This window comes from Polyodon spathula, chromosome 1 (assembly GCF_017654505.1).
Source record: "Polyodon spathula isolate WHYD16114869_AA chromosome 1, ASM1765450v1, whole genome shotgun sequence".
NCBI lineage: Eukaryota > Metazoa > Chordata > Actinopteri > Acipenseriformes > Polyodontidae > Polyodon > Polyodon spathula.
Genome location: NC_054534.1, coordinates 9,580,273 through 9,724,451, shown reverse-complemented (window position 1 = coordinate 9,724,451; position 144,179 = coordinate 9,580,273). Strand labels below are relative to the sequence as shown.

Here is a 144,179-nt window from a genome sequence, read left to right as displayed (position 1 = left end):
ACATCTGCTGAGTTGAAAGAATAGATTAGGACTATGACCTCAGCTAGTAGTGTGACATGCCTCCTTGTTCATAGAGCCAGCTTCAGCTTGTTTCATATAGTAGACAAAACTGTTTTAGATGGATAGGAAGATTCATAGACAGAGGATTAACAGTTGGAAGGGTGCTCTGGTTAAACACATTTAATTCAAAATCCCCTGTCAGTCAGGGCTACCATCTCTAGCTTGCTTCTATTAGACAGTAGATGCTTGCTGGAATGTCACTGCTTCAACTGTCAATCAAACCTAACATGAAATACTGTACTACTATTATGGCTTCCGGTAGACTTTTGCAATATCATTTGTAAGATTCTTTGATTATGTTATGTTATAAAATATCCAAATTCTGTTTAGATATTTTATTTAACATCAGCAGACTGTATGGTAAAGGGAGCCTGCAGCTGTCAATCTTAGCTCTAACCGAAGAGTTTAAGTGCGCCGAGGTTTGATTGGAAATGACATTGGTAGGGTCACATGACGAATGTGTGAGGGAGGCAACACCTGTGTTAAAAACTAGGAGAAAATGGGCGGCAAAGGAAGCTGTGGAAAATGCAAAGGTTTACCTTCGTATCAGTGATATCATGGGGCAAGTACAACATGGAAAAGGAAGCCTTGGTCTCAGTTCAGCTCCTCCTACATGGCACAAAGCAGCCCCAGCTCAACGGTGGAAGCTGGTAGTCAGTGAGGTGCAAAAGCAGGAGGAGAGGATGAGGTACATAAAGACAGTTTGACAAATACATTCTTAAAACCTTTGAAATGTGTAAAGGAGGCGAGGAAGCAGAGACATTGGCTCTCTGTGTAAGGGCAGCTCTGCTGCATACAATGTCAAGTCATCTTGCTCTTATCGTACTTAGTCGTACGTAATGGTACATTGGCAAATTAAATATTTATTTTGTGAAAACCCAGATTTATTTTTTCTGATTTAATTGCTGAACAATAATGCTTTTTGGATTTATCTGTAAATGTTGATTTGCCAAGTGCAATAAAAAATATTTAAATTCACTGATTTATTTGTTAAAAACACAGGTTTAACATGTCACTAAATGTTGTCTTGCCAAGTTAAAAAAAAAAAAAAGATTAATAGACTGGTTTTAAATGTTGAATTTACAATACCTGTTTTCAACATTTATTAAATATATCTGAAAGCAAAACTGATGATGTATGCTAAGTAAGGGGGGCGGCATATAAAAAATGTGCACACCACTGTGTTAAAGGATACAATATGCAGGTTCAAGTCGCAATCATTCATAATAAGAAACAATTGCAACCCGCAGCTCAAAATACAGATCCCTCAACACAAGATGGATTAAACCAACAGTCTGTCAAAGGTTCATTGCCTGCAGCACCCTTGTCAATCAAAACTTCCTTTCCTGCCAAGGAAAAATCGACTTTTTGTTATATTTTTTTAAACACATTTCTGAACTCAAGATGTAATCCTTAAAAATTACTGTTCAATAATTTCTTTACCACAAACAGCTCAATTTGCAAGTGCAGTACTCTGCTAAATGATGGCAGCCAATGGAGGTAGCAAAGAAAGATAGACGTTATGACAGTAGCGTGCCAGTGGGGTTTTCTGTGGTAAGTACGGAGGGACGACCTTACTATTTTTAATATCACACAACATAATAATTATAGTATTAATTAAACTTGTATTGCACTAAATTGGGTATTTACAATTTGTTTGTAAGATTTTAGATTGATTTGACAGAAATCCTCCAGTTTTATACACCTGATTGTGGCCAGTCAGGTTTATAGCATATGAAACCAGAGCACTCTACTTGCCATCCTTGCTTTTTCCTATCTCAGTGATTGTAAAATCTAATATTTGTTCAATGTTTCCCTTAAGACTTCTTCCACAAAAAAAAAAAAAACATTTTAATGAGTAGTGAGAAAGTTCTGCCAATACTACCTATTATACTAGCTATTCCATTGAAGTTATTTTTTTTAATATGTGTTTTTCACAGCAAGCGAAGGGGACCGTCAGCATAATTGCTTCAGTGTACTATTATATTCAAATTAAAACATAAGAACATAAGAACATAAGAAAGTTTACAAACGAGAGGAGGCCATTTGGCCCATCTTGCTCATTTGGTTGTTAGTAGCTTATAGTAGACCCTCACAATTCTCTGTGTAAAAAAGTGCCTCCTATTTTCTGTTCTGAATGCCCCTTTGTCTAATTTCCATTTGTGACCCCTGGTACTTGTTTCTTTTTTCAGGTGGAAAAAGTCCCTTGGGTCGACATTGTCAATACCTTTTAGAATTTTGAATGCTTGAATCAGGTCGCTGCGTAGTCTTCTTTGTTCAAGACTGAATAGATTAAATTCTTTTAGCCTGTCTGCATATGACATGCCTTTTAAACCTGGAATAATTCTGGTCAGTCTTCTTTGCACTCTTTCTAGAGCAGCAATATCCTTTTTGTAGCGAGGTGACCAGAAAACAAATTGGTAGAAGATTTACTGTGGTTAACTCTTCTATATCATAGAGAACCACTTGTGCATTAAAATAGCTAAATGCAAGATAATGAGCTTTGAGACAACAAGCAGTTCTGCTCACTAATGAGATTTCAGTGTCTGGAGTTGTGTATATCACACTATAGATAAATAAATTATGACCTTATTGAGATCTCTTTTTTAACTTTTAGTTCCCCAACAATCTCTCAGTATCGGCAAAAGAGATGTATTTATGTTCAGTGTTAGAAAAATATAAGGAATTCACTTTGAGTTTTATCGTGCCAGAGCTTCCTACTGCAGAAACTAGCATTAAATGGTGATTGGCTTTTATCTGAAAGCTGTTCTGACAGACAAGGCTTGGGTGTTGTGAACCGAAGCACTGGGGTTTATGTGCAAAACAAGATGAATCACCTTCAGAAACAATTCTGCAGTTTGGCAGTTATGAAGTGCCTGTCAAAAACAGGGCTGACAGTGTGTCTCCTTATATCATTTCTCAGCAGTGTATATACAAAGAGAGAATTATAGGTTGTAGTGTGTTTGGAAAGGTAAATAACAATGGACTGAAGATGAGGGTGTGGAGAGAATCTAAAGTATAGAATCTCTACAGAGCAAGCAGAAGAGGAACCTTGAAACTAACTCACGGTACATGTTTCATAGGGCTTCGGGCAAAGCAATCTGTGCAGCCACAGATACTGAATATATGATGTTAAAAGAGTCATGCAATTCATGCAGCCACAGATACTGAATGTATCATGTTAAAAGAGTCATGGGATTTTTAATATCCTAAAAAACATATGGAGCCTAAAGATTTTTATTTTTTTAACTGGAGAGTAACTCCATTCACATAATGTTATGGTTCTACATGAAGTGAGCTATGTGATTGGCCAAGATTGGAACCAAGATCTTCTGACCCAAAATGTGATGCTCCAGGGCACAGCAGATAATGTATACTTTTTTGGATAAATTGTTGACTTCATTGAAATGCAACCATACATTGTTATCTGCTGTTGCTAAGTTACCTTGTGACAAACTCCACACTGCAATATTTTTGGCCCTCTAATCCCCATTAAGTTTGCTAGGTCAACCTTAGGGAGATAGTCAAATTCATGGCTACCCAATTAAACAGTTGGTCTGCTAATTTCAAACTACTATACTGCTTTTTAAGCCCTACGTTTGCAATGTATAATAGAAAGGTTTGCAAAATGTACAAAGAGCTTTAAAACTGTTCAAAGTGACAGAAAGAGCTGGAATATAAAAGAGAAAAAGGAGAGGTTTATCCTCGGCTGGAACTGTTGATGAGCAGCTGCTGCTCCAAACAAAAGCATTCAGCCCCACATCTCTTGTTATTAAGGGCCTGAAAGAAGACTCCACATAGATACCAGAGGGCCTTATCAGTCCCGAAAGGGCCACAGGCAGAATATTCCTGATCTGGCATTAAGATGCCCTGTTCTGCAATGAAGAAAAAAAGGATGTTTCTAAATAAAAAAGAAAAAGGAAAAGCTCTTCACTCTTTTTTGTTTATTAATGAATGCAGTAACCCTTCTATTCACGGGTGATTCTTTGGAATGAACTTGCAGCTGCTGTCTGAGTGGGAATCTTTTCCCTTTTTGCAACCCTTATTGGGATGTCTTTTGTAGAGATTGCAAAGTGACTTGAGCTGTGAACAAATTCTCACAGATTCCTTCTGGGCCCTGAGACAGGAGCCTTTATATCCCTCCCTGTCTCTCACACAAACACACACCGGCCTCCTTTGTGTGCAGATCTCAGATCAGCATGCCCAGCTCTAGCCTTGTTCCTGTTCCATGGTCCAGCCGAGCCTCTTTGCCAATTCCTCTCCCTTTCTTTAGGGATTAGGAATGGTGTTCGTAAGGAATTCCATTACAATGAGGACATTTCAATGGCTGTAAGAAAGAGATGTGGCTTGCCCCTTGAAAGTGAGAAGCTGCAAATAGCAACAGTTTATATGGGAATCTAAGCAGATGATTAGAGAGGTAGATGGGCTCTGTTTAGGCTGGGCTGCATGTATACAAGGGTAATCATTCTGATTTTTTTTTTTTTTACATCCATACCAAGTGACATATATAATGTTATAGAACCGGATCTTTATACAGAAAGTAAAAGGTAAACATATATAATGCAGATCCAGGTAACTTTGTGTGATTGCCTTCACACACACACACAAGGCAAGGCTAATTCATTATCAAATAAAAGCATAGTGCAAAAATTGTATAAACAGCCTTTTGAGCTGAGACCATAACCATGCTAGGTTTAATGTGTTTTTATTATTATTATTATTATTATTAGTCATTAATTGAAATGAGACATTTGTGAGCAATAAAGCTCAGCTGTGATTGAAGTGGCAGAAGGGGCACTTATTAACTGCATTCATAAATACTGTACTAAATGGCAGCAAAGCAATACTGTTCTTATTTATGACAGCTGTTATGAGTTAATTACTTCCAAAGAACATGTGAGCATAGTGTCAGTGGTGTGATCCTGTAGAACCTCACGGCTCCTCAAACACACACACCTCAAATCTCAGACAATGAAGAAAAAGGAAGTATTTTAAATATACATTGTTTAGCTGCCACTTCTCTTGGTATGTGCTTCCATCATGCCTTCCTTTTAAAGAAATGTTAATACCACGTTTCATGACAATTGGACACGTGGTTCTTCAGATACATGCAAAACTGTAAGTGTGACATACAGACTGACAGATTCACCTCCATATACCCCCAGAATCTGATATTCTACTATTCTGCTAATGAGATGCCTCTGCTGTATCCCTGTCAGGGAGGGGTTATCCCCTGTATATATACCCAGCAGTGTGCACATGTAACAGAACACCCTCCTCCCATTGCTTCTGTCTCTGCTGTATCCCTGTCAGGGAGGGGTTATCCCCTGTATATATACACAGCAGTGTGCACATGTATCAGAACACCCTCCCATTGCTTCTGTAGTTTTCATTTGTTGTGCATATAAAATCAAACCACTGTAACGAAAACCTTGGGAAATTGTCAAAAAAGTAATTTAATTGAGGATTTAATAGTCCACACATGCAATTCATTTAACATACTTAGAGAAAAGGAACACATAGACGCACATTGTAAAATGCATGAGACCTTTTAGAATTTGTTCAGATTAAAGAACAAAGTGGGCTAACATTTTCACACGAGTGCCTATTGTTTCTAAATCACTGCTTACTAACCAAAAACTGAAATTCTCACACCCAGAGGTTTCCATGCAGGTACATGTATGTATATAAAAGGATATAAATGGCAAGGTGTTCTAATAAATTTGCACCCCACTGTACAAACATATATGTATATATAAGTGTTTGTTCAAAACCAACTTCAGGTATTGGGGCTTCAGGTAGGGAATAGAACACAAGGATAGTGTTCTTGAGTTAATCTGTGTCTCTGCTTCATTATGTTTGAAGCTATTTATTTTCCTTCATTGGTGCTGTGATACCACTGGGCTTTCTAGGAATAGAGTGTGTTTCTTGTGTGCTATCTATTCACAGTGTTTGATTCGTTACCACAGTGTGAATGATTATTGCCACTGCCAGTTTGCGAGTATGATCCCTATTTACCAGTTTTGGTCAGGGACAAGCAACAATAGCACAAAGATCAATCTTCTTTTTCTGCATCATGATTGCCTGGCTTAATGGCCTTGAGTTCTCAGTTTGTGCTGCTATTCACGTCCCTGGGAATATTTACAGCATCATTACACAGGGCTGTGGCTCATGGTAACACCACTTGACAGGCTCTTCAGTGTTATTGAGCTCTAATATTTTTCAGTGTATGCTGGTGGTTTTCTTGTTGTGTCAGTCTTTGCAGGTACAACACATCCTGCCAAAAGGGGATCTGGATATGCTGATGATTCTTGGCACATTTAGCCTCTTCACCCCCCTTTTGTCAAAAGGATTGTTCTTGCCATGTTACCTGTTATTAGAGCGTGATGCTACACAGCCACACTGAACTCTACCTAGCCCTTGCTGTGGGCTGCGCATTTCACATCCATCTGAAAGATTTCTGTCAACCCCACAGGACTGAGTGGCCCCATAAGAGTGGCCACCAGAGGCATCATAGTTATTGATTGTCCCTCTAGTTCTCTGAGGTGTTGAATGTCTTTAAGCAAAGAGTAATGAATGCAGATGACTCTTATGTGTGGTGCAGTCAATCGGGTGTGGCCTGTCCAGTAGAGAACATCCTGAGCGACGTTATAAATGATATTGCCTCATGGAACAACCTGCATATATGTAGCAAGTTATTATCAGTATTATTAAGATTATTAAGATTGTGATTATGTGTCAATACACATGTATTTACTATGTAACTACTATGTAAATACACAGTAACTAGAGACGTTAATGTAAAGTGTTCCTGTTAATTGGGGAATGTGAAAAATGAATGAAAATATTAAAAGCACTTTGCACACAGTAATTAGAGGCACTCAATGTAAACTGTTTAATTAACTGGGGGCATTGTTATGAACCTAAGATAACTGCCTTGCCATAAGAACTGTATTTGTCTCAACAGTGAATTTGCCTCCATACTTGCAATATTATGTTCTTCCAACAGAGGTCACTATTTATACTCATAGTTCATTCCATACTATATAAAGGTATAAAGAGGTGTCTACAGTATAAAAACAATAGCATTGTTAACACTATGAGGAGACAGAATAGCACACTAGGTAGTGATGAATAGCAAAATCAATTTACCTTTCCAGCCTAGTCAATTACCAGGTGGTAATGCCCGCAGGGTTCTGTTGCTTAAGTAAATGAGCCACATACACTATCCAGTGTAATTACAAAGGACTAGCATGTTTTTTATTTCACAACCATATGTGTAATTACAGTGCTACTACAGTGTAATTCCAGGGTTGTTAGTGACAATAAAAAGCATTACCCCTGTTCCCAGTCCACTGAGTATAATATTCATCAATTGCAGGAAGCAGTGCTGTCACATCACCATGTTAATCTTCTCATTGTTTTTAATCTTATTTGCTAAGCCTTTAAATAAATGTAGCGCCGAACTTCAAAGCTCACCAAAGATTTAAACACACTCCCTACTCTGATTTTTGTTTTAAATTGCCTTAAAAATATGCAATTTCCTGTAGTGAGTGGATTCATGATTTTACAAGTTGCTCTTTTTCATATTCATTCCCACCCCCCTGCTCCCTCTAAAAAAAGATGTGGAGTGCCAATGTGTATTTATTTAAACAACAATATATTGATTTTCAATGTTCCTCCACCCCTGAATAAACAAACAAACAAACAAATCAATACATAAACTGGAGCCTTCCAGACTTTAATGAAACTATCATTAACAATGAATGGAAACAAGAGAAAGCACTTAGTGGTGACAAACTTATCAAATATCCCGCTTGTTCTTTATTTACATTCATGTACTCATTGTCATTAAGCAACTATAGCAACCACCTAATTGTGGGGCCTGGCATACTAGAAACTAAACAACAAACCCATAGAATGTTGTTATGAAGAAAAGACATGCTTACTCATTGTATTGGGTTAGAAGCCAGTCGCTGTAGGAAATCCCTGTGGTTCGACAGACTGTACACTCTTCGAAGTTACACTATTCCGTAAATAAAATAAAAAAATCCTGTGTTAACCAGCTTGGTAATCTAATGAACATTCTAACACAAACTAGTCACTGTTCTTTTATGTATAGTTGCAACACTTCAAGTAATAACAGCCCACCCTTCTATAATTATAATAGAAACTTCCATAAACGCGATGTCTGTCTTTCTGCCTGCTATCAGACTTTTAAATGAAAAAAAAAGCTTTTGAATATTTATTTATTTTTGTCTGGCCTTTTAAGTTAAATGGCATGTTGCTATGCCGACAAATTGTTTAACAGAAACAAAAAGACATATTACTTTTGTTTATTTTTTGTTTTTTGTTTTTTTCTCATTCTCATCACCCATATTTAAAATTGTAGAGTTCTCAAGCTTTGAAATGAATGCGAGTTAAAGCTTGCCAGAATACATTATCTTCTCTGCTGGCAACCAAATAAAGGAATGTGAGTCACAGTGAAGAAATATGAAGTATAAAGTGAGACGGACAGGAGCTTGCCAAGATCCCAATAGCTTATTGCTTCGGCCTTTGCTAAAATTGTTTATAAAACAAACAGTTTGGATCCCTAGCTTTATTAACTCCAAAGTGTACAGTTACAGGAAGCGTACAGACAGAGGTAGGAATGAGTGACTGAGAGCTGTAATCATGGACCAGGCCTTGTGTGTTATGGATATCCTTTTTGTCCCCTCACCACAAAATAAAAAATAATACATTTTGAGTATTTCTAAAGATGTTGCATGTACAGTTTTTGACTGCTGTAAAATGCACGACACATTAAATCTTTCACATCTATAAAGTGTTATCAAAATGGTAGGAAGCAGTAAGATTTAAGACCTCAGAAACCCCTGTTAAAGCTGCCTGTTAAGATGAGAGAACATGAAGCCACTTTGTGGCTTGAAACTTGGTTTCAGGAGATGAGGTTTCAGGCCGCTACATGGTCTCAAATTAGGTATCCTGGTTTTCAAGCCACTGTTACTGAAAAAGTGGCTTCATGTTCCCTCAGCTTTATATTTATAGCAGTCTCAGGATTAAAAATGTTTGACTGATGAGGAAACATTTACAATTGTTCCATTACTCTTTGTGTTTATCTTTCACCCAGGAGCTCAGCAGCCAACAAGGTTTTGAATCACTGTTTATTGAAACAGTGCTATCCAGAACATACATCACAAAGACCAGCAGATGTTTAATCTCAATATCATGTCTGTTTACATTTATAGGTGGATTTCTACTGGATTTACTAGGTTAAATATATACACACTCTTAAAAGCAATTGTATTAAGATAAAGGAAGAATCCTGATATGGGAAGAGTTACTGTATATAATGTGAGGTTCATCTCCAGTTCTGAGGAGTGCTGTTTGTACATTTGTTTCGGAAACCTTTTAAGGTCATGTGATAGAATAGGAATGCCTTGTGATATTGCTGCTAATTTATTGCGATAATTTATTCATTAAAGCTTAGACTAGACAACACTACTACATTGCACTTATTTCACATTCCATTCTTTGCCCATTGTTGTCGTCTATCGAGGTACCTCTGCCCATAGTTTAGCTCACAGATAAGTGGAGGGGTTGACCGCAGGGAAACCACGGGCAGCGGGGCAGGATAGCTAGCCTCCCCATTGGACAAAAAATAAAAAAGCAGATTGAGACAGGGGAGGAGGAGACAAACTCTGACACACAGCATGAACGTAATGGATTGAGGTAAAATATAAATCCATTCCTTGTCTATCATTGGGAGTACTGTTTAACAAAGGACAAATAATATACTAGCGTTTTGACTGGAGATTTGATCTGGTATGGGAAGCACCTAAAATATGCTTGATTTGATCTGGTGAGTGAGTTCCCTGCCAGAACCATTGCTTTGCTTAATGGATGGCAGCTGAGATCCTCTGTGCATTTGGATGGAATGTATTGATGCAGTTAACTACCAAGTTTGCCACGTCAAACCAGAAACAGAAACCACAGCAAGCAATGGAGGGGCAAAACTGAGATGCTACGCCGCTCAGTGATTTATTAAACAAAATAAAAGGTTTGTACAAAACAAAAGACTTTTACAAAGAAAACGGCACACTGGCCAAATAAACAAACAATAACGAGTATCGTGCTGGTTTACAAGCCAGCACGTTCAGCAATTGTTATTTCTTAGCTTCTCTTTTTACCTCTGTCTCCACACCTGTTCTCCACTCACGAGCACACTTCTCTATGTGCAGCCAAACTGCAGATCCTTTATATTATGGTCAAGGGGTTAACTAGCTATTAATTATCTTATTACCCCTCGGCCATAGTCTGCACGAGTTTACCCAGTTAAACAATCAGTAGCTGACAGTCATGCATTCTCACAAGGAATTTAAAACAGTACAAAACAATAACAGATAGTGGAGGACGGCACTTCGCTCATCCTGCCAAACCATAATGCATAACAATATATACAAGGTGGCGGGGCCCCCTGTTACAGGGACAAACTGAGCCAATCATTTCACTTATGACTTAGGACAGATTCTAGCTGGCTTACAGAGGTGGAAAGCTAGTGCTAACTTACTGCACCATCTAGCCTCCACTCAACTATTTATTTATTTATTTATTTTTATGATTATCTGTTTGTTTGTTTTTTAATCTTTTTTACTTCCAAAACGTTGTGCTCAGGGTGTTCACTCAAGAAGGAAAGAGCTTCAGTTTAAAAAAAAAAAAAAGCCAGGCAATTCAGGTTCTAATTTCTAAGGTCACCAGGTGGCTTTGTGGGTATCAGGCTTGTCTGCCACATGATACACAAGGGGAAGTTACTTTTGGTTTTGGAAACAAATACTTCAGGTAAGTAATTGCTCCCTACATGCTTAGAACTTTTCTGTTTTATCAGTTTGTTGAATTCTTTGCCAATTGTAAGGCTGAGCCAAGCCTTTCAGTGCCCTGAGGCATATGGGTTAAATTGTGTTCATTCTGAACTTTGTGCCAAGTGTACGGCTTGGGAGAACAGTAGGTGTTCTGTATTGCAGGGTGGGAGTGCCTAAGATGGTGTGGGAAACTAATAACACCGAATCATTCAGAAATAGCTTTATTTTTAATCTAAACGAAAGAGTCAGACTCCATTCTGGTATGGGCATCTTCTTAAAGGTGCAATCCATAATTAATATTACAAGGTTTTTATCTGATTTCAGAGGAGGACTTGAAACAAATAACCGGTACCCTCACAGAGAAGTTTCATTCTGTAAGTGTGTGGCAAAGTGGCTAGTGGAGGGGAACAGGTATAGCGGTGATGCGATGCAGGAGTGACAGGCAGACAACAGTTTCCAGTGAAAAGGTGCTTTTATTATAATCCAGGTCTGGTGACCGTTAAATAATAAATCCCCGGCTATACACAACAATGTGTAAAGCACAGGGATAGCAATAATAGGACACAGTCCCGAACAAAACGAACACACGGTCACCAGTCCTGGGTGAGTGCAGACGTGCTTGTGGTGGGTGAAGACACTGTATTTCGTGACGGTTCCGTGCAGTGGTGATCCGGATTGTGCTGACCCTGGTCGACAGCTCCGGATAGGTGAGTTAACTGTCTGGTGGTACAAAACGCAGACAATTACAAACAAACACACACAACACGTAATTCCTCTTTACAACGTGAGCTCCTCTCTCGATCCTTCTCTCTCCAAGCGTTAACCCAAACGAAGGAGAAGACCAGCGTTACCCTGGCCCCTATATGTAATCCCGCATGATATCGAGATAAACGGTTGCAGCTGCCTTATTACTTGCAGCTGCCTCTCGTTTACCTCTCAAATCAATACGGTCTTACAACAGAGTCGCGCTTCCCTCCAGGCTGACCCACTTCCCTGACCCGGAAACGAACTGTCAGGCCAGCCCTTCCAGATACTTCTCCTCCCGTTCTTTAGCGCCCTCACAGGTCGGGAGGAAGATTCATCACCAGAACTCATCTTTCCGTCACAAAGTGTTAATGGCATTTTGAAATAAGGGTTACAATGATCACAGTAATCACCATTATATTAAATCAAATTTTAACTCCCATTATTTGTGACTTTATCCATGGTTTCGTCTTAAAGACACTCCCTGAAAGTGTGTGGTTAGTACCATTAATGTGGTCAGAGGTTAAAAGAATAGAGAGCTCGAACGGTTACTGTTCACGGCACACAACTTGTAATGGAACTTTAACAAATAATACAGCTGAGTATCTAACATCAAGACAATGTAAAAGTGTCACATCAGCCGTACCTTCAAAAGACGTCACTATGGCAACCATATTAGGTCAGAAGTCAATGTCATCTTCAGCAACACATTTAGCTTGCAGGATTTATCCTGTAAATGTGATGTCATTGCCTCAAATGGTTTCAGAGATACTAGGCTTTGACACTATGGTGGAACTATAAAAACCTGACACTTAACAGTTCATTTTTCTTCTAAGACGCCCACGATCGAACTTGAATGGGATAACCACAGAATATATCCGTTTACTGAGTATGTAGACAATATCTCAAGGAATTCAATTTTACATTCAGAAAGCAAAAAGTCACATAGTCATAATATGGCAGCCGTCTTAGGTCACAGGTCAAAGTGTGGGGTGCCGCTAGATGTTTGAATTTTTTTTCTTTAAAGAAAGAGAAAGGATAGTTATAATTAAAATATGTCAAAATCCCCAAAACATAGCATGACGGGTTAAGATCAGGAATTTTTAGTAGCTAGTCTGGCAAGGTTTTTCTAGGCTGAACTAAAATAAATATTTATATTTTATTGGCCTTAAATTTAGATAATCTGAAAGTTTTAAGCTATATTAATAACTAGTTCTAAAACTGTTAAATCTAGAGGTTAAGATTAAGAATATCTAATTCGATTTGAAGGCAGAATGCACACTTATTCAATTCTGTCACTTTAAAATGTATCCACTCAGCTTCCAAATGTGTTCTCTGGTCCTGGTCCTATGACAACATTGAAAGCATGACTTGGGTTGACTTTTTTGATCCCTTTTATAGCTGAGTCTTTGGGGAAGCATATTAGAATGTTTGTGTGCACTACCCACCCCACTTGATCATCTTTGCACATGAGCAATTTATGTTTGTACAGTTAGTGAGTTAGACAAATAATATTTTAAGCATGAACTACAATACAGGAACACAGACGAAACATGAAGGATTTTCAATATTAGTAAAAGGTATTGTATAGTATACAGCCTATTTTATATACTCCAGGTATATTTTCCTCCAAATAGTTTTATTCAATATAATAATTAATGTTAACTGTCTTATAGTTTTATCTCTTGATAAACATAAACGCTGGAAAAAAAAAAACATTCTTTCTAAAAGACAGAGTGCATTTAAGTTAATAGGAGAAAAAGATAACATGTTTTAATTCATTCAAATACCGAGGTAATAAGAACATAAGAACATAAGAAAGTTTACAAACGAGAGGAGGCCATTCGGCCCATCTTGCTCGTTTGGTTGTTAGTAGCTTATTGATCCCAAAATCTCATCAAGCAGCTTCTTGAAGGATCCCAGGGTGTCAGCTTCAACAACATTACTGGGGAGTTGATTCCAGACCCTCACAATTCTCTGTGTAAAAAAGTGCCTCCTATTTTCTGTTCTGAATGCCCCTTTGTCTAATCTCCATTTGTGACCCCTAGTCCTTGTTTCTTTTTACAGGATGAAAAAGTCCCTTGGGTCGACACTGTCAATACCTTTTAGAATTTTGAATGCTTGAATTAGGTCGCCACGTAGTCTTCTTTGTTCAAGACTGAACAGATTCAATTCTTTTAGCCTGTCTGCATATGACATGCCTTTTAAGCCCGGAATAATTCTGGTCGCTGTTCTTTGCACTCTTTCTAGAGCAGCAATATCTTTTTTATTGTATAGCGAGGTGACCAGAACTGCACACAATATTCAAGATGAGGTCTTACTAGTGCATTGTACAGTTTTAACATTACTTCCCTTGATTTAAATTCAACACTTTTCACAATGTATCCAAGCATCTTGTTAGCCTTTTTTGTAGCTTCCCCACATTGTCTAGATGAAGACATTTCTGAGTCAACAAAAACTCCTAGGTCTTTTTCATAGATTCCTTCTCCAATTTCAGTATCTCCCATATGATATTTATAATGCACATTTTTATTTCCTGCGTGCAGTACCTTACACTTTTCTCTATTAAATGTCATTTGCCATGTATCTGCCCAGTTCTGAATCTTGTCTAGATCATTTTGAATGACCTTTGCTGCTGCAACAGTGTTTGCCACTCCTCCTACTTTTGTGTCGTCTGCAAATTTAACAAGTTTGCTTACTATACCAGAATCTAAATCATTAATGTAGATTAGGAATAGCAGAGGACCTAATACTGATCCCTGTGGTACACCACTGGTTACCACACTCCATTCTGAGGTTTTTCCTCTAATAAGTACTTTCTGTTTTCTACATGTTAACCACTCCCTAATCCATGTACATGTGTTTCCTTGAATCCCAACTGCGTTCAGTTTGAGAATTAATCTTTTGTGCGGGACTTTGTCAAAAGCTTTCTGGAAATCTAAATAAACCATGTCATATGCTTTGCAATTATCCATTATCGATGTTGCATCCTCAAATAAATCAAGCAAGTTAGTTAGACACGATCTCCCTTTCCTAAAACCATGTTGACTGTCTCCCAGGACCCTGTTACCATATAGGTAATTTTCCATTTTGGATCTTATTATAGTTTCCATAAGTTTGCATATAATAGAAGTCAGGCTTACTGGTCTGTAGTTACCTGGTTCAGTTTTGTTTCCCTTTTTGTGGATCGGTATTACGTTTTCAATTTTCCAGTCTGTCGGTACCACCCCTGTGTCAAGAGACTGCTGCATGATCTTGGTTAGCGGTTTGTAAATTACTTCTTTCATTTCTTTGAGTACTACTGGGAGGATCTCATCCGGCCCAGGGGATTTGTTCCTAGTCCCTTTAACACTTCTGCCTCAGTTATGCTAAAGTTATTTAAAACTGGATAGGAACTGGATGACATGTGGGGCATGTTGTCAGTATCTTCCTTTGTAAAAACTTGTGAAAAGTAATCATTTAATATATTTGCTATTTTTTTTTCTTCATCTACGATTTTGCCATTTGTATCTCTTAAACATTTAATCTCCTCTTTGAATGTTCTCTTGCTGTTGTAATATTGGAAAAACATTTTGGAATTGGTTTTAGCTCCCTTAGCAATGTTCATTTCTACTTCTCTCTTGACCTTTCTAACTTCCTTTTTGACTTGCATTTGCAGTTCTGTGTACTCTTTCTGTGTACTTTCTTTTTGGTCCTTTTTTAATGCTCTGTAAAGTGCCTTTTTTTGCTGAATATTTTTTTTTAATTGCTCTATTAAACCATTTTGGCAATTTAGTTTTACATTTAGATTTGTCTACTTTAGGGATATAATTGTTTTGCACCTCTAGTACTACATTTTTGAAGAACAACCATCCTTCTTCTGTGGGTGTTTTCTCTATTTTACTCCAATCTACTTCTGTTAGTCTCTGTTTCATACCTTCATAGTTTGCTTTTCTAAAATTGTAAACCTTAGCTTTAGTCATTACTTTTGGGGATTTAAAAAACACTTCAAATGAGACCATGTTGTGGTCTGAGTTTGCCAGTTGTTCTCTGACCTCTGTTTTAGTTATTCTATCTTCATTATTTGAAAAGACTAAATCAAGGCATGCCTCCCCTCTCGTCGGTGCTTTGACAAATTGTGTTAGGAAGCAGTCATTGGCCATTTCCACCATTTCTATTTCATCCTTCGCGCTACCCACCGGGTTTTCCCATTTTATTTGGGGGAAGTTGAAATCCCCCATTAGTATGGCTTCTCCTTTGCTACACGCATTTCTAATGTCATTGTATAACAGATTATTGTGCTCACCATCTGAATCTGGCGGTCTATAGCATGTTCCTATTAATATGCCCTTTGAATTTTTGTCTGTTATTCTGACCCATATTGATTCGGTTTTATTTTCTTTGTCCAGGTTTAACACCTGGGTTTCAAGAGAAAAGAGAAAACCAAAACTGTGGTATTTTCTGGTATACTACCCGCACCTTGCAAAGGACCATATGGACAGCTGGAAATAATAAATCAAAACCAATGGTTGAAGACGTGGTGCACACGGGAAGGCTTCACCTATCTTGATCATTGGACCACTTTCTACAACGAGGACTATCTGTATAGACGGGATGGACTGCATTTAAATAACAAGGGAACTAGTCTACTTGGAGAAAAGATCCTCGAGCAGGTTCGGAAGCATTTAAACTAGAAAGGAAGGGGGGAGAAATCAACAAAAAAACAGAAGGGAGACCGCATCAAAACAAGAACAACAACTCAGGTAAGACAACCATTAAATGTATTTATCTAAATGCTAGAAGTATCAGAAACAAAATTCTAGAACTTGAAGCTACTGCACTAACAGGTAACTATGATGTGATAGGTGTTACAGAAACGTGGTTATCTGAGAGTGATGGGGACGAATATAATATTTGTGGGTATACACTGTATAGGAAAGACAGGCAGGACAGAAGAGGAGGAGGGGTAGCGCTATACATAAGAAACAGTCTTGAAGCCCAGGTGTTAAACCTGGACAAAGAAAATAAAACCGAATCAATATGGGTCAGAATAACAGACAAAAATTCAAAAGGCATAATAATAGGAGCATGCTATAGACCGCCAGATTCAGACGGTGAGCAAAATAATCTGTTATACAATGACATTAGAAATGTGTGTAGCAAAGGAGAAGCCATACTAATGGGGGATTTCAACTTCCCCCAAATAAAATGGGAAAACCCGGTGGGTAGCGCGAAGGATGAAATAGAAATGGTGGAAATGACAAATGACTGCTTCCTAACACAATTTGTGAAGGCACCCACTAGAGGGGAGGCATGCCTTGATTTAGTCTTTTCAAATAATGAAGATAGAATAACTAAAACAGAGGTCAGAGAACCACTGGCAAACTCAGACCACAACATGGTCTCATTTGAAGTGTTTTTTAAATCCCCAAAAGTAATGACTAAAGCTAAGGTTTACAATTTTAGAAAAGCAAACTATGAAGGTATGAAACAGAGACTAACAGAAGTAGATTGGAGTAAAATAGAGAAAACACCCACAGAAGAAGGATGGTTGTTCTTCAAAAATGTAGTACTAGAGGTGCAAAACAATTATATCCCTAAAGTAGACAAATCTAAATGTAAAACTAAATTGCCAAAATGGTTTAATAGAGCAATTAAAAAAAATATTCAGCAAAAAAAGGCACTTTACAGAGCATTAAAAAAGGACCAAAAAGAAAGTACACAGAAAGAGTACACAGAACTGCAAATGCAAGTCAAAAAGGAAGTTAGAAAGGCCAAGAGAGAAATAGAAATGAACATTGCTAAGGGAGCTAAAACCAATTCCAAAATGTTTTTCCAATATTACAACAGCAAGCAAACATTCAAAGAGGAGATTAAATGTTTAAGAGATACAAATGGCAAAATCGTAGATGAAGAAAAAAAATAGCAAATATATTAAATGATTACTTTTCACAAGTTTTTACAAAGGAAGATACTGACAACATGCCCCACATGTCATCCAGTTCCTATCCAGTTTTAAATAACTTTAGCATAACTGAGGCAGAAGTGTTAAAGGGACTAGGAGCTCTTAAAATAAACAAATCCCCTGGGCCGGATGAGATCCTCCCAGTAGTACTCAAAGAAATGAAAGAAGTAATTTACAAACCGCTAACCAAGATCATGCAGCAGTCTCTTGACACAGGGGTGGTACCGACAGACTGGAAAATTGCAAACGTAATACCGATCCACAAAAAGGGAAACAAAACTGAACCAGGTAACTACAGACCAGTAAGCCTGACTTCTATTATATGCAAACTTATGGAAACTATAATAAGATCCAAAATGGAAAATTACCTATATGGTAACAGGGTACTGGGAGACAGTCAACATGGTTTTAGGAAAGGGAGATCGTGCCTAACTAACTTGCTTGATTTTTTTGAGGATGCAACATCGATAATGGATAATTGCAAAGCATATGACATGGTTTATTTAGATTTCCAGAAAGCTTTTGACAAAGTCCCGCACAAAAGATTAATTCTCAAACTGAACGCAGTTGGGATTCAAGGAAACACATGTACATGGATTAGGGAGTGGTTAACATGTAGAAAACAGAAAGTACTGATTAGAGGAAAAACCTCAGAATGGAGTGTGGTAACCAGCGGTGTACCACAGGGATCAGTATTAGGTCCTCTGCTATTCCTAATCTACATTAATGATTTAGATTCTGGTATAGTAAGCAAACTTGTTAAATTTGCAGACGACACAAAAGTAGGAGGAGTGGCAAACACTGTTGCAGCAGCAAAGGTCATTCAAAATGATCTAGACAAGATTCAGAACTGGGCAGACACATGGCAAATGACATTTAATATAGAAAAGTGTAAGGTACTGCACGCAGGAAATAAAAATGTACATTATAAATATCATATGGGAGATATTGAAATTGGAGAAGGAATCTATGAAAAAGACCTAGGAGTTTTTGTTGACTCAGAAATGTCTTCATCTAGGCAATGTGGGGAAGCTATAAAAAAGGCTAACAAGATACTCGGATACATTGTGAAAAGTGTTGAATTTAAATCAAGGGAAGTAATGTTAAAACTGTACAATGCACTAGTAAGACCTCATCTTGAATATTGTGTGCAGTTCTGGTCACCTCGCTATAAAAAAGATATTGCTGCTCTAGAAAGAGTGCAAAGAAGAGCGACCAGAATTATTCCGGGCTTAAAAGGCATGTCATATGCAGACAGGCTAAAAGAATTGAATCTGTTCAGTCTTGAACAAAGAAGACTACGTGGCGACCTAATTCAAGCATTCAAAATTCTAAAAGGTATTGACAGTGTCGACGCAAGGGACTTTTTCAGCCTGAAAAAAGAAACAAGGACCAGGGGTCACAAATGGAGATTAGACAAAGGGGCATTCAGAACAGAAAATAGGAGACACTTTTTTACACAGAGAATTGTGAGGGTCTGGAATCAACTCCCCAGTAATGTTGTTGAAGCTGACACCCTGGGATCCTTCAAGAAGCTGCTTGATGAGATTTTGGGATCAATAAGCTACTAACAACCAAACGAGCAAGATGGGCCGAATGGCCTCCTCTCGTTTGTAAACTTTCTTATGTTCTTATGTTCTTAAGAGTGTTTCTTATGTATAGCGCTACCCCTCCTCCTCTTCTGTCCTGCCTGTCTTTCCTATACAGTGTATACCCACAAATATTATATTCGTCCTCATCACTCTCAGACAACCACGTTTCTGTAACACCTATCACATCATAGTTACCTGTTAGTGCAGTAGCTTCAAGTTCTAGAATTTTGTTTCTGATACTTCTAGCATTTCAATAAATACATTTAATGGTTGTCTTACCTGAGTTGTTGTTCTTGTTTTGATGCGGTCTCCCTTCTGTTTTTATGTTGATTTCTCCCCCCTTCCTTTCTAGTTTAAATGCTTCTGAAGGTAGATGCATGTGTTCAGAGTCTTTTCTGACCTCTGTGGCATTACAGAGAGTAACAGAGAAATATCCAGTCAGCAGTTTGAAGTAAGTTTTAAGTGTTCATTAAGGTGAGGGATGACCAACTTGGACAGTATAATATTTCAGCTGCTTTGCAACCAGTCCAGCACAAAGCCAAGTCAGCAGCAGTAAAGGTAATGCTGTTGTTAATATAAATAAGGGAAGATTTTTCTGCCCTTATAATATGAGCCTTATAATGCCTTGGGCATAGCGGGGTTCTGGTCTAAGGTAGCTGTACAAGAAATAAAGAAGTCATCCCGTTTCTCTAGAGTTATTATACAACTAATGTACCTACATATTTAAATGCTTACCTGAATAACAGTAAATGCTAAGTTGTAGAATTTTTTGGTTTTTTTATGTCTACCTTTTAAAGACATTTTATTTTCACCATCAGTGAATTGTGAAACAAAATAAACACATAAATATATGTAAAAACTAAGAACAGACACGTGAGATATACCCTTCTTGTGCGCAACAGAGCGATCTTTAGCAGAAATATTTCCTATCTTTGATGCCGCTGGTATCTTTTGCATTGAAGACATTTTAAAGAATTCGTGCCGCTCTACGCAGTATGTTCAATCATTTACCGGAAGCAAACTAAACCGGCTGCAGCGTAACAGGTAGTGCGTCAATAAGGCAAACGTTTGCTGTATTTATTTTTAACTGCTAAATATTCTTTCAGAAATAGGAATTTTCAATTGGAATGATTACCGTGAAAAAAACACAGGCTTACCAATGAAATGTTTCTGATTGAACAAGTTGGATCTTACAGCTGATGTGAATTTGGAAAACATTTTGATAGGAAGACCCAATGCATAATCGAAACTAAATGAATCAAACCTGATTTACGACCAGGGGTATGTTAATATAAATATCAAAACAACTGTGATTACGTTAAAAAGACATTTCAGGAATACGTACAACCAAGCAGAACGCCAGGGAAAGGAATGCGCTGTGTTTTAAACAGTGCAGCCTGTTCAGTAGCAGTCTAAGTAAGACATTCATATGTGTTCTTCTTTCCTTACGTGAATCAAGCAGAATCAATGCACCAAAACTGCTTAACAACATATGCACTTGAAATCATATCTATTCTATTAAACACCTGACAAAATTAAATCGCACCCACTGAAACCAATGCCCTTTATCCAGTCGCTTTTAGATCCACCTTAATATGGGTTTACATTACATGCAGGGTCCATTGCAGATTTTAGAATCAAAACTGCTGCAATGTATGGTGAGATACAGTCAGCTTGAATGAACTGAGTGAGAGAAAGACAGTCACTGATATTCCCCTTTGGGTTATAACTGATGTTACCTCTTTTACAGATTGGTTGTCTTAGTTACCATAGAATGTTAATCAGAGTCCCTTAACTGTTAAAGTCTTTGTAAACAGTGTTTAATCACAATGAGGAATTGGGACAGTTCACTAAAACAATCAATGAGTGACAAATTAATTATATTGCGTTGCCCATGCAGAGCAATTATGTTTGTTTATCCTGCTTGAATATCAGAATACATAAACAGAAACATTAGTTGTCAAAAGTGACAGAAAACCACAGGGAGTCTGTTGTTGGTTACAATATGTCTTTCCTCACATTGATTACTTATCTGGAAAATGGAGCCTGTCCTGCTTCTCTGCTTACTAGCTCATAAGATGTTGGGGTAATGCTTTAACCCTTTCATGACCAGGCATTTTTCAATGGGATGCTCCCCCAGTACCAGACATTTTTTGGCTGTATTTAAGAACATAAGAAAGTTTACAAACGAGAGAAGGCCATTCGGCCCATCTTGCTCGTTTGGTTGTTAGTAGCTTATTGATCCCAGAATCTCATCAAGCAGCTTCTTGAAGGATCTGAGGGTGTCAGCTTCAATAGCATTACTGGGGAGTTGGTTCCAGAACCTCACAATTCTCTGTGTAAAAAAGTGCCTCCTATTTTCTGTTCTGAATGCCCCTTTGTCTAATCTCCATTTGTGACCCCTGGTCCTTGTTTCTTTTTTCAGGTTGAAAAAGTCCCCTGAGTCGACATTGTCAATACCTTATAGAATTTTAAATGCTTGAATCAGGTTGCCACATAGTCTTTGTTCAAGACTGAATAGATTTGAATCTCTTCCTATAAAATTTCACAACAAATCTATTTTTTACAGTAGCATCTTTTTTCAGAACACTGTGGGGAACATTATAAACCATACAAACTTTTCACAGTTTTTTCAACACAATATTTAGTTTTTTATTTTTTTTATTTAATGTCAAGTATTTTTTATTTATGACCCGAGGGACCTTTCAATACATCCTGATGTTTGGGCAAATTACAAGACATTATTTTACCTGAGTGGTTGCAATGACATAATACACATTTAAGCAATAATGGACAATATGATTATTTTTTCAAAATAAATATTTATAAATAAAATAATAGTCATTCATTCCATTAATAAGCATACCTGATGACTTTAGTTCATGAAATAGTATCTGCTTATATTGTTGCTTTAGAAAGAGTAATTATAGGGAGAAGTGTGACATGCATATCTCTCACCCTCTGTTGCGCAACAGGGAATTATAATCCTTCTTGGGGCTTCCCAAAAAAATTACCTCAAGTTAAGTGAAATACTAACTCCAGTTTGCATTGATTATGTGCAGAACCAACAACATATCCCTTTAATTGCTCTTGCTCATATTTGTAAATACATGTTTCATTAATCAAATATATAGGCATAGTGATAGTATTGACATCCAAGGTCAGAAAAGTTCAATAAAATAAAAGAATCGCAAAATGGAAGAAATCCATGCATATAGCTATCCTAATTGCTTTCTTGGTTATTGCAATTGGATAAAGAAAACACAGTCCAAACCTTCATTGTAGATTGGTTAGGAACTGAATCAGATTTCTTCAATTATTATTATCCAAGAATGTAGAAAAAACTCAAACCCTCATATTGCTGACCTGTCATTGAGCTTGTGTGTTCTAAACATGGCCCACACAGCGAATAAATAAATGCAGAAAAAAGCAGTTAGAGGATAAAGGGCAGGAACTGTAATTTGACCTCCAAGGAATCAGTCAAGCGGGATCATATTATTTCTCCAGCATCTCTGGTTGTAAAATGTATGGAGATGCCTTGGGCATTCTGAATTAATCTAGCAACTTGCCATGTATGATTTAACCCCTTAACCAAGGAACATTTGTTAAGCAGCCACTGTCACAATACTAAAAGCAGCATTACTAAATATAACAAACGAGTCAGCAGCACACACGTGTGGTTCATAGCTCAGCATTACTAAATATAACAATAGAATCAGTAGCAGCAGGGACAACTCATTTACACAAAAGTATATGGTACATATCTCAGGGGTTTGTCATTTTTTTGTTCACGAGCATTTATCTACAGTGGCCACTGAGGATATGAAAAAAAAGAAAATGTGTCAAGTTGAGATCACAAGATAAATGAAAGTGTTTTGTTTAAATTTTTGTCAAAACACTGAGATTATTTATCTTGTGATCTTGACAAGCGGTTTGAAATGTCTAGATCCTGAGATCATTTATCTTGTGACAGGATGAAGGTTAGAAGGTGGTCGCACCAAGATGCCCGCTCCAAGATGTTGTATACCTTAAGTATAGAGTTGGCTTGAGGCGGCCATCTTGGGAAGGGCATTCACACAGTCGTTTTGAGTCGCAACTCAATCAAAGCCAATGTTTTTCCATGGAGATCATTTTAGATTTGTGTCCCTGTCTTTAATGAGCCACCGTACGTATTTACATGTCTGGCACCATGTTCAGATCTTGACAGGGACTAACTTAATTTGTGCATGTCTGCTTTTCTTTTCAAACTGCTGAAATTTAAAACCAGTCATGGTAGGGAATGATTAGATTTTTTAGGTCAATTTAACTGGCCAGGGGTCAAGTTTAAAATTGGTTAATGAAAGACAGTTTCTTCCTATATCATTTATTCCTTGCTTCAGGTTATATTGCTTGTTGTGAAAAATGTCAAAAAGATGCTGACATTTAACATATTGTAATGGCTGAACATTACCTTCCTCCTTCTCTTCATTTCAAACCATGGGGCCACGTTGACCCAAAAAAATCCCATTTTAAACTTACTGTTCTGATAACTGCTACCATATGTTTTACATATGTGGTAGATGTAATATGTTCCATTGCAGTACATTAAATGTGGAGATGAAATTGGTTGATGATGGGTCATATTCATAGAGCGTTGAAACTTTAGCTGTGCTTAAACCCTGTGGTCATTCTTAGTCGTTTATTCAGAAATCATGCTTATCTTTGCACACACAGTCTTTTTTAAATTGTGGACATGGCTAACCAGAATACAATAGAATTTGTTAAACAAGGGCAAAGCTTGTTTATGTCTTGTTAAAAGATCCTTCGCTCTCATTTACGCAGAACTAAACAACACTCAAGCCATTTATTACTACTAATGTAAACAAACATTCCATGATCTCTTTCCAGTTTAACAGTGTATTAACCCTTTGTCAGCGGCAGGGAGGTGCAAGAATCCTTTGCTAAGAGAGATAGATGACTAGCAGTTTGGAATAGATGTGCCCCCATCTGCTGGACTTTGATAACAGAGCTCACTGTTTTGTTTTTGTTTTTTGCTGAAAAAACTGAAGCTGCTTTTTATGCATAATGTGACTAAATATTGAAGCACAGGAATGTGTTTACAAAGGTTTTTTTTATTGCATTTATTTATTTGAATTTGTACATGTTCAGTTTCCATATACAATACAATATGTATTTTTGATAGCACAGGCTTGTTTGTTTAATGAGTATTTTGCCACTGCAAAATGGAGACTAAAGGGTCCTAAAAATGAGTTGAAATGTAACATGTGTTGATTGGAACAGCACATCCTTTTCCATTTTCTCATTCCTGTTTATATTGCCATTCAACCTAGCTTCTACATGCCACTCTTTCATTTCAGCAGTGCCTATCAAACTGAACTGGGTGGGTGTTGCCCTTGATACCATTGGCTAATCCATCAGTGTGCAGTGGCAATCAATTACACTTGACTCCAGTTTGCACGTGTATAAAGTTAAATACCTGGTAAACACTGTTTATGAAATCACACTATGCGCCTCATTCACTAAACAGCGGTAAAAGACTAGAATTACCATGTGGCAGAGGGAAGCCACACCACGAGTAAAAATGAAGCTAGTTATATGCACAAATAAAGCAAGCTAAATGATTCATTTGCAAGTTGTCACATCACACAGAATTCAGCACTCAGAATCATGCACAAGGCGTACACACACTTTATTATAGTGTAGAAGGGTGCTCAAAAGGAAAGGTGAGTATGGTTCTGAATTTGTCACAATGAAGGTAGTTGGAGGGGGGGGGGGGGTGTCTCACTTGCCCCAAAAAATCACAGCATCCCATGACACAGTAATGGTTATTTTGTAATATTAATCAAAAGTTAGCAAAGCACTCGCTCAGTCAATTAAAAGTTCACTGTTTACATTTCAAAAAGCGAAACATCCCTTTTTGAATGTTAAAGTGATGTCGTTTGATTGCTTGTATTTATGACTGCACCTCAACTCTCTCTCTCTGTATATTCATTTACTGGACCTTTACAGTTTCCTTAATTTTCTTTTGTATATTTTAAAGTTATTTTAAGCATAGCCTACTTAACTATAACACATGCATGGTGACAATATAAATATATTAACATAAACGAAATTATAGCATAGGACAAAAAGCCAACCAGCTCCATATACGCCTGCCTCGTAATCTTCATATATCCTGGACTGTCTGAGGATGTACGAGTTGTGTGCTGCACACACATCTAGAAACCTCAATTCCACATCACAACATTTATACATTAATGGATTGATAATGCTTCCTGTTATGAAAGATATGTTCTATTTCCTGAGGCGGTGACAATGCTACGTGGGTGATATCAATAGCCCCCAATACATTTGGAAACCCAGACTCTTCATAAAGCCACATTTATATCATAGAGAACATCTGTCTCTCTGGGTTAATAAATTTAATTCCTGGTGTGTTTCAACAGGGCATCCAGAAAACGTGGGTTGGGTTATCCAGACAAATGCTGACAATGTTGCCTGAAGCGACTCAGATGCTAAATAATGCAGCATGCACAGCAATTGCACTAGACCTGGCTCTGCATGACTCCTATCTGTAAGTGTCTAGATCAGATTTGAACTCCTCATATGAGTAGGGGCCTGGAAAATTCATTGTAATTTTTTTAAGAAATTCACAATGACAATAAAAAAAAAAAAAAAAAAACAACAACACATTTCACAGAGTGTCACAAAACCACCATTTTGTTAAAAAAAAAAAAATCACCAGAAAACTAATTTTCAATTTACATTATTGTAGCAGGGCAGCAGGAGAGAGCCCTGCACACTGTTTAAGGGGCAAAGCCCTGCTAATATAAAGTGTATTTGTTTTGGATTATTATTATTATTATGATATATTATGTAGAAATATGAAGGCGAAAAGCTGTGTGTTTTGTTATTGTTTGATTTGAATGTATTTTATTTTGTATTTAAAATACAATTTTTTGTTATTGTTGGGCAGCATGGTTGTGGAAGTCCTGCCCACACAAAGAATGTGACCTGATGCACGGACTGATTGACTTAGTGCTAAACCAGAGAGGGTCACATGTATAAAAGCTACAGTTGTCTGTGTTCAGGGTGGGAGTGTTTTGGAGAGAGAACAAGAGAGACAGAGGAGAGTAAAACTGAAAGTAAAAAGGATCAGTGAAGGCAACTGCCCAGCCTGACCTTAGTTATCGATTCAGTGTGCTTTTTGTGTTCGTGATTTTGTTTCTGTGAGGAGCATTTGCTGTTAAAACTGTTTATTTTTGTGTTAAAATAAGTGGCGCTACAGTACCTTTTAGCACCGCAGTACCTTGCCTGTGTTCGTTCCTGTTTGTGGCCTGTCGTCCCGACCTCATCCATCCCTGTCACAATTATACTCTACTGATGTAAGCTGTGTTATCATTGATATGTCATCAAGAACATCACCTAAAACCACGGCTGAAAGCAAACTAAATAGAGTGTTTAAAAACAACCTTGAATGACATATTCAGCAAAATCTTACATGACTAAGCATAGGCATAAGCAGCTGGTTTATTTATTACAAAGGAAGTCACACAGTTGAAATCCATTCCATTCTTCACAAGTGTCTTAATGACAGCCTGACCTACTGTTGTGTGGGTAACAGAGTCAAGATGCAGTAAAATACACAATTTCTGTGAAATCTGTGAATGTAAGGCTAGAATGATTCTGTGCTCAATCTGTTTCTAGTTATTACCTCCTCTTCACACAGCCCTAGTAACTTCTGCCTGCTCTGAAACACTCTCTTCCTGACTCTTCTTCTGTGCAGCTCTTCTACTGGGTCTGTGACACCGCCTGGTTTCAATAAGTGGTACTTTTTTCTTTTGAAATGTTTATTTTATTATAGCTTTTCCTTTTTTGAAGTAGCGCTTTATATATGTTTGAAAATAAACCCTTTTATGTTTAATTGTTCATTTAAATACAGTGTTTCGGCAGTGCAGATGTTTGATATGATGTGCTTGAATAAAACTTTTGAGCTGTAGCTGATAGTTTGTCTTTCATTTTAATATTGACGTTGTTTAAAATGCACCCTCATAATGACTGCCGGTGGTGGTTTTAGGAATGAGTGTAACCGTTCTAGTGTTAAGGCAAATTCATTAATAAAAAAAACCCTACTGAAAACCCCCTAGAAGGAGGAAACCTCCCGCTAATGTACATGGAGGTTTCTGTTATCAAATGAGTTAGTACAAAAACTTACTGTGTGCAATTATCATAGGAAACATATTTCAAATCAATGTCCATATTTATGAAATGATCACTAATTTTGAAGTTTGTATGCCTCCCGATGCATGGCCTCATAGAGATAAGAGGTCATTGCTAGGTAAAATGCTGTGTAAAATGATCCCATCAATCCTGCTAAAGTCACAGAGAAACTTGTCAGTTAAAGCCTAGTGTCAACACCTAAGCTGTGTAAATAGAGGGATCATTATCTGAAGTAATGGCATGTGGTATAACCTTTCCTCTGAATTGTTCTTCCACCAGAGGGTTGGGAAAGAATGAATTATTGGGAAAGAACAAATACAATAAAAAAAGATTATACATGTATAATTCAATTGATGCCTTAGGTTAAGCTGCACCTGGACATTGTTCAACCAATGCCTTCACTTTGCCTGTAGCATTGGCTGGTTGCATATTGTGTAGTACAGACACGTTTAATAGAAATGAGGCCAATTTCCACATCCTAATGGCATATTCACACACTGCCAGGACATGCTACTTTCTCATCAAGATAAAGATCATGAACTTTTGTAATTCTTTCCCCATGATCTAACACACAAAAAAAACTTTAACTTCACGTCAAATGACTTTTACTTTGACATTCTATGGGCCTCTTAGCAAAGGATATTAGCAAAGCGTATCAAATCGGGAGGTTTTAAAATATTCTCTGGTCTTTAATGCACCAGTCTGCACCCACCAGACTCAGTAAGCTTTTCTCAGGGTCAGTCCACTCTTTAGCTCATTCACCCCGCTTTGTCTTTGTCTGGTATGACAGGCTTTGCCTGGTGTTCCATCAGATCTATTTTATTTTCAGCAATGACAAAATCACTTTTCACACAATCTGGCAAATGCAGCAGCAATTAATGTGGCTTTGCTCGCTATTCTGTTAACACTGGAAACTAATTCCAGATTTCATACAAATAAAGCCAGACTCTGCAGTGCATCTCTGTGATCTGCACATGTGTAAAGCACATCTTTACGTGCATGACACATGCTCAATCAAAAAAGGAGGCTGCATTATTTTTCAATTACTCCAGTAGTTATTAATGCAGCTTCAAAACTACCCCAGGAGGTGGATTAGTTAGTCCAGTAGTGAGTGGCACTCAAATATGCATTAAGATGTGTGAATGAAACAGGCTGTGAGTCTTGCTTCAATACCGCTATAAAGTGTCATGTGAAAACCATAATTCAGAACCGTATTCATAAATAATTTAAGGCTTAGTTTAGTTAGGACCAGTTATTTTTAATAATGTTAATGTTATAAAGCTTCAAATTAACTCAGGAGAATTGTCATAATGCAGAACTTGTTAGTTTTTAGCAGCAGGTTTTACTTTTGACAAAAAATGCTGCTAACATAGCACTGCAGTAAGTGCTTTGTTAATGTCTGTCAGTGTTTCACATTGAACACAAAACACTGAACATTAAACACATAGGGCTTCATTCACTAAACAGCGGTAACGTGTTTTGCACGCAGTAAGCCCCTTTACTGAGTGCTTTGTATAACTGCTGTATTCACTAACTAGTGGCAGGCAGTGTGTGGAAATGTATGCAAATTACACTACCGCAAAGGAGGTGTTTCATATGCAAACCATATTCACTTAAGGACGCTAATTTTACTAGGTGTCTCAGCGTGTGTTAAAGTAACATAAAAAAAGACACTAACTCAGTTCCCATTATGTAACGTGAATGCGCTTTCAGGGAAACAGATTTTAAATTATCACCCTAAGTAGCACAATCCACACAGATGTAACGCTTCTCAACTTTTCCTGTGCATTTACCACATACTGCTCCTTCACATTGGGCACAGATATCAGAAGTTGTATTTGTGTTGCATTTAGCTACTTGGCATTGTTTTCTCTTGCGTGTGTCACTGGGTGTAGAACTGAATCTAGGTTGAGCTGCATTTGCCTGCTGCTTTGTAGTTTTCTGATTGAAATATTTCTGCAGAAGCTCTGTGGCTAGCTTCAAGATGAAATCTCTCCTACTGATATTTTCCGTGGTGCATTCCTTGTACAAAATGAAGGACTTGATGGCTGCCCTTACATTGTAAAATACAGCAACTAGCCACCGGCGAGAACCGGCTTTCACTAAGTACTGACATGTCATTTGGTCTAAAATGTCCACTCCATACTGTGTGTCATTGTAAAAATCCAGTCTAGTCCAGTCCAGTTTTTTCTTGTCAACAGTTCCAATGGCAACTGACGTATGAAGGGAGCTGAGAATAATTCCATTCTTTTTCGGCTTGCACTTGTAAAGTTTGTGTTTCAAAATTGTACTGGAGTACATCTGTGGTCGCAAGTTTTACGCAGACTGTGGAAGCTCTCTTCTTGCTTTGTTCGCTGTTCCAACCAGGCAGTTTTTTTTTTTCAACTCTTTTGCCAAACATCATTTTGTATCCTATGTGCTTCTGCTACAATACAGCATTGAATGTGGTATAGCGTTCGTATATCGATCAACAAATGAAAAGCACTGAGTGCTATCGATGTTACACTTTGTGTACAACATGGGACCTGAGGTTTCAGTCAACACATTTTGTGCAGCCTATCTTCCCACAGCGTCAACAACGGGATTTATAATTTCCCAAATACTGCCATCCTTCCCAGTGTCCTGAATGCCCGTTCATGCTGGTGATACCGCTGGAATCACCGTTCTTGATACCGCTGTGGGTGAAGCAGAAGGCATGGCTGGCACGTCTAAAGTTGCTGCAGGAGACGATACAGGATACTGGCACTGCAGAGGTAAGCTCAGTGGAGGTAAAGATAACAGGCTTGTATATTAAAATAGAATATTGTAGATTATTTTAAAAACATGTATTGTAAAAGGCAGTCAAAATGACTGCTTTGGCAGGTCTAGGTGGGCGGTATTATAATGTCCTTATTTTCGCGATCCTGCCTTTCAAACGCCACCAGGGTATTTAATACATGTATTTAGGCAAAGCCATTAACTGACAACTGCATAACTTTCAGACACATAGAGTAATTTAAATCTGGCCAAAAGCTTTACATCAACTAGAATTTTAGGACTGAGACATGATTAAAAAATAAATAAATAAATAAATAAATAGATAAACATAATTTAGATCTTTTATTTAACATTATGTAATCAAAGAAACTACAAAATGATATCACAAAAGTCTAACAGAAGCCACAATGGTAGTAAAGTATTTCATGTTAGATTTTGAAATGTCACATTTTTTAATTTGTCAGTTTTTCATTAAGTATATGGAAAACGACAAAGCTGTATGTAATTCAATGTTAATGTAACATTATTCAACTGGTTTCATTTGACTTTATGAAGCAAAAAACTGTTAATTCTATAGGGTGCTGCTAACCCTTTACTCATAGCTGTATATACAAATCCCACATGTGTGACCCATGTACAGTATTATAACATACAGTACTATAATTGAAGTAGCCCAATTCCGTGGGAAAACCACGGACCTGGCAACTCTGGCAATAATATTTCCCCTCTGACATTATTTGCGCACGGTTATTAAAAACCGGAAATTAATGGTGAAAATATTACTTTCAGCTAAAAGTTGGGGTGGGGCGATCGTTCAAACAGTAGCGTTGACTAGGCAGAATCTGGTAATTAAAAAATACTGTAAACATGACTCAATACATATTAACAACACCTGAATCCATATTTATGGGCTGTTTTGAGACATTACCAATTCTGCTTTAAAAAAGGAAAATGTATCGAAACAGAGAAAACTAAACCCAACTTGTATGGCAGAGCAAGCTTCCAACTAAAGCCGTAAAGCATGCGCTAAATTAATTAGTTGCCATTCCCTCCACTGTGGGTCTCCCTTTTACCAAGAATAATATGCCACAGTCATAAACCAAGAAGTTATAATTTTGGTGAACTTCATTTTTTCCGCCCATATGTTAGAACTGTAGTCTAGAACTGTAAGGTTTATTTTCTGTTAAATGTTGCTTCTCAATGATGCACAATATGTGCACTGCAGACACATTTAGTGTATTCTCTTACATAAGATTAATTAACTTTGTCTAAGTTGGTTATTAGCAGGGTTTAGCATTGTTAAATCATTCTCACACAGCTCTGCAACTGGACCTCAATCCTGACTCCCTGACACTTAATCTTAACTCCCTGACACTCAATCCTAACTCATTTACACTCAATCCTGACTCCCTGACACCTAATCCTAACTCCCTGACACTCAATCCTATCTCCCTGACACTTAATCTTAACTCCCTGACACTCAATCCTAACTCATTTACACTCAATCCTGACTCCCTGACACCTAATCCTAACTCCCTGACACTCAATCCTAACTCCTTTACACTCAATCCTGACTCCCTGACACTCAATCCTGACCCTGACACTCAATCCTGACCCCCTGACACTCAATCCTGGCGCTGACACAATCCTGACTCCCTGACATTCAATCCTGAGCCACTCTCTAGCATAGATTGCCAAACTGTATGGTCGTTGCTTGATGTGGACTAATGGTGAGCAGCTAAGGTGAGACCACCAAACTGGTTTCACTCGTGATCTGAGCTAGATTCGAACCCAACTTCCAAAAGGAAAATGCAGAGTCAAAAGGCAAGTGAATTATAGCCTGTTCCACCATAACCTAATTTAGAATAAAGTTTGAATAATGCACCCCCTTTTTTCAATCCACGTGCTCCTTTTTTAAATGTATGTATAAGTATGTATGTCTGTCATAAAGTGAGCTGCAAACATATCCACGATCAGCATGCTGTTCCTCGAGCAGCATGTAAAATGTAACGAGACTCTGGATTGAAGAGCCGCGATTTCTTTAATAACAAGCTGAAGGAAGGCAGCTGCTGACAGGCTCTTGGGGAGCTTGCTTTAAAGACCACAGCACACAGCTCAACACTACTAATGGCTTCATTCACCAACAACATTGTCATGAGTCACACAGTTGCCATAGCGACCTCCACTCTCCCTTTGCTGTTTATCTCTATGAAAAATGCTCCCCGTCTTTAGACAGATACACAGATTGAGCGCTGCGGATTTCTCAGATATTAAGGGAAGTGGGAGGAATAAAGCCTTGAGATAATTCAATTTGGAGTTTCTCATGTTCTTAAGCAGTTTCTGTCAGGTTGATATTTGCATATCAATGTAACATTGACTGAGGTGGCTGTGAAAAATGATTATTATTATTTTTATTATTTTCATAAAAGCACTTGAAGTCAATTAGAGGGATCTAACTGTGTTATGGAATAATAAGTCCTGCCACTGTCAGATCACACACACTTTAATATAATTGGTTGCTTTATACAGATGAAAAAATAATGTGCAGGAATTTATTTCATGCAGGGAGCACAGCAGGGAACAGCTAATCTACAGAGCACCTCCCTCTGCAAATCTGAGGCCAGAGGGGCTGGTCTCAACCTTACAATAAGAAATATAAAGTCTTACAACAATTCTCAAATCGATTAATCATTTCTGCACTATTTTATTTAATCCATCCATTTCTAAGAAATCTGTGTTGATAACACTACTGTTGGGAAAAAAAGTTTATTTTTCCTTTTTTTTAAATACCTGTCACCAGGCCAAGTAAAGGCTTCACCCTGATTGCTGCTGAATTGCTGTAAATTAAAAGCTTGCATTGAATAACTATAAAATAGCTTATCTCAAAATATATCACCACAGTCAAATTGAACCTTGGGTTTCACACTGAATCTGTTGAGTTAGGGGTAGACCTATACTCTGATTTTTATAGTAGCAGGGAATCCACTTGGATATTGCATTGCTGGCAACAGACTGGGAAGAGTATCATTTAAAAGGTATTCTGTCGTTCGACAGTCAATGTTGAATTTGAGACATTTCATTTGTCAAGGCCTTGCTGACACTTTTAATTTAATTGTGTTGTTGAATTAAGAACCTGGATTAAAAGAGCACACAGTAGTTTATCTCCTCTTAAAATACATGACCACGGATGAAGGAATAAGCCAAACAGGACTTCTTTCAAGTAAACCCATATTAGAAGAATTAGCCTAATGGTATACATTTGTGCTGCTCTGTTTACAGAGTGGTTTCCAGGATAATTGTTCATGGTCTAATACACAAGTGAAATAAATAAATCCACAGAAACACATAGAAGATAATCTCTCTGGTCTCGTGTCTGGGGGGTGAGATCAGTTTGCTACTCACAAGGTGACATCGACACCAGGGCTGCTTCCCTCTGTGTGAGCACACTAAGGGACAGTTTGGGGTTATTGTAGAGCTTGGTTGGTCCTAATGCTCTTTAGGTTGGCTCAGAGCAGGACAGCTGTGTTTACATTGCCTACAAAAGATCTCCAAAGACCTAAAAGTGGAAACAGAGCAGACTTGAATTAGTTTCTTATGGTTTTACTGCAGAATGCATGGTTGAGTGATTAAAGTTAGCATGTACAAAAGTGCAAAACTGGTGAAGTTTTTTTTCATTGATTTCAATTAAAGGCTGATGCATTGTACATGAATGGGTAACAGTTCACATTAACTAGCTTTAATTACTGTTTACTTACACAGTAGTTACTTGGTAAACACATTTGTACTTACACATAATTACAGTGTTATTATGCATATTTACAATATACTTAATGTGCACATTTTTGTGCATGATATAACCCTAACCTTAACCATTTCCCTAACCCTTTTCTGATACAATTGTGCACCTCCATATATTGTACAATAAGATGTATGTGTTAAGTACATTGCAGCAATGCATAATGACATAATGTAATTATTGTCAGTACACATGCATTTACTATGTAACTACTATGTAAATACACAGTAATTAGAGACAATGTAATTTGTTACCCACAAATGTTTATTTAATCAAGTCAATTACTACAATATGTGTGCATTTGTTTTCTCTGCTTCACTGCTGCTTCTGTCCATTGTCTTTTTAAGAGATTTGTCAACAACCCATTTTTAACCAGCATAGTGCAAATCATTTGCTACACATGGACTGCTATTCAATTCCAAGATTAGGATCAGGCATTTAGAGTAATCAAGGTTAGTACAACACTTCCCGCATTAAGCAGGGAAGCCTTATTTCAATATGTCTTGAACTCTGACACGATAGTTAAATACCAAGTAACCGACATACAACAAAATGGTGCGATCATTAGGAGAATGGGGTCTGAAACTGGATTCCTGATATCATGGTCTTGAGCCAGGAAAGTTTGGGAGCCCATAGTCTAATTTTCAACACTCTTCAAACCATTTTTTGGAAATTGGAGTGTGTACCAGGTACAAGTGGTTTATCAAGACTAGTTGAACATCACGGGCCAATGATAGGGCGCAAACACAATGCACCTTCCAGCCCAACATCTTAACCACTATACAAAACAAATATAGAGCTGAAGTATTTTCTGCACTATCTTCCTGTTTAAACTGTAGAAGCCTCATATCCATTCAATCACTGAACCCTCGGACATCTTCTGACCACTCAATCACTGCACCCTCGGACATCTTCTGACTAATTTCAATTATAATCCCAAAATTGCTCTTTCATTATATGGTATGAGAAAGGATCATAGGTTCTTGTTAAATGTTGAATCACGTATGTTGAAGAATATGGACACCTAGAGTGCCTTTTTCTATGGGTAGTATAATAGAGTATATCTATGTATAATTATATAATATATAGGTAATTACAGAAACTGAAATAAATCAATATACTACCACAAAGAGGGGCTGCTGCACTGATATGGGTTTGAGAGTAAATCAATGGGAGTTGAAGAAAAAAATATCCAAATCTTTCTTCTTTTTTGTCTCTGAAATGAAAGATTCATACCCCCCATACCTCACCCCCCCACACCCCCCAACCCTTCCGGAAAGGACTGGCGGAGGGAGAGAAGAAGATGTTTGAGCTTTCAAGATCTGATGAAGTGTTTCCAAGCCTAAGGAAAAGGGGCCTCATGCTGGCTTCACTCAGGGATTTTTCTTTTTTTTTTCTCCCTGTGGCTGATATCCACAACTACAACACATTCCTTTAGATTAATTCCAGCTGTTCTGTGCCCTGCTGGAAGGCCCCATATATAATAGAATATGATCTGATTTACACAAGCATTTACCCCAGCACTGCCTGAAGAGAAGGGGCATGGGGCGTGGATTATGCCATGTAATACAGAGCCCCTCCTGCCTTTCTTGGGAGCAAGCGGCTGTGTACCTCTTTTGTCATGACTAATCCTTTTGACTCATAACCTCGCTCCTATTTCTTTAATGGAACTTTTCATTACCTGTCATCTTTAAGGACAAAATAGTGTATTGCCTTTTGTCATCTTAAAAGAGCAGAAACAAAAACAAATGCCACCCTGAAGACATAGACTGCCCCAACGGCGCTGGGGAAAGTAACAATACATGCTGACAGAGATGGGTAGTGTGTTTGCAATTACTAACTTCACTAAACTAAAACCTGACCCTTTCTTTTTTGTCAAGTTCTGTGATATTCTACAAAACATTATAATAATGTGGGCATGTAAAATCATTTGAAAGCTTAGGCTGGACAACTCACATACTGGTGGATGCTTTAATGGAATCTAAAGATGACAGAAGGACTTTGTTAAGCAAAATGATCCACTTTTCTCAAATTGGCCTTGGTCAGTGACATAAGGTTTCTATCTGGAAAACTTAGTAACCCTCCTAAGTTAAACGATGAAGTATCACCTGATTGACACGCATATGGCACACGTGACATTGAGCAGTAATAGTCAACAAGACATCCGTGCTAGATAAATCACATGTTGAGTTTATTTCGAAATAAAACTGTGTATGTTGTCTTTAAACAAAATACTAAAGCCTATCATAGTCCCAAACACAAGTAATGACTTTTCCAAATGATTATGGATTCCTGAGTGGGAGATGAGAACTAATACAAAAGAATATGTATTGCTCATCCTTCTCATAATATTATTATCAACAGTCAATGAATGGTAGTTGTATTTCCTGGGTGAGATGGAAGCACCCGAGAATCCCTTTAATTCAGCAGCATGTTTTGGGGTTTGGTACATACAGTAGCTCCAGGTTTCATCTTCAGAAGATAACAACCCTTACCATTGCTGGTGAAGTTACCATATCTTAAGTCATCATTTGGCTTCATTGCAGCAAGGATAAAAGCACCATGCTTCAGGGTCCACAATAAAGCAGGTGTAGTAAAGTATTAAAGGTAGCATTGCTTATTCTGGTTGCCTGTTGGAACACAGACATGAAGAGAGAAAAAAATACCATCTTGAAAAAAATTGCTTTTGATTGATTGCAATGTGTGGGACATTGCACTGTAGTGAGTGGAGGACAGCATACACAAACTGGACATCCAAAAGTTGCAGTTCAAAACCAATTGTTTATTTAGACCATCCCAGTCTTGTCGCAGGGATCTTTACAAGGGTGGGACAAAATAAAGAAGGCAAATACTCGGTAGTTCCATGTAACAAGTCTGAAGCAGGATCGATGTCCTGAGCAATCCTGCAAACACTGTTCACAACACAAGGGCAGGCAGAAAACAATTTATATCTCTCTCTGTGTGTGTCTCCGCTCCTCTCTCCTGGCATCCCCCAACAAGACTAACTCCCGACACGCACAGCTTCCCTACTCCAGACTCCACCCCTGTCTTTAACCTGCACACACTGGTTTAAAACTACAGATTGGTAGAAAAAATGTCAAAATAATTATAATAACACAACATTACACTCCTCATATAAATTAGAAAATAATGACTGTACAATACTTAGTGTTACAATTTGGTAACACTTTACATTGTGTCTTTAATTACTGTGCATTTAGTGAAGATTTAGTGTAGATTTATACATCATGTGAACCGATGTGCACCTTGGTTTTGTGGCACATATCTGTCTCTGGAATCTCTGTAATATCCAGCACATTTTGGACTCAGCTCGCCAACATAACAGAGCTTGAGGCATCGCCAGTGAGGTGTGCGTTTCCTTGGCTTGACACTCATTACGCTGTTTTCCACACTGTTTTCTTTGGATGCCTCCCTTCTATAAATCATCAGCAGTGTTTCTGTGTTCTTCCTGTCTGCCTCGCAGGTTCAGAAATGCAGTAGCCAGGTTTCCTTCCGAGCTCAAATGATTAACTCCTCTATCTAGGTCAAGACATAAAAACGATATTGTTTAATAACTTGTTTTAGCTCAGGTGTGGGCCTCCTTTAACAATTTGAATCAGCACACGTGTAAGAATAATGATAGACATATGTGTATACATGTATATGTGTATGTATTTATTTCTTCTTGTCAATGTTCGTTATAGATGGTAACATTTGAGCATCAAGCCTATCCATATTCAGAGATATTGGATACTCTTAGGATTCACCAGCTACCACAGATTCTATTGCATTGCATTACAATTTGCTTCTGCTTGTTTTTCATTGTCATTTCTTTACTTTCAGTTACAGGTTGGTTCTGTATCTCAATTTACGTGTTCATCTCAACTCAAGGAAAGATCCTGTCATGCCTCAAGATAATTCCATCCTTCATCATGAGTGAGATCTGGAACTATAATAGATTAGTTTGCATGTTAATTATATGTCAGTCCCAGGTGCCATTCATATTTCTACATACTCCTTTTTACATTGAGTTGCACATTTAAAACATGGCAAGAAGGAGTAAGGGATTTCTTGCAAACTATTACAAATGTAATGGGTTCAGTAAAACGTTATTTACAATATGATTCTGGTCCTGGTTTATGGTATATTATTTCACAGCACATACAGTATGCAGAGCTGACTCGATCATGTGACTATGTGTCTCTGTGATGATGCGTTCTGTTTTTATATGCTATCATCTTTCAATTACAGACATTTACCATGTATTACCATTATTAGCAAAGTGCATTTGGGATTGCAGTGTATCTAAAAGGCACTTCAGAATAATGTATAAAATACGATACTACATATCACTCATTAAAACATGTTCCCAGGCCACCACGTTCAATTAATTGTCACAAAAATATCCTTGAATTCTGGAATAAAGGCAAAATTATTGCTGGCAACAAAACTGTTTAAAATGTATGGAGATATACAAACAGAAGTCAGGTTGAGTATTTGTACTGATAACCTTTTAAAAGCATTTCTGTAACACAGATAGAGAATTTCTAACTCTCAGACACCAAACTGTACAACATTCTCTACATAGCGTTGATAAAGCTCTGATAAGCCATCTTTAAAAATAAGAGGTGGTTCCCTCATATATTCTACATAAGTACATTCACAAAATTAACAGGAAGACGCATTTCATTGCATGTGCAAATCATATATACTGTGTGTATATTACAGTATTTACAAGTTTATTTTTAGTTAAATGTCCTTATGAAAATGGTTGAAAGAACTGCAGGGATGGAATCAATTATAGTATACAGTAATGCACAATCTCAGTACAATTCATATAGTTTGATTGAAATACAGTCAGCACTCACATATCCGACCCTAGAAAATGTTGACTTCAGTAACGGTTAAACACATGGGATGCATATCTAATTATCTCATTTTGGCCTGTTCCAACCCTTGTCCATTTTACAGGAAATACAAAAAAGATACAATTTCAAAAATACATAGCTGAAAGGACTGTGTTTTAAAAAAACAGGCTTCCATTTAGATGTACCGAATTGGTTTTGTTGGTACAGCACTATATTTTCAACAAAATAAGTATTTTAATTCAGAACAATATGATTCTGAAAATATCACTTACCAAAAGAGACGATATGTGGACTTAATACAGTACATAGTGTTACATATAGTAGCAGTATGTAAAATTCCAAGTTAACCACCCAACAGCAAAATGAAATCAAAGAACGGCGTACAACGTAAAAGGCAATGCAATCCAGCAAAGATTTAAGGGAAAAAAAAAAAAAAAAAAAAAAAACAGTTTCCTGAATTAAAACAGTGTCCAAAGTCAGTATTTAAAATTGCAGAATATAGTGCTCGATAAGGCCCTAATGTCACAGTACACTTGCAAATGAAAATGGAGGTAAACAACTAAAGATGACAGATTAAAAAAAAATGCATTACAGTATTTGTCAGGTGAAACTGGAGGAAGCGTTGTGTGACTGTAGTGAACGCTATGGTAAAATCCAGCATGGCACATTTATCCTGACCAATATAATAAACTGTTGGTTTAATTATAAACCTGTGAGTGTTTTTTTGTTTCCGTGTGTGTGCATTGCTAATAGTTTTGCTGTTTAGGGGTTACCCCAGAGTGGTAAAACAATATGCATAACTGTGCTGCTCTGGACCTTGGTGTTTGAGTTATTAGGTTACATCTACTAAAGTTACATCTTAAAATACAATTTAAAAAATAAAATACATAATGTTTAGTGTTTTATATTATTGATTTTTTAAGTATTACTACACAGGACAGCCGCTATAAGATTGTTATCTTTATTAAAAATGTGCACAGATTTTATCAACTGATGCCCATAAATTAACCGATCGCATTTTTTTATCGAGTGACAGACCTAATATATATTGTGTTTTATTTGTGTGCACAGCCACAAGGTAATTGTTTGATTGTTGAATTGTTTTATTGAGCCATATCACCTGTCTGTAATTAGCGGGCAGGTATTTAAACAGGTCTGTCAAGGCTAAGGCCTGAGGAGACACCGGAGAAGAGACCTGTGTGGTCAGACCTGGAAAGGTACGGCGTTGTACACTCATGTATTAGGGAAACTGGTTAATGGCCTAGCCGTCCAGGTTATTAATTTAGAAACTTGGGAAAAGTTTAGTTAAAGGTTTCCAAGTGGAACTGGGTTTTGTTTTGCTTTTGTTACTACAAACAAATTACAGGCATTGTCCTGTTTAATTTCACCTGTTGTGAGAGTTTCTTCATTTTACACAGAAAGACAGTGTGGAAAGGTCTTCAAGAGTGGCAAGCTTACCTCAGTTTGCCATATATCTAAGTTTCTAGAGTATTAACCTGGATGGCTAAGCCATTTACCAGTTACCCAAACACATATATGTACAATACCGTACCTTTCCAGGGCTGACCACACAGGTCTCTTCTCCGATGTCTTCTCGGGCCTTAGCCTTGACACATACCTGTTTAAATACCTGCCCTCTAATTACAGACAGGTGTACTTAAATCAGAAGCAGGTGATCTGTCTAAATAAAAACAATTCAACAATTAAACAATTACCTTGTGGCTGTGCAAAGCAGCCACAAAACACACATTACCCGGTGTGCGGGTCATCTGCCATCTCACAATATATACAAAGTGCTCAACCCTGTTAACAATAATTATCTAAAAGTTGTGACAAATTCTGTTTTCCGATGAGGACTAATGCAGCTAAATGTTGAATTTCCACAAACCAGATTCTGGGATTAGCAACCACAAATAATCTGTTGATTTCTAAAAAAGTATTTCAAGTAAACAGATTATACCTGAAAATGTTGTTAGCAGATATAACTATTGCCTAGAAAACACAATTTAATCATATTAGAATATATATTTTATCAGATAGCACATGTACAATGGGAACAACATGTGAAAGTCTTACCCTGGGTTAAGATTGGAAAAGCTGTTTAAATGATTTCATGAGCTTGAAGTTTTAAATGACCTCTGGTTATTTATTGGTGCTAGTGGGATACTCATTCTTTCCTTAATCATAGGATAAATTTCCTAACCCACAAAAATGTGTACTTTATTAGAACCAGATCTTATAGATTTCCCAGATTTTTGGCAAGGCTACCTTCTAGCTCAAGTGTTTATCATTTGCGTTTATTTAAAATGAATGGCAGCTTTCTATTTCCTGGTGCAGCAGCAATCTAGACCCGTCTTTGTTTTGGAGCACTCTGGTTCCCAGTGGGGGTCTGTATCAACCCCACGTTATTGCTGGGTGGGACTGAGGTACAACAACAGTCTCATTTTCCATCAAGGAGTTAGCAAAACCGTGAAGCCTGACTGCTCTCTGCTCTCTGATCCTCAGTTTGAACAGTTAACAGTTCAAAGTGATGTTAAAGGCTATGTTTGCTGTTTTGTAAATGGGATTTAAAGAGTGTGTGTGTGTGTGTGTGTGTAATAAATGATGAAGGTCACAATAAAGAGAGATTAATATTGTTTACAATCAAAGCCAAAGTCTTCAATTTACAAATACATTTACTGAAAGCGTAACAGCCACTCTGTTGTGGTATTGCAATTACAGCACAGAACTGCTTCTATATCTCTGGCATACAGCCTCACCACACTAGTGCCCTTCATTAACTCCAGAGAATATCACAGTCAGAATGCCAGCTGATGACTTTTGGAGGAACATACTCTTTATGAGAAACTATAGTTTACAAAATGAACTGGGTTTTAGATTAGTATTTGGGTTTTAGACATAGTTAAGTTAGCTAGACAAGTTTGGGTTTAATATTGATTGGTGGAGCAAGAAAGCCAGATGTCAGGAAAGTTTTTAGTGTACCCTAAATTTTATGGCAACTTGAAATGTGATTCGACTCTATTCTGTGTTTTAAGGGAAATGGCAACTCTGTCTAAACATCCTTTACCATGGCTTAAACTTCAAAAATTATCTACAAAAGGCTTACTCCTTTATTCTTCTCTCTTCCTCCCTTTTCAACTATAGTTTTGTTGCCTTGTGAGTGAAGCGGTGTTCTCTTAGAGGTAGAATAACCATTAGCAACAGCATTGGAAGCTTATGTGTGCAATGTCATGTGAACTGTAGACATCAATCCAATAGCATACTGTACATCTTAACTGTACATCTGGAATTAAAAGACATGCGTTCATGGTTTTGCTTTACTTATCTGGGTCTGTCACAAAGACGGCCAAGTGGGCGGCGTCAGAACCAGGAAGGAATGAAATATACAAAGACGATGATGTGAAATGAAGTGATGATGGCGCTTGCTGGTGCCGGTTTATTGTAAAATAAAACAGTTGAACAAACAGAAAACAACAGGACACGGCACTCTATGCCAAAATAAAAGAGACAAACAAAACGGACTAAACAAAACAAACAATGGACTAACAAACAAACACGGTGAGCTATTATTTAACGATGACTACTATTCTTATTATTATTATTATTATTTCTACCTCCGTCTCCTATCCCGTTCTCCACTCACCGAACACCAACCACCAGTATGTGACAACGTGCATCTATATATACTGTTGTGCTGGGATTCAATTACTAATTATTCACTTGAATCCCAGCACGTGAGTTAATAAAATGCAATTCCCTGTGCTCACATATTATTACATTTTACTTGCACGTGAAGTACTGTGCAATCCTCGTGCCTAAATACAAATATACATTTTAAACACTCGTGTTACACAGACCCGTTTATATCCTGTGTACCAATGTCTGTACACCAACATTTAAAACACACCACAAGCCACACATAACAGATAATATACACAGGGGTGGGCACTTTGTCCCATGACAAAAGTAAATAATTTGACAACGATGGGACATTTGCACAGATCCTCCAGGGTGCTGTGTTCAGTCTCTTATAAAGTAATAGTAAACTCTGTCTAGATGAAGCACGCACACTCAAGCAGCTTTCATTTCAAATGGTCTGGGCTCTTCAAACTCATATTTGCTTTTCAATTTTGGATCGAGGTGAAGAATAATAGATAATACAAAGAACTGCATTTTAATTGGATGTCAATTAAAGAATAGCAAAACCATCTTCCACATTCAGATCAACGTAATAATTGACCACTAAATCGTTTTTTTGTGGTTTTTTTGCATACTTGAAGGTGATAGTTAAAGATAACACACACACACACACACACACACACTCATATTGGACAGTAAGCTTGAATTGAATGTGTGATCCAGCTATTAAGTGACCTTGCCTTTTTCTTTTGCACAGCTGAGATGCCCTACGGCCATCAGAATGATCTGGGAGAGACGCAGTGCTTAATGTGAATTGCTTGATGCATCTCTGAGTCAGAGTGTCATTAGCTAAAAACGAGTCATCTTCAATAGAAATCAATACAGCCAAGCAGATTGGGCATTATCAAGGATATGTCAGTGGACATCTGCTCTCCCCTGAGGGAGTGGGCTTGCAGCTTCGGGTTGAATCATTAATAGCTGGACTCTTCTTGTTGATTACAGCCACTTCAGTGATGGCAGTAGAGGAAGATACCTTGGGCACAGCACCAAATTCATGTTTTTTAGATGTGAATAGTTGATAATCCCAACTGCGTCTGTTGAGCTAATACACTGACATGGTTAGTGGATATAAGGAATTTGCAGGGAATATTTGGGAACAGTGTTTTTGATATAATGAGACTTGGATGTCAAGCTTCAGTGAGATAATCAAAATGCCGGATAAACATCCTCAAAACTTGTTAACCCATTGCTTTCCTTGCACTTTGACGTTTCTCTTTCTGAAATTACACTCCAAGCTAGTATATATATAGTAACTAAACTAGGTTGTGTTCTAACTGGATTTGGGCAAAGTATTATATAGGATTATAAGGATTAAAGGACTCAGTATTGTGACATTATAGTACTTGTCATAAACGAATAGCAACGGACTGTACAATAAAGGTGATGTGCAAGACGGACCTGGAGAGCTTCCTTTGGGTTTTACTTCCGGTTTGATATGTGCTGCTGTTGGGAGGTCGCTGACAGGGTTCAGGACTGCCAACTGAAACAGAACGAAATGAACAGAACTGAACGGTGCGCTGTTCCAAGACTCTGGGGGGACTTGTCATTGAAGGGAAGTTTTCTATCTGTATTGTCATCATTGTTTTATTGTGTTGTTTGTGTTTCCATTTTCAATGGGTTTATGTACAATTGTAAACTGTGGATAATTGAATATTGCTGCCTACCTCATTAAGTGTAATGTATCATATTAGTCTATATTATTGCTATGTGAAAATGCTTTGAATAGTTTATGAATTACTGATATAACTGGGTTTGAAAATGAAATTAAGTTTGTGTTAAAACTCTTAACAGTTTTAAAATACTAATTTCAGTCTAATGATTTTGACCTAGTAATTATGTGCTTATTGATTGAGTTTGCTGTCGTATCTTATCAATTATCCATGCAGCAATTAACTTGAATTTCGGTATATTCACTGTGTTCGATAATTGAAACGTGTGATTGGTTTTTCACTGAAATATTGTGTATCAATTGTGTGGTTTTCTTTTGTTGTTATAGGTTGGGTATTGGTTTATTTAGTCACACATTTTGGTTTTTAATTGATTGCTTTTATATTAAAGGTTGGTTAATTGCTGTATGGTAGTTTAACTTAAAGTCTAGTTTTAATATATGGCAATTGATTTGATTATGAAAGTTGAGTTACTGTATGAATTGATTGGATCAAGACACTATTTTAGATTATTGTAACTGTTTTCTATTGTTGTTTGTACTAATTTATATACCCAGATTATTTTAATCCCTTTTTGTGAAGTAGAGATACTCTTTTACTATAGCTGTTTCCTGGTGCCGCACTCTAGCTAGCTACCATAATTGTATAATATCCTGCTTCCTGGGTTATTTATCCGGACCATCCCAGTTTATCAAAGGTGGTGGAAGCTGTATAATACTCTGCCCAAATCCAGTTAGAACACAACCTAGCCAGGACAGGTTTTGTTACTATATATATATATATATATATATATATATATATATATATATATATATATATATATATATACATACAATAAAGCCCAGCTGGGCGTCCGTATACGTCGAATATACAGACGCCTCGGGGTGCTGTGAGTGAAGTCAAGTGCTTTCAACCCCCCAAGAAGTCCATGTATTCAACATATACAGATGCCCTAAAGGGCCTTATTGCATTCATAATCCAGATCAATCAGTGGATCTAAAGAAAAAAAAAAGCATAAACCATGTTTAATGCAAAAAATAATTAGTGTTTTTTATTAAATATCCTTATCCAAAATATCCAAATAAAGTAGTCCCATGTATAACTTTGAACTACACACTAAGTTATATTAATTAAATTAACACTAGAACCACCATGCAGGTGGTTTGACCCATTTTGGATTTCAAATGTTAATTACTCTTCCATTGTAAATCGTATGTGTATGTCTGTTTTTGACTTTTCCTAAATATAATAATTAAATAGCATTTGATAGCATTGTGACAGTACCATGAGTCTTGTACTTCTTGATAATAGAAACAGTAGTTGAAATTGGTATACGCAAATGCTTGGAAACCTTCTTGTATCCTTCGCCAGCTTTAAGACAATAAATGATTTTCTGCCTAAGGTCTTCAGTTAGCTCTTTACTTTTTCCCATATTGACTTGGTAAGGACAGCAATCATCCTATGCCTAACCCGTTTATACTCTCTAAGAATGTTCACTTGCAATCCAGCATGTTCCAGACTTTTCTAGAATTAGGTTTTGCATTATCATATTGAAATTTCTGGCACCTGACTTTTGTAACTTGATGGTTATAGTTTGGATATCACTCAAGCAAACAATCCTAAGCTTGACTTTCTCTCCCTTCCTTCTTATCATTCCTTCTTTCTCTTTTTCTCTTTTATGTTACGATAAGTCTTTACTTGTGATTAAGAATATGTGTTTAGAATCATTTTTAGAATCTGACCCAATGTCTTTAAAATAATGTTTTAAAATTCAGTTTCTTAACTATATTATTACGTTGGGAACCACTAGTAAGGAGCAGGAGTAACTTTTCAACTATAGTGCCTTCTTCAACATATCTGCATAGTCCAAATGAGAGTGATAAACATACAAGAAAAGATTCCAGCAATAGAAATGCAAGGGTAATAAAGCTAGTGCTAACAAGTCTGTTACCACTCCTTTAACAAACACCAGGAAATGTGCAGCAGCTTTAAGAAAGAACTGGGGCTTCTAGTCTTTAAGCGTTTTCCTTGTTAACCCTAATTAATGGACTGCTATTTTAAGATGGAATACATGTAAGTGACTGTGGTGTCTGCCACGGAAATGTCAAGCAACACAAAAGGTGTGACGACGTGGAAAGATACTTTTACTAAAATAGAACATGAAAGATTTGTTTGTGGATATGTCAAATGACATATGAAAAAGCAAATTGGAGAGGTAAGAGCATGTCCCTGTCCTAATGCTGAAACATTTTCCAAGCAGAGAAAAAATGGTGTTCATGTTTCATTTTTCAGGCTTATGTTGAGATGAAGGTCTGACAAAAAGGGGATTAACCATCGGGAATAGTCTGATTTAGAGGGGATTGTTGCTATTATAAACCAAATTGTGCAAAAAAAATGTTAGTATGGTATTGCTAAAGAGTAAGCAGCTGAAAATGCCATCGTAATCGTTTTACTGGATGTTTGCAATGATTCTGAATGTAGCTCCTGATGCTTCAATGGTGAATCATCAGAACTAAATATGCCTGTACCCTGCTTCCTTGGACAGACATGCTCACTTATTAACACCATATGACAATGTGACCTTTGAACTTTGCTGGCCCAACCAACTCTACAAACATGTAATTCCTCCCAGAACACAGTTACCATTATCCTAATGTCTGCAAATCAAAACGATAAAAGAAAATAAAAAGGCATTAAATAATTCAGAAATATATAGCTACAGATTATTATTGTTTATACAGTTTTTAATGAGTCATGTTAAAGGTAGAAGTGTTGTGACTTGTAGCTTTACACATTTCTAACAATGGCTATATTCAAAAACGACAGTGGAGGAAAGCAATGGCAGTAGTGCTGTTACTACTAAAACAATATTTTTTATCATGGCATTGTGACAAGAGTTTACAGCCAGCTTCAAAGGGCTGTTCCAGTGGGGGAGTTGTAAATGAAGAGGGTAGGAGTGTAAACATCATTTAATATTAGAATAGCCTCTCCTTAATTAGAGTAAAACGACGCCCACTGACACAGCACTGATAAATTGTCGTTGTAAACTCTTGTCAAAAGGAATACTAGTGCTACTATCATAGCGTGCTGCCTCTATTTTCGTTGGAAACAAAGACACACAGTTGCAAACGTGGCTTTTAATGTGAATTGTTTTAGATTTAATAACAAACACAGAACAAACTAAGCAGCAGTTTAATTAATCACATTTTCTTACACTTCACGGTGATGCTTTGGAAAGCTAATTGCACTATAGGATGTTAAATGTAAAAAGAGAGCCACATGCTCCTCAGAAAAGCAATACCGATAATAAAGTGTGTATATAAAACATACTTTATGCCCATTGCAGACATATTTTTTTATATCATAAATACATCATCTCATAACAATAGCCAGTATAAAATTGTGACAAAAGCCCCTTAGGAAAAAAATTAAACAAACACATATTTACAGTTTTCCCAAAGATTAGTTTTAGAAAATACATTTAGATTGGTCTTGTAAAAGCTTATTATTGGGTATACAATGTGTTCTGTAAAATACATTTAAAAGCCTTGACTGTGCCAGCATTCCTTAAATGGCTTGGGATGGAGATCCAGAGGCAGGGAGCAGAGCTCCAGAGGAAGGGAGCAGAGCAACTGAAGGCTCTCCTCGCCCCTGCGGATTGTAGATGACTTCTTAGAACTACCAACAGTTCAGCATTCACTGATCAAGGTGTGGCCAGAAGCATGAGGTACCAAAAACTCTGTAAATATAAAGACCCAAAACCATGAAGGGTTCTTATAAGTAGTAAGCAGAATAGTGTTTTGCTATTTTTTTTTTTTGTGTGCTAGCTGGTGATATTATGTTATATATGATTTTTAATCCATCTCATTCTCTCAAATCGCCCACAAGGAAACAAGCAGAGTTGAACTGACAGAAGAGAATGACTGCAATTGAATTGAGTGCAGTACTGAATCTCTTGAAGGATTAGGAGTCCTTTCACAAGTTAAATAAAATAATCAAGGTGAATCGAAGGGAAATATTGAATCACTAAAGGAGGGTAGGAAACCCTTTCCTTTTGCATTCCTCCAGGAGGATGTTCCTGGCATATTGGGTAGCAGCCAGCTGGTTAAAGGGTTGCAGAACATCATGCAGTGTTTTCAGAAAACACAAAAGATGGCTCCCTGATTGTTTATCCCTTACTTATTCACACACCAGCTGGAGAACAAAAAAAACACATTTCACCAGGAAAAAGACAGCATGTCTTATTATCCTTAATCAAGGTTCGATTTGAAAAGCATCCAGTTGATTTTCCTCTTCTTAATCTTTAATTGAATTATTATAATTACTATTATAATTATAGCGCCTTTCATAGTGTACCACCATCACACAATGCTTTACAAGATACGAGACCAGAGTTTGTGAACTATGCATCAGTTGCAAAGTCACTTACAACAATGTCTCACCTGAAAGACAGAGGACAAGGAGGTTAAGTGACTTGCTTTGAGTCACACAATGAGTCAGTGGCTGAGCTGGGATTCAAACCAGGGACCATTCTGGTTACAAGCCCGTTTCTTTAAACACTGGACCACCCAGCCTTCTTGCTGAGTAAGATTATTGCATGTATATTTTTACAGTTCTTACCTACCTATGTGTTTGTGCAAGGCTTTATTTAAATCAGGCCATTCATCAGATAGTTTGAAGGATGGATGGACTTCTTCTCATGCCTCATCTTGCCTGGCTGCAGATAACAATGTATAAGAACAAATAATTGTGTTGGAGATTATAAATCAAAATACAGAATTGGTAAAAATGTAATGTGTTTGTGCTTTTTAATGTTTCCCCGTGATTTTGTATAGCCTCTAGGCTCTGAGACACTTGTGCAGGGTTGGCCAACCCTTGTCCTGGAGAGCCGCAGGGTCTTCTGGTTTTCGTTCCTCCCAAGTTCTCAATTACTTGATTGAACCAGTTATTTTCTTAATTGGTCAACAATAAAGAAATGTCCAGGTCTTCAGTCGTTGATGATTTAAAGATTCCCAGAACACCTGCAGGATTGTGGCTTTCCAGGACCAGGGTTGCACCCCCCTGATCTAGTGCATGACTTGAAGTCTGTACTACGTCCAAATAACAGCTGGAAGATGGGTAAGCATCTCGTGCCTTGTGTTCATCTGACACTGGAACTCGATCTAAAGCTCTTGTCAGACTGCTACCTTTCATTTGTATATGGACACTGGTTATACAGCTTTCTCCATCAGAGCGAATTCTTTGTCTGTTTTCCAAACTTGTACAAGTCCCTGTTGAAATGGAAACAAATGTCCAAGTTACTTTCAACTCTGTCTAACTGGATGATGGAACCAGAACATTACAGACTTGACCAGCCTGTTAAAGACAGTTAGATTGCACCATGTCTACATATGCACCATGAAACTAGTCTGCAGAGCACAATTTCATCTTATCCAGTCACAAACTGGGGCTACCACTGGTCCTGTCTACAGTGTACAAGCCAAGCTTCAACTGGATGTTACACAAAAACCATCAATGGTGTCTACGTATCACATTTTGCATAAGCTCCATGATTTACCAATTAAAAAAAAAAAAAATGATTTGCTTTAATCCATAGTTTAAAACATGCATCTAGCGTACTTGGCGCTGGATGCCCATTTGGTAATTTATTTGATCAGAGACGGGGTCAGATTGAATTCTCTCAGCATTGCATTTTGTACTGTCAAGAGTCCTAGTTAAAATGGTGATTATACCCCTCTGCTGCTGATGGAAATTAATCAGATTGCCTTCAAATTACTGACAACTCAATCCCAGTGGCATATATATATATATATATATATATATATATATATATATATATATATATATATATATATATATATATATATATATATATATATATATATATGTATTAAGGTTAAGGTGTCCTTCTTGAGAACAGTAGCAAGAGGTACTGTTCAGGGGTATACAATCTTCTTTTGCTTTCTGTAAGGTTTAGGGCTACCATGGACAGCCAGGATGGAATTTACTGAACATGACTGAAGTCTGCACGGTGCTACAGGTGTTTTGTAGGGATACCCGACCAGTTAATGACTACCACTTTATTAAGTGAATCAGACTGGGTTGTAAAGTCATCGTTGCTCACGAAACACCTGTACTTTACACACATCCACTTTCCACCCTGATGCCTACCAGCTCTCAGTCATTTTCTGGCATTCATCTGCATATCTTATGAGGGAAGGCCTACATGTGTGCCACATATCACAGGTGTACTGAATTTGTCTAACACCAGTACATTAAAAAGCCTAAGGCATCCTTCTAACGTGAACATTTTGCTCTTTCACTCTTAAGATTTTTGGAGATCATCCTGTTCTGATCAAATTTTATATCTAGCCCCAATATCAAATGGTACTGTTTTGTATTTGCTCTTATTAGGATGTTGTATTTTGTATCTTGTTCTTAATTGTACCTTGATATGTACTTGTTGTATACAACTGTAAGTCACCCTGGGTAAGGACATCTACTAAGATATACATCATAATAATAATAATAATAATAATAATAATAAATAGATACTATATTTAGGTGAAAGGATAGAGATAACAATCCACTAGCAACGATACCTATCCCTGAACGTTTTGCCACATTGTAAACGTGTAACTAAAGGAAGGCTAACAGCCATTTGTAATGTGTGTGCACATTCTTCACAAGAGCTCTTGTAGAAACTGTTATGTGGTGCCGATAGAAAAAACATTTGAAGAAAACAGAATTAGTTTAACTCTTTTGTGGCTTTCAATAAACTCATTTATTATTTTCACACAATGAATAACATATTAACAAGGTCAACTTTTATTTTTTAAGTGCTCTATGCTGCTAACCAATAAAATGGCAGCAAAAAGATGAGCTTCTCTTTCAAAATAAAAAAAGGAAATTAATCCAACAACTAGATCATGAACAAACATGACCAAAAGCATGCCAGCATATATATATATATATATATATATATATATATATATATATATATATATATATGTGTATATATATATATATATGTGTGTGTGTGTGTGTGTGTGTGTGTGTGTGTGTGTGTGTCGCGCGCGTGTGTGTGTGTGTGTTTATATATATATATATATATATATATATATATATATATATATATATATATATATATATATATATATATATATATATATATATATATATGCTAAATATTTGCAATTTTAATATCCATACAATGTACAAAAATGCTTCATGAATTAAAAATCCATTACAAAAAAAACATATCAAACAATGTACAAGTTTTCATCCGTATTTCATTAAAATACAAATAACGTCCCCTTGTCTAAAATATGTATACATACAATCAAGTTGAACATGCAAAAGAAAACAAAACCCACTATTAAAAGAGGTTAAAAACACTATGTATACAAACTAAAATATGCTAGCACTGTTAAGAGCTCCATGTGTGCTCCTGTAATATACAATGTTAATTAAAGTTGTATTTTTATCTCAATACTTCATTTAGCACTTTATTATTGAAACAACATTATCTGTAAAAACTTGAAAACACCTTTTAAATTTTAATACACAGCCTGTGTTGACATCAGTGTCAGTCTGGCCATTATTTTTCTCATTAGTGTTTCACAGACAGAACAGGTCCCAGCTTTGTGAGGAGGGGCCAGTCTTCAGTAATTGTAGGGGAAGGTATTTCACCACATAAGTGGACTAAGCCTGACTCCAAAGGCTCTGTTTATTCCCGGACTGATTTCTCTGAGCAGCCAATGAACACGGAACCAGAATTTCCATGAGTTCTGGAAGGCATCATTAAAATGTGTGTAGCTCACACACAAGCCCTCAGTTAACCCAGCTGTAAAAGGGTACCACTGGTGCCAACCAATCAAGGAATTACATTGTGGATGAGCCGTATTCTAGTCATATTTCCCCTCCTCTTTGCATCATGGGTACAAAAGGATGCACCTTGAATAGTGTTTGTCCAGTGAGCCTATGAACTGTGGCAAGTGGGTTACAATAAATAATTACCACATTGTGGTAGAAGCTGGGACTTCAGGGCTTTTTAAAATAACCCATACTAATGAAACTTTTAATTCCCAAACCAATCAGAACCAAATGGCAGATTACATTTGTGTTGCCGCTGTACAAGGCAGAAGAATGTGTGGGCTACTTGAATGGCTGGATAACTAGACAAGCCAAAAGATATTACAGTTTCTTTACATTTCAACTCTTCAGGAACTTTCAGCCTCAAGAGGACTTGTCATGAACCATATAAAATGGAACCCATGTCTTCATTACACAGTGCATTCATGCAGTCTAATCCAGTTTATATACAATATTTACAGTTTCACTTTTACTTTATGAATTCAATCTCAGATTAAGGCTCCACTGCAAACAGGACCTTCAGATCCTTTGCAGCAATAGTTGCAATGATAGTCACTTTTTGCTCAACTTGCAAATGATTATTACTACATTTTATTTATTTTCAAACTTAAATAAGACCACTTATTAATCTTTGTGAAAGGGTGGACCCAAAACAAAAGGCTGAATTTACTGATTGATTCTATAGTTCTTATGAATATTCCCATCTCTTTCTACCAGCAGCTTGCTGGTGTACTTGATGCATAGCAAACATAGAACTGGGAACTCCACAGGGCAAACATGATTGAGTATAAATCACAAGTGACCAGGACTGGGATCAGCAAGAACTTGGGTATGTGAGGCTACATCTGTAGTGGGTGCCCGAAGTAAGTGCTACAGTAAAACTTGATTTTGAATGGGTTACTCGACTTTTGAAGACATTTTAATAGCATGTTTTCTTCTGAACACATCATGGATCAGTGACTTAAAACTGGAAGTCCAATTTTAGAAAACCTTTGGAATCTGGTGCCTTGTAAAATGAACTTAAGGCACTCCTTGTCTACTATTTATATTAAGGCTGCAAAACAAATTTATTGTTTTCCATCTATATTCCATGTAACTGGATCCCAATGCTGGACTCAAGGTAAAACAGGGTCAATATTTCCAGCCTATTTGTAAATCAAATTGAGATTGTTGTCACAATGATTTCCCTAGTTTATTGCCACACTGTTGGACTGCCAGGGTAATGGAAGAGGAAAGGAGGAATGAAGACTATAAAATGAAACGTTAATCCTTGACAAGCTTCTCTAAACTTCTGCTATCTGAATGTGTAGAATTTGCTCATATTGAGTTGGCATTCAGTTTGACAGGGTAAGTCAATTGGAGGGAGCAGGAATATAAAGCTTGCCTTAACACTACGTCCTGCTTCTGTAGTCCTGTGCAATAGCTACTGTATCTGATAACAACAATATTGCTTCTCTACAGCTCAACCAGCCCTACATGAATGAACCACACAAGCATGTCTTTAACAGGACTTGACAGTAAGACAAGTAACTATATAAATTTATGAGAATACATAAAGGGAAGTTCAGGGTTACATATCTTTAGAAACATGGAAGTGTAATTTAATTTTCCTTTTTTTAAACTGTTGGAAGAAACTTCATTTCACTTTCATTGACTATGTGATTTGTAATTTAAATCCTTCTCAACAGTCCCTAACACTAGTATATGTATGGTTATATGAGCTGAGCTAAGAGGTTTTTATTTATTTATTTATTTAATCTAAACTCACTCCCCATCCCATCCCCACTACCAAGGCATTTCTACTTCTCTTTCAATTATTTCCCAAGGAAAACACATCTGTGTCTCATTAAATACAGGGGCCCTCTGCACACACAGACTTACTGGAAGACTAAAATGGGATTTGTAATCAGGATACATTGGGTCCATCATTTTGACTCTTACCACAAACATAAAAGGAACCAGCCCAATGGCAGAATTACCAAAATAACTGCTCTAAACTTGACAATGTGGGAACCCACTTTACTTAAATGAATGGATCAGGATGTTTTTGTTTTTGGAAACACTCTTGTCTTGAGTCACACCCAGCTCTATTTCTTTTTGGTTAAAATCAATACCCAACTTTCTTGTTCCATGGTACAAGCACTCATCCTTATTCTTTTTTTAAGCCATTCAATTAAACATACTTTCTGAAAACCATTATACAAAAAAAGGCATGTACCGTCAGAAGAAAATGTTCCTATATACAGCCAGACCTCTTGTGTATGCAGCTGTGTGGCAGCCTACATTAGTTCCCATGATTCCAAAGTGTCCTCCTTCTCCAACAATTCCTTTATACTACAAAGACTTTATGAACCCAGAAGAGGGTGGTTGGCCAACAGACATTCACTGAATGCACTGTGCTGTGACGAAGGGAGAAATGCAAGGCAGTATCACTGAAGCTATGCAGTGTCATCAAATGATCACTGTTCAGATACTTGCTGGTTTTGTATGGCATAGCCATTGGTGCAGGGTGAAGGAGAGTTCTGGAATAGGGACACTAGCCACTTGTAGAAGTTTGATCCATCATGACGGTTTGTCTTAAGATGGTCAACAAACGTTGCACTACTACTGTAGGTGCAACAAACATGTATCATTTATTTTTTAAAGTAAATTCTGGTCGAAGGGACCAAGTTCTCCATTGGTGTCCTCAGAGAATGCCCGTACAATTATCAAAAATGGCTAAAGTGCAAGAAGAATTCAATGGGCAGAGGGCACTGTTGGATAGCCGGCCGGTGTAAGACCGGAGCTGCCGTACTTTCTCCCAGTAACGGGGGTTTCTTCTTACTCAATCCCTCAACACTTCCGTGGTCTCTTCGACCTCAATTCCTCTTGCTCCTTGTGCCGACGTTTGCGGCCCCTTCCTTGTGGCGCCTTGTGCTGCTCCCTCGCCATGTGGACGACAGCCTCAATGGCGTCCATGATGGAGTCTTGGTTTGCAAACTCCAGAGGTTCGGGCACCAAGTGGGCACGGGAACTTTTTTTCCCAGGCAGGTCGACACATTTCTCCAGCACAGGCATCTGACCCATTGCTTCCTCCTCCGAAAGCAAGGACTGCTTTCTGGGCCTGCCCCTCCTCCTCCTCTTCACAATGTTGTTGCCCGTCTTCGCCTGTCGCTGAAGCCTCTTGGCTTTCAGGATTTTGTTGACGTGGTCCAGGTTCTTCTTGGTGGAAAGGATTTTGGAGAATGTGCATGTTTGGCGCACCTCACACTTCATCTCCTCAATCTCTGTCCTGTTGAACCTCTTCTTCAGTGGCGGACTAGGCTCTAAAGAGGAAAGGAACACCACAGCATTAATGTCAGAGTTAATCGGTTGATTGTTCTCAACAATTATTTAAACGTCTCGGTATGTCTTTGAAGAACTCTGCAAGTTAACTGTCAGCATCATCACGTATTTAAAGCTACCCAGTTTAACAGGCTAAGATGTTTCATTCCTGTTTCACTGCAGACAAGCAGATGCAGAGTCATAAATCTTTTGCTCATCTCTAGATTTAAAAAAGGGTCCCTCTTTGTTTAATATAGGCAAATATCTAGACAAAGACATTGCTACAGATTTGTAATACACATGTTTAAGTACAAATGTACTGACTGAATACATTTACTATTGAAGAAAAACACGATATACTCTTCAAATGTATGTAATGTTTGGATTTTGGATAACATTCATTTACTGTAAATAATAACACATGTTTCTCACTTTTTCTTCCTCCATCTCAGACTCACATATGTTCTTCTATAAACAGGATTCAAATTACTGCATTTCCAAGCCTGATCCTCATTAATTATATGTACCTATGAGAAAACTAAACTTCCATATGGATCCCAACACCAATCCATTCCAAGGAATCGCTAAAACAAAACATTTTACAACTGCCTTGTTTAAAAAAATAAATAAAATACCATAATGACTATCATTACTTACGGCTGTGGCCAACACAGGCACTCTTATTTGATATATAGAAAGAGAGAGAACACAATAACACTCCACAGCTGCAATAAGCGTGTAGGTTTTATTTCACAGGACTCACAAAGGCCTCTGCTGTAAAGACTGGAAACCCACAGAAATGGCTCCTTCGGTGTTGTTTCAACAAATTATCTCTCAACATCTGGGGTGCAAATAATTTTGTGTTCTGTGCATAAAAAAGGCTGTGTATATGTATCAATTTATTTAAATAGGGTTGGAAAAGTGTGACTTGGGAATAACATATATATCACTTCACTTTTTCAGGAAAGTCTGGCCAATTTGATTCAAACTCTCATAGTAGTTACCAACTCAGATTTACATAAAGCACATCCATTCCATGTCAGTAGACAGTTGAGTTAATTGACTTGCACTGAAAACAGTTCCCTCTTAGTTGGCTAACCACCCCACCTGAGCTGGGTTCTAGTATAGAGGCCCTACAGAAATATCTACATCACCATATGAACAAAGGGAACAATATTTTTTTATATATTAGCATGCATCCTAAAACCACGTGTGCATAACTTGCAGAGAAAACATCTATCTTATCAACTCCAATAAGAGTGTTATGAACCTTATGTACGACTAGAAGTATGTTCAGGTAGAAGCTGTACACTCAAGTGATAAACAGAGTGGCTCAGAGGCATAGGTGATTAATTCACTGCTTTTTTACTTCTGGGTTTTGGAATCAAGCCCAGCCCAAAAACAGAAATTCTGCAGGAGCCAGCCTCCTGTGGAATTAGTTCACAGATTCAGCCTTGCCCTCAAAATGCTGCTGGCAAATGTATTCCACCTCTGAAATCTACCCCGAGTACACCTGTCCTTGGAGGATTCCCTCCTCTCCTTCAACTCCTTAGATTGGGCAGGTTTCCAGAATAACTGGGTTTGCAAATTTATTAGAACCAAATGCATAAGTACTTTAGAAGTGCAATAGATAAAATGAGTAGTGCAGAGCTGGTTGTTGAGCCACACTCTTCTGTACATGTGTTTGATGGGCGAGCTGTCTGCCTATCCAACTATTCCTAGCACGTGCACAAGAACTATCATTATTCTCCACCTTGAAAGTATCTTCTCCTCCCACATTGGTGCCAGAACACTCAGTGCATTAATTTTTTCTTCACCTCTTGAGTTTTTTCTTTGTGTCTGAATAGCAAACTCCAGAAGTGAGAATTGCTGATAATGAGCAATCCAATTTACTTTTGCAGCCACTGAAAAAAACAATACAACATACATTTGCGAACAGAAAAAACAGCAGTCAACACCACAAAACACAAATCAACTTTGGTGTGGTCGGTATGTAGATGGGAGAAACTCTTTTGTGCCTCTGTAAGGAGCACTGTACCCTCCGATATAGCATCCTTCCAATGCTCCAGCTGTGTATCAGGGGTCACTGAGCACTTCCACACAAGATATTACAGAGTCTGACTACTACAGGACTATTAAACAGCTGAGATTGCATTCTTTCAAAAGACTTGGCATCCAGGCTTACTCCCCTACCCTGCACCAAACGTACAGGCTTAATCCTCTACCCTGGACCAAACGTACAGGCTTAATCCTCTACCCTGCACCAAACGTACAGGCTTAATCCTCTACCCTGCACCAAACGTACAGGCTTAATCCTCTACCCTGAACCAAACATACAGGCTTAATCCTCTACCCTGAACCAAACATACAGGCTTAATCACCAACCCTGAACCAAACGTACAGGGTTAATCCCCTACCCTGAACCAAACGTACAGGGTTATTCCCCTACCCTGAATCAAAAGTATTCAGGAGTTCAGTTTCACAACCTCCATTAGACGAGTGGTTGGATGGACAGTTGCCAACACACTGGTGCCTGTGCTGACTGGCTCATAGACAGGCTTCCTCAGACTATCACTGTTAAAAAGATGATGTGTTGGCAGACATGCAGGGGACCAACTAAATCAAAGCTGTCATTTCTGTAAATCTCCTTGCTCTAAGTGAATTTTTAACCTTTTAATCAAAACACAACAAGGGTTGGGAACAGGTATTTATGCACTCCTCGTTCTGCATCTTTAACTTTCAGTTACTCAACTAAAAATACTGCCCAAGCATTTTTAAAATGAGAAAAACCACTTTATTTATGCAACTAGATTCTGTTTCCTATACAAAACAATTCGCTGGAGTGTGAGCAGTGTGAAGGGTAGCTTAGCATTGTATCATTTGTGATACAGAAATGGGCTAATTATGTTTTATCTTTCTTATATTTATACCCATGTACCTACAAAATATTTATACTTCTATGTGAAAAAAAAGAAATGTCCACAAGGTATAAATCTACTAAAATCTACCAACCATCTTTGCATCTCAGAATCAGCTCCAGGCTGCATAAATGAATGAAAACTCACACAGTAATGGAAGACAGACCCACTACCCAGATAAGCTGAAGTGAATCACCTGTGGCTCGGTCAAATGATGTAGAAAAAAAGATATATGTTTAATATTTACTCCCAAAAGACACATCGCACTTTTAGTCAGAGGGAGGTCTTCCCATGTTTAATTGAATCCCTGCCAATCTATTCTAAAGTGCCCTGTGGTTCTAGTCAGGGTGGTAGTTAAAAGCAGTGCTTCCTGCGGTGTTGTTTCCTTAAGGGGCCAGTGGTTTTAAATTCTAAACTAAGAGAGCTGTACCCACACTAAAGACTACCTGTCAAAAAATTGAAAAAGGTACAGTTTAGTTGTATATTTATGTATTCTAGTCCAGTCATCCTACAGTAGTAGTCACACTGCATTCAATTTTTGTCAGATGAAGACAAAGTAAAAATCTTTACAGCCTGTATAATTCTGGAATAGTTCTTTTGACAATTTATTTCAAATGCTATAACTGTAAGCAGTATTTCCCACAGTCCGTGCTCCCTCGATATCCAATAATTCAGGAATTCGGTGCGAGGCCATGTTGACTGTAAAAACTGTATAAAACTTATTCACTGTTTTCAAGATGTTTTGGATAGGAATGAGGAAGCAGTGTGATCGATTGACTTTTTAACATTCCAGATGCAATAAGCTTGTAGGTTTTATTTCGCATAAGGTTTTTAAAAAATCAAGTCTATACTTTTATACCTCACAATTTCAATAGCTAAATAGACTGTTGCTTTTATAATGAAGCTTTTTAAAGCAATAATCCTTAGTCATTTTTAATAAGGTGTTCAGCTTTTACAGTGCGGCTGTAAATCAAAGCAAAACACTGCCGGAGCATAATTTGTGACTCACATTGGGTGTCATTGTAATTTAATCAGCGTAATGTGTTGTACAACACACTCCTCTGCGGCATAACTGTGACATTTTCGTTATTTACACCTGCTTGCCCATAACTCTCACTGATGCCACACAAAAAAAGCAATGGAACAAAAGATTACCGGTTGAAATGAAGGTCTGACAGTATTACCCAGCGTACTACGTATCTTAAGAGAAGGTGTTGTATGGAAGCATTTTAAGCAAGGATTCGAGGAGGTTAAGCCATCTGAGTTTAATATGCCTCCGCATTACAGGTAACACCTGCCAAATGAAATGCGGTTTACAAAAAGGTTGTTAAAAAAAAAAAACACAACATTGAATTTTACGGTACAGATTCCTCGAGTTGCACTACCGGCAGTAAAGCAGTTAACAAGCAGTCATGGTTGCCAAACAGATCATTATCACTTGCCTATTAACCCACATGTCCACATATCTCATTCTGTAGGGCGAGCTGTCCAGGCATCAGGACTGACAGCTATTGAGCATCTGCAGGATAAGCAGGACAGGAAGAAATGCAGACTATCAACACTTCCAGGTCAAGATGCCAAGCTACAGCACTGCAGTCACAGCAGGGTGAGGAAAATATACCTCCTTCAACATATTTAGATATGATCAGCAATGCTGTGTGTGCTTTTTTTCCTAATAATTTCGCATCAGAGATTTGCATGAGGCAGGGGGGACGAATCTGAATTAGTGGAGTATTTTAGAGCTCAAGTAAAGGTCATGTGTAATGACTGTTAATAGGAACGGAGGATCCATTTCCATAATGAGCACAGCTGCAACGTTCACCACTATGTTGTTTAGTTTGATCCCCCGCCCGCCTCCACCTCTTATCCCTGTTCAACTGACACCCCCTTAGTGGGCATATTGATGGCATTCAATAGATGTTATTGTTGCCACTGCACTCTTCACACCAATTTAAAGACAGCTTCACAAAACAAATAAATAAAAAAAAACACAACACACATGATGGTTGCTCGGCACACAAATTGTAAAAATAAACACTGCAGAGATGACCCTGATAATGTGGCAACATTCTTCATTTTCTTTTAAAATCAAACAAGTTTTAAATCAACCCTTCCTTCCAGCTCCTTGACCTCCATTAAAATCGACAAAAACATTTTGCAGGCTTCCTCTTTTCCAACAAACCATGTAGAAGAGACACTCATTTTCAAAGGGACCGTCACAAGCCCTTTATCCTCTGAATTTCTACCTGCACACCATGTTTTTCATTAGGGACACAGATTTATGGACTTGCCTCTGCACTCCCTCTCCCCTCTTGAATGCAGAGGCCTACTTCCTGTTGTCATGGTAACTGGAGCCCGGAGTTGAAGGTTAAAATATTCCCTGAACACATTTACTGTCAAAGCACAGATTCTAACCGTGTGTTTTTATTGACTTCTGAAGGGTACTGAAAGGTCAAAAGACAGCTCTGCCACAGATCTCTGCTTTGACGGCAAGTCAATATTTTGTGCTCCGAAAGGCTCATCGGAGGTTTGGAGACCTTATTGGTCAATTACAGACCTTGAGAGCAACAAGGATAAACATAGTTAACACCTCTCTTCCGGGCCAGTGGCTAAACAACATGCTCAATGTCTCTGCAGCAGTTAAACAGTGTACTGTCTGCAAATAAAGATCCATGGGTCACAATGAGTAAATACAACACACAGGACCCTTTTTTTTTTTTTTTTTTTTTTTTTTTTTTTTAAAGCCCTGTATTTATTTGAAAAGTGCAAATACAACTAATAAACAAAATACAAAATGTGTGTGTGTGTGTGTGTGTGGTGTGTGTGTATATATATATATATATATATATATATATATATATATATATATATATATATATATATATATATATATATATATATCCCTGTCTCAAAAACTGTTTGGAAAGTGAATTTTGTAGTTTTACAAAATAATTATTCAAAGTGGGCTTAAAAAAACCCCAGCCCCTTAAATGGTTTTGCATTCATTTCTTCAGGTAGTAAAGTATTTGATGTTTCAGTTATCTTGGAAGCCATAGGAATGGCCAGAAACAATTCTAAAGATCTACAGATTGAGCACTAACTAGTTGTGTGTGTGTGTGTGTGTGTTTAACATTACTATATAATTAAGTGGCAGATAACACCACTAGCAATCCAAATTACATCCACAAAAATGGAGAGAAGCATAAAGCAAAAAAAAGTATTTTCAATTTCTGTTCTGCTGTGTAAATTAAACTGGCTAACAGCGTCAATCACAAGCACCTGCTTAACAAAGGCCACAGAGAACCCCAAGCCAAATGATAATTAAACTAACATACTGCTTTGTGTGTGTGCGTGTGGCCAGTTTGACAACATCGTCGCATTCTGTCCCTGGGCAGGAAGTAATCAGGAGAGACAACTACAAGGTCTTTTAACAAGAGTAATAGGTTCCTACCATTCAGCTTGAATGAGAAGAGGGCTATAAAGTAAAGACTAATGCTCACAATGAATTCCTGAAAGCATAAAGGTTAATAGCTCTTGCAGGAATCTACGTTTGTATTGTATTCACGGAGGGAAGCCGTAGATTTCCAGTAAGAGCTCCTTACAGTTATTCGTGTACATATTCTATTATACAGAAAGAATCATAATACAGTGTGACATTACATTCCACTAGACCAGTCAGATCAGTCACTGCAGAATAACTATGGTAGGCACAATCTACAGATCTGGCCAAAAGCTTTGCATCACCTAGAATCTTAGGACCGAGACATAATTAAAAAAAAAAAAAAAAAAAAAAAAACATGTAATCAAAGAAACTACAAAATGATATCGCAAAAGTGTACCAGAAGCCATAATAGTAGTACAGTATTTCATGTTAGATTTTGAAATGTCATATTTTTCAATTGTCAGTTTATCATTAAGTATATGGAAAACTACAAAGCAGTGTGTAATTCAATATGTTAACATAAGATTAATGAGCAGGTTTCATTCGACTTTGATGCAAAATAGCTGTATTACAGTTTAGTAAGATATTATAGAGCAGTGGCTCCCAATGGTTTAATAAGACAGTATAGAGCATTGGCTCCCAGTCCTGGTCCTGGAGACACCCTGTGTCTTCTGGTTTTCATTCCAACTGAGCTCTCAATTACTGAACTAGACCCTTCATTGAATTGCTAATTTGATGAATTAGACCTTTTTGGTTGTTTTCAGCTCTTAACAACTGCATATTTCAATTTAGCTGTACCATTTTATAAGTAACTTAAACTCTGCAACTGTTTAGGAGCTGAAAACAATCAAAAAGGTCTAATTAAGCAAATGATCTGTTCAATTAAAGGTCTAGTTAAGTAACTGAGAGCTCGGTTGGAATGAAAACCAGCAGACACAGGGGGTCCCTAAGACTGAAGTTTGAAACCACTGGTATACAGCATACTTTTTGTATTACTTTTTATCTACAACACTTCCACTGGTTGTTAAGCACAGCTAAGAGCTGATTTTCTGGCTAACTCATGCCAACACTTCACCACTAAGATCCTTCCCAAAGGCATCAATAGGTGGATCACACTCTCTCATCTCTAGTGCTGTAGTTCACTCCAGGGAACAAACAACAAGATGACAGCACAGAAAAGCTCTAGAGATGATGAATACCAGAACTGAAACACAGACAACAGTCTCCAGAGGACACACAAAGTACTGTGCAAACTTTACATCAAAAATGCCAGCAGTACTTAAATCAACTGTACATACGTGTGGTGTCTGATGTGCAGCACTGCACCGGTCGAGTGCATGCATCAAAGGACAGCCTAGTTAACCCTGTGAAACACTGCTATCTCGTCACAGCTACAGGGTAGCATGTATTCACATACAGAAATGTGCACAACCCTTTAAAATAACAACAGGATACAATCACTGGGAGTTCAAGCAAGTGCTTTTCACTTTCTACACTTAGGGCTTGATTTTAAGAGCTTGGTAACTTGGTAAAAGGCGTGCAACATGGACAGTGAAACACAACCGAACAAGAAGTTTAAATGCAAAAGTTCTACTTTTGAAATTGAAACAAAGGTCAGAGCTGTTCATTGCTACTACTCTACATAGAAATATGACTTCACGTTTGACAGGAGTGGCTTCAGTGCCTTTAGCCTTGTTTCTGTAAAGGCAAATGAGGGAAGCATGTATGAGGCCTTCATTATCAGCATGGGCTGCATATTTCACTCAGACATCATATGAGGTATGGACTGTTTGAGACTGGGCAGTCTTTTCTTCAGTTTTGTACAAATTATGTCGACGCTGTGCCTCATTTCATTTAACCTTGCTCTGGCTGTTTCTCGCTGTTGGTATATAATTTACAAGTAGGCTTCCTCTTTTACACAAACAAATGATCAAGATCTATGCTGTGACCTCAACTCGTTGTGCTGGGCGGCTCTTTGTTGACAGCAGAAAGCAGCAACATTATAAATACATCCAATCGTAAAACTGGAATGCAGTTTGTACTAGGGCAGATCGATTAATGCAGAGGTTCAGTAGATCGCACGCACGTTCCTGGAATGACTTCCTCTAAAGACTGAAAACTTTGTTTCTGCAATTTTATTTGATGGTTCCTCAATACACAAGGTGGTATAGCAACTTAAAACAACTTAAAAACAATAAATCCCGTGGAATGTGAACAACCATAGCCAAAGGTCATGTCACTTGCACATTTGCATGGAGTAGCGTAACACTGCAAATATGAAGTCTGAATCTCAAATGCACCTTATGGCAGCGCAGAGACAGCTGGTAGATTTACCCACTAGGAATGTGTAAAAACAGAACCTGACCAGTGGTTTCGAAACAGCCCATGTACTACTCTATATTAAAACTGACTGAGGTCAAGATCATGTATTTCACAAGCTAAACTGGCATATTACTGACATCAACAACACACACTCATTTGCCACTGGGTGAGGTGTGAACAACTCTTAAGAAAGGGCCCGTCAGTTGAAAACGAGTATGTGCTGATGGCTAGACAGCAAGGAAGAGCAACTGGAATTCACCCAGAATGTTAGAAAATCACACAAGGCGGCATCTCATTTGAACTGAACCCACCCACAGGGCAAGTAACCCTGGACACCACAGCATCCTCAAGAGAAAGATCCGTCAAAACAAGTGTGTGCGTCACGCTAATCCACAAGCCAACCCATTTACAATCCTAGCTTAATGCCATTCCATTATCCAAGCGTTACGCAGAATCTGTCCAGTAGAGGGAGACACAATCAAACATGACCAGGACCAGAAAGATGCTCTTTAAATCCTGGAGAGATCAAGAAGACACACAGTCAACACAGCAAACAATGACAACAAAAAAACAAAACACACAACAACTAAAACAAAACTGCCTTCTGGTTAGTATTCCATGAAGAATGTCACAATACCTGTCACAATACAAAACCTGACCCAGAACAAATCAGAGAGACAAGACTAAAACAGAACAAGGAGGAAGGCGAGGGCTGATTACACCCCTGACTTAAGATGCATAAAATACAACAATTAACATGCTTTCCAGAAACAAAAATCGAGAATGTCTTCTACTCGACATGTTTGTCAAAGAATTATGAGGGAAACTCCCCACTGAGTGATCCACTTGGGCTGGGTTTGGTGGTGGCAGGGATGAAACAATTGGTGCACAATGTCCTCCCATCCTGCCTCGTGCGAATCGGATTGTCTTTGGGTTTTCTGAGACGCTGCGTCGGTTAGCAGGCACTATTGCTTACTTCCTTTTAATGTACTACTACCTTGCAGGGAAGCAGTTGATTGACTTGTGCTATGTATTTCAAAACCTGTTAAATCATTTAAAAACATAGGAAATTATAACACACTGAATAATGTTAATTTATTGAAGCAAGAGATTCCCACACCTTGGTCATTAGACAAAACTACTATATTACCTTATAGAATTACAGACACTAACTTGCTCTTCAATCTTATTTATTTGTGCGTGTGTGTGTGTGTGTGTGTGTGTGTGTGTGTGTGTGTATATATATATATATATATATATATATATATATATATATATATATATATATATATATTTTTTTTTTTTTTTCTTAATGTTTTTCATTTGTATATTTATTTTAAATTAATTAAAAAAAAAGGCAGACATGAAAAAATGCTATTTATAGACTAACGGATAATCCTACAAAAAGAGAAAACGATTTAGTCTCTGCAATTTTTTTTAACAAGTGACAGTCAAGGGCACAGCTGTGGCACAATTTTCTATGCATGCATGTAAAAAAAAAAAATCCTTTTACTTTTAACTAGAGTTAAAATTCTGTGAAGTGCAGAGAACATATGTGATTCAACTCCCCCTCCCTCTCTCCCAAGGGAGTGGGAATGTAATCTAAGTGAGCCCTGGGCTTCCAATTCCCCTTCAGTAGAGTAGGCCAGATTCATTAAAACTCCTGGCTTCTTTCCAGGTTTAACACAAGGAGCCTTTACTACATTTCTGCAAAAAGTAACTCAGAAAATGAGTGAATCATATATCTCTCAGAGGCTGGTGGTTGGGGGGGGGGGGGGGGGGGGGGTAAAAGCTTTAAATAAATACATAAATAAAAAGTCTGATGATGTTTAATTTATCTATCTATACCTATCATATTAATTAGTAAATTTTTTTTTTTTTTTTTTTTAGCTCTGAAAAACCTGCATCTGACTGGTTACATGCTAATCACTACCGGAAAGAGCTCAAGCACATAGCAATCAATAAACAGATACGCCCGCTTCCTGGGAATTCATTTCAGCCAGATAACGCAACGTATTTTTATAATTAACAAACATTACAATTCCATTTTAAATATGGCACCACTAATCTAAAACCAATTTTCAAAATACCTAATAAAAAGACAACAGTTTGTTTCTGGAATTGTATGCAATTCTACAATTACATAATTGCATTAAAAAGTTATCATGCACACAGTTATTCTTTTTATTGAATATTTTTTAAAAGCTCCTAAAAGGAGCCATGGTATGTTACATATCTCATAATACATAACAGTTTTATACCACAATCCTCTTATACAACACAAGTAGTGTTAATCCCGGGGCACACAGCCTGACTCAAGCCGTCGGACTCCTCTCAACTGGCCGTAGTGTCTGAGTGAATTGTAGTAGTGTTGGTGCCCTTAAAACCAAGACTATCCAGATATCAGTCAGGATGTCTTCAGATTTGAAGAATGAACATGTTGAATCGTTTTCAGTCACAGTTTCGTTCAGATGTGATCAGTCTGTCTGTGTGCGGCGGTTGACGACCAAGACTGACAGAGACCAATTAGTCACAAGGGTGTCAACCAATGGTGAAGCAGGTTTAAGTGACGTAGCTTATCATGTAACTGGTCATACAAGATGGCGGAATATTGACAGCTTTAGTTCCACAGGTAAAAATACATTTGTCTTGAATTGCTGAGTGTCGTGAATTAAAAAATACCAGCTATGTGCACATTTTTAGGCATTTACTAATCAAAGGTTAATTATCCACTTACTTTTTTATTATCAATCTACTGGCAGCCTATATTTTCTTACTGCGCTAAAACAGAAGTAACCAGTGTGTCGATCTCCAATAGGTCACAAATCACAATGAAAACACCAAAGTCAAACAAAAATCAACAGTACAAAAAGTCAAACGCTGCCTGAAGTGTTGGCACGGTGTAAATGGCCAACAGATAAATTAAGAGGCTAAGCGCTTCTTTTGCTCGCCCCGTGGCACTGTCTCCACCGTCTAATCAGCATACGATGCCATGCATAATATGAGGTGGTGATTTTGATACAAAAATGTGTACAGGGCAGTATTAATTACATTTGCATGCATAGTAATCACCAGGTTCTAGTTGTGGTCAGTAATTCAGTCTTAGCAGTGTGTGACACCCAGTCAGGAAAAACTCAATTGTGACATCAATCCAAAACTGAGCACAAGTGATCACAGAATCTGTGCAAACTCAGATGAGAGGAGTCGGGACGGCTCGAGTTGGGCTGTGTGCGGCAGGCTTTAGACTGGGGGGTGGATGCAGGTAGACTCCGTCCACAGACTATTTTTGGTGAAACGCCATTTTTTACACTCCATCTTCATTGTTATTTATCTTGAATAGTAGCCTATTTTATTTCTCCTCAATCTTTCATCGTTTAATGTTCCTGACGCAGCTTTTCCTTGTAGTGCATGTGCTCTGGAGCACACACTGTCACTGGAGTCTTTGTGCAGAAATTGATAAGTGGCACTGGGAACTGGTTTTTAGAGGGCAATTACATTTTATTTTTTTTAAAAGAATGTTATCACATAATAACATGTGTTGATTCAGTTAAGACATTTTTTTCTTCCAAAACTAAACACAGGCAGACTGAAAAACAGCATTTGCACTGCTTCACTCCCTCATCGATCCTGCATTCCTAGCCAGATCTCTTGATTTAATCTCTTATTTAATAGAGTGTCGGTATTTACAAAGACGCACCCGTGTTTATAGGCTATATTATAAAGCCTTCCATTCTTTCTTTTATTGCATACATTTTGCTGTTATTTTTTTATTTGTGACCTGCTACTTTATCCAATGGTTTTGATGGTTTTTTTTTCTTTTTTAATCATATGCATTCTGTTGGCTTGTTTCTTATTTCTGTGATCTGTGATGTCTGAATGGTCTTTATATTTGTTATTGTAAAAGCAGTGTGGGATACTATATTATATGTAAAAAGGGCAGAAGTGTTAGGCTATTGTCAGATTTTTTTAAGCTTTAGTTTGTATTTGGACCTGCAATTGCATAATATTTTTATGGCTTTTTCTTTGTAAAGAGCTTTAGGACCCTTATAATGAAGGACACTAACTAACACAGATTATGATGACTGTTAATAATAATAATAATAATAATAATAATAATAATAATAATAATAATAATAATAATAATAATAAAAACACCAATGATGGAAACCAGGAAGGATGTTATATTTTTGGATGATATATCTTTGGATGATATATCTTTGTTCTCTGGTTTTAAATAATCAATGTCTAAAATTTACTTAAACATTATACCAAACGTGTACTGTATGTAATATAATAATTGTTTTAAATTTTAAATGCTTAAACAATTTTCTTTGGGACCAGTTAGGAGATGTGCATAGCCAGATTGTTTTCCAAATGGCTTAATGTGGGTACATCTGGCATTAACATTTATGAAAATCCAGTATTGCAAGGAATATAGCCTTGCAGCCAAATAATATATTTCTCAAGAACAGGCATGGAGAGCCCTCCTAGTTTAGAGAGTGACAGCTTCCTTTTTCTTTATTCTGGACTGGTAATAAACATTTTCCCATCCAACTAACAGTATAGTTTTCATAGACCTAGGCTCTCCATTGAATATCTTCATCTTTTTAGGTGTAAAACTGACTGCATTGGCTTTGCCCCTGGACCTCACTGGGGGCCTGACAGGTCCCAAGACCCCTTGCACATAGGAAAACGTGCGCCGTTGCTCCACAATGCGTAACTCTATACTCCACTCACTATTTTCTGTAGGAGTCTTAACAGTCTTAGCAGACAAGTGGTCATACATTCTATGCGATAAAAATGTTATGACAACACGTGACCATTGGATACCACTGTGATGTCAACCAACATTCTGCCTCATGAAGAAACAACTTTTTTTGCTTTTGAGTTTAGTTGTTAAAAGCATGTGATTGCAAGAGCATGAGATTGCTTTTATGATGAGTTATCTTCATCTGAACCAGAAATTTGCTGCAATAATACAAAAAGGAAAATACAGCAAAACAAACACAAGTGCTGGACGGAGACACTGAACTTTGTACTTGTATTAATGGCTCAAGGCATTTGACTAGTATGCAATATGAGCAATACACATGTGAGATATGTTCTTACTTGTTGATGCTGCTGAAGGGGATTCGTACACCTCACTCCGGCTACTCTTAAATGGGCCCATGTTCTGCTCCCGATACACCCCAAAGCTTTCCAGGCTCCGTCTCCTGCCCCCAAGGCAAGATTCACTATCCCTGGAAGCTTGCACATCCCCGAACAAGTCAGCCTCCTGCCTGCCCCTGGTGCTTTCAGAGTGCCGCCGGCTGCAGGGATCATAGAAATCTCCAGCTGGCTCGGCTCGGTCTCGAGTACGCTTCCATTGCTGGGACTCTGAGAGGGACAGCATGGAGAGGGTGTCTACTTCAAACATGTTTCTGGAACTCCTTGGCAGCGCATCTTTGTTTTGCTGGTGTCGCTGCTTCTCCTTATGTTTGGGCAAGGAGGGTTCTTTGTCAGACATTCCTAGTCTCTCGCTCAACAGGCTCAAGTAGCTGGGGTTCTTGGCTCCACTGAAGAGTCCCCCAAGATCCTCCCTCTGCGAGCCAGAGAGCTGGTCATCCTTGTGTTTGTGTTTGTGCTTATGTTTGCGCTTGTGGAGGCGGCCACTAGGCAGGCAGCTGCCCCCAACTTTAGGCGCCCCAAGGGTGGACTGGGCATCACCTATGACAGTGGAGGGCCCCTGGTGGACACCGTGTTTGGTCTTATGTTTGGCAGCGGCAGTTAACTTCACATGAGCACCAGAATGGAACTGGGGAGGAGGGACTGCTGGTCTCATGAATGGGGAAGCTGCTGCCCCAAGGGTGTGAGGCAGGTACAAAGGAGTTGGATACTGACCATAGTAGCCCAGGTTCATCATATTGGTGGCAATAGGCATTGACGTATAAGGCATTGCGTAGGGTGCATAGTAATTGCCGTTGGGAATTGGGTACCCAAACCCTTGGAGGAAAGGCATCTTTGTCATTGGCTCATTGGCTTTGGCTGGCCTGCCACGCCTCTTCTTGGACTTTACCTCGGAGTTCCTGCGAAGGTAGTGCAGAGGGTCATAGGGGAAGTACGGCACAGGATAGTAGTGGTCGAAGTTGACCCGGAAGATACTAGGGTATGAGTTTTCATGATAGAAGGTGTAGCTCCGGTGGGAGATACGGAAGACCTGGAACTTTCCAATAAGTTCTTCCAGGTCTGCCAGAAACTGCAGGTTGTCTCGGCTCTGGAGACTCTTTCGTTTGCGCCGGTGCTTCTGCTTTTTCAGGCTTTCATGGGACAGGTAGGTCTCTGCTGCTACCACAGTACCGTGCTTGGGGCAGTGCCCTCGCTTGGGTTTGTTGCTGGCCTGTAGTGCAGCAGCAGCAGCTTCTGAAGGATCCAGGGTGCAGAAATCAAAGGAGTACCTCCTGCGGGATGCTGGACCTTTCTCAGCCTGATCAGATGTGCTATTATTGTCAGTGCCAATCCCACTATCACTTGGAATGGTCTCCTCACTGTGGGACTCACTGATGGGAGAGAGGGTCACCTCCTTTAGAGAAGCCACTTCAGAGAGATGAGAAGGTGAGTTGGCCATAAGCCTTGGAGGAGAAAGCTTCCAGCTGCTGCTGTGTAAGCCCTTAGGTGCTTTGGTGGGTAACGCACTGATGGGCTGCAGGTTTGGCATGGTCTTTTGCTCCTGCAAACTGGTCTCGGTGCTGGCAGGGCTTAGGTTCCCACCAGGCCCCACAGCCTGGGCAGCAGGTGGCTGTGCTGACCCAGGTAAAGGCATCCCGGCTGCAGGCTGTGGGTTGGAAGGCACTGCTGGGTTGTCATACTGTCTCAGAACAGGCACAGGGTGCTTTTCACTGACTTTGTGCTCTTCTTGCTGGAGGTGCACCTCGGCTCTGGGCTTTCTCCCCCTCTTTTTGCCGATGTAGATGGTCCCTCGCTTGCTCACATTAATCTGCTTGCCTAGCCGAGCTTCAATCGTTGATGCCACAGTGGTACCTGCACCTGACATGGGGACCTTAGACTTAATAGCCAAGCTGCTACTGGTGGTAGAACAAGATAGAATCTCATTCAGGATATTCTTTCTTTTAACCATTTTCATCTTGTTAATTGTCCTGATGGTTTTCTTATCTAGGACACCCAAGTTCCTCACCTTTTTATTTAGCTTCATATGGTTTGCAGGTACCTCATTTGCTGAAGCAATCTGTACCAGCTTTGCCAAACTTCTTTTCTTCCTCCTTTTCTTCACGGCCCCTGGTGGCTCCCGTGCAATAGGACTTATAGGACTGGTAGAGGTGCCCTCATGTATAGTCTCAACTGTTAGTAGGGGCTGCTTTTTGGGCCGTCCCCTCTTCTTCTTGAGTGGAGTGATGACTGTCAAACTGTCTGTGTTGGTATACAGTGGGCTTGATGGGGTGATGGGAAAGGCTGATGGTGGTTCTATAACAGAGGTCAAACTGTTGCTGTTAGTCTGCAGGCTGGTATTTCTCGACTTAATTGATGTCCATCTCTGCTTGGCCTTTTGCTTTGGACGTTTGACTTCAGCCTGCATGCTCCTGGACCTACCAGCTTCCACAAACAGTTTAGGTCTCCCAACTACTCCTTGTTTTCGAAGTCTGCTTCTACCATTCTCAGTGGGCTCACCTTGAGTCATTTCAACAGCTTCAGGCTGTCCTTCCTTCTCCTCAACTCTGGATGTTCTCGGTTCCTTCTTGTTAAAGCAGGTGGGAGACAAGTCTAAAAAACTCTTACTGCCTTCATCTTTTTCAGCCAGCTGAGACCGAGTCTTTTCTGCTGAATTTTCCACAGGGAGTTGACCTTTCAATGATTGTCGATATCTCCTCTTCTGTCCTGGTTGCCCTGTGGAAGCCTGTGTCTGGACTGAAATGGACCCCCGCATACTATCTCCCTCCTTCTCCTTGCCATTCCCAATGAATGCACTGGCTCCACCAGGCAGCTCCCTGGTTGTTTTATCAGGCTGTACATACTTCTCTGTGAAATTCTCTTGGTTCTTACCCTCAGACTCCTTTGTGGCCACATTAATCCACTGCTTCCCTAGGTTCTGGGATCCAAGGCTCCTCGTGGAGTCCTTTCTGCCATACTTTCTCTTAATGTTTCCAAACATTTGTTCAGCAACCTCCTGTATGACCCTCTTGTGATTCAGCATGGTGCTTTCAGGCTGGTTGGAAGCCTGTGGTATAGAACCCATTCCTGGTGTCCGTATTATTGTGCCAGTCACCTGGCTGGAAGTCGCAGTGCGGAATGGACTAGCTGCAGGGCTCCCACTGGACTTATTTAGCTGTTGTTTAGGTAGCATGGCCACGGTATCTGCAGCAGAGCTCTTACTCATTCCGGTTGTTTCTCCAATAGGTTCAGTTTCTGTCCCAGTACCCTGGGAGTTGGATCCTCCTGCTGGTGTTGTGGACCACTCCAGATGATGCAGAGTGTTCTTTGACTGGTATTTTGGTTTCACTGTTTCCCCAAGGAAGTCTACCTGAACTTCTCCTTCATTCTGCTCAGGAGGTTTGCACAGTTTTTCATAGATCTGTTGAGGAAGAATAAAAAAAAAAAAAATGAAGCTTATTGACACTGGATTTTTACAACAGCAGTTTCTAAGGCAGAGGTTAATGCATATTAATAATAGTTATTTTATTATTTACTTTATATAGGTTACATCTGCAATGCTAGAACTCTCAATATCATGGCAGTTTGAGGTACAGTTGAAATTATGTTTTTTTGATAACTTCTCCTCTTCGCATTTCATTGAGCAGACCAGGTACTTCTACATCTGAAGTGAAGAAACACTAAACAAAAAATGTGGATGCCTACCCACACACCTGAGGGAAAATAAAGAGAAAGCATGTTGCTTTTTAACAACCGATCACATAGCATTCCAACAGTAATTTAATATCATGTCCGGTAGTTGTCAGCAGCTACAGCACACCGTCCTAATGTGACAAACTGTGGCAACATTAACTCATATACTGAAAGGCCGGTCTATTAGGTACCGTTCTGATCTGTTGCAGTGTTAGGGACTTGTTTCCCAGGAATATTGATTGGAGTTCCTTCTAACTGCTGTGTTGTGATTTTCCCCCAGTGATGCAAAAATCCTATTTACCGATAACAGGCACTCAACTTAGTCAGCCACTAAGGGTGTTAATTGTTTAAACATTAGTACATTTTTTTAGTAAATAAATTTTGCTTAACCATTTAAACTTTGTCAAAAACGTGCAGGTCAAATTTTAAGAACAAGAGCAAATAATATCTACTCAGACGTTTTTTTTTTGTTTTTTTTTTATTTGTCTACTTCCTATTTCTGTCATTGTCACTGGATATTCACCTCCCAATGGCCAGCATGCTTTTGCTCACGTGACTAGAAATGTCATCTTCGGGAGGTCAAAATAAACAAAGCCATGTTCCTCACATGGCTATCTGATTTTCTGTGTTTTACCCTGACTTTTCTACTCTCCTTTAAGAATGTGTTAACAATCAACTAATCTTTATTAAAGCCATAATGAAAAATAAAGCATTTATGCTGGACACACTATTACAGTCGTTATACGTAACCGCACTGACAATAATACAGATGAGTCGCTTCTGATATTAAATGAAAAAGCCCATTTAGTTGTTTCACAGAAAAAAAAAAAAACTTGTAAATTAAATCAATTTTACTAAAGGGGAACTGTACTGTAGAATAACAAGGCACTGCAAACAAATGCGCTGTATACATAACAAATGTCTCTTGCTGCGCCAATTTAGTTAAAAAGTCGAGCGTTTGGCCAGTACTTCAATTTTTGTTTATTTCTGTGTCAGCTGGAAATGCAGGCCGCCGCCATATTGGAACCCTTCTGTTGCCGCTGTTACGTCATATCGTTGACACCCACACCAGCGAACGCCGGCAGGGTGAAATATGTCGGAATGCAAAGTGTTCGGGTGCAAAAATAACAAAACAAAAAACAGTAACAAAGTATTTTTGTGTGCTTAAGCCGTAAACCAACAATGGCTACATAATATAGGAACGGGACATGAGCTCAATAGAATACTATGTGTGACTACAGAGCAAGTCAACGACAGGACAGCACACAAAGCACGACAGAAGAGAGCTCCAATACACTCAATGTTCATTTGTTTTAATGGTTTTTATAAGATATATACTGCTCAAGGAGAGGCTGGAAATGCATCAAGCTTTAGTTAACATGTTTTCTATTGAAGTGGTTATATATTCATTTGCATTACAGTTCCCCTTTAACACGTTTCCCAGTTGTGACTGAGATACACAAACAACTCAGCAGGTATCAACTGCATTTTTAAAGGAGAGTAGAAAAAATGGAGGTGAATCACTGAAAATCAGAAGACCTATTTACAGATAGATATACAATAATTTCTAAAAAGCTATTTCAATCAAATCAAATGTATTTTATATAGCGCCTTTCATGCCAACTCACCCCAAAGCTATCTGTCTAATATTAGGTAACAGCACTTTCTCAAAACATTATTATTTTTAATTAACATTTAAACACACACACACACATATATATATATATATATATATATATATATATATATATATATATATATATATATATATATATATATATATATATATATATATAAAATGTATTTTTTAAAGTTTCATGAATTAAATGGAATCTAGCACTTCTATCACACTGAAGCTGCATGGCTCAATATTACAGCACTTCAGAAGTAGAATGGAAGTGAATATGTGTTGGTATCACAAAGCAACAAAGCATGAAATCCAGCTGGGAAGATAGCAGGATAGCACTGGATAAATACACACAGTCCTAGGCAGTCCTGATATCTCTTTGCTTAGGAATTGTAAGAGGGCCCATTCATAATAACTCAAGCGCTACCTGGATAATAGTTCAGCAATGCCCTGGACAGCTTATTTGATAGGTGTCAAGTTGCTACAAGATATTTAACCATGATGAACAGAACATGATAAAGTATTATTATTATTATTATTATTATTATTAATCATAATAATAATAATAAATTATAATTTATAAGTGTTTTTCACAATAAAAAAATTACAAATTATTAATAAGTAAGCAAGAGCTACTAAATAAATAATCTATTTCTTTATTACTACCTTTCAGTCAAGTGTTGATGACACTATAAAGCAAATGGTAAAAATTTAAAGGCAGGCTGGTAATGAAGCAGAAGCTCATCTGGAATCTCGTGCTACTAGACTGCAGTAAGGTATAAAAGCAGCTATAATTAGTCAATGAAATGGCTTCATAAAGTGCTAGTGCCCCAGTGTTAAACACATGAGAGTGCTGCGCTTTGGAAACCCAAGTTCAAGTTGCTTCAAGCACTCCTGAAACATTTCCAAGTCATTTTTCGCATGTCCATAAATCTGTTTATTTGTGTTACCTTTATCCAGAAATCTAGACAATGAAAAACCAAGCGCAAAATTCTCTGATAGATGAAACGGTAGCTATATTAGTCCAGAGATGATAGATGATGAGATTGATGTTTCTCTCTTTCCTACTTTCACCTGAAGAAGAGACCTTGAGGTCTCGAAATCTTGTGTAAAATTATTATTTAGCCAGTCCAATAAAATGTATCCCATCTCCTCCTCTTTGTCCAGCACAATCCTTTAAACAATCTCATATTTCTGTTATGTAACAGTTAGTTTAGTCCCCTTTGATACTAAGCGCGACTTTATTTAAAAAAAATAAAAATAAAAAAATGGTACAGTAAAAAAGATGCGGTTTCAGTGTTCTGAAGCATGGGTACTGAAATGAGTAACTCATTTTAAACTTCTCGCTTGCCTAATCCGTGAAGCAGTTTTGTTCTGAAAGCCAGTCCCTGAATGCAATCAGTTTTCTTTTTGCGCATCGGTCAGCTTCCGTTTCTCAGCTCTGCAGCTCGGAGCAGCACAAGAGTGGTTTTACATTCTTCTTTTCTCCTCTGCGGTTACTGTTCAGCTTGGCAGAGGCTTCTTTCATCTTAGATTTGTGTCCCCATTGACCCCTGCAATGTCACGCATGAAAGAGGATGTGCAAGGCTCTTAGCAACACCCCGATATCTCTCCTGAAGGAAATCCCAAATCCAGTACACAAACAGAAAATCAGAGATTTCAAAACTACACATGGACTTAGAATGGCGAAGTTGTTGTGTTTATCCAAGTTATTACTACCTGGTTCTGCGTCAATAGTCCCTGAGCAAGTCACTTAACCACCTTGTTCTCCGTCCTTCGGATGAGGCGCAAAACCAAGGCCCTATTGAAAGTGACTCTGCAGCAGCACTTGTTGATGCACAGTTCACCCCCCAGTCTCTAAGTTGCTTTAGAAAAAAGCATTTGCCTAATGATCAATTAAATAATAATACATACAATTAGACTTTTTACTGTTATATTATTCATAGTTACATTGTGGTTTTATTATTTTATAAATCCATGTCCTGCCTTCAGTCTAAACCCCAATCATAGAACATTGATGTAGCATTAACAGTACATGCAGCTAGCTTTAGAAACAGGGCACTTTGATGCTGCAAACAAAAAAACTATTTATCTGCATCTAAAATCATTTAACCATCCTGTATCTTCTGCAAACAATAAACCACATACTTGCATCTTGCATGCAGTGTTAAAAGGTAAAGGAAGACGCTTAACATTCTATACGATGAATAGCTAAAGTAAATATATTAAAACAAACAAATTTGTTTTTAGATGGACAGAGAAAAATGAAGCCAATCTTTAAGCTAAATTGAAGGAGCTGGCATTATCATTACTTGTCACCGAGGCTGTTAAGAGGACTTCATTGGTTTACTTTCCCTGTGTGACAAATGTAATGCTCTTGACAGTACCTTGTAATCTTTATTAAGAATGTACATCTAGAATGTGGCCTTGAAGATTAAGCTTGATTTTCTTTGCATGCATGTGTATATCAGACAAGATATTGAACCGTTTCAAATTATTCTAATTATCAGTCACAGTCTGAATCTCTGGCAGCTTATTATGCTGTTCCAACAGTAAAATGAGTTAAGGATTAACAAGCTTCCTAACCGCCCCTACTCAGACTACCCACTCTGAGAAAGATCAAATGACACAGAGTAGTGATGGAAATAAGACTCCCATTGCATAGCCATTCCTGGTTTTACTAGGAGCTTAATAAGACACACACTGGGGTAATCAAGCTCATAGTAAAACCTGGAATGGGTAAAACTGCTATGCAATAGGAGTCTTACTGCCATCCCTGCACAGCATAAAGAACAAAGCCTCTTCTAAATAAAAAGTGAAAGGCACGGCAAGGAGACTCAAGACTGAACAACTGTAAGCAGTGTCTCTCAGCCAGCTCCATGAAAAGTGAGCATGACCAGGAGAAGTGCAGTGGAGGGTGGCATGTGTTTTGTAGCAACACTGGTTCAGACTCTTCAGAACACTTAATCCTCTCCAATATCTTTCAATCAGTGGCTTTTAATTAAAAGGGCTGCCATTGACAGATGTATTCACTGTAGATCTCTCCACTGTAGCAATTGCTCTTTTTACTTCCTTTCCTCTGAGCAACTGCATCACCTTTCAGCTTCCTAATCCTGTAATCCTTTAAGGAATTCAGCCTTCCCCAAGGCCTCAGGATATAGTATGGGGTTGAGAGCAACAAGCCTTCCATTGGTCACATTGTGGCTAGCTTTCATCCTACGTTCACCTCCTTTCAACCGAAAATAATTTAAGACAAAGTAATTGTGCATTCCTTGAAGGGATGCATGTGTAAACCTGGCACACTTTCAACACCTCTTATCTCAGAAACCATTTGATATACAGACTTCATATTTGTATGGCTGAAATAAATGGCATACATAACCTTAACTTGACCTCTGACTCAATATGGCTGCCATATCGTGGCACGTCTCCATGAGAAAAAACCTCACGATAGATCGACAGATAGATCACACATACTTAGCCTATAAACAATCTTTGTTTCTCGGTGTAATGCAAACTAGTTACATATTATAAGTCTTTATATGCTAGACTCCCTTTGAGAGAAGGCGGGCAAGTTCCCAAAGGCTGTATCAATGGAAACACAAATACAGTCTAAACAATCTGATACTTGAATCTGCTGTGCATGTGTGAAGGAGGAATATTAACTTGCAGAAAGAGTAGGGTGGCAAAAGAAAAAGCAATTCAGTATTTAAGACTACTTGCTATATGGTGTCGCTGTCCGACAATATGGAATAGAGAAGAGAGATGCTAACACGCAGGTTAAAATGACTCTGCTTCTCTGGGGTGAGCTGAACAACAGAATATAAAACCACAGCACATAAACAGACCTGTTATGAATTATTAGAATTAATCTATTGTTGTCAACATATATTTAAAAATTATACTAAAAGGCGTTTAGCAGACTGGTTTGTAGAATATTTAAGAAGCATTCACATGAACACCACTGCATTTCCAGTAGCCCGTCACTTCAACAGTGATGATCACACTGCTAAAGACATCACAGTCTGAGTGATCAATCAGTGCGATGGAACAAATGTTGCTCGAAAACAAAAGGAATGAGAGTTTATCCTCAAACTGGGAACTTTGGAACCTCTGGGAATGAACACTATTCTAATTATCATGACACCATCCACAGAATTTTTGTGTAATTACAATTCCTGAATAACAGGTTTACTGCACTGTGTTTACTTTTCTTTTTAAACAGCTGAAGGGCTCTTGCCTGAAAACCTTTTCTTTCATATGCCCTCAATTTTGTACACTGCAGTTTTTTTTCAAAGAAAAGAACACCATACTTACTGTCAAACATGAGGTGGTAATATCCTCCTATGGAGCTGTTTATCCTCTAATGGCACAAAAAAAATTTGTTCCAATACATAGTAAAATGGATTCCATAGCAAACCAAAAGACATTGTCCAATCATCTGAAACCCTCCTCTACAAAACTTGGTTTAAAGCGCAACACAACAGCGATCCAAAGCACACATCAAAATCTACTTCAGAATGGTTAAAGAAGAATAAAGTCAAGGTTCTGGAATGTTCTAGTCAAAGACCTGATCTAAATCTGATTGAGAGTTTTTGAATTGAAGAAGGTAGTGCACAAGAGAAGTCCTTGGAATTTGAATGAACTGGAACGATTTTATGTTGAAGACTGGTCAAAAATCACTAAAGAATCATGCCATAAGCTCACTGACAAATATCCCAATCGAATAAAAGAGGTTATTATTCGTAAAGGTGCTGTGGAAGCTCCCAGTTTGCACCAATGAAAGAAATTGCCCTAACGAGGACACAATTACCATACCATTGGCCTCCACCTGTGAACCATTAAGGTTGCTGCCACATTGTCTGGATAAAAACCACACTGTTGAAGGATCATTGGTAAGGCTGTGAATCTGAAGGAAAATGAAGACCAAAGAGCATTCTACAGAAGTTAGTGATAAAGTGATACAAATCCATAGTTTAGGGAAAGCGTACAAAATAATATCCAAGTGTTTGGATATCCCAGTGAGCACAGTTGGATCAATAATCAGGAAGTGGAAGCTGCATCACACCACCCAGGCACTGCCAACAAAAGGCCGTCCCTCAAAACTCAACACTCAAACAAGAAGGAGACTTGTGAGAGAAGCCACAGAGAGGCCAACAATCACTTTGAAGGAGCTACAGAGTTCAATGGCTGGGAGTGGAGTAATGGTGCACAAGTCAACCATATCAAGAGCTCTGCATAACACTGGCCTGTATGGGAGGGTGCAAGAAAGAAGCAGTTACTCAAAAAGTACCATCTGAAAGCACGTCTGGAGTTTGCCAGAAAGCATGAGAGTGACCCAGCTGCGATGTGGGAAAAGGTTTTGTGGTCAGATGAGACCAAGATAGAGCTTTTTGGCCAAAACTCAAAGCGCTATGTGTGGCGCAAACCTGACACTGCCCATGCCTCAAAACACACCATCCCTACAGTGAAGTATGGTGGGGCAGCATCATGCTGTGGAGATGCTTCTCAACAGCAGGGACTGGGCATCTTGTTACAATTGAAGGAAGAATGGATGGAGCAAAATACAGGAATACTGCAAGAGAATCTGTTTCAGTCCGCTAAAAAATTGAAGCTTGGGAGGAAATTCACCTTTCAGCGGGGCAATGATCCCAAGCACAAGGCCAAAGCAACACTGGAGTGGCTCAGTCAAAGTCCTGATCTCAATACCACTGAGAATCTGTGGCACTATTTGAAAATTGCGGTCCACAAGCATCATCCAACCAACCTGAACAACCTGGAGCAAATCTGCCAAGAAGAATGGACCAAAATCACTCCGACACTGTGTGCAAAGCTGGTACATACTTACCCCAAAAGACTTAAAGCTGTTATTGCAGCTAAAGGTGGCTCTACCAAATTTTAATGTGTGGGGGTTGAATACTTATGCAAGCAAGATAGTTCAATTTGTTATTTTTCTTAAAAATATTTCCCAACATAAAACCAATGTCACCTTACAGTAATTGATTCTGAGTTTCAGTGTTTAAAAATAAAATATCAAACAGAATGAAATGTCAATGTACCATTTATAATTCGATAATATGAGAGAATTGGTCAGGGGTCTGAATACTTTTGCAAGCAACTGTGTGTGTGTGGCCAAATACAGGCAAAAAACACCTGGTGTGGGGGAGCATCCCACTGGAAAATGCTTGGTCCTGAAAGGGTTATTCCTCTGAAAACAAAAACTAAAGAGTTTGCAGAGAACTAACATTAGCATCCAATCACTCAGCAAATAAACTTTTCAAATCGCTTGTAATGCCAGTGTTTTTTGGGGTTTTTTTCCCCCCCCTCAGTCTTGATTTTATTCATGGAATTATGATTGGCAGCCTGTGTTGTGACACTTTGCCACCTTTAACTGAGGGATTGGGTTCAGAGTCATGAGACACATGAGCATGAACAAACTGAGGGACAGAGTGAGGAGCATGAATAAACTGAGGGACTGGGTTCAGAGTCATGAGACACACGAGCATGAATAAACTGAGGGACTGGGTTCAGAGTCATGAGACACACGAGCATGAACAAACTGAGGGACTGGGTTCAGAGTCATGAGACACACGAGCATGAACAAACTGAGGGACTGGGTTCAGAGTCATGAGACACACGAGCATGAACAAACTGAGGGACTGGGTTCAGAGTCATGAGACACACGAGCATGAACAAACTGAGGGACTGGGTTCAGAGTCATGAGACACACGAGCATGAAAAACTGAGGGACTGGGTTCAGAGTCATGAGACACACGAGCATGAATAAACTGAGGGACTGGGTTCAGAGTCATGAGACACACGAGCATGAATAAACTGAGGGACTGGGTTCAGAGTCATGAGACACACGAGCATGAACAAACTGAGGGACTGGGTTCAGAGTCATGAGACACACGAGCATGAATAAAAACTGAGGGACTGGGTTCAGAGTCATGAGACACACGAGCATGAATAAACTGAGGGACTGGGTTCAGAGTCATGAGACACACGAGCATGAACAAACTGAGGGACTGGGTTCAGAGTCATGAGACACACGAGCATGAATAAACTGAGGGACTGGGTTCAGAGTCATGAGACACACGAGCATGAATAAACTGAGGGACTGGGTTCAGAGTCATGAGACACACGAGCATGAATAAACTGAGGGACTGGGTTCAGAGTCATGAGACACATGAGCATGAACATGAGGGAAGAGTCATGAGACACATGAGCATGAATAAACTGAGGGACTGGGTTCAGAGTCATGAGACACATAAGCATGAACAAACTGAGGGACTGGGTTCAGAGTCATGAGACATGAGCATGAACAAACTGAGGGATTGGGTTCAGAGTCATAAGACACATGAGCATGAATTGAGGGACTGGGTTCAGAGCCATGAGACACATGAGCATGAACAAACTGAGGGACTGGGTTCAGAGTCATAAGAACATAAGAACATAAGAAAGTTTACAAACGAGAGGAGGCCATTCGGCCCATCTTGCTCGTTTGGTTGTTAGTAGCTTATTGATCCCAAAATCTCATCAAGCAGCTTCTTGAAGGATCCCAGGGTGTCAGCTTCAACAACATTACTGGGGAGTTGATTCCAGACCCTCACAATTCTCTGTGTAAAAAAGTGTCTCCTATTTTCTGTTCTGAATGCCCCTTTTTCTAAACTCCATTTGTGACCCCTGGTCCTTTTTTTCTTTTTTCAGGCTGAAAAAGTCCCTTGGGTCGACACTGTCAATACCTTTTAGAATTTTGAATGCTTGAATTAGGTCGCCACGTAGTCTTCTTTGTTCAAGACTGAACAGATTCAATTCTTTTAGCCTGTCTGCATATGACATGCCTTTTAAGCCCGGAATAATTCTGGTCGCTCTTCTTTGCACTCTTTCTAGAGCAGCAATATCTTTTTTATAGCGAGGTGACCAGAACTGAACACAATATTCAAGATGAGGTCTTACAAGTGCATTGTACAGTTTTAACATTACTTCCCTTGATTTAAATTCAACACTTTTCACAATGTATCCGAGCATCTTGTTAGCCTTTTTTATAGCTTCCCCACATTGCCTAGATGAAGACATTTCTGAGTCAACAAAAACTCCTAGGTCTTTTTCATAGATTCCTTCTCCAATTTCAATATCTCCCATATGATATTTATAATGTACATTTTTATTTCCTGCGTGCAGTACCTTACACTTTTCTCTATTAAATGTCATTTGCCATGTGTCTGCCCAGTTCTGAATCTTGTCTAGATCATTTTGAATGACCTTTGCTGCTGCAACAGTGTTTGCCACTCCTCCTACTTTTGTGTCGTCTGCAAATTTAACAAGTTTGCTTACTATACCAGAATCTAAATCATTAATGTAGATTAGGAATAGCAGACGATGAGACACATGAGCATGAACAAACTGAGGGATTGGGTTCAGAGTCATGAGACACATGAGCATGAACAAACTGAGGGATTGGGTTCAGAGTCATAAGACACACGAGCATGAACAAACTGAGGGACTGGGTTCAGAGTCATGAGACACATGAGCATGAACAAACTGAAGGACTGGGTTCAGAACCATGAGACACATGAGCATGAATAAACTGAGGGACTGGGTTCAGAGTCATGAGACACATGAGCATGAATAAACTGAGGGACTGGGTTCAGAGTCATGAGACACATGAGCATGAATAAACTGAGGGACTGGGTTCAGAGTCATGAGACACATGAGCATGAATAAACTGAGGGATTGGGTTCAGAGTCATGAGACACATGAGCATGAATAAACTGAGGGATTGGGTTCAGAGTCATGAGACATGAGCATGAACAAACTGAGGGATTGGGTTCAGAGTCATGAGACACATGAGCATGAACAAACTAAGGGATTGGGTGTCATCAACCTGATACTGGAAAGCTCTCTCAGATTGCCAGGGCTCCTCAGATCAAACAGTGGAGGAGAAGCAGAAAGGGGAAGGCAGAGACAGATAGGATATCACAGAGTGGATATATATAAAAAAGAGCTAAGGACTGGGATAAGAGAAACAATGAAAACACACAGTGAGAAAGAATTAAGTAAAGAGCTGAAACTCTTTACTGAGGGTGGGACTGCATCTTGGCAATAAGGGTAATGTATTTGTACAGCTAATCTGCTGTTTCTTACCTGTTTTTTAACAAATACAGAACTGCAGGAAAACACCTTCCGCTGTACAATATTAACTGTCAGGAATAAACGTGCAACTTGCAGGTGGTTTGCCGTTTCAGCCTTAGACAATGGTAATGGATGGGAGAAAAAGGAGGCAACAGAGTTACAAGGGGACAATTAAGAGGGTACAAGGGGAGACAAAAAGCAAGAGGGAAACTAAAAAAGAGAAGAGTTTGGTCAGGGGAATATAATGAGAAAGAAAGCTGAGAGAGCATGGGCAAGTGTCAGCTGAAGTCAGAAAAGCTAAGCATGCGTTAATTGTGTTAAATAAATGAAAGTGTAATCAGCGATTGAATAAAGTAATAGCTGCTCCGAATGACTAATGGAGAATATGAGCTCAGACTCATGGCTCCTTTGTAATAATATACACATCTTTAATTTACTCGGATCTCATTTCAACAGACTGCTCTTTTCAAAGTGGATATTCCTGAAGAATAAGCCATCCCTCCCAATGGACACTAGGTTTCTAATAACAGTTCACAGAGATTCATAGCCTTTTTGTTTAATCCAAATGAAGCTGCCTTACTATATCTGGTTTGGTAACTACTACCCAGGGCTGGCTATTTTCATGCAAGGCTTTACAAAAACACCAGTATTTAGTGTTCCTAACGCTCAGGCCAGTTGAAGTTCACACAGTACAAGGAGGTACTATATGTACAACAGACACTTTTCATATACCGTACCTGAATATCTGCATACTTTGTTTTGTTTTTTGCAATTACCATTAAATTCTGTAACTCACAGTTTCACTTAATCTTAAAAGATCCTATTTTATATAACTTAATCCAACATTTTGATTGTAGATCAGAATGGATTTACAATAGAAATAGGCTTTAAGTGGAGATTATGTAGCTAACAGCCAGTTATCCATTATCCATAACCAAGAACACACAGTAAAAACTGGTTTAACCATATATTATATGCTTCAGGCAGTTTTTACTGTGTTTTTAATGGTCTTGTCTAATTTCCATTAGTTAACATTATAACTTCCCAGCAAATACATAAATAATAAAAGAAAAACTAAACCACAAAGCAATTATGATACTGTTATGCTGTAATTAATTAGCCACACAATGACATCAGCTGGAGTTTAGCACAGCCTATTGGGTATGACCCAAATGTATTATGTTGCTACTGATGAATATAAAATATTATCGTTTGCTCAAGGTTACATGACTAATTAACTTAATATCTCCCCCTCCCCCTCTTCACCTTTGTGGTATTTCTGGTAATTTCTGTTGTCTTACTGAAAAACAAAAAGTAAAAGGAGTCATGAAGTACCTCACAGCAAAAAAAAAAAAAAAAAAAAAAAAGCAGCTCTCGTCCTTCGAGCTAGGTGAATAGACTACTCTTCGCTTCAAGAAGTCTTGTATCTAACCCAGGACTCCTGGAACAACCACAACTCTAAGACCAGGTCATGAAAAGAATGGAAACTCTTCAGATCGCTCAGTCCAGAGGAGCAATGCAGAATGATCTGAGGTCTGACAGGTCAACCAAGTTTTAAGTGTGTCAATAAATAAAAACTGCATCAAACGGGAAAAGTAGGTCCACAAAGAGGGCAAGAAGGCCGGGGTTGATGGGGTAGACTAGAGAATGGAACAATCTCAGAGAGAGGCTCCAATACCAAATGTGTGGGTAGTATAAGAGTTTTGGGTTTGAGAACAAAACTGATGTATCTGAGCTGAAACCAAGTCAACCCTCCTCCCACAACCGTCGCCACCCTTTCCCCTGTTCCCCCCGAAATCAAGTCCATGGAAAATTGGAATGTCTTGGCATGGATAACAGTTTGCCACACGCTGCTTCTACTTACTTGTCAGCAGATCATCGCTTAGGAAAGGATACACAAAAGAGCAGGTTTTCTGAGGGAAGAGGAAAGGCTTGCGTGGCAGCTAGCCCAGAACACCGACTTCTCCAACGCGCAAGGCAGATTACATTCCCCGTTCCAAAAAAACAAGAAACAAACTAACACTGCAAGACACCACAGCCTATCTTCAGACAGCGCTCCTGGAAATCGTATCTTTCTCTTTCACCCCTTTGGCTCGGAAAAGACAAGAAAAACATTTGCGCTTACAGCTGCTGTTTTTTTTTTTTTTTTTTTTTTTTTTTTTTATGAACGGCACGTCCCTACCACTACACACACCCTCCCCTCTGTCTCTCACTCTGCAACACCATTCCACATTGCAGATATTACTCTCACTGCAGATTCTGTTGTCTTGCTGCGCTGGTAGCTTTTTGGCACAGGTTCAGTTTGTTGTCTGCCTCCCCAATCCCCTACTCTCTTTCTGAAAGCTTTCTCTCCTTTTTTTTTCCTCCCCTCTGCTTAAACATCTGAAAACGCAGAAGACAAAATCAGGACCCTCTGATGAAAAACGGCTTTGTGGCTAACTGTTTTTCATCCCTCACAAACCAATACACATACTTACATATCCTCATAGAACAGCTTTCCACAGACACTCTAATCTCATTCTGCAACTCCACACCAAAAACAAACTCAAATTCTGCACTACTAGTCTGCTTTCTCCACAAACCCAAAAGCTGGGGTGGTAAAAGGCACAGGGGGTGGGGGAGGTGGGTAGTGCTGCTGCGATAACGTCACCTCTTTTAGCAGAACAGCTGTCATTTTTAATCTTCATTGCTTCCCCACAGGATACTCACAACATAAAAGGACAAAGATGGCACTGCCCCGAAGAAAAAAAATAAATAAATAAATAAATAAATAAAAATATAATATATTTCTGGGCAGTGACCCGACCTTCCTTTCCGAGCTGGAATACTGCAGTAGGCCTACAATGGTAAACACACAAGTGCTTAGTCTTAAATGTACTATTATGTGGAAAACCCACCTGCTGAAAGGGTGTTGCTAAAATTAAACATGGTGGGGAATGTGCTCTGGCAGTCTCGCTGGGGGCTGAAGAGAAAGAACAAAGCCTTACCTAAGAGCAGGACATTTCCTAGAAGGCCACACAGTGCTGCTGTTACCAGCAAGCAAATACAACAAAACAAAACACACCCCACGCACTCGAACCCTAGTGAGGGGTAGAGCATAAACTTAAGAAAAAAAACAAAGAATTCAAAGAGAAGCCTTGTGATATGTTTATTCTCCAGCACCTTTGCACAGATTCACACATTCAGCATCAACCTCCACTGATGAACACACACAGGCTTAGTGACACACTGAGAAACCACTGCCTGATGGAACACTTCCACATTTAGACTTCACCGGCACAAAGCCTAGCTTCCTCAAAGTAATAAAATTTGACTTCAATTGGATGGCTAAATATCCAGTGCAACATTTGGATGAAATAAAAAAAAAAACTACCCGAGGACAACCTTTTTCAATGCCCAACAAGGTAGGAGCCATTGTTCAATCCACTGCTTGCATGCTTACTCTTTTTACTTTGGGTAACATGCTGTCCAATGCTGAACATCTTTTTCAGTTTATTTATTTTTAATGTTCTTAAATGCTCCCTATGCCAGCCTTAGCAAAATGCTGGAAAAGTTGGCTTTTTGACCGAAATCCTGTCTATTATACCTGCAGCACCAACACACAGCCACCAGGGGTCAGCTGAGCGTGTTTGCTTCAGTCAATTTGAACATTAAGATTAAGATTATTAATATTACTATCCATTCCCTGTAATCAATAACAGGCAACACAGGTTTCTCAATTATTAATAGCTACCGATTATAAAGACAAGATGGAGTATGTAGGTTCACTCAGTCAGGACAGCAGACAAGAGCCCTTGCTAGTGCTCATCATTCCCACACAAACCCCCTCGTTGCACACTGTCCCATCTCCTGCCTCTACATGAGAGACCTGCCATTAGAAACCAACACAGGAGGTGCTTTACTGCCCTACAACGAGCTCATAATCTTCATTCCTCTGATCTTACTACACACAGACGTGGGGCGGGGAGGGGTGGAGAGACACAGACTTACTCATGACTGGTTGAACTCACAGAAGCCAGACACTTTCAAATAATAATCCCAACGGTACAACTCAGCATTTCAAAACATGCACATGTGATCTATAAAACAATGGAAGTCAATACACCTATACGTCCTGCATTGGCTTGTAAAACACTCCAGCAAGCTCTACTGGATTGAACTTGGGGTTTTATTAACACTGTGTCTACACAGCAGGTTTTATAGCAATAAGCATATTCAACTGTAAGAGGCAGAAGTGTACTACACTATACAGAGAAATATAAACACATGTATCAAGTTAAAACATGTCATTTTTAGTACTACAATAGAATTTTAGTACTAGTATTTATAAATTCCTAAAGGCACAAAGTGAATACAACCGAGCAAGAATTTAAGAAGTACTATCAGATGTTTTTTGTCCACACACCCCCCCCCCTCCCCCCCATCGGGGGTATTGCTTTTGTGTACAGGGTAAAGGTTTTCTGTGATTTCACAGCAATAAAGTGCTTCGAGTGTAATACTATGATCTGCACTGCTCCAAACACTTGAGGAGATCTGCAGATGTATGAAGGCACACATTTTCAGTGTGCATAACTGATGCCAGGCCTGACATTGATGTGTGAGAAGCAGACAACAGGATTGGTATGGACTCTGGACAATTGGGACCCCACAGACCCTCCCCCCCTTACACGTTTAGCATGAATTACTATAGAAGGGGGTGGGCATTTAAATAAAGGATGAGGAGATTTGAAATGCTTAACATATTCACATCTTTGAAAATCCATGAATTAATTAGAGCCATGTACACCACGCTATGTACAAATATAATCAACACCTTTTATATATAAAAATGAATGTGATTTTGACAGAGCCCCCTGTGTCTTCAGGTCATGTGTTCTAACCACTAGATGACAAAGCTTTTCACTGGTGCTCTCATTTCTTTTATTTTGTTTAGCCTCAGTACAGACGGGGACTTTTCCTCTTTATCTGTGAGAAAGAAACACTCGGGCCTTCCTCTACAAAGCCCAGGCCTCCCAACAGCTGCCTGCAGTCTCACTTTCACCAAGCTGCAGGGTCACAGCAGGAGGATACGAGGATACAAGGGGAGGGCAAGTGGCAGATTAACTATGCTTGCCCGCAAACAAGACACACTAGCCTGAGGGAAAGCAACAGACCAGAACGTTGTCTTCTCATCGTTCTCAATACACTGGTTACACTAGCTGCACAAATACATTTTTCTCTTTGCTAAACCAATCATGCAATCAGAGAGCGAAGTGGGAGGTCAAACAGAACTTTACTCAATATATATATATAAAAAGTGCTTTCTATGACAGCCAGGCCTTGGATACTACCGGCAGCAGGCTTCCTAGTGGCCCAAACTGGTTTGAAAAGGTCTGCACTTAAACATCTAATTTGGTTTTAGGACAGGTAACCTGTAGTTATGATGAAATCCAAAAGGCAGGGTCTCTAACAACTTCAACCTGAATTAAAAGAAAATATGTCAATGCTGCTTTAAAATATTTAAACCCCAAGAGCCTGGTTATTTGTATTGAATTGAAAGCAGGAGCAGCTGGGTAAGATGAAGGCACCTGGGTTTGAAGAGTACCCCGGAGACATTTCAAACAGAAGCAGCAGAGAGGAATTGAACCAGTACATTGGGCACCGATGGATGTCAATCTGTAATATTAAATACACAACAAGGCCTCAGATTTACACAAGAGCAGACAGTCGACAGCAAATATAAAAATCCGGAAATGTTCAACTTGGTGGAAAAATGGTATCCTAATCTTTCTGGAACCCTTCCCTTGCTAAACACACACACACACACACAGAGTATCTTGGGTTCTATGGAGCATTTGTAAGATCCTGGGAAGATGTCCAATAAATCTTCCTCACAAAGGAGAAAGGAGGGGGGGTGAAATTCCCCACTTCTTTAATAACAGTTCCCTCCAAAAACAATGATTAATATGATCCTCAGTTCCCTTGGCATTGAAACAACACTATCCAACCCCCAGCCCCTGCCCCTGTCCCCTCTTAACCCCCCTTTTTTCCCTTTCCCAAAGACCTCCCTCCCCTGTGGGAACCAGGCTCTCAGACCCTAAACCCCAGAGACCCCCCTGGGTTCTATTGAGAGAGAGCCTCTGCTCTCATCTCCCTGTGCTGTGTGAGAGCGGCTCGACGGGTCCAGAGCAAACAAACAAAATGAATCCCAACACGCCTTTGTGTCTGCTCTGATGAGGAGTGCTTTAAAAAAATTAAAGAAAAAGAAAAGTAGGACTGACATGCAGCCTCGTAGTCTGGTCTCCTTGCAGTTCACGCCCCCCCCCCCCCCCCCCCCCTGGCATAAGCTGTAAACCAAGTCCTTAATGCCCTGCAAGTCGATATCAATTCCTGCTTTTAAAAGCATTCGTCCTCCAGTCTGCCACAGGAACGAGTTAAACACTGCAATGAGAAATACACAACCACTGCTCTAACCTTCATTTGAGTCTGAACGTTTGGGAATTAACACAGTACATGAATATACTTACAACCACCTCCCCCTGCTCACACATGCAATCACAATGTATGCATTATATAAAATATGGTAATTCCTCAGTAAATTCCCTTCCAAGTAGTCCCGATTATACCCTTTGGTTCTCCTCCTTTATAGTACCTTGTTGAGTTGATTATTTCTGCACTAATTGCTTTGCACAGCTGTCAGTTGCAGGGCATTTCATCCTGTCACCTGTCAGCCAAAAGCTGCAGTCAGAAAAACGGTTAAAAAAAGACTTTAAAAAAAGATACATTTAAATGTAAACACGTCTGAAAAACTGTTGTTGTAACATGTCACAAACTTACATGTTTGCCTTGTACAACACTCTTTTTCTGGGGTGAGGGGGGGAGGTTATTCACTTCTCACTAATCAACATAAGGATCCAATAGACGTAATGCTGTCTGAGCCACTTTATTTTAATATTCTGGATTAGGCAGCTTCGTGTTGTGAGAAATACAATCCAGAAATAAGATTGCAGTCCACTGTGTGAACACAAGCACCAGGATTGACACATCCCTCTCCTCTGCAGGGCAGACATGCCAAGTGTGGAATCCCAATACGGCCCTGTGTATAAAGTGTATACAAATACAAAAGCAGGAGTGGCACAGGGGGAAGCCATTCAAGCTGTGGCTCTTGTTGAAGTTTATCAACCACTCCAGCTTCACTGATGTCAGCTGAGCCCTTTGAGAGCGCTGCATCTCGCTTCCACGAGGTGGACAATGAATCATTCTCTCTCTTCTGATCTTTAGCCCACATTGCATTCCTCCTTGGTTTACATTTTCAACTCTGTTTCCAAAACCCATCGGGCAAGATTTTTAGGGCTGCAACAAAGGGTACACTTTGACCTTCGAAGGTTCGGAACACATTACAAAATGAAGGTTTGAACCTTCGATGGTACTCATTTGCATAATTTACTGGTGACATCACCATAGCGACTTGTTTATATTTGATTGAAAAGCCTACTTTACAGGTGAGCCATAAAAATGGAATAAAACATTCCTATGTAGTTTAAAATTACATTAAAAAGAACAGTAATCATGTTTTCATAATTTAAATAAAAATTCACATTTATTTACATGTAATTGATGCTGCTTGTGAATAAGCTTGCATTGCAGCAGAACTTAAGCAAAACAAACAATTTAACAGTCACTGTTCTAAGCAGGTTATGAGTCAGAATCACACGTTACTACTACTAACAATATTACTACAAATAACAATAATAATATGAACTTACGATTGTAAAGTGACCACAGAGATTGGATGTGCCTCCATGATACATCAATAGCCGCTTGCACAGTTTGCATTCAGCTTTTTATTTTTTTTGGTTCGTCTGGGCATTTAACAAATAAAAAAAAATCCCAAACAGCAGAGAGGTTTCGAGACATTTCTTTCAATGCAGCTTACGCTGCACGTCGCTTTGCTGTCGAGATGGTGAATGAAGAAATGTGCCTCTGGTTAACACAAGCTGGAGGGGGAAGGGACGGATGGGACTTTATTGGAAAATTAAAATTATTAGTGTTAGCGTATATTTTTTATGTTTCAAACATATTCTACCACAGCACTTCTCTTACACTGTCTTGTACACTAGGTATTCAGTACATATTTAATGAAGCACTACAACCACTATAGGTACCCCCCCAGGCCTTTGGATAATACACCCTGCTCCATACACTGCAGCGGTGTCATATAGCTAAGATTTGGTTGGATTTTAATATATCAACTTTTGTTTAAGTAATATGCATTACACAAATAAAGATTGAATTTTGCATGCGAGACATTTAATGTCTTCGAATTCCTGGCTAGCGAACGAACCTTCGAACCCTATAATACAGCCCTAAAGATTTGAAAAACTTGGTGAGATGTTTGAGTACATTTTCATTCTCTTTCTTCACTTCATCCCCCACAGTATAAATCATCATTCCTTTCGCATTTCAACTTTAATTTAATTCTGTTTTGCTCAGATAATATTATGTTGTTAAATATGCAAACATTTTACCACATTTTTAAATAATCTGTAACTATTCTGAGCATGAAGAAAGTTATTCTAATATAATAAGGGCAGCACACTGTATACTGTACATACAATGCTCAAACATATCACTGATACAGATGCATTGCTGTTCAAAACAAATACTCTACACGTTGCATGATTGTGTCAAGTTGTTTGCAGAGCATAATGAGATGCCACAGGAACAGAGTAGGATTCTGGCTGACCTTTGTTCTTCCATCTGAATCGTTGTGTGTTTAAATTCAGCTCTTAAAGAAGGTGAAGCCTCCTTGCAGTGGGTTCATTTCCTCCCAGTTGCTTTGTGATCAATAATGTCCACAAGCAGATGGAACTTCGATTCACATCCTGGGTCAGGGAGACAAAGGCTATTTGTATTGGTGACTCTGAATTGAATATTATAAAACACAATAATTTCAAGATGGTGCCTGTTTGTATACAGCTGCCATTGCTCGCAATTATTCTGAGAAGCCGTTGAAAATGTTTAGTCCAGACATATAAGCTTTGATTTTCAGAAAATTATTTAACAATTTAATTCTATATTTTCAAAAACTTCCATTGCACCAAAACATGGATGTTCAAGTGTGGGCCAGTCAGTAGACACACAATTTGGCTTTTTGCCTTCTTCAGGATAGATAAAGACTGAATGTGTCCTGTGAATGATGAAGAGGAGGAGCAGGAAGAGCAGAGCAGGAGAAGGCTGGTCTCCAGTTCCATATCACTGACCTCACCAGTGGACACTTCCCTGAAGCTATCAAGATCTGAACACATGCACAGGTTTGCAAAGCTATTCCTTTGGTACAGAAAGCGTACAACCAAGGGAGAACACAAAAAACAATAGCTTTGTGTCCTGGCCATTTGGGCTATACAGTTTGAAAAAATCTAGCTTACTTGACCATTTTCTTCAAGTCTGTGACAACAGATAAATATGCCTGGTATCCATGACTGAGCATGTTTCTTAATTTGGTTTGGGGTTACTGGAAATGTTAAAAAAGCAAAGTTGTAAATTGCCTTAGAACTATCTTCAACTATGATCAACTATCCATGAAATGATATTATTCTGGAGAGTAAGAAATATCCACATCATGTGTAATTGTGAATATGAATGGTACAACACAATCTGCAACACAATGTGGTGCATTAAATATTTAGGGACAGCCATGCACTCATAGGCTTGCTGAGATAGCTGTACACAGCTCATGCTGAACCCAAACACAAGCATAGGGGGAGAGAATAAGATGGCTGCACTTGGTGTCCCAGGGTTAAACTGCTTCTATTCGGCTCGCAAAGTCAATGTTAGTCAGTCAACAGACTGCTCCAAGCTACAGAGATGGCTTGGCGTGGGTTATAAGATTGTGTTTTACAAGAAAAGTAAACAAAACCAGGGACAGAACAGAGAAAGGAAGACTAAAAAAAGAAAAAACAAATACAAAATGTGTTTTAAAAATCCAGACCAAATCTTCAGTTATATATTACATGCCTTGCGGTGTGACAAGAGAGAACACAACAAAAAAAAAAAAAAAAACAGATTTGTATTTTTAATTATGAAAGTAACTGCATGTATTTATGTCAAACCTGCTATCTCTGCCATGAGCTTGGTAACTATGTTCCCAATTATAAAAAAAACCGCCCTGGTATCAATGCTCTACTGTGTTACACAAAGGGGTTGTATATCACCAGATTATTATATATTGTCTCCAGTCATGCCGCTTGTACACATATTTTCATGGTTATCCCTTAATCCAATACCCAAACCTTGACTGAAAGACTGTTAAGATATGCAGCCTAATGACTTAAACCAATAAACAGGATTGCTTGGCTTCCCCCTTGGTAAGTCAACAATAGGCCTTTTGTCAAGAGTGCACTTAGCTTCCCCAGCAGCTGCTTTTACTCCTTGAGAAGGATCTCCTACTCTACATACACTGAACACAGAGAGGTGTACAGCAGTGGACAGTCAATATCAGAGCTTGAGTGCTTCAGTACATTCAACGCCAAAGGACTGAAGCAAGCCTCATAGCCCCTCTATAGAAACAACAGTGTTACAGTAACATGAAGCACAATGTCTCTAGTGTTAGGAACCAGTGCAGACCCAAGATCCTTGAAAAAAAATGTACTACATTAGACCTTTCATGTTTTAAACTTCACATTTCAAACAAAGCGAATGCAGGAAGGAAAGCACCTGCATCACCCCAGAGCAAGAATGCTACAATTCTGCAATCCCTGCTTGAACTTAGTTTTTTTGTGAAAGAACAATTACTGCTTGCATCTGCAGGAGAAAAAAAAAGATGTTTTATTAAAAGGACATGAGGTAAGATATTTACTGATATGCATTACTATCCTACTGGAGGTCTCGCTGTGTCCCACATGAAAGACGCACACATTAGGGTAAATGTGTATTTATTAATAATAATAATAATAATAATAATAAATAATAATAATATAATAATTATTATTATTATTATTATTATTATTATTATTATTATTATTATTAATTATTAAAATTTGGTGAACAAAGCACGACCTGACTAGATTATAATTCTGCACTGCATTTAACTTAGTGCTGGGACAAACATCCGAATATTCAAATGAATATTTTTTGATATGTATTCGATACAAAAATCAGATGTTCGTATTCGCTACAAATTACAACAATACCTTGCACTTCTTTATCGTTTCACCAGAATTTGAGCAAAAAAATGGCAAACGATTAATATATAAAAATAAACACACAGGATCAACACAGGTGCTCTTGAGCCTCTATTTAAAAGTTTTAGACAGCAAAAAAGTAAACAAACCAGATTATGCGCGCACACTCATAGTGATCTCTATGGAAAGCCACTTGGGGCAAAAATGTATTGTGCTGCTTTAGAGCAAGCCAGAATCTCATGGGACAGAAAAAGGCAAGCAGTCATTCTGCGAGTGGCCTTGTCAGTTGCCGCAATGACCCTCAAAATGTATGTCTATTCGTGGCCGTTATGGCCGCAGTGCCCTTTCAGCCACAGTATCTAGAGACATCTGCATTAGACCATAAAAACATACAATTATGTGATTGTCGCATTAGCAGGGGGAAAAAACAACAACGAACACGACCCTTTCAAGCATGTGGATTTCTACCGAGTGTAACAGCGCCATCTCAGAAGATTGCAGAAAAAAATAGAAAGCCTTGCTCAATCTGCAAAGAAATGTACAAAACCTTCATTTGTTCAGGTCAGCAGTTCGGAAATGTTTACGACAGACACTTACAAGTGGTTTTCTTTCAGGTTTTAAAAAAATGAATTTGAATGTGGTTTAATTGCTGTTATCCCCTTACTTTTACCACAATGACAACAAACATGTTCTTAAAGTTGCCCCTACACTGAAAGCAATTAATCTGTTAAGTGTTAAACCTTTGAGATTTTTACATTGTTGCTTAATTACCGGAAGGCACCATGACGATACAACACTTTTACGAAATTCCAACGGTAAAATGCATCATAAATATTGTTATTTCCATTACGCATTTTACATCAAAGCTCAGGTATCGAACATACAGGAAAACGTCTGGAGAGAATAAATATTAGTTGACTTCAGCACACAGCGCAGCTCCACTTGTTACAACTTTCCATAATAAATTGTTTCCAGGCAGCCAGCTGGCAGTGTGGACAAGCTCCACGCACAGAATATATGATTACATTGAGGTGAGGAAGAGTTTTCATTGAAAGCTCGACTACGGTATATGCAAATGATTTGCAGATGTAGGCGTTGGAAAGCTGGTAGCTTTATAAATGCGACACGGTGACTGAGATTTTATATGTTTCAGGCAGGAGAGATTTCTGAGAAAATTACAAATCCTTCTAGGCTGCCACGGTTTTACGCGATCGTACCACAAGGACAGCTTCTTGATCCGGCTTTCAATTTTGTCAGTGAGAGAAAAAATTAATATAACTCGACCTTGGAATATCTGCCAGCTAAGCATGCAAAGCAAGCTTAGCACAAGCTTATCAGTTTTTTTTTTTTTTTTTTTTTGTTTGTTTTTTTTTTTTTACTGCTGATCGGGTCATTGTTGTCAGCACTTTTGCTGCAGTGCCACTCTATTCCTCTTCATTACTCCCGTTTCCAGAACTTTTTTTCAGAAAACTGTCAATTGTTTTTATTTATAACACAACTTTTTGAACTCGCTTCACAAAGTAAAAAGTGGCAATAATAATAATAATAATAATAATAAGAGTACCTGTTTCTTAAACTAAAATGTTTTTATTTTTATTTCACAGGTAAGTATTCGACACACAACTTATTTTTGACCGCTTTCTTTACACTGCCGACTGCTGTGCTCCACGTACCAACATCGGAAATCGACAGCTTCAGACTAGTTTGATAGATGAGTTTTCAGTCGACTAATCATGCCTAACCCGAAGTCATATGTTGCCAAATAAAAAATAAATAAAAAAAAGTTACAGAGAGAGGAGTTGTAGAGTTCAGAGGCAGCACGTAAAGAGAACATGTTTTGTTGGATATTAGTACAAAAATGCCGGACACATTTTATCAATTAGTATTATACGTTAACTTATGTAAAAAAATAAAAAAATTAAAAAAATAATAAAAGTATGCATTTATTTATCGGTTAAAAGTTTAACCTATTACATCCCTAACTGAAACTATATGAACATAATTTATTTATATTAATTAATGTCTTGATTCTAAAATTCTAGGGGATGCAAAAGTTTTGGCCATAGCTTTAAGCTGCTGGTTAACAAAAAAAACCTCACACTTTTCTGAATCAATAAATTGTTATTATTAAGTTAAACTGTGTAGTTTCTTTCTGTTGTCAATAATTAGCTTTACACTACACTTTGTCCTTGACTTAGGTTTAGTGGGGCTCGGTGCCCTCTACAACTGTATTGAACTGAAGGCCATTTTAGGCTTGCCCTTTTTGTTACCAATGTAGAGCCCTGTTATCCTCTTGCATAATACTCCAATAGGATACTATGGCTTTGAGATGCAAGCCTGTCTGATACAACTGACAGCACAACCCTGAAAATGAGCTGCTAGCATCTCAAGAGGGCCAGAAATAAACATGAAAAAAAATTCTGACTGCGAGTGGAGGCCTGTTAATACAAAGGTACATTTGTAAAGGCAGCAGAGGCTCTCTGTATTTAGGTAAGGGTTAGTGTTGGGGTTTGTGAAGGCAGCAGAGGCTCTCTGGGTTTGTGAAGGCAGAGGAGGCTCTCTGGGTTTAGGTAAGGGTCAGTGTTTGTGAAGGCAGAGGAGGCTCTATGTGTTTAGGTTAGGGTTAGGGTTTGTGAAGGCAGTGGAGACTATGTGTTTAGGTTAGGGTTAGGGTTTGTGAAGGTAGCGGAGACTCTCTGAGTTTAAGTAAGGGTTAGTGTTTGTGAAGGTAGAGGAGGCTCTGTGTTTAGGTTAGGGTTAGGGTTTGTGAAGGCAGTGGAGACTATGTGTTTAGGGTAGGGTTAGGGTTTGTGAAGGTAGAGGAGGCTCTCTGTGTTTAGGTTAGGGTTGGGGTTTGTGAAGGCAGCAGAGGCTCTCTGGGTTTGTGAAGGCAGAGGAGGCTCTCTGCGTTTAGGTAAGGGTTAGTGTTTGTGAAGGCAGAGGAGGCTCTATGTGTTTAGGTAAGGGTTAGGGTTTGTGAAGGCAGAGGAGGCTCTCTGGGTTTAGGTAAGGGTTAGTGTTTGTGAAGGCAGAGGAGGCTCTATGTGTTTAGGTAAGGGTTAGGGTTTGTGAAGGCAGAGGAGGCTCTCTGGGTTTAGGTAAGGGTTAGGGTTTGTGAAGGCAGAGGAGGCTCTATGTGTTTAGGTAAGGGTTAGGGTTTGTGAAGGCAGAGGAGGCTCTCTGGGTTTAGGTAAGAGTTAGTGTTTGTGAAGGTAGCGGAGACTCCGAGTTTAAGTAAGGGTTAGGGTTTGTGAAGGCAGCGGAGACTCTCTGGGTTTTAGTACTGCACTCCGTGCCCGTTTTAGTTTTTAATAGCCGGCCTTTCTTCTCACCTGAGTGTATGACAGCCCCCCGGGTGGAATGTGTAACTCTAGAGGCTGTTGTTGAAAGGTCATGAGAAGGTATGTAACATTCCATCGAGTTCGAGCCAGACATTCACACTGCAGTGGAAAATGTTTCATTTTCTCTGATCCTGCCAGCAACTTGGAGATTTTCAATGACAGTCAGAGTAACTCATGGTCCAATAATAAAATTTATATATTGATTGTTTTACTGTGTGTTTGGGGGGGCGGGGGCTGTCTCAGAAACTAAAGAGTGAACAGAAGGTCACAAACCTTGAATTGTTTTTTTGTTTTGTTTTGCTGGAGACTGTGGACTCCAATCAAAACAGCTGCCTTGACCTTCCAAGGTTGCAGACCACAACGAAGTGAACAATGACCATTTAAACCTCTAGATCGAACCACACTGACATTTCCAGACTACCTGACTAAAAGAGCACCAGACAAGCGGACAGTTGCTGTAAGGTTTTCACAGCCTGAACAGAACCCTGACACTTTAGTCTGTGACCTGCACCTTTTATTTCAGTAAAAGTCACTGCCTCGACCCCTTTGTTTGATCTGTGTAAAAGGAGAGCCCTATGTCTAGTGCTATTAATTACCTGCTTTTCAATTGGTGTTCCGAGGAAGGCCTTATCTGAAAAAAGATCTGGCGCTTCTGACATCTCACCGCGTGGAGAGGAGTCTCTTATGTAGTGACAGCTGATTGACCTGATCAAGTTTCACTGACAAACTCAATCGTGCTTAAGTGAGACCAAGTGAAAGGCAATACACCCCGCCCCACAGGACAGCAAACCTAATCTTTATTTCAATCCATCTATTATACATCCAGTCTGTCATTCATTTTTTATATTTATATATGTGGAACTAAAACAGTGAGTTTCTTCCCCCTTTATTTTACAACGCCATTTCCATGTTTGTTTTATTTGACGTGTTTAAAGTTACATTTCAGTTTTCGTTTGCTTGTTCAGCACAAGTAAACTCTGTGTTATTAATTTATGAAAACAGGCAAAGAATGAAAAAAAGAAAATAAATAGAATGCATTGTCAACTTTATGTACTATTTATTTTGGGAATAAACAAAACAACATTTAACTTGAACTGCTATTTGGCATCCTTTGTTTTGTAGTTAATTCACTGGGGTGAAGCAAGGCCTACACAACATATTCTTTGCTCATGGGATATTTTTTTTTTTTTTTTTTATTTTAATGTGTTACAATAGTCGTTAAATGTCTTGCATGTAGAAAATGTAAAATACAGGCACACACACACACACACACACACACACACACACGGGGGCCACGCCTCCTACCCCTACTGCTATGCTGTCTCTGCCTGCATTCTTAGCAATGTAATGGCTTTTATTACTTTTTGAAAACTAATGAATATTTAAAATGAAGAGCGAATATATGAACATGAAAATCCACTGTAGAGCTTTATTTATTTTTAATCTTCCCATGTTTTGACAGATCTAGCCTCATAAAAGGAGGAAACACAGATACACACTCTAACCACAGACACACACTGGAATCCCTTCCCTCTCTCTATTGACCAGCTGAGAACTTACCACAGGTTAATGTGCGGTTACTAATAATACAGACACAGCAGGGAGGACCCGCAAGCTGGATCTCAGTTCCGCAACCTGCACTGACAAGCAGCCATGGGAGAGCGTGTTATAGAGAATGCCACAGCTCCCAGGAGAGAACTACATATACCAGTCAGCGCTGTTCAAGCCTTGCATGTGAAATGGCTACAGATATCCTTGTGTATTACTAGCAGTGCAGCCTTGTAAACCTACTGACCAAGGTCCATCATCCAGAAACCAAACACTGACCACAATATGGCAGCCATCTTCAGTCACTGGTCAAAATAATGGGTACCAAAAGTTTGATTAATGAATGCGCTATGACATCAGTCTGTAAAGAAATAAAACATTTTAAAATGCAATAAAAAAAGTTAATAATTAAACAAACAAAAAAAAGCAAGTGAAAAGGTTGCCATATTAAACTCATGAAAGTTCTGTTTGTGAACTGCAAGCAGCCAACGTTATCTTTTGGCATTCAAATCACTTTAGAGTCATATCAAGTTGTTGTATTTTAAGCAGTTGAATATGGTAGCAATTGAATTTGGTGACCAATTACCCAGGAGCCATTGACTCCTAGAAAGTTTGTCTGGAGCCCTGCAAGTTACAACATAGGTTTTCCTGTATCGCTCATATTACAGTGTAGAACTAATTGGAGTAGGTGTGGCTGAGAACCATTGGAGGGACAAGAGGATCAGTGATCGAAACCAGGTTTAAAAGGAATACCTGCTGCCTGTGAAAGGTTGCCTAAACAAAGACAGAACAAGCTTGTGCATGTTACCTAATGCACGTTAGAGGTGTACTTTACACCTGTTACTCATCACACATATTCCAGAAGCCTGGCCTGTTCCTCAGAACTCTTTTTCTATAGCAGAACAAGTTGCCGCTTAGGTCTGAGGTGTTGTGGTTTCCACAAAAACTGAGCTTTTGAACCACAAGAAACTGATCAACAGAATCCAGATTCCTCGTACAAAAGAAATCTGTTGGCTGTTCAGCCCCATGCAAGCTACTGGTAACAGACCCAATTCTTAATGGGTTTCTGAACCACAGCACTTAAGCTGCAATAACGTTACACTCAGCAAAGTCAGGTTAATAAAGGTTAATACGATAGGAGCCAACAGCAACTAAATCTACCCGCTCCGACACATACAGACATTTCTGTGTTAGCAAATCCTAACATCGTTCCTGCACAGGCACAGGGGGCTAATGTTACAGCAATCAAAATCTAACCGTGACATCATACACGCTGGAATGAAGACAACCACCCAAGCCTACATGCTTGGAGGTGCGTGTTCCTATGGATTCAGCACAACAGCTGGGGTGCAGTGGGCAAGGTCATTTGTGTATGCCTGTTCAACCTGTACTGTACACACTGGTGCTCTTCAGTGCTAACAAGCAAGCGACTTTCAAAAGGCAATGTAATTTAGCTGCAAGTTAGACATTTACTTCACCCCAATAAAAAAACAGCAGTTTACAGGGCACAGGTGTAATACAGATTTCTGCAAGTATGCTGTGAAATGTATAATGAATGCAACAAAAGAAATTAGCAGCTTGCAAATATATTGCAAGCTGTAACAACCTTGAGCAGCAGGGTTGAGGGCGCCCCATTCTGTGTGCCAGTGCCCTGACGCGCTGGAGCACACGTTAAAAATAGTGCATGTGTGTTTGCACAGCACTTCCACTGGGCTTTACTATAGATAGCTATGCAAGCTTTTTTTTTTTTTATTTTTTTTTATTTATTTTTTTTTTTAAATTAAATCTCCACTGTGGCACACTGACCTAATGTGGCTCTATTCAAAGGTCTACTGCTTTCTAAACAGTGTTTAAAGAAATTGTGTTCATTAACCAATAGCACGACCCGTTCCAGTTTGTCAGGAATCCTCTAGCCATGCTATTCTGTACCAGGACATATCACCTAATACGCTTCACTGCACTTCACTTCCACACATTTGAGTCCCCAACCAGTCACACAAACAGACAAGTCTGGATGTAAACAAGATGATGCAAGTCGTCTGGGCCACCCTGGTAATTAACCTACACAACAAAGTACACTGTGTGTGATTGTGTTCTAATCCTTGGGCCTGGCGGTATACCAAAGAGCAATTTCACATTTCAACCCTTTTCTTTTCTGCTTTCAGAAAAACAAGGACAATGTTTAGAAAATAATTACTGTCATTATTTTTTATTGCAGTTCAATTTGAGGTGACGCAGAGGAGAAAGACGCTTCTTGGGTGGGTGTGGTATTTCAGGAGAAGGGTTTAGGGACGTGCACGCATCTGCAAGGCACACCTCGGATAAGAATACAAAATAAAATAAAAACCCACCCAGCTAACCAAACCACATTCTTCAAACATTTCTCCTGAACCAAAACAGCCATTAAGTGTGCGAAGGGTTAACCGAACAATCAACAGCTTCACTTTCCAAAATTAGCGAACATACAAACAGGAACATTGAACTGTCAAAATGCCTCAACCTTTTGTTAGTAAACGTCCACAGGATGGAATGTAAACAAGAAAAAGAAAAGATAAAAAAAGGCCTTTAGGATTTCTTTTAACAGTCACCTGAAACCACCATCCGCAAGCTATTGAAAATCCTATCTTACTTGAACCTTTCTGCCACTCATGGTCTGCCATAACAAAGCACTCCTCACCCACCGAACCGGCAGTGAACTGCTTCTAACAGCTAGCAGATGATGAAATGTCAGATGTGCTCTTTGTGGGATTCTCTGTGGAACTGTCCGTGGACGTCAAACGCGACCTGTAAAAGGGCTTAGAGTTAGGTTACCTTTCCGCCCAGATAAAGGGCAATAAAAAACACAGCGCCACTAAATAAGCTGAGGGTGAGAATGCGTCTGCTGTATCGGAGAGCGCTGAAATGGAACTCCCTATTTCATGGTCACTCAGTGACTTTGAGTTTACATATTCCGGTCTAAAACGTTTACTTGGGATTCAGGTTGATATAGATCAATAAGCCAACCAGGATTCCCAAACTACAATACTGAGATAACAACTACTGTAGGAACATGTTCAAAGTGGGTTTAACTATTTTCAGCAGGCAGTTACACTATCCATGATCTATACAATCCTTTTCCTGTGTTAGTATTATAGTTCATTGAAGGAGCTTTCCTGGTATAAAACTAGTAGAAACAGTAGAAAGTCAAAAAGTCTTAAATGTATGTATGCAAGGGGAACAGGTTTGTTCACATGCCTGCCATGCAAATCAGTTCTGAAAATATACTTTTTTTATAGTTTTTCAGAAATTTGACCATCTTGTTGACACTTTGCCAACTTAGATTTAACTTAAAAATTAACATTTTTAATATAGTTACTTTCAAATTCTTATGTAAGCTTTAATATCTTCGTAGTGCAAATTTAAAATGAGCATCTAATCGATGCTATTAGAATGCATGTCCTTATGATAGCGGGCTTTGGATTGACCACTCTGACCACATTGGGGGGGGGGGGGGGGGGGGGGGGGGGGGGGGGGGGGGGGGGGGGGGGGGGGGGGGGGGGGGGGTCAGAGAGAGAATGGCAGAGGCTCTGCATTTGTGTGACAGAGACAGCCCACAGGAGGTCTTGCAGTGATTTCTATTTGGAGGTTGTGCTCCCCTCTGCATTCCCTGACTGGAGATCATTTCACACACAAACATATTCCTGCACCACAGAGGGGATCCCTCTCCATCTCCCCAGTCACTGGTAACAGTCCCAATGTTTTCCTAAGCAAATATGCCCTATGGGCTTTTCCTGTAACATGTCATCACTAACACAGTTCCTCTTTATAGAGGTTTACAGTTTGGGATTTGACCATCATAACCTCCTGCTGTTGCAGGTAGAAGTAAGGACATGCCTGATTAGTTGACAGTGTCCATCAAATCATCAAGGAGGGAAGAAGATTCTCTGTGCCTCCTTGCATCCACCTTCATGGAGTGCAATCTAAATAAAACCGGATGAAGTACACATAAGGGTAAAAGACAGTAGGCTGTAGTATACTGACATCCTTACTTCAGTATAAAACCTATTGCAGAATGATGGGGGTGAAGAGCAGGGCAACAGTAATTTAAGGGAATTCTAATATAGTATTCCTCAATGAGGACAGATTCCATGCTATAACCATCTTCTTAATGCATTATATTGTGCTAGGGGTCACCCTACTTCTACATGCATGAAGGGCCTTTGATACACCAACTTTTCCATGGCATTTTAAGTGCTGAAAATCAGACTCAAAAGTGCAGCTTTGCAGTCTGAATTTAGAACAGGAAGCTAGTTTTCAGATGCCAGTGCAGAATTGCTCCCTGAACAGGAGACGTTTCCCCACAGTCGGCTCGTTCCTCTTATTTAAGGCAATAAAATGGGAGGCCTCTGATAGAGTTTATGAGTCAACTGCTTATGATGGCAGTAGAAGCACAACCCGCATTACAGTTCTTAAAAAGAGCAAAAGAAACAAAATGAGTTAAACACTTGATTAATGGGTAGCCGCCAAACAGAATCTCTGGCTTATAAAGCAAGGGGTTCAAGAGGTTGTAAAATAAATGCTCTTTATAATTCCCACCACTAAACCCAGCTCCTTTATGAGGTTAATCTGTGACTTCTTTTAACAGGATGAAATGATTCATTATGAATCACTGAAGTAGGTGGGCTAACGGCCTAATAAAACAGTGAAGGCTCAAGGACCGTAACCCGACAGTGGCCTTCAGGAAAATCAAACTCTGTGAGAGCAGGTCTGGGAGGGCCTAATGGATTAGTGTTCGTGGGAATGGGAGGGTGCAGTAGCACTCAGAAACGTTATTAAAAAGAGCAGGAAGACAGCTTCCTTCCACGTCTTACTGGTCTCTCTTCAAAGCCAAGGGGGTCTAGAGATAAAGAATTGCAGGTCTTCAAATGACATTAAAAGTTCTCTCAGCTCTTGAGAAAACCAAAGTTGCCACGACCAAGTTAAAAAAAAAATGTAATAAATAAAATAAAACACACCCTGAAACGTACACAATCAAAACATGTTTTTCTTAAGCACAGATTATTTATTAGGCGAAGTAGCTGAGGGCACAAACCACTGTTGCACACAGACCATGACTCCGCATTCCAGGCCAAAGGTTAGGAATGTGAACGCGAAACAGGCCGACCCCAGTGACCGTCGAAGAGCATGCATTTACCCATTTTACCTTTAGAAACATCACATGATCCAGAGACAAGTGCCACTGAATGTTGCAACAGAAAAAGATAGGTAGTAGGACATTGTTACAATGTATGGAAAAGCCATTCTGGCATATTAGCTATGCAACAAAGTAAATATGATGATGTGAAGTTTATCAAGCTTATCAAACACTTGGTCTAACTGTATTACTAAATGCAGGATTACATTACTGACCAGGCATAACAAAACCTATACTAAGTGTGTGCAGTTACTGAAAGCCAACCCTCCAGAACATGCAAAACAGTTCTATTTATCATCGTCATTGTTAAATTTGATACTGCAACAGAACAAATGTTAGTGCAAGTTAATTTTTTGTACTACAGTGGTCTCAATTTTTCACTGACTTCCACATTAGAAAAGGTAAAGAAATCTTTTTCTGAATTTGTGAATTATTAATTCATAATACAACAAGAACATTTAATGTCATTGCAGAAATAAACATAAAAAAAAAGGAAAAGTGAATGTTCGGCACATGGGCCGAGTTTATGAAATACAAAGACTTGGGGATTGCAATGTCAGAGGTATGGCAACCATGAAGTAGAAAATACTGTCTCCCACCCTTCAAATCAGGGTAATCTGCATTCAGCCACGCTCGGTCCAACATTCCCTTTTCTCTTTCCAGAACGGTTATCAGTAAATTTGCATCCGCACAGCAGTAAGCAGTCTAGTAGCTTTCTGCTCAGCTAATACAGGTACTTTGCTCCCTGTTGGACCCAGCTAAACGTCACAGTTGTTATTTCTCCTTCTTTCAGAAGCAAAATGCATTTGCCAGCCTGGGACAAACTAGTTTCTGAAAAGGGGTGGCTTTGGGTAGTCAAGACACAGGAGAACAGCTGGTGTTTAGATGGTAGTAAATCACACTGAAATAAGCTTCACACACACACCCTGTATCCCACCTTTCCCGCCCCTTCTCCCAAAAAAATAACCTCTTCCGACTCAATGGATCACACAACAAAGACTGCCACAGCTTGCAGCCAGCCAGCCAGCAAGCAAGCAAGCAAGCGTGAGACACAAATGAGACGGCTTCATTCAGGGTCCCGTGGAAGCAGATATAGGAGAGTGAAAGAGATCTGCCACCACCAGCAGCCACTACAACAATATAGCAATCTTATACCATTATCACAGCTGGGTGTCTATTCTGAGTACAGACGGTGACTATGGAGACCGCAGTGGTTATGGGAATAGACAGAAGTGATGTGTTCAGGTCAAAAATGCCATTCAGAATCTTTCCAGGACTCGCTGGTATCACTCAGCAAGACTGGCGCTGACTTGGGAGAGGCTACACAAGCGACAACGCTCTGAGAAGGATTGTTATTATTTTGTATTATGAATATTGTTTTAATAGCGTTTATTATTATAGGGATGGTAATAAACAGGGTGCAACGTTTTTGTGTATTTGATTACCTGAACTCTGGTCCCTTATGCTACCAAGAGCAAAAGGCAAATGCGTGCGCACAAGCAGACAGCATAACAGTGTAAGTCGGTAAAGTTTATCCAGGTTCGCAAAGTGTACAAACAATGTCCATGACGAGATTTCATCGCTCTGTACCCTATTTCCTTAGGCACAAGTTTTTTTTCTTTTGTTTACTGAATTAAAATACACAGAACTCAATAAGTAGCAACGTCACAGCGCGTATCTCTTCCAATTAAAGCAACAGTAGCATAATATTGCGCAAACCACCAAATAATAATTTTTGCTGTAATGTATTCAGAATAAAATAACACCTATCATATAGCAACCTAAATATTCTACATCTGTTTAATTCTAACAAATAATATTTAACATAATCAGTGTAAATACTGTAACCTGGACAAAATAGAAAATACCTTCCAACATTACAATAGTTTAACATTTCTAATTACAACCAGCCATCAAGTACTGACATCAGATGAATCGAAGTCAAGTTACATTATTTATTCAATAACCTGTAAATAATTCAAAACAAGGATACCTGTTTGTACTTTCAATGGTCAGTGCAAATGTTGACGTTACTCCATCCATTCAAAGAAAATCAACAGTAGATGTTTTACATTGAACTACAGTCCAGAGTTAAAAAATGACTCCTTTCCAACTCCAAGTATCTTGCCTTTTCTTATAGTCACTGCATTGTTGTGCTTAACATTTAGTATATCTTTATATTCATCATAACGTTAAATCACCTTTCCGATTTCAATGTTACCCACGTTTGGATTACCATACTTCTTTTAGCACGTGCAATACACGTTTAATGGCTGAAGTAACATATTGAAAGGCTTTGTTTAGCCTTTAAAAACACAAGCTCAGTGGCCCAAGGGGCCAGTAGTTAAAAATTTAAACGTAGAACCCTGTTATGGGTTATGGCATAGCCTCAATAGATACATGCAGAGGCATCTTCTATTCATTTACATATAGTATATAAAATGCCACAAGGCCCAACCTCTACACACTTATCTTTATCCCATTTGACCAGAATATCCTTCTGAAAGGTGCCAGTAGGATCCTTAGGCTTGTGTTACAATTTTAGCTTCTAAACATGGATTATAAAGCATGATAGTTGCTCTACAAAGCAGCAGGTTCAAATGAGCCTTTGATTGTTTGGGGTTTTTTTTTGTAAATACACATTATTGCCATCCTATCTAGGGATACAATCTGCAAGGTTTTGAGTGGAGCTGCATATTAGTTTCTGCCATTTGCTAAATGTCTCACCACAGGAGGGATGCCCACCCTTCTACTGGAAGCAGGGTTTCATTTCCACCATGGTAAGCCAAAACCACAAGATGTCTTCCTACACTTAGCGCTTCACACAAACAAGACATTTCGCCTAGCTAGGCCTAAACAAACAAATCTGTTGGTTTTTGCATAGAAATGTACGTAGGATATCTGTTCTTCCCACAACATCCCCTTCTCTTCACTCCAGTGGGAATAGAGCTGTGGAGAAGATCACTCAAGTCCAATGTTGTGTAATAGCAGCCACTACAGGGTCATCTGTTCTACAGAATCATTCCTCCAGCGAGATGCCTTGACTTAGTCTCAGTAACAACAATCCACAATCTTTAAACACCACAGGGCTCCTAGTTACTTAAGCAATACAGCACCCATGAGTCAACAACACCCCAAACCATGCCTAGATAACCACTGGATTATATTCACAGATAAACAGGCTGCCTATCTAACCATCTCTATTCTACAAAAACTGTCACTGATGGAAAGCCAGCACTAAATTATGTAAACAAAGGTACCCAGTAAGTACTGTGAAGCTCAAACACCAACTCAGAGTAATGACAGGGAATACCTAAAACAGCACTATGATACCGCATAGCAATACACACCCCAGAGTGTCACGCAATTTATTTTGCTCCTGTGGTTTATGGTCTTCAGCAGAACTCCTGGAGTGCACAACTTTCGCCTGTCTCAGTTCCATGTGTCTATTACATGTTTAATGGCTGAAGTATGTCCAACTCATAATCTTTGTAGCATTACACTGCCAAAATTTGCTCAAAACTTGCCACTGAAATGACTCAGATTTAACTTCCAATTATAACTTACTATTTAAAGTCCTCACAGGTGCAAAATTAAAGAAACCTTTGGTTTAACTGCCAAACCACACACACAAATCAGCATGCATTGCACTGTCCCAGTGTCCCTGTCTACAATGACACATGGTTGTGATGTCACCAAATACTACAAACGCTGGTAAATCATTTGAGTGTGAAAAAAAAATATATTATAATACAGATAATAGCACCAACTCCACCCCCCACCCCCCAATTTCAGATAGCACCAACACCACCACCACTAAAGTCAAGTCCTTTCCTTACTGTCCTTCTATTATATCACCCATCCCCAGCAGGGGCCATTTTAAACAGGCTCACCATATGCCTTGATTCACTTGTTGGCTTTTCCTCTTTGCCACCATCTGGCCTATTAGTTCAGCCAAAATAAAAAAATAGGGTGGAGAGAGACCCAGACACAATGAGACTGAGGCAGCCCATCTGCTCAGCGCCAGACTCCCCAATCATTACGGCACAAAGGCAGCGTTTAACCCAAACACAAGCCTTCGTTTATTTAACCTGTTCCTCTCCATCAACTGAACCAACACACAAACTGACAACCCTGTTAGAAGGGGGGCTGAAAAGAAAACCTACCCACCAGCTTCAAGTAACATGCCTAGGAACATAGCTGTAAATGGGCTGACTATGGCCGTGATCAAAGCATCTCTATAGGTGGTAGACTGCGGCCTATAGCTGTCAACATTTACTGTGCAAACACTCTACAAGTACCGTGGTACCAGCTCCAGGTAAAACTGTAGCTATGTAACCCTTTCAGTGGTTACACTATGGCTAGATCAGCCTTCAATGTGTTACATATGAAAAACATTTTAATAGACAAGAGTAGTGTTTCAATATCTGGCCTCAGGTGGGTCTAATTTACTGAAGCTCGCTAAAAGGCTTGCCAAATACATCCCACTCCTAAAAGACAGACACATCACCCCAATCTCCAGTCCAGTCATTCAATTGTATTTGTTGCATCAGCAGGGATATTTGGTCATTTTGTATCACTAAACAGAAATATGCTATTTTAGGAGAGCATTGCCTTCCAATAAATGAAAACAAATAGATATTAGATGATGATGTTAATGAGCAGGACAGCAGTACCCTGGGTGGAACTGGAATTTTTTTTTCAATCCTCAGAACAGATGGGACATCAGTTTCAGCAGTTAGCTGGCCTGCTGGTAGACGTACAGATTCCTCCAGGGTATACAAGTACTACCTACGGGAACACAGATACATCAACACCACCTTCAAGTCTAAAATCCTAGGTCACACATGCAGCACTCACAACACTTCAATTAGTGGGCTAGTGTTCACCCATAACATCCCCACCACTCTCCCACAGAAAAAGGAAGAAGCTCAGATTAGAAACCTCACAGTCAGTAAGAATTACCCTGACAGTAATGTGATCACTTCTACTGCATGTAAAAAGAGAATAAATGCAATTAATTGCCATGTCCTTGAATGATAATGCAAACTGACAACCGGCTCAATCTAATCTGTGCACGGGTTCTCCATGCGGTCAGGCTGCCCAATTACTAATGCTATCTCTTCGCTTTCACACCTTATAATGAAGCGATGGCAGGACTGCTGTACCTCCTAATGCGGGTCTAACATGTTCCTCCAGAGCTAATTGCTGTCAGCTCACCCACTCACTTCAGCACTGCAGAGAGGGACTGAAATAAAGGGCATATCCAATCCATTGGTGCCTCCCAGATCCAAGAGGCTGACACTCCTCCATTGGATCTAAAAGGCTCACACCCCCCCTCCCCCTCATCGAATCCAAGAGGCTGACACCCCCCCTCCACCTCCACCTCCACCTCCACCACCACCTCATCATCGAATCTCCAAGAGGTGAGGAGGAAGATCCAAGAGGCTGACACCCCCCCCCCCGCCCATCGAATCCTAGAGGCTGACACTCCCCCCCGCCCATCGAATCCAAAGCTGACACTCCTCCATCGAATCCAAGAGGCTGGCACTCCTCCATTGGATCCAAGAGGCTGACACCCCCCCCCCCCCCCCCCCCCCCCCCCCCCCCCCCCCCCCCCCCCCGCCCCCCGCCCCCGCGCCCTAAGCTGACACTCCTCCATTGGATCCAAGAGGTAACCTGACACTCCCCCCTTGACCATCGAATCCAAGAGGCCAACACTCCTCCATCGGATCCAAGAGGCTGACACTCCCCCCTCCCACCATCGAATCCAAGAGGCTGACACTCCCCCCGCCCATCGAATCCAAGAGGAGGACACTCCTCCATCGAATCCAAGAGGCTGGCACTCCTCCATTGGATCCAAGAGGCTGACACCCCCCACCCCCCCCGCCCATCGAATCCAAGAGGCTGGACACTCCTCCATTGGATCCAAGAGGCTGACACTCCCCCTCCGCCCATCGAATCCAAGAGGCCAAACACTCCTCCATCGGATCCAAGAGGCTGACACTCCCCCCTCCCCCCATCGAATCCAAGAGGCTGACACTCCCCCTCCCCCACCACCATCGGATCTCCATCGATCCAAGAGGCTGACACTCCATCGGATACAAGAGCTTGACACCCCCCCTCCCCCGACACTCCTCTTGCCGTCTCCCAGATACAGTAAACACTGCATCTGCCCCTTTGAGTTTGTTTCTGCTTGAGACCGGTTTACCGAAACACAGGACAATAGAATACTGAAGCCATTGCTTGTTATTAATAGTGACTCGAGAGCTTGACAACCGGTTATTAACCAACAATCCTGCGCTCAGAATTCACTGCAGTCCCAGAGAGATTTCGACAGCTGCTGTGCAATGAAAAGCAGAACGGTTATTTCTCAGAGGGAGAGCTGTTTTTTGAAAACCTCAAACCATAAGCAGGAGCATTTTTTTACATTAATTTGCTGTATAATGTTTAGTTTCAGAAGTATTTATTTATTTTATTTTTTTTAAAGCTTTGGTGGGGTATATGCAATACATGTAAACGTTTTTTGCTCAAAAGAGCCAACTTCCCAACGTTTCGTATGTTTAACATTCCTTTGTCAAGGGAATGTTTGTTTGAAAACAAACAGTGGAGGTACTTATAGGCTTTTGATGCCACAGTAACTACAGTCACTTATTTAGACTGAAATCTATTAATGTGTTTGTGATGTCATTTACTACATCGCTAAGGATTTAATGATCTACTGTTCCTTCCTATTTAAACCTTCAGGCATCACGGTACTGAGTATTTATCCATTCATTTTCTTTCATTCTTCTGTACTGTACATGTATTTTATTTTTTTAAATTGTAGGTCATTCATGTTATGTTCATCATTTGTAAAGTGTTGAACTATTGGTTCATGTACTTTTTTTTATGTTTGATAAGTGATTCTGCATTCTTTCCGTGTGTGTGTGTATATATATATATATATATATATATATACTTTTTGTCTCATCTGTCACAGCAGCACGCTTACCAATTCTGAAATCATGTGCTAATGTATTCTTATTATTTATTATTTATTTATATATAATATATATATATATATATATCTATATATATATATATATATATATATATATATATATATATATATATATATATACACACACACACACACACACACACACACACACACACACACACACACACACAACACACACAAATGGGAATTTATAAGACAATTTCAGGAGAAATATCTTTTGTAGTAAAAGTTTTGTTGTGGTTTTGTCAATTCATTAATCGGAGCAGCTCTATAATATATATATATATATAAGATAGCTATATAGCATTTATATATATATATATATATATAATATTTCTTTTGAAAGAAGCCAGTAAAGGGCAGGATCACTGCTCATTCAAGGAAAGCAGCTGTCTCAAACACTCCAGTTTTTTCTGCCCTTAGCAACTCTTGACCGGTTCTAATTACTTCCTGACCCTTGACCCCTGTCAGCTTGTAAACGGGCAAATTTAAAAAAGACAGGGTTTGTTTTGCACTTTCACATTTTCATTTAATTCAATACCACAGCAGTAAAGGGTGCAAGTATAAACTGGGAAAGACTAGTTTAGAAAGTATCGATTGCACTTAGATGTGAAGTGCAAGCAGGTCACAATCTGAAACACGTGCATTTTGATTACACCAATAATGATAAATTGTGACTATTGACATCTGACAGATCTGAGGAGGCTGCATCTCTCTGTTACACCCCAAAACAAAAGGCATCACAGTGTGTCCACTAGGCCCACAATACTAGCTTCCACCCTACTGAAAAATGTTCTGTTTGAAGTCTATGCATTGTTGACCTTCTGTCCTGCCAGTTTTGAGCTGACTTCAGCTGACAGCAGTATTGACTGACTGGATTACACTACTTTCTAGGCACTATGTCCCAGCTCCACAGAGGTAATCAACTGTAAAGTTTAGCCTCCAGTCAGAGACCAAAACCTCCAGCTCTCCAGCAAGCGCCAGTTCTGTAACACACCCTTAATTTGGCCTTGGCTACAGCTAAGAGTTGCCACCTGCACAGTTTGAAGCAGAAGCAGCCATCATCTGGCAGGCTTCTAAATCTGGTACTACACTTTGAGGTGTCACAAGCCTTACAAGAAGACAACTACAAATCCTCTTTTTGGTTTGTGGATTGTGTTTATTCAAGGCACACATCTGGTGCAGGACATCATACATATTACACTGCACATATTTTAATTGATTTGAATGATGCAGCTGTTCAGTTAAGATCCATGCAGGAGGATTCTACAGCTCTTGCTTGTTCCTCAACTTCCTTACTTTGCATGTTAAAAAAAAAAAAAAAAAAAGACGACAACCTCGTTTACAGTCAGATACAAATCCAGTACCTCTCCAGCAACAGTGACATGTATTGATTTTAACATGAAAGGAATACAAAATCGATCTATAAAACTGCAATATTCAACACATTTCCAAAGCTACTGCCATAGATACAGACTGTATGACGCCGAAAGCCAACAGCTAAAGCAGTACAATTGAAATATTTTGTTGTTAAATATATGTAACCGTGCTTTATAATCAACACATCATGTCTAATACATCGGACTGCATCTCAAATGCTGCACAGCACCCACATTCATATGTTGTTACAATTAATGTGGGCCTAGGGGTAAATGACTTGAATATACTTTACACGAGCAATATATATAATGTATATATATATTATATATATATATTATATATATTAAATTTTTTTTTTTTTTTTTTTTTCTATGCATTCAATAAACATGCTAAAACAGCAGGTGGCAAGGTTTCTATTCTTCAGCAAGCTACTCGTTAACAACCAAATTCCACAAGGTTTCTGGGAGAAAAAAATGAAATCAATTGAAGCGCAGCAGCTCCTGCTCAAAGCTGCTGATGCTGGCAGTTCCAGTTTGCTGCTGCAAGCAAGTGTTTTCTCCCTAATTACATTCAATTATTGGACAGGCCTGTAGTTTCACAATGCGGTCCTTTCATTCTCCCAGAAGCCTTCACTTCCCTTGCATGAGAAAAAAGGGGGGAAAATAGCTTTGGCAGGAAACATTAGGTAAACAACAGCTGCGAAGTATGCCTTGGCCCTGCCCCCTGTAATGTACTCTCCTGGCCCACTCTGTGAAAATGGTATGTTTAATACACTTACGGGGCATCGATTTCACAGCAGCAGTTTGCTCATTAAAGTTTTGGGCTTGCTACTTTGTCGAATATTGATGACTTATCTAATGTAAGTGTTTTCCTCTTAAGACTTTAAAATGTGTCATGCCTGGAAAAGGTGCCCAGTGTCTGCCAGAGACACCTGTTGGTACTGGTATGCTTAAACAGGATAAATGAGTCTTTGTTCAGGACATTGCTGTGCTCAAGCCACATTGTACCAGCTACAACAACCTTCAACTGCAGCATTCTTCAGGCTCCAGCGACTTGACAAACATGAAAGTCACTTCAGAAGTCACGTATACACATGCAACCTGACTAATAAAGCCTTCGCTAGACTGACCCTCTAACAGATCAGGTAGAGATTGATCTGACCGCTGCCCACCGCTGGTCTTGAACGTTTCCTGGCGGCGAGCAGCTTTGCAGTAATTAAGCAGACATGTTTAACTGTCAGCATATCCACAAGAATAATGCATTAACTGCGTCACTGCATTGTTGGCCCCCGTCTGTCTAAATAAAGCATAAAAGAGACAGGTGTAGGGCAGTACCATCAGCCTTCTGCTGCAATGAAAAATCTAGCTTAAATGCACAGGTCTGTACATCAAACACTGATCTGAATTTTGGGAGAAGACATTAACAGGCAAAAACTATTCCAGCTCTCCCAGTAGGTCCTATTGCATAACAATGAAATGTTGCAGAACATGTGAATTAGATCTGAAAGCACTGGCACCAATTTGTGTGGTATCACGTACTTCACTGCCAATCTAGTTCTCTTACCTTCTTTTTGGGAAGCCCTTCCTCCTTGGCCCCCTTGCTACTTTTCCCCAGTTTGGTGGCCTTCTGCTCCCCCGGCTGTTTGGTGGTGATCCGGATCTCAGGGGGGCAGATGTAATTCTCAAGGCTTTTGGGGGGCTTCTTCGCCCGCTTGGTGGTCTGGATTTTGAGCTTGAGGCTCCCCTCAGAGAAGCTGGCCTCCTTGATTGAGAACTCCTGCTCCTCCAGCCCGTCCCCCTGCGCCCACTTCTCACTGTCCGTGTTCGAGTCCACATCCCTGCCCAGCCCCAAGTCATCCTCCTCTTCAGGGTCGACCCTCTCTCCACCCGCCGGGACCCCTTTGCCAGGGGCAGGGAGGGGACCTCCAGTCCCACCCAAGATGTTGCCCGGATTGGGGACACCCCCTCCCAGGTGAAATTCAGCCTCACCTCCCTTTGGTCGAGAAGGGCCACTAAGTTCTCTTTGCTCCATCGACGATCCCGACACTCGCTTCAGGATAAGGAATTCTTGAGTATCTCAGATGGCTGTCCAATAATCCCGGTGAGAATAGGCTCAGATATCCCAGCAATCTACTGCTCCAGCAATCCCAGATATAGACACAACTTCAAAAGTGTAACTGTAAGAGATGAGAAGAAAGACGATTAAATAACTTTGGTACAAATCGGTAACGAGACTCTTGATAACGACACACAATGGGTTTATCAGCCTCATGACGTTGCTTGAATGTGTGCAACAAGCAACTAACCAAGAAAAAAAAAACATTTTAAATAAATATGAACTGGGGGGGGGGGGGGGGTGCCTTAGTTTTTAATAGTATTTGCCTTGTTTGAGATCAGACTTCAATATGGTAAGGGTTATGTACAGAACATGCAAGTTACTTACATCTTCTGAGTAATTGGGATTATTTTTTTTATAAATCAGGAGGGTCAATGTTACAATAGTAATGCATACCCTTTTTTACATGTTTACTAGTGACAAGTCACACACTTGATTTTATATAACAAGACTCATTGCTAAGGGTTTGCATGTAAATTCAGCAAAAAATGGTTGATTCCCAAAACATCCACTAGCAACCCACTTCTAAACAATGACAAAGGGGGACAAAAGGTTAGGAAATTAATTTTTAGAATATGTTAATAAAGTACACCAGCGTAGGTATCGACACAGAATGGAAACAAAAACACATCAGCCCACAAGCTAGCCTTGCAGAGCACAAGGACAGCACAGACCTACTGTACGTGCATGCACGAAAACCACAGTGCACCGGCTGAGAACTGGGTCACCCTGTCGTGAAGGGTACAGCATGCTTACTACAGCAACTACCCATACGAACCCCATTCCTTACTTAAAAGAAAATTCTCAAAGAATTACATTCTCAACTACAAAAAGAAATGTGATGTTTCAACTTATTTTTACTGTTTCAGAAAAGAAAGAAAAAAACAGGATTTACACAGAGTTAAGCAGCAGTATTTGGATATGTCACTGTGTAGACCTGGGGTGGTCAATAAGAAATTGATTATATTTCAGATGTAAGGCCTATCGGATGACTGCAGTTCTCTGTGCCTTACAACAATCTTCTAATCAAAGCAGTGAATCGGGCTTATTCAATGCAGTTGACCGCAGAGGATAAAACAGCAAGTTATCCTTTTTCAAACTCACAACACAGACACACTGACAGTATTTAAGTTTGTTTGTTTGTTTTTTTATCCACTGAGCAAGTACAATATGGTAGGCTGTATTTGTAGGCACCCCCCCAACATACTGACCCTACAGTGTGCCTTTACACTGCCTAGAAAATCTGCCTACCAAGCGGACAAAGGGAGAACGTTTCATATCTCCCAAAAGACTACTAACAAAGATGAACAAGTCCTACCAGAATGGTGGCTTTAGCTTACGATACAAGCTTTGGTGTTGCACCAACACAAGGAGGTTATATTTACTGTTACTGTTTAAAAAGTTACACAATTTAAAAATCCATTAAAAAATAATAATAATAATAATTAATCAATAGGCAGACAAAAGTATAACCTCCCTCAAGCCCACAAACATGGGTTTAAATTGGGCATACACTGGACAACAATCTGAGACAGACATACTTGCATCTCCCTAACTCCAACAAATGTTTTCTTCTTGTTATTTCCCCCCAAAAAAACATTTTAAATCAGTCATTCTTTCATAATAAGCTTATAAATGTGGATTAAATGCTTTCATTTACATGGAAAGCCTCAAGAAACAATCTCATTCAATGGTGTTGGGAGTAATAATACACGGCAGTCCTGATAATGCTTTAATCTGGCTTCAAATTGGACATCAAAGCTTGCGGATGAGGGGAAAGGGTCAAAGCACAGCGAGAACAGCTCCATGGCCTATCCAATCTCAGCTGCCCTCTGTGCTGTCATCGAGAGCTCCCCGCTGCTGGGAGCCAAGTGCTAGAGCCTGTTCCCGTGGCAACAAAAGAGGGCCCCTCACTAGCTGACACCTCACTGATGTGGACTGCCAAGGTGCAAAATGTTCCTTCCCACAGTGAAGTGTAAAGGGTTGGTAACTCTTCCAATCATCTCACAATGGAGGAGAAACCTATTCCTGGGCACTGGCAAAAAGATGAAAAGGAGACCGACAGAACGCATCATGCCCATCATTGGTCCCCTTATAACAATTTAAAAACAGCCGCACATCTATTTATAGAAACATAATATACCCCTTCTATGAAACATGGCTATGAAAACTGTGGGACTTCATAGCTGTTCCAAAGCATTCTAAAGAAGTCCTTTATGTAGGACCTATGAGGGAACAAATGAAGATCAGCCTGTTCCCTGCAGTGCTGCTTATCAAAGACTGGCTCAGTAGCATGTTTTTGTAAGTGTATATCTCACAGGATTAAGCAGTGCATGCCACTGAAACAAGACCAGGGCATTACAAGGCTGGAACCGCTGGAGTGAATCCTGCAGCTGCTCCAGTCCCACCCACATGAGCAGGTGGTTAGGCAGTCGCTGCTTGAGGAGCCCAACAAAATGGAATAAAACAGGGAAAATCTGGCCATCAGCACGCAGTTATTTAAATGACCAACAACCAACTAGCTGTTTTACTCAAAGATTTCCATTACGGTTTAGAAGTTTGAGGCAATTGGAATGAACACACACTGCTTCTCCAAGAGACTGGCAAGCAGACTTTGAAAAGGCCATTAACAGAGTCAGATACAGGATCAGGAGCTGGGGGTTTTCAGGTCCTCTGAATTACAAGTACTGCTTTGCAGCCCCGGTGGCTGTAGGAATGAAACCCTGTTAAGACTGTCGTATTGAGTTCCAAGGACTTCATAGGAACGTGTGCCTCCTGCTCAAAAGGATAAATATTGTATTCAACATTCAATAGCAGCCAGGGAAATTGTCATTTTTCAAGAGGACTGCAACATTTTTTGATGCTCACATTTTAAGTTTAAAAAATCATTTTAAAAACATTTATAGAATAGATAAATATACTCATCACACTTAGTGTACCATTTCTGATGGTACAATTAAACCTTAATTAGCACAGAACAACCACCTTGAAGTAGAAACACACAAGTAGCACACAAGACAGGCTTGTTGATTTAGACGCTCTGTGTTTTGGGGAGGGGAAATGGGCCATTCCATGGAAATGGGGTACAAAAAGTGGGACAAGACCAGCAACAAAAAATATTCACAAATAGGAAAAATAAAACCATCATAGTAATCTATAGTGTTTAGTGACAGTAATCTATATAGTGACAGCTTCCTTCTGCATTTCATTAGAGCTGGTTGAACACCATGATCATTTTATAAAAACGTATGTAACATGCACAGACAAAACCCCAAATCTGAAACAGAAATTGTTGTTTTTCAAAGTTTCTCATTGCTTTATAATAAATATTCGTTAAACTAATTATTCACATTTTTATCATGGGCAAAATAATAAATGTATCTGCTACATTACAATACATATTTGATGCGGACCTCAATAAAGTCAATTTGCCGTTTAGTTAATTACATATTTATTACACCTATAAGCATTTGTTACTGTATATTGGATATTAAATCAATAAAACTGATAAACTAAAACCTTTAGACAGTTTGAAGTCTAGTTATAATTGATGATAGCTATTTTCAGCCGACAGTTCTTGCAGTCCTTATAACGTATGTAACAGGAGACAGAGACAGTTAAGTTTGTCCCAGTTCCAAATATAACACTCCATAAAAGTAATATAAACCAAGATATGTATTGTTAAGCCTAATATTAACAATAACTCTATTTATCCAGCAAGGCCAGTGAGGCATAAGCCCTGGGACTTGAAACAGAAACAATGTGCTTGTGACTAAGACGAGGACATGCTTTCCTCTTGGCTCATGGAGAACCTCCCTCGCAGGGGCGAGACAGAACCGATCGGAGCAGGAACGAAGGCCCAGGGATAGAAAACTGAAAGGACGGGGAACAACAAATTCAGAACAGCGGAGAAAACCAAAGGCAGCAGAAAGACAAAGAGATTCTATGACTATCGTTGAAAGGAGAAAAATCGCCTCGACGGAGAACTGAGATTAGAGGCGAGGGAATATCACTAGTGATGGGGAGACGAAGAAGGAGGGGGGGGTACTCTTTGCCATCCCCGCATGGAGGCTAATAGATAAGATTTGAGAATTCTCAGGGAGAGATGCAACTTGTCTTTTGCGTGAACGAGAAAAGATACAATGACATCCTGGTTGAAGGGTGAATGGGATGTTCGATTTTGCTTGCAGAATATCGTTAAGGTGGACGAGCCAGTTGCGAAGGAGCGGGTGAATGGAGCAAGAGCTCCAAAATGAATGTGCGTCTTGAGCATCTGTACACACTCTTTATACACAAGCAGAAGTGCATTATATTACGTTACAGCCACTGGTTCACAAGTTAGCACACTCTACGTTATTTTACTTTTTAAAATTTGAGCAGGATGTCACATGGGCCGCAGTTCGCTGATTGCTCCGCAAGAGGCCCGCGGGTTGAGAACCCCTGCACTAAAGCTTTCTAAAAACCAGCTGGCTAACAATTTTGTGTTCACTTACATTTTCCCTCATTAAAAAGGGCATTGCCTTTATCAATATGACAGTATGTGGTGAGCTACAGTAGCATAGTGGACCTGGTTTAAAGGCAAGGGCCTGATGAGAACACTGTGCAGAACCTTGGTAAATGGTCTCCCTGCACTTCAAACACCACATCACACAACAGTGTTCCTACTACTAGGCAAGGTTTCTTTCAGGTGACATCAGTTACAGGTCATTTAACACAAAAAGGACGCCCTCTGACTGCAGGCTGCTCGCATGCCGTCAGCACATGGATAGTTTAACACATGTTACATAATTTCCTGTGGAATTGACCATTTTCTTAATAAACCCAGCATGTATTACAAGTATAATAAAACAAGCAGGCTGATTCTTCAGCCTTTAGCTTTGGGGATTCCATGCTCTCTGTAGCTTTGGAAATCTTCTGTATCAATACTGTGCACTGCTGATGCAGTCACAATGTGTGTATTAAGGCTGACTTGTCCCAGATGACACTCCCTCTATTCCCCCAGTTGTCCCCTATCAAAATTCTGGCCTGGAGTCAAATTGCTTGCACTGGCCTTCTTAGCAGCAAATGCACGAAAGTCAACAGCTGTGCAACTTAAATATGACAGCTTTCAACAACTGTGTGCAAAGCTGGCTGCTGCCGTTATACATGATAGAATTGCAAAGACAGCCACCATCCCACCATTAGAAACATACAAGTACCATTGGCAACTGATTTATACTACACTCTCTTTGTTCTTTCAATTATAATAATTGGCAGGGGCATTGGTTAAAAGCAAAAGCATAATGAAGGTAAAGTTTTAACAAAAAAGTGCAAAGTAACAAAAACAAAACCTTCACAGTGTTTAATGTATTCATTTTGGTCACATAATTCCTTCCAAACCTGTATCTATACCAGTGGTTAGGAATACGGGACCACTCGAGTCCAGATTTGTATTTCAACCAGGAACCAGTGAGTGTACAAGCCAAGCTTACCAGACACCTTCCTGAATACTGATTAGAGCAATCCGAAGCAAAGGAAAGAACTGAGGCAGAGAAGTGAATTACTGAGCCGGGAACAAACACCCAGTAAACACAGAGTATATATATGAAGATGTACACACAGAGTATATATATGAAGACGTACAAACGTATACAGGCACACAAACACCTACAACACTGTAAGGATGCTAATTGATTTGAAATCATCCAGACGTGCACCTGCTTCTCAATGGGAAAAATGGCCATCAGACTGAACGCATATTAATGGGCAAATGTTGTTGACGTCTGAAGTTAGTGTCCCATAAAGCTCAGCATCATCCACCGTTAGGGAATTGTTAATACTGGGAAAGCACTTCTTTGTTTGTATCAACCTCCCATATGGGTTTATAATCATAATTTTCTACACACACACACACACACACACACACACAACATTGCCAAGGAGGAATGAAAACCAGGTCTTCTTCCCAGCAAAGACAGCCAGGTTTCAAACCTCCCCATCCATTATCTTCGATGCACACATTATACAGTTTGAATTGGGTGACTGGCATCACAAGATAAATAAGCTTGGAGATAATATCACGCAGCACAGGGAGAAATCAGTGCAGACGCCCCCTGGAGGGCTGCTTCCTGGTAAGAACACTTGTTATTGGTTTTCTGCTCATCAGGCAAACTGCCTGGCTGCCTTGACAGCAACAAAACAGAGCGATGGGAGGAAGACACACTCCGAGAAAAAGGGACACTCGGAAGTAACTCGTAAATATGCATGTTAGACCAGCGTTGAGATCTTTATCTGGTCTCAATAAAAAATGGGTTTTCAAGGCATTTTTCAACTCTACTCCAGCTCCAGTCGGAAACTGAATCTTACTGAATTCAGCTCCTCACTGTGACTCTTCATTGGTATGATTCTTTAAAAAAGGGGGTATGCGTGCAGGGCTCAGCATTGTGAGCTTATGGGTTGTCTACCATAATGTTTTGGAAGCCAATTGTGTGCCATGTGGAAAAAAAACATAGGATTCTGTTTCATTTATTACACGTTTAAACTTTAAAATACATAGTTTAAAACGTTAAAATAAAAAAGAAACATTGAGATAGTGCTGCTACTTATTTTTAAATAGTCTTTCTATAAATTACTGCTTATACATCTAGAAATAGGACTGATTTTCACTAATGTAAATAATACTGGGCTTCAGTCCCGAAACAATAATAAACAAAGGCAATGTGCCGGCACAGCCCCCATGCTGGTGGTGACTGCACAGTGATTAGTGACTTAGTGCAATAGTTGTAATCCAGGTTTTAATGCTGGCTTGACAGCGACAGCTCCCGGGTGTTTAGCCGTCTAAGAATTACAAATAAACACAAACATACAGCACTTAAGGTTATCTTATCTCTGTACTCCTTTTACAGGTCCGTCCGTAACCATAACAAAGGAACAGATTGCTTGGCAACATCCCCTGAAATACCCTTAGTCACGCCTTCTTCGGTAGCAAGGGGTGCGTACTAAATTCAACAGTACTGTTGAGCGTTGACGAACAAAAACGTCACTATTGTCACAACACTTCCGGGTATTTAGGAGCGCTTCGTTGCACTCCTAAACTAAACGGTAAAATTTAAAATGAGCGAATCTGCAAATCTTGCAGTTATGTTGTCATATTTGCTGCGTCTTATTTGTTACACAATAATACATAAATAAAATAAAATTGTGTGTATATTAACACTTACCGTTTTAAAATCGGAGAACGGTACAATCTACATTTAAATCCCATTCAGAATTTTTATATAGCAGCTTAATCGTGGTTGTGGGTGTCACCATCTTTCTGTTGAGCAGCTCAGCAGCTCTGACAGTCAGTGAGTTCACCGAGTCAACGTTGAGCCTAACGCTGCGCATCACTAGCTCTCAATGGTGAGTTTAGGAATGATTTTAAGAGTCGTTGCTTCTCAGCGTTGAATTTAGGAACGCAGCCAAGTCCAATCACGTATCCTCCACTATGTGACTGACACATCGCCTACCGCATTAAGATGATGACTTCTGGTACTGTGGCTCTGCCCCCTTTCTGGATGGCCGACTTGCAAATGAACCTGGGATGAACTGTCAAACCATCCAGTCCGGGGCACACTGTTCCTGTTATACCGTGCCCTCACAGGTCAGGACGGAGATTGTTGACTAGGATTCATTCGCTCTCTGTCACATTTACTAATAGCAATGGTTAGCAATAGCAAGTACAATAGCAAGTACTAAACATCGCTCAAGTCTAGGGTCCACGACTGGCTCATCCAGTTAAAGGGCTGCCGTTGGGAGCGCAGGAAGAGGGACATAGCATGGACAGCACCAGTTCACGTCCGGCCTGTGCAAAGGAGTCACATTGGCTCAGATGCTCCCAGGGGTGGGAGGATCGGAAACCAGCAGGGATTCCTTCTCCTTATCGCGCAACATCGAACCCTACTGGCCAGACACCGAGCACATTCAGAGTGGATAAAAAGCAGGGATCGGTAGTCCGCCCACCTCTGCTCTGAATTGCTCATCGTAATTGATTCTGGCTTTAGGCTTGAGAGACCACATGCCCTCAGGACATCTGTTGTGAGAAAAAACACAACTGGACATTCCAAATTGGGGGGAAAAATAATTTAAAATGTACCTGCAGACACCCTCTTGTTCTTAATATTTGGTCTGCACGTTTTTGACAACGTTTAAACAAAATTAAAAACATCTGACACTTTAATAACTTTTAAACTCTAAATGAGTAACACCCTTACTCCAAGTAAAAACTATACACCTGACTGCTTTAACAAGTGGATGAGAACAGATACAGAAACTGATTCAGCGGAGATAGAAATTATACAGCTTTTGTCACAATGAATGATTCATTATAAAAGGAAGTAGTATTTTTTTTTGTTCTACCAGCCTCCTGATGTCAATTTCAGTGCATCCACAGCGCAGAACTCTGCAGAATCATGCCCCTCAGCTTCACATAGTAATCAGTGTTAATCGAAAGCACTCAAAAAAAACACACCATATAATTAAGCTTGAAGCCCAAAACTGGATGGTGGTGGTTAACATATGTTCACAGCAGGGATATAAAAAATAATAATAATAAAGATATAAAAAAAACTTGAACAAATCCATCCACTGTAACAGAATCCAGAACATGTTGGACCTTTAAATGACATGTGTTCCTAAGATGCCTCCCAAAGCCTTTATTTCAACGGCATTCTATATGCTGCTTTTGTTGAGGTGCAAACTAAATATTAACGAGAGAATCAATTTGCCAGAAACAGATCGGACTCATATTACTAAAGCATTTACAGATCAGCTCAAATAACTGGCGTGTGTGTCTCAATACCGGTTTAGGGGCTTGCACAACTACTGCGATTAATTCAGAATGACAGTTTAAATTAATCCTGCAGCTTGGTTACACAAAGCATGCAGTTTGTGCAACAATGAAATACTTACGGTTTCATTTACTCAGAACATTCAAATAAGTGGAAGATGCAGTCAACAAGCTCTCTGCCAGTCAGCCACACCGCTCACAGATAACAAAAACAGCCATGTGTTGTAGCAATTGAAAAACGTGGTTGCTAAAATAATGAACGACTGCACAGAGTCAAGTAGTTATTGCAATTGTAACTGACCCTGATTATAGTTTGGGTCAACACACTGTTTAAAATCAACAGATCTGTATGTTTAAGAAGGGTGTACAAAACACATATACAGTACAACCTGTTACCAGATTTTGTTTATGCTAGATACAGAGGAAAATGAATGTCAAACTTAAGTCCAAATTTACTCCAAAGCAGCAAAGCGTTTAAATCTTCCAATGCTGACCGTGCTGGGTGTGGTCCCACAGCTAATGTCTGGACAGTTATTGTCTGTGCTCCCACGGGCAGCACGTATTTCACATTTATACACGCCCCCTTAGGTCTAAGTTTATATTTATACACACCCCCTTTGGAGTCTTATTTCACATTCATACACATGTGATGTGCTCTACATTCATGAATCTTAAAAAATGACTGTTTGTATTTTACAGAACTCCCAGATGTCTAGGTGACTATTTGAAGAAGGTGGTAAAGCAGACTGGTTAAACATCCCCTAGATCTCAGTCTTCAGCTCTTAACAACTGCTATCAATAAAAGACAAGATAAGTGATGTTTATACACTACTGCTCGGACCACAATCTCTACCAACTTCAACAATGACCTTCAAGTGTTTTAGCAAAACACTCTGGTGAGCTTGAATCCCACTGAATGTACAGGTTCCAAAGAGTACAGGCACTTCAGAAGAAAGGAACTAGCAAACACAATCCCTTTTAAGGCCACAAGCAGAGGCCCTGCAGAAAATCAAAAACAGCTCTGCCTGACTGCCGTAGACTTGAGGTGCCGGCAAAGGGTAGTTTAATGAACAGATAGACCTGAGACATGAAAGTCTATCGCATTCTTCAGCCAAGAAGAGACGGAAAAACAGCAGAATCCTGGTTCTAGCGCCAATGCTGGCAGCATATTAATGGGGTACGGACAGGATTTCCACCACAGGAACAACCGAACCACTGCACAGGAGTCTATTTAAGCAAACAAACTGGTATTTACCAGGGCTCAGTTATGCTGATAGACAACATGGGAGAAGGATCTTAAACTAAAGCGATTCTTATTTGACACACGAGAAGCACATCCCCACGCATATCATTATTTTGTGTCCCCCAACACCTATAAAAATTCCAACTACAGGATTGTGAAAAAGACGGCAGCCGCTTCTATTTCTCTAGAAAGCTCTAACTTTAGACCCTGTTTCCACCAGTAATGTGATGGAGATTAAGCAGTAGCCTGCAGAGCGGCGTAAGTAACATCTCTGTTATGCCTCTCAGTGAAACAGCAGCATGCTGCGATGAAGCGTCGCACAGTCTAGGGTTCCTACTCTGTTCCACTGTGTTACATTCAACACATCGTTACATGAAACAGCAGAGCGGCAACACTTGTCAGTTAGAGAAGCATTTGTGAAACGTGAAAGCACTCCTGAAGTCGGCATCATCCTAGCTGTGCACATGTCAAGCAAAAAGTCCCAATTAAAATGCATATCGCTGTAAAAAGCAGCAGGTTCTGTCTACATTATTACAGCATCTGTTGCTTTCACTCTTCTGTGTACGCTTTTCAAATTAAATCAAGAAATCTTTTTGGAAAGATGATTTTTTTTTTCCTGCACACTCAAACGTTCTTCGATTAACACTTCTTTATGGGCCCCAGAATGCATTTAGCTTTATTTCCTCCTTTCTGAACACTTCTTTGGAAAGAAAAACCCCTTCAAGCAAAGGAGGCAACCCATACTACAGTTTTAAACACTGGCCTTTAGAAGAGGGGCGAAGGAGTTTCCTTCAGTTTTGCCTTCGAAACCAGGTTTAAAAAACTTACCTTTTGGTGTGCATACTATCCTCAAGCTATTTTTGTACTTATTTTTTAATCCTGCTGTTAACACACTGGGTGATTGTGTGCTTACCAGATAAGTAACTGATAATCCAGTTAGAACAACATGTGAAATATTAAATAAAAACAAGAGTTGACTACACTAAAATCAAGTCTACTTTTTCATTGAAAGTGTGTATGATAGTTGAAATGGTAAACAAATATTTACAGAAAAGGCTGGATATACAACCCTAGTAGAATCCAAGTACAACTACACTCTGGCTATTTTCACCAACCCATATCTACATGAAATACTGTACATATCTCTATTTATCCATCAGTCTGTAACTAAGAAGACATGCATGTGTGCATATAAGACTCATATGACAAACAGTAAACAATTGCATTCAGTTACCAATGACTGCAGTTATATTTACCACACAAAACTGGCATAATCAGTAAAAAAAAAAAAAAAACACTATGAAGCCAATACTTGTGTAGCACATAGTCTGTTTGGCTGCAGCCTGGAACACAAAATGGCTGTCAATGAGAAAGATGAACTTTCTGCTCATGGACACTGCCAACAGGTATGCTTGCTCTTAGTATTCAACCCTGAAAACCTGCCAACAACTCTGCTCGCTCTTGGTCGTCTCATCTCTTTCCTCCATCTCCTGTCAAGTGTTGGCTGGTTTCCATAGAAACCGGGAGACACAAGCCAACAGGAAAATCTAAACACATCTCAAGACGCTGAAAATGTGCAGTTCTTGTTAATTATTGGATATGAAAACTACCGAAGGATACAATATGTGCTTGGCAGAAATAACTAAAGCAGGTTTTCAATCCCACAAGCCTTTGTGTTCCACAGTATTTGTAGAAGGCAAGGTTTTGTTCACAAGTGGTAATATGATGCCCATTGTATAGCTGTTTAGGTCATTAAAGGCTTTACTAAGAGAATTTACTGCAATGTACTTCACCACAATCAGTGCGTTTACATGGCCAGTAACATCCCACTAGTATTGGGAATACTGAATAATCCCTTATATATTCCGCCATGTAAACAGCATGTTCGCAAGAATATTCCACCTCTATATTCGGAATATTGGAGGTGGCATATTCTGCTAGTATGCGGAATACTATACTTATAAACACATATTAAAACCTGGAACAGCACGTGCTGTAATGCAATGCAATGTAAGACTTGCTTTATTTTTTAACATTGCATTCAATCCTTGCATTTCACACTTTCCCAGCTTTGCACCCCTACTCTGCTATTCTGGGCCAGCAGAATGTATTTAAATATGCACGTGCAGGTCATTAAACTCTTACAAACACAGTTCATAAGACACAGCCTTAATCTGCTTCACATTTGACTTTCACATTCCAACTCAAAAGAATGGAATTACCAGTCAAGTTGTAAGTTCTAGAAATCTTGACTCACAGAACGTTCAATAACTGCTTAAACCTGACTGCTGTTACCTTAGGTCACAAGCTGCAAACTAAACCATTTGGCCATTATCCTAGCAACCGGCATCTATAAATAACCAAGCCTTTGAGTCAACATCATGTTCATGATCACCTTTTACAGACTTCGCTACCTGCATAGTTAAATGCCTGCAAGTAAATGAACTATAATAGGACAACACCATAAACAGGGGACACCTTCCAGTCAAGTCTCGTGGAAACTGTGTTATAAAGACTGAAATCTTCCTACCCAGAGAATATGTATTCAATCCAATACTGATCACACTGGCGTTTTGCACACTGGCAAAGCGATCCCGGTCATGTCTTTGTCTCAGAGACACAGACTTGCTTCTTTTTACATGAACGTGTCCTGGGCCAGCTGGTCAGACTGGCTGTTCTAGTAACTTGGATCATGATATTGAAGTTAACAAATCTCAACATTCACTAACAGAAGGTCAAAACAAGCAGATCAGTGTGAATCCACAGGCACTCTTAACCCCTGTTCCTGCCCGAAGGTGGCCAGTTTTAATGCTGTGGCTCCGATTCTCGTTCAGCACTGCTAAGCTGACATGTCACACAGGTATTTTTCAACACCTAAGATTCAAGCTATTACCTTGCATTACAGTTCTTGGTTATTTCTAACATAACATCCACCTGGATCTATAATTATTTGCACATAAAGCAAGAATAAGACCTCCTCATCAATTGTCACCTACTGTAACCAGAATAATCTCCCTCTAGAGGTTGCTAGGAAAAACAAGAAAGATACTAAACTGGATGAGACTACAAACAACCTTACCATTCTAGATGTATAGGGAAACCAGCCCTAAATGCTTTTTTTTTTTTTTCCACCCAAGATGTATTATTGTAGATAACATGCCAAAGGGTTCTTTCTGCCTGGGTACTGCATTGTGACTCAGTAAAGCTGAAGTAACATGCAATAAAAACAAATCATCATCGTAACCACAAGTAAAAATAGATCAGAAAACCATCCTGGCTTAACTCTTACCTCATTTATGGGAAAGATTAGATACAAGACAAACACACTGCCAACAAATTAGAAAATTAAAGTTCAGACTCCCTTTGTTGTGCTGAATTGTTTTTTGTTTGTTTTTTTAGGGGAAGCTAAGCCTTATGGGATTTAGCAAGGGCAATTCTTTGACCTGACAAAGCATTATGATTAAGTGTCATCTGTGCTTAGAAACAGTGCCATGTGTTCCTGTCCTGAGATTAGCTGGCTCCATTTCTGCATGCATTGACTGCTCTTTCAAATACAGGAACGTGCCCCAAGCCAATGCTGCGAGTTCAGGTCCTTCAGGAGGGGACAGTCCCCTTACCAAGCCACCAGCTTATTGCACCCTGCAATGTGCATCCTACAGAGGGCCACTGGCTGAAAAGAATACATGTGTTTTCAATATGGATTCACTGCTTCGCATATTTCTTTTATATATGTTTGTGTCTTCCTTGTGCTTCCGTTTTCTCAATCTCTGAGCTTCTTAAGTTAAGGTCTCATCTGGGACTGACCAAACTTGATGTTGCTTTGCTTCAGGGACCTAACAAGATAAGAATCTCAGGGGGTCTAGCTGCTGGAGGCCTGTAATTACTGCTGTAGTTGAATACTGTGAATTCATGAAAGCTGTTCTGCAGTTACACCTAAAGACCCCTTACCCCTTCTGGCTCTGTTTGCCCAGCAGCAATCTCCATTCAATGATGACAGGTGTGTTTTCAAAGCAAAGCAATCCAACTCGTCTGGATACAGTTTCTGAAGTGCAGGTCATATGCACAGAAGCTATCCAAAATAAGCCTGGATGTGCTCCTACCCAATGAGCAATGGAATTGGTCTCTGGTAGTTTGTGACCCATGACTCATTAGGGTCTTGAGCACTCAGTTCCAGGCTTTCAGTAGAGTATTATTACTGTAGTATATTATTCACCCTTCCTCACAGATACTATTAAAAAAAACGCTCTTCAAAACACCTGAACAGATTCATTAATCAGGGCTTTAAAAACTACTATTGTAGCAAGTTTCTAGACATGTACATGAATATGTCTATAATCTTATGTTATTATTAATGACTTGAAAACACATCAGCTGAAAACAAAGGGTGAGCTTGGAGCGCTCTGCAATACTGAGACTCATCAGGCTTTCTACCTGTATGTCATTTACAAGCATAGACAGCTAAACTCGATCTTAACAGTTGCCGTTAATAAACCGTTTCTCATATTATTCATCCTGAACTGAGAAACAAGATGTTTGTTACATTGACTTTCTCTATTGGCGTAGTAAATGATTTCTTATTTTCAGACACAGCATTACTGTATTCCAGTCCAGCATTAAAAACGCATAGGCAGGGCTAGTTGAAGCCCAAGAAATATGTGCTGGAGAATGCTGGTGAAAGCCTCCACATTATAAAGATCAATGATCTGTCCTTTCCACCACCCCCTCAGAAAGCAGGTTGGCCTTAGCAACTGCAGTGGGCTTTAAGCAATCAAAGGGGATTCCCTATGAACAAGAACCGAGTAAACTTAAACCCTTTTCATCAGATAAGGTTCAAGAATATATATTTCCCCCTTTGACTGCATACACCTGACAGTAAGGAAAGGTCAACAAAATCATGTTTTTTTTTTCTTTTTTAACTTGGCACTTTGAATTCAAAACCAAGTTTTGCACAATTAGCGCGCGCACATACACACACACTAAATGTTTTGTAAACCGTGGCAATGCATTATGCAAACTTGTCTTAAATACTAAAACACAGATGTAGAACAATACAGAAAGATATTTCTTCTAAAACGTGACATTCTAAGATTAGGGAAAACGCACACTTATATCAAGTTCTACTTCGCGGGGAAAACACATGTTCCACACGTTATTCATGCTGCTCAACACAAGGGTGTTTTTTTTTTTTTTTTTTTTTTTTTTTTTTTTGTATTTATTTTTTACATAAAGCTAGCCTACAGTACTTGCCTTTTATTTTTCCATGTACTAAAAACAAAGCCATCTAATTCCAATCAACCAGCACGTTTTCCACTCAGTTAAACAAAAAAAGGCTACGGGGGTATGCAGTCAGCAGAGTACGCACCACGTTTACGTTTTCTAAAGACCTGCATTATATTTTATCAATAACCGTGAACCAAACAGAGGGGTGGTGGTTGTTGTTGTTGTTGTTGTTGTTATATATAAGCATCATACGTGCACGTTTTTAGTTTTTGCTGTGATCTTACACAAGGAAAGGTTGCTAGTCACGTCTTTCTGTGCAGAACTTTAATCCGGCAAATATATATATATATATATATATATTCTAAATATAATAATGTATCATTAAAGTTTTTCCCCCTAAAGATGTACACATGGATAGTCTTAGTACATATGTTAATGATTATAGTCCCCAATTTGACACTTTGTCAGATTCCTTCAAAACTATCACAAAATGTATACAGTAAGGACGATTATGTATCTTACACTTCCATTCGTAACGAATTACCGCTCGTCTTTCAGTGTGCATGCAGTTTGCTAAGACTAACATGTTCTTACAAACAGATCATCAAACTACTCACAAAAACAGCAATGCATAGTATAGTTACTTACTTACCCATATCCGCTGCAGGGTCGCTCTCTTTATTTTACATTTGTTGGCCTTTATTTAAAATCCACGGAAATTATACATAAACGCGCAGCAGCTGCAATGCCATCTTCGACAAGATCTGTCAAACAGAAGCAGGCTTTAAAAAAAAAAAAAAAAAAGAAAAAGGAAAATGGCGTCTGTTGAAAGCTTAGTTAATAAAGAAAATGCTGAAATTAAAAGATTTCTGTAGACAAACCAATGTGTACGATAGATCCCTGGTTCAAAATCGACAGATGTCCCAGCTTTCTTTCGAAAACACAAAGGTTAAAGCCGCGAATCGGTTGCAAAAATATCCCGTGCTTAATTTGGCTGGTCAGTCGGAGAAACCTCCATAGCTCCCCTCTCAAATCCTAGACCTGGAGTGAAAAAAAAAAACAACCTAGCTGATGTTTTGCTGCATCGAAAGCAAACGAACGTCCTTAATAAATCCCGAATCCCACTGTCGGAGTTGTGACGATAGTTTGTCAAGATGTGAAAGACGACTGTGTATGATCAGAAGAAGGTGCTTTTCAGAGATTTTCCATCCCTCTGACTGCGCTCAATCAGAGTTGCGTCTGTGACTGCGCGCCTAACGCTCCATCTCGGTCTCTAACTAGTCCTGCAGCGCTTTCTGATAATGATCTCACACACAAGCAACAGCAAAGCGATGCGCTCCCGAGGCTAGCGAACTCAATACCGCCTCTACCTGTCAAAAAGGGAGGCTCACCTTCCGAGCGGCTCAAAAGCTGCAGTATCCCCTTTCACTTGTAAATCAGAGCCGCGTGTACAGTCAGCTTTGCATCACATTCTTCTGACCTGCTGTAATACGTCCACGTGAATATTAAAGCAGTGTTAACCAATTATCTAAGAAAACTTGCATTAGGGTTAATACGTTTTTATTTATTTATTACATTTTTACTGGTTCTCGTTTTACTGTGCTGAGAATAAGTGGACCATTTCTGCTTTCATTAGTTGACTGGTGTCATAATATGGTAGTCTGTTGTTCTTTGGAACAGCCCTATTCCTGGGGAAACATCAGTAGCGTGAGCAGTCTTGGATAAAGAGCCACCAGTGCTAAACCAACTCTAGGCACTGTCACTGTCAAAATCTGCTGGATCTGCTGCCTTGCCCATTGTGACTGAAACTGACTTCTGAGCTACATAAAGTGAAACTCAAAAGCTGGACATGCACATTAATTAGGAATGTGACCCATTGCTAATGAACCCTCTAAACCTGCAGATATCTTTCGTGGATCATGTGGCGTTCATTGTTCGTGTGATTTGACCTAATTTTAACAGTATTCCCTTTTTTCTCCACAGTATGTTAATGATATCAAGTCTTTGCTTTAACATGGCACAACAATGCTGGAAATGGCATTTGACTGTGAAGGAGCTGGTTGTTGTGATGGGAGTGATGGCATCTGAACCTCAAGAAACTGGCTGTTGGGAGGAGAGTGATGGCATTTCAACCTCATGAGAGTACCCCAGAGTATCCTACCTCCCAGCACCAGGTTACAGCGGAGCTGAGTCTGTGGCACAGATTGTAGCACTGCATGTATCATTAGTGTTGTTGTTGTTTTATTCATTTTTTTTTTACACACAGTCTTCTCAAAACATCCCATGCGGGGAGCGGTGAGGCAAGCAGTTGTTTATAGACCCATGCTAACTGGCAGTGAGGCAATCCAATAAAACAACAAGTTCATTCAGGTCTCAGCGAGAATGGTGAGTGTATTAGTGAGCACACAGGCCGCTTGACAGGAAAGAGGGGCGCACATTGTAAACTTCTTTTGAAAAGCTGAGATTGAACTTTTTTTTAGGGGGGGATGAAGAACAAGATGAAGTTAATGTATAACAACCAATAGAGAACACTTAATTATTGTAATAATAATAATAATAATAATAATAATAATAATAATAATAATAATAATAATAATCTAAAAAAACTATTAAACTTTCAACTCAATGTCACCTGTAAATACACCATCTTATTATTATTTTACAAGGTTGCTGCTTACAGCTGTGGAAACGATTAACGTTCAAACATAATCTGGGGTAAATGGAGGCCGTGTGTCTATATGTCACATTTAGATTTTATATTTAGAGAACCTCTTATCCCAGGGTAATAAAACCTGTCAGGGACACGGTTTGCCTCATGTCTATTGATAAAGACTGTCTGCCGTCTATGTCACACTTACATTTTTACATATGTCTAGATCGCTAGTTTAGTACAAGTTATTGAGTGTGGGTATGTAGAGGATGTCTGTCAGTTTGACCATGTGTCTGCATGTCACACTTACACTGTAACGTGTATCTCTAGAACAAATTACATTGCAGCGTAACAGGGGCATTCTTCAGCACAAGCTTTTAAGAGTATCGGAATCTAGGGGAGGTTTATCTTTCTGTCTGACAATACTTTACTGTTTTGACCTAATGTCACATGTTGATGACACTCAAGAAAGGAAATGTGTGCTGCACTCAGATGAGCACACAACTAATCTGCGGTGATATGAAGTTGAAAACCAGGCTCTACTGGTTCCTAGTGCTCAGTTTTAACCACAGGACCACAATGCATCCCCTTTCCAAGTTACTGGCTCTTTTAAGACAGGGAGCCTGACAAGCTGGCCTGTGGCTGGGGTGATATACACTTGAAAGCACATTTTCATTTTAAATCACATTGATCCTTCACAACTTTTTGAAGATATATGAAAACATTACTGTACTGTATACTTAAAAAAAAAAAAAAAAAGTTTATTTTGTGGTTCTAGTCCCATTTATGTTGTTTATTTTCTCTTGTAGTAATATTTATTTTAGATTGAAAGTGGTATGAACAAATTAAGGTAGGATTAGGGTTATATCATGTTAATATGTCATTGTAAATTAAATTGTTGTAATCCTAATTTGTTGCATTTTATTTCATATTGTTTTTAGTAGTATAATTTATTGTAAAATACACTGTATTTAAATATGAATCTTGCATTGTTACCCTGTATTGCCCTGTAACGCCTGAAAGTCACCTTGGATAAAGGTGTCTGCCAAATAAATAATTAAATAAATAAATAATACGTTTGTAAAAAGATGAACACATTAAGGGGTGATGTAAGGATATGAGAAAAGTGATTTGCTGGTGCAAAACCCCCATAATGCTGCTGTAAATAGTATTTAGCAGCTGTAAAGTCTGATTTTACTGGCCACTAAAAATGCGACGTATGTAAAGAATGGTGTTCTGCACCCACTATCAAGTAGGCACTTTGCCATCATTAATCCATTAAAATTATATTGAAATGCATTCAAATGACGACAACAACATGGAATTTCCAAAAACTTTACACCTCTTCTTACAAGGTGCAAACCATTGTAGAAGAGAGTAACTAAGAGCTGTATGAAAGCACACACCTGTAGAGACCCGTCATTGGCTTCAGGATGACTGCTGTGGTACACTTTCCCAGGGTCACTTTGTTTGGGATAGCGGAGGATCCAGTGCTAAGCATTAACGTCTCACTCTGCAGGTCATCCTTGACCTCATAGCTGAATTGAGGGATGTGCTAAACCCCAGCGTCAATCTAGGGACCGATATCCCTGTACATGTGAGTGCTGTGTTCTCTGCATTACTTAGCCTTTGGTCTTTCAGACCACAGTTCAAATGTCTGGAGTGATCCACCTTTTCCAGAGTGCTAGACAAATTTCTGGATGTCATGCTAAAAAGGGCAGGCCAACACATACCATTTCTTAAGGATACTAATGTAAATGATGTTGGCTGAGGCTTTTCCAAACATCTCAGCTATAAGGACTCTCACCTCCTTCCTTTGCCTTTTTTTTGGTTTGTATTTTTGTGCTCCACAAATGTCACAGCGACTAGTGCTCTCTGTACGCCTAACTCTGCAAGTGCAGCCGCTAAACAGACCAATGCGCTCATTGAGACCCTCATTATCATAATTGCGGATCATTATTTACGTGTTTTGAGTAATTTGCATTGCTCTTAAGCTCACATTGGGTGCAGTGCAAAATAATTGCTTGGCCACAATGCAATTTGAATTTTGCATCTGTAGTTATTTGCATTGCACCTATACTTATTGTACATCACTCCCTAAGTGCATTGTAACTATGCATAATAACATTGTAAGTATGTGTAAATAAACATGTATTTACTAATTAACTACTATGTAAATGCACAGTAATTAGAGGCACAATATAAACTGTTACCTAAATTAAATAGCTAGAATGAAAGTGCATTTCAGAATCCTCAGAAGCCTGCATTCCATTTCAAGAAAACAGCAGAGTATGCAAGCTGTCAACAGGTTCTTATTACCTGAGTACTGGAACACTATTGATAAAAAAAAACAAGTGTGCTAAACAGAAATGCTAAAATAGACCTGTCTGTTGTAATTCTACTTTGCGATTGCTTTATTTAATTGTTTCTAGCAGTTCTTGGGGGAAAATGTCCAAATAAATTCTACCTTCACGTGATATTTAAAAACAAATGCAGATCTGTGGTGCCCAGGAGAGGTGCAATGTCACATACACATGTGTGGAATCATGTAATCACATGTAACAGCACAGACAGGGCTGAATGCACTGAAATAAAACACGTAAGTAAACAGATAACCTGACGCAGGGTTCAGGGTCGCCACTAGGCCACAAGCTAGAACCCCTGCAGGAGCCCATCAGGGTATTTCATGCTAAACTTTGATTTCAAATCTAATACCCCAATCTCCCAATCTTTTGTGTTGATGTGGCTCCCTATACAGCTCTGTGGTACCTTGTCTGGATGGTGAAGTCAATGCATTACAAGTGAGAAAATCCAGCACCTTCAAACAAATGAATAAAAAGCTAATCAGTCATTATGCAAAAAAATAAAACTGATAGTGCAGAAAACTAATTTAATTTTGGCCAAAATATTCCAACATATAAAGTGTGATAGCACAATATAGCATACAGAGCACAGCAGTGTGTAGGATTACTGTTTATTGAAGAGACATTGTAAAGATGCACACTACCTTGATCAATGCAATACCTTCAGGCATTTGTGGTATCAACACTCCTTTAGTGCTCCAATGCTTATTTTGCTAGCTGATTGGTAAACTCTGCTATTGTCACCATGTTTCACCTCAGTCCCTCGGAAGTGGCGTTTAAAGGGTAGGCCCAGTGGAAGTTAACGCTTCACAATAGGGCTGAGCAATTCAGTTCTAATACAAACCATCAAAAACAACGAAATGGCACCACCCTTATTTGCTGGAGTAATGAACTAGTATACATTCAATAACACAAAAACCATGAGGGCAGGTTTGTAAACAAGTGGCAGGGACCCATACCACAAGGCAGGGAACCACACCCTTGGTGAAATGTTTTGTGTATAATTAGGAAATGACCAAGCCTCTGTTTTTCAGTTCTGTGTTCTCTTTAAAACCTTGTGTCGTTCTGCTGTGTTTTACATTGTTTTGTTGATCCTTTTCCAGCACTGTGGTAGACTTGTGCAATGTTACCACAGTGTGTTTAATAGTATTGAGCACATTTCTTCATTGCTGTCCAATGTCCTTTTCCGTGGGCTTTTTTGGGGTTTTATGCCCTATAACTTTCCCCAGGGATATGGCATGATGTAGACTTAACATATCATTCCCTCACTGTCTTTTCAGTTTTTTAGATCTTCTGCAAATTGTCTGCCAAAGAGTCTTTAATTATTCACTCAAAGTTCTTTCAGCTCTAGAGCATTGATTTGTAACTCACTTTGTTTTATTTTGACCAATAGCTTGTCCTGTTACGTGGGACTCTCCTATAGTCCCCTTTATTGTAGACCTGGTAAGTTCCTGCTCTGTGCAGTGGTATTCCAGCCTCTTTCACACAGTAGTGCAGGGTAGTATTCATGATATAACTAAATTATATAAATAGCACTAATGATATTGTAACACAGTGTTACTTTAGTGTATTTCTATTTGAGCGTTCACAGTATTGTTTGTCATTTAGTATCATTTAGCTTATTCTTATGATTTATTATGTATTATGATTGTTTATTCACTATTGACTTGTTTTGAGCAGGGCATACACTGTGTGTGAATATGTAAGTTGTTTAGTTTGCCTATCCCTACATGAATGATCCTGTTGAATTTCAGAGCGTGTAATCAATTTCTACTGATTGACAGCTGCCCTCAGCGTGGTTGCAAGATGGCATCAGAAATGATTGAATCAGTTTGCGGCTTATTTAAAACTACAAACCAGGTTGGAAAGAGAGAGAATGGAGAGGGCAGAAAATAAGCACTCCTGTGCTTTGTGTTCTCTTGCTTGTCTGTCTGTCTGTCTGTCTGTCTGTCTGTCTATGTGTTTGTTCCTGTTATGTGGTTTGCGTGAGATATCAAGCTACCTTGTGTTTTGTCTTTTTAATTCTAGGTTTTGTTTTTGCATTCACTATTATACTACTGGACCTTGAGATATTGTACAGTATGTAACTCTTAGAATAGACATTCTGAGCTATAAAGATCTTGGGTTGATCTTGGTCCCAGTCTGGTTCTGCATGGTTTAATTGATTCAGATATTGTACAGCATGTAACTCTTAGAATAGACGTTCTGAGCTATGAAGATCTTAGGTTGATCATGGTCCCAGTCTGATTGTGCACGGTTTAATTGATTCAACTTATTTGAGCTAAATCATATTCCTGGTGTCCTGAGGTGTGTACTGAGTGCTGCCACCTGTAGGGCAGCAGGAGCATTTCAGGGTACCATCCTATGTACAATAGATTGGCTGCTCATATAGTCAAAAAGCTTAGTCAATGAAATGGCACCATTCAGGTAAGTGCTTGTGTGTCCCCTCAGGATATCAGGACCCTAGCCAGTGGGGTGGGGAGTGACTGGTGCTTTTTAAACGTACTCTCTTACAAGAGACTGCTACTATGTATTGCTAGTGATTGTTGCTACCTGTTTGAAATATTATGTGGTGTTATTAATGATTAGTGATATCTATTGAAATGTTATTTGATGTAATTTAATGATTACTGATATCTATTGAAATAATATCTGTTAATTGTTGATATCTGCTAGAGTATTATTCAGTGCTGCTAATCATGACCTGTTTGTATATCAGCCTTTCTCTGTATAATTGCTGAGAAAGATTGGCCTTTAGAACTGGCTTACTTTCTAAATCAGATGGTACTGTGACAACAATAAAAACTTTCATTTTAAACAAACCTTTGGGTGTGGCAAACTCCTTTCTGCGTGTAAGTGAGTGTCTATCTGCTCTTACAAATAAAATACCCTTTGTGAGTGGAGCTACTTTATTCTGGTTTACCTTTTATAGCTGGGGAAGAATTAATTAGACATTCTAGAGGATTTCTCTAAATAAAACTAAAGCAAGTGACGTAGTCGGGACTACAGTTATTACCTGTCGTTAACTGGAACAGTAGTCATGAAATAAAAGAGATAGTACTGTATGTTTTCTCTTTTGGTAAGAGGACGGGCTCCGCCGGACCGGCCCCAGGTACAATATGAGTTAATAATGAGCTTGCATTCATTTTATTTGATGATATCCAACTAAAGAGCCAGCTCTGCAGTCAAGAAGTCAAGAAGCAAGTATGAGTTTCATGCTGATGTCAGTGTTATTATCAACTCACCAGCCGCTACCAGGAGATTCATTACACATTGTCTAGGGTATAAGAAAAAAACATGAGAAAAAGTATCTTGTACTACAGGGGTAAAAGCATAGAAAAGTGGAAAGCATAGTAAAATCCCAGTGAAACTCTGATAAAGAACAGACAAGCGCAGTGATTTACAATTAACTATGGTAAAGCATTTTCTAAACCATCCATGGTCAACTAAGGTAAAGCACAATTTGACAGCAGTTATGCCAAATGAATCCATTGAGCAAAAGCGTCAAAGTACAGTGGCGTCATCAGGAATTCACGTTCAGTACAGGTGGGTTTACCTTTAAAGACAGCCCTTTTGTGCTCACAACATCCAGCAGTACAGTATTTATCACACGAATCATAAGGCTAACAATAGCAACCTTCATTAGAAAGGACATCCATTCATTTGAATTGAAAAGAAGACACTATTTCAAGTCTGTTAGCAGCACATTTTGTGCTTTATGCAAAGAGGGGTATAACTTGTTATCTGATTTAGGATGATTCTTTTCTAGATCTAGTCTCACTGGATATACTAAAGTGTACATAAGGACCTTTTTATTTGATTGTGTTACATGTTCCCATGTGTTGCTACAACTGTTTACATAAGATGTGTGTATTGTTTAAAAAAAAAAAAAATATATATATATATATATATATATATATATATATATATATATATATATATATATATATATATATATTACATTTTTACCACTTTTTTAAACTTTTAAATTGTATTCCCTGCCTCAAGATGGCTTCACATGTACCCACATGGACCTCTCAGAACTACATTTCCCATCATCCTCCTGCTCACTGGTAAATCCATCTCAGTTACATATGTGAACAGGAGGATGATGGGAAATGTAGTTCTGAGAGGTCCATGCAGGTAAGCATCTTGAGGCAAGGGAATGCAATTGAAAAGTTTAAAAAAAATGGTCAAAATATATATATATATATATATATATATATATATATATATATATATATATATATATATATATATATATATATATATATATATATATAAAAATACAATACACACACCTTGTGTAAACAGTTGTAGCAACACAATCAAATAAAAAGGTCCTTTTGTACCCTTTAACATGTCTGCACCAATGTTTGTTTTGCAAATTTCCATTACTAAACTCATTAAAAAATATGTATTTGCTAATATCTGACCCTAAAAGCGATATATAGGTACATGCAGCATGATTTTGTAATATTTTTGGCCCAAATAATTCTGTATTTTAAAATATTTGACCATGAACTAACACCCTCAGACACTGCCAAACCAGGAAGCATGCAGTGACCCTGGGCGACTCATCTTATCAGTAGATGGTATCCAAATGATTTATTTGAAAAAGCAATGTGCTCACCTGGCAAGGTATGCAAAGCACCTGGGAATTATTCATACAGTATACCATATAACTTTGTGATGTACATTGTTTGGTAGAGTTCTTCCGCTCTGGAACAAAAAAGTCTTTATTGCTAAAACCAAAAGGATGGTAACGAACGACAACCGCTCCACTATAAAAATAAATGTGTCTTTGTAGTAGGCTCATTATTGTAAGTATTCATGTGGGGAGGCACTTATAAATGCTGAAACAGGAGGCTTGGTTATGTACAGTAAAAAAGTGTTGATTATAAATCAATGGAGCTTATTGTAAAATACCCTGGTGAGACCATACTTAGAATGCCATGTTCACCTCTGGTCACCACACCACAAAATGGGCATACAGCTTTGGAAAGTGCTCGGAGATGAGCGGCTGTACTAATCCTAGGGCTAAAGGATAGGTTAGGATAGGATATCTAAAAAATAGATGGGTTACAAGGCTGTAGCCAGCTATAAGGCACCTGAGGCACGTGTCTTGGTTAAAATCATGCCAATTCAAATTTAGATTTTTGCAAATAGGTAATAGTTTATAAAAATATTTATGTTTAAGTTTGCAAAAATATGCATAGTTAATGGTAAATGTACTACTGTTTGACAATAGGAAAACACCCATCAGATTCCAATTGATTGCACCGGTATCAAAATCTGAGTGTACCACTTTCAATGTGATGACATACCACTTTCGGATATTACATGGGTCAGGTTTTGGTACGTGCACCAAATTCTGACGATGTACCATTTTCTAACATTACAACGGGTTTAAATATTTAATTTACTTGCACCTTCTTTTCCAAAGGCTAATAACCATTTTGTCATTCAAGTGATATGTATTCCCAAACAAATCTTCCAACACAAATTAAAAGAATACATTATGTTTTGTATTTTCGCCTGTCCCTCAAGGCCATAATAACAGTATGTGTCAGTTGTCCAATCTTTGTTCTTCAGTTAGAAAAACTTTGGAGGGGGGGGGGGGGGGTGTCACAGGCAAGTTAGGAGAGACTTGGTAAAAGCTTCTTATAACCTTAGTAGCATCCACAAAAGTCATCCCCAGTCACAATTTCAATTTTGAAATCAAATGGAGATTTAGAACACAGGGTAGAGGCACTTTTTCACACAGAGAGCGTATGACACAGGAAATAAGGACATATCCAGGTGAAATAACCAGCTGTAACGAGTGCAAGACAACCTAAAAGCAAACCTTGCAAACAGAGCTTTCTTGGACCCGGGATAGTACCAGGTATCATTCTTTACAACGAAAATGCATGTTGCCTTTACGTGTTGCTTTCAGAACTGCTCATGTGACACTAGTGCTCAAGGAATTATTTCATTAACTAGAATCCCTTTGAGTCACATTCTTGACCTGGCGGCTTTAATTAACAGTTAATATATATTTATTGTATTTGCTTTAAGATAACCCCTCCCTGAAATTCTATATAAGAATTATAAGCAGCATAACCAGTACAGTTGGCAATCATTCTAGGGATCAGGTGACATATTGTAGGTCTTGTTGAAAGATTTAAAATGTATGTTTATAATTACTTGTCGTACTCTAGAGTGGTTGAAAAAAATCATAATCAATGACACTTTAATTAAAAAATGTAAAAGAAAAAAAGAGAAAGAAAACCTAATGCAAATATGCCACAGCAGCATCGCAATAAACTTAGAAAACCCATCAGACATAAAATATCTGACAAATAAATAACACATTTCAATGTTAACATGAAAAGAAGAGGGAACAAAGCAGATGTTGTCATGATGCTGTCCAGCTGTGAATCTCAAGAGGACTGGAAGGTAGGGAAGCGCTAAAGATTTCTGTTTGTTTGTTTCAGTGAGACGTCTACACTTCACCTCTCTCACCTCCTCAGCAGTAGAGAAATGGAATGTTCTAGTGGCAGCCAGGTACTGATTGAGTGTATCTTGCAGTAATGCAGGGAGACCTTTTTGCGAAACTAGGGTCAGCAACAGTCCCCAATGATGAATAACTAAGCTATTTATTAGTAAACATTCTTTACAGAACAAAGCAAGGTGACTTTAGAAATCACGGACCCTGCCAGTGCTGGGCTTCTGGAAAGCAGAGTGATTTCTTTTGGATGTGTTTCCATGGAAACCTGATGCAAGCTAAGAACTGTGGCCTTTTTTGTCTTAAGCTTAGAATATAGGATTCTTTTTTTTTTCAGGGCAAATAAAATTAGATACTGTGATGATATTTCAGTAGAAATTATTTTTGTTCTCTGTGAATTTTCTACTATTTTATAGACCACTGTTGTCAAATACAATAAATTAAAAAAAACAAAAAAAAAAACACTTTGGATAGCTTTTAATAACCAACAAATCTTACACGTATGTTCATGTGTTGCCAACCAGAGGTTTTTCTCTACATTTTGTTGTGTAAATGCTGTTGGGGCTTAACCTTTTTGTCTTCATCCTATGTCTTCATTTATAGGAAGGAAGAAAGGAATTAACATTCATAGCACACCTTTCAAATACAGAATTTCAAAAGTATATAACTAAACAGAGCAGTGAGCAGCAGCAGCAGAAGAGGCAGACTCTCACAATATCACCCATGAGGGAAAGGCTTGTCAACTGGGCCCTCCCACAGCCTGTTGGCATCAACGCAAATAGATTTTGTGCCTTAAATATACTTTCCTGCATTTAAAGTTGGCATGCATTGCATAGCAAGTAGTAGCTCTGTTATGTTTGGCTGCAAGTGGGTGCACGTGGAGGACGCTGCGTAACTTATCGGTCTCTAAACAAAAATAGTTTTGATGCTACACTGGTTCAACTGAAGGATTTATAAATCTTTTGTTTTTAATCTTCTTGCAAAATGGTTCTGTTTTGCATCTAAAAACTCTTTGAAAGAGCTTGATTAATGGTAAATTCTTTCACTTATCCAGTTTCATTTTAAAGATAGCAGTGAAACATCTGGTGGCATTGGTTTTCTTTTTTGAGATTAGTGTTTCCAAAACTGTGCAAAATTAGGTTAAAATCAGGTCAAAATGAATTCTCCTGAGCTGGTGTGGGGAAGTTGCTGCGATGAGGGAGCATAATGGGACATTTTAAATTAGTGGCAATCATTTAGTGAAACTAAATATTTTTGTGTCACTGTATAATATCAAGTGCATATACAGTATGTAAATATTCTGGAATTCCCTTTTAAAAAGACTACATTGCTATTGGTGCATTTCTAAACCATGTGAGTGTTTCCTTACTACAGACACCACAGCCAGGCTTGTAAAATTGAGGACAAGGGCATTTCTCTCACATAAGGTTTATTTGGCCAAACCCTTGTGAGTTCAAGTTTATATCCTGTCAAGATGGGGGGATGTTCAGAATCGCTATACAATGCATCAGGTGACGAGCACTGGAAACACACTGCCTTGAAGGGAAGTGCTTTTATATAATCCTGGCTGTCTGTATGCTCCTGGGTGGAATGTACACATGCTACGTGTCTCTGTATCAGCACTGTGTATCTGAAGTACATTCTTTGGCCTCTTTGATCTCATTTTGCAAGACTATTTCACAAGCTAACACCCTTGTCATGTCACACTACTCCGAATCAATACACTGCTGCTAGTCAAGCGCTCTGTCTACTGTAAGCTTTCACAGCAGGAGAAGAATAGATGAAGCCAATGAATTCAAGTGAAGTACCAAGGCTATAAAAGTAATACAGGAACCAATTACTATTACAAATAAAGAGTGAACTCGAAACTAGCTTTATTATAGGAGTCGCTTATAAAACAAGTATGTTGAAAACAAATACATATTCATTATAGTTAAATAATAAATTGTTACAAATTATGTAAAAAGCCCACGACATATAATACTGTGAGTGATAGATTACTGTGAAAAGCAATTCTTTTCTATA

The 144,179-nt window shown here is 39.0% G+C and overlaps 1 protein-coding gene across 2 annotated transcripts; it reads right to left on the bottom strand.

Annotated features, from left to right (window-relative positions):
• Nucleotides 1-51,333: 51,333 nt before the first annotated feature.
• Nucleotides 51,334-131,918, bottom strand: LOC121313816 (SET-binding protein-like). Of its 2 annotated transcripts, none has more exons than XM_041246619.1 (4): nt 131,300-131,918; nt 114,831-115,443; nt 69,173-72,626; nt 51,334-55,383 (listed from the first exon to the last, which is right to left on the bottom strand). In XM_041246619.1, exons 2-4 carry the CDS (start codon nt 115,296-115,298, stop codon nt 54,911-54,913), a joined length of 4,395 nt encoding a protein of 1,464 aa, XP_041102553.1. In that variant the 5' UTR covers nt 115,299-115,443; nt 131,300-131,918; the 3' UTR covers nt 51,334-54,910. The 2 variants fall into 2 exon arrangements, with proteins under 2 accessions (XP_041102553.1, XP_041102547.1); XM_041246613.1 differs by having other exon boundaries at nt 131,304-131,918.
• Between the last annotated feature and the right edge of the window lie 12,261 nt (nt 131,919-144,179).

Bases quoted from the DNA above. Each gene is read 5' to 3' on its own strand.
- LOC121313816 (XM_041246619.1), bottom strand. From the start codon at position 115,298: ATGGAGCAAAGAGAACTTAGTGGCCCTTCTCGACCAAAGGGAGGTGAG. The intron at 72,627-114,830 runs GTAAGAGAACTA...CTTCCTCAACAG, and splicing joins AAGGGCTTCCCAAAAAGAAG to ATCTATGAAAAACTGTGCAA. The intron at 55,384-69,172 runs GTAAGAACATAT...TTTCCTCTTTAG, and splicing joins CCCTTCAGCAGCATCAACAA to AGCCTAGTCCGCCACTGAAG.